This window comes from Brachycentrus maculatus, unplaced genomic scaffold (genome assembly GCF_059751285.1).
Source record: "Brachycentrus maculatus isolate JH-2025_06_01 unplaced genomic scaffold, ASM5975128v1 h1tg000306l, whole genome shotgun sequence".
NCBI lineage: Eukaryota > Metazoa > Arthropoda > Insecta > Trichoptera > Brachycentridae > Brachycentrus > Brachycentrus maculatus.
The window spans coordinates 1,836,649-1,967,500 of record NW_028281056.1 but is presented as its reverse complement, the minus strand read 5'-3'; the positions used below and the strand labels follow the sequence as shown (position 1 = coordinate 1,967,500).

General features: G+C 33.4%; 5 protein-coding genes across 15 annotated transcripts in view; 3 read left to right on the top strand and 2 right to left on the bottom strand.

The window, feature by feature from the left end:
* The first annotated feature begins 14,614 nt into the window (after window positions 1-14,614).
* On the top strand, window positions 14,615-43,898 carry LOC148304748 (uncharacterized). Of its 4 annotated transcripts, XM_088267787.1 has the most exons (12): window positions 14,615-14,853; window positions 14,961-14,980; window positions 15,860-15,893; window positions 22,925-23,048; window positions 29,129-31,096; window positions 31,707-31,902; window positions 32,468-32,711; window positions 34,028-34,126; window positions 35,653-35,835; window positions 36,454-36,688; window positions 38,194-38,375; window positions 39,289-43,898. In XM_088267787.1, the coding sequence occupies exons 5-12, from the start codon at window positions 29,212-29,214 to the stop codon at window positions 39,385-39,387; spliced, it is 3,123 nt and encodes a 1,040-aa protein (XP_088123913.1). In that variant the 5' UTR covers window positions 14,615-14,853; window positions 14,961-14,980; window positions 15,860-15,893; window positions 22,925-23,048; window positions 29,129-29,211; the 3' UTR covers window positions 39,388-43,898. The 4 variants fall into 4 exon arrangements, with proteins under 4 accessions (XP_088123913.1, XP_088123912.1, XP_088123910.1 ...); XM_088267786.1 differs by lacking the exon at window positions 15,860-15,893; XM_088267784.1 differs by lacking the exons at window positions 14,961-14,980; window positions 15,860-15,893.
* A 3,340-nt stretch (window positions 43,899-47,238) lies between these two features.
* On the bottom strand, window positions 47,239-63,487 carry LOC148304747 (regulation of nuclear pre-mRNA domain-containing protein 1B-like). 4 transcript variants are annotated; one of them, XR_015838302.1, is made up of 8 exons: window positions 63,138-63,448; window positions 61,824-62,060; window positions 58,636-58,713; window positions 53,335-53,546; window positions 52,112-52,220; window positions 51,414-51,589; window positions 50,705-50,945; window positions 47,239-50,147 (listed from the first exon to the last, which is right to left on the bottom strand). XR_015838302.1 is itself a non-coding variant. In XM_088267788.1 (7 exons), exons 1-7 carry the CDS (start codon window positions 63,286-63,288, stop codon window positions 50,790-50,792), a joined length of 1,119 nt encoding a protein of 372 aa, XP_088123914.1. In that variant the 5' UTR covers window positions 63,289-63,487; the 3' UTR covers window positions 50,505-50,789. The 4 variants fall into 4 exon arrangements, 2 of the variants coding, with proteins under 2 accessions (XP_088123914.1, XP_088123915.1); XR_015838303.1 differs by lacking the exon at window positions 58,636-58,713; XM_088267788.1 differs by lacking the exon at window positions 47,239-50,147 and having other exon boundaries at window positions 50,505-50,945; window positions 63,138-63,487.
* A 3,651-nt stretch (window positions 63,488-67,138) lies between these two features.
* On the bottom strand, window positions 67,139-74,122 carry LOC148304746 (uncharacterized). Of its 2 annotated transcripts, none has more exons than XR_015838304.1 (5): window positions 72,158-72,391; window positions 71,937-72,069; window positions 70,340-70,507; window positions 67,675-68,246; window positions 67,139-67,541 (listed from the first exon to the last, which is right to left on the bottom strand). XR_015838304.1 is itself a non-coding variant. In XM_088267827.1 (5 exons), the coding sequence occupies exons 2-5, from the start codon at window positions 72,211-72,213 to the stop codon at window positions 67,821-67,823; spliced, it is 783 nt and encodes a 260-aa protein (XP_088123953.1). In that variant the 5' UTR covers window position 72,214; window positions 73,996-74,122; the 3' UTR covers window positions 67,139-67,820. The 2 variants fall into 2 exon arrangements, 1 of the variants encoding a protein (XP_088123953.1); XM_088267827.1 differs by adding an exon at window positions 73,996-74,122 and having other exon boundaries at window positions 67,139-68,246; window positions 72,158-72,214.
* On the top strand, window positions 73,514-84,758 carry LOC148304745 (glycerol kinase-like). 2 transcript variants are annotated; one of them, XM_088267819.1, is made up of 9 exons: window positions 73,514-73,566; window positions 74,401-74,641; window positions 74,971-75,141; window positions 75,496-75,643; window positions 77,364-77,500; window positions 79,292-79,540; window positions 80,196-80,365; window positions 81,077-81,212; window positions 82,633-84,758. In XM_088267819.1, the coding sequence occupies exons 1-9, from the start codon at window positions 73,553-73,555 to the stop codon at window positions 82,912-82,914; spliced, it is 1,548 nt and encodes a 515-aa protein (XP_088123945.1). In that variant the 5' UTR covers window positions 73,514-73,552; the 3' UTR covers window positions 82,915-84,758. The 2 variants fall into 2 exon arrangements, with proteins under 2 accessions (XP_088123945.1, XP_088123946.1); XM_088267820.1 differs by lacking the exon at window positions 73,514-73,566 and adding an exon at window positions 73,599-73,920.
* Window positions 84,759-92,282: 7,524 nt separating this feature from the next.
* tfc (Brevican core protein triforce) overlaps window positions 92,283-130,852 on the top strand; it is a 158,003-nt gene continuing 119,433 nt past the window's right edge. Inside the window, exon 1 of one of the 3 annotated variants that reach the window (XM_088267821.1) lies at window positions 92,283-93,139. In XM_088267821.1, coding sequence (XP_088123947.1) covers window positions 93,043-93,139 — 97 coding nt within the window. In that variant the 5' untranslated portion in view covers window positions 92,283-93,042. The remainder of the gene's footprint in view (window positions 93,140-130,852) is intronic. The other 2 variants (XM_088267822.1, XM_088267825.1) reach the window with 2 other exon arrangements.

Genomic DNA, 130,852 nt, shown 5'->3' with positions numbered 1-130,852 from the left:
ACCGACAACCACACTTCTCAATTTTTGATATATTAATCAAATTCGTGACACAGAACATGTGAGTTCACAACCGCCATCTTTGCTGGAATAGGGAAAGCTTTTATTAGGCAAAGACTCTTTTTATGTGTATGCAAGTATGCAAAAATGATGTAATGTGGTAGTCAATCATGAGTAGAATTAGTGAATGTAACACGTGTGTAAAGTGATCACTTAACCAAGCCTATGACGGCCGTAAGCCCTGTAAATGTCTAGAATTTCATAATCTTCTTCATCTTTGTTGAGATGTCTCTTTTTTATTACATTTTATATATTGTTTTGTAGCATTTATTTGTTTTGAACCTTAGAGGCTTGCAGAGTCCACCTCTAGGCTTAAAATGAAGGCCTCCTCCCTCAGTTTTTCTCTCTACCTCCATTCCTAATCTCCCTTTTTCCTTTGCCTTCCTTAACATCATCAATTTGTAATTTATTTATTTTTAATGTTCAAGCATTATATGGTATTACATGTTTTACTAATATCACTAGTCTGTTTTTGGTTGGTTTATGTACTTATTTATTTTCTGTACAGGAAGTTTAAAAAAATAAATCAATTTCATTATGTTTCTCTTCTCTCTAGCCACCGTGTACTTTAAATCATTTTCTTCTAATCTCAGTATTACGGTCGAATGGCGTTCATTTTAAAGAAATGTCTTGGATACACCTTTTCACCATTTTCCAGTACAATAGTTTAAGCCAATGTAATCTCCAGCTGGAAGGAGTCCGTTAATAACTTCTAAATTACTTTTAAATTGGATGAATCAGAAGTTACCTTCCTAATTAAGGCCTATCTGCCTTGGATTAAATCATTTCTGTTCAAAATTTGAATCTTTTGATGATAATCTCATGTTTTTAAGGGTCGTACACCCTTGAAGCAGCCGACGCACCCATTCGTAAATCAATTCAGAAATAGTATGAAATTGAAATATTTGTGAAAATAATAAAAACAACAAACAACAAAATAATCAATTGCAATCATTTGTTTGACATTGTACATTTTACATGTACATTTTACTATTTGTAATTTTTTGTATGAAAAAACACGTCACAGTGTAATGGTCAGCACACTCGGCTACCGTTCTGGAGGTCCCGGGTTCGATTCCCAAGGGGGGTAAAATAAATATAAGTGATTTTTTCACTGTAATATTTGGACTGGTACCTGAAGCAAAGGGCTGATCACCTTTCCTTCATGTGTAAACGATCAAGATAACACTGCGTTTATATGACGCAGTGCCCTATGCACCATCGGGGTGCGGATAAGGGTTTTTTATTATTATTAATTTTTTGTATGCATTTTGGATGTGAATTTTTCCGTTATTGTGCGCCTCCGTGGTGTAATGGTTAGCATCTTTAGCTACCGTGCTGGAAGACCCGGGTTCGATTCCTAGGGAAGGGTGAAAATAAATATTGGTGATTTTACACTCCAATGTTTATTTAATATTACCCAGGACTGGTTGGTCCCTGAAGCGCAGGAATGACCACCTTGCCTTCATGTAATAATGATCAAGAGAATACTATGTCAATACTTTTTGTATGTTTATTTTTCCATCTTTTTAATTTGTTTCAAAGTACTTTTTTCTACATTTTATATTTTTGTGTAGGTACCTACATTTTTTATGTACGAGTATATTTTTTTACTACTTTATTACTTATTTGGCAATTATTGTATATCTTTGAGTAATTCAGATAGTGCATTTGTCCCGTCACACAAATCACACAATCGACGCACTGCCAGCCTTGCGATCGCCGCAGTTAGGAAATCCAACCCAAATATTTTGTTTGATAAAGTAAAGTTTTCCATCTCTTAGAAAAGGTTCGCGGTTGTTTTAAAAGCGATAACACAGGATTTGAACTCTTGATGTTGTGCATCACAGTCGAGTTAGTACCTACTAATCCACATGGTAATAATTCTACCTGTACATATTATCTGAATTTCATTGCATTATTTAAGAACGTTAGATCATCCTCTTTTTTTAAAATATGTTAAACATTTTTATGTTTAACATATTTTTATATAATTTGAATTTGAAATTGAAATATGCGCATGTTTTTACATGCGCATAGAACGAACAATTTGTTGCGAAACTGGGTGGGTGAGAGTGTGTGTGATGTGTGTGTGAAGCGAATGTTTGTAAGGTTGGTACTATTACCAATACTGCTTCTATAAGCAGAGGAAGACCGAGAAAAACTTGGCTTGATAAAATATTTCAAAGACAGGCGCCGTGGCGTAGTTGGGTAGATGCTCGACTGCGAAACTGGCGTCACGGGTTCGATTCCCGCCAAGTGCAAAATAAATTCAAGAAAGATTTATTTTCAATTGGTCTGGATGTTTGTGATATATTTTTACATTTATCTTCTCTTTCCTCACTATCCTACCTGTAGACAAGCCCCTAAACGTAGAGGGTTTGAGGGTTATTTCTTTAAAAAATAAAAAATAAATCTTGAAAAGGGGTCATATCAGGAGTCGGAATAATCGGCGGGAATGTATGAGGAAATGCATGAATGTATGAGGAAATTGAGCTTTTGCTTTTAATACAGAAAGGACACAAAGAAAGCCATTTAAATCATGATAATTGAATATGAATCTTACATACTCCACTCCTTTAGATCAGCGCTTCGCAACCGGCGATACAGGTGTGCCGCGGTCAAATTCAATGTATTTGACATTTTTCAATTTTTCATTTTATATTTAATACATAATGACAAATTTGTCTTCATAATAGTGTCTGTTTTTCAAAATGTAGTAAAGAATAATTATTATAACCAAACAACTTTTCAACGGTGTATATATTTTACCTATATATTTTAGCTTTTGTTGTGCAGCGGAATCCCAGGAAGAATATAATATACGGAACAATTGCAAAATAAATTAAGGAATAGGTAAATGAAAAAGAGTTAATTTTATGAAAATTGTAAAATGTTTATATTCTTAATTTTTCTCTCTTTTTTGTGTGCATATTAGGTTAAAAACAATAAAAAATGTATTAAAAAAGAACTCTACTGACAAGACACCCAAGGTGGCTTGTTGGGTCTTTGCAAAAAAAGTTCTAAATTTGTAAAATTTGTGATTTAAATAAATGTATCCAAATTAAAAAAAATTATAAAAAAAATTGTATCGTAGGTAAGAAAAGTTTTTGATGCACTGCTTTTGATACTTCTTCTTCAAACCCTTAACCGTACCCCAATGGTGTATAGGGCACTGCATCATATAAACGCGGTGTTGATTTGATCGTTAAAACATGAAGGAAAGGTGATCAGCCCTCCGCTTCAGGTACAAAAGAAATCAATGGACCTTAGACCCATATAAACCAGTCAAAACGGTCTAATTTTATGTGTATATGGACAAAAATACAAATATTTTGTACATTAAAAGCATTGTTAACTTTGTCGTATCGTAATATAACATTCTCCTTATCATTCATCGTTCACATTAAGTGGTATTACACAAAGTGAACCATGAATGATAAGGAGAGTGTTAAAAAATACATATTTTTGTTATTCCTCATATTCGATAGAAAGTAAGTTTCTCCCTCAGTCGACTATTATAATATTTTTGCAGGATCTAGAAATAATATTATTTTAACATGAACAGCGAGAGATCGTTGGGCGTAGTGGATTTCATAAATTTCATAATAATATTATGATATTTGCACTCGACGGGGGAATGAAATACGTGGTTTCATTAATACTCCCCTAACGAAAAAACACACGTGTTTTTATATTAGAGAAAGGAGATGTGTTACCGTTTTTAAATTTTCTTTCTTCATTAGCTTATCGTAAAAACTACCTCATCATAAAAAAACAATGAAAATTTTTACGATATATTTTTAGATTTTCGGGTACATGTATTATAACATAACATATTTCACTCGTTCTACTTCTAATATATTAGATTTTGCAAAAGGTACATGATTATTATTTTTTAGCGTTTTTTTTAAAGTATAGAATATTAATTCTTAAAAATGCATAGATGGTTCGTCTCTTTTGAGACACCTTTTATATATAATGTTGAAATATCAATTTTAATCTTGATATAAGCAGCTCCTTGGCGAAGCATATCAATCATTCGAACACACTTAATGTTGTATAAATATAAAATTGACCATTCAACTCGTAAAATATTAAAAGTAGAAATGATCACTTGAACCAGCCAGTGATGGGTCATAACTTTTTTTAAATATCTTTTTTTTTCAATCTTAACGTAAAATGGAATCGATAGATGGTGCTGCCAATTTTTAAATACTTTTAATATAAAAATAAAAACAGCTATAGATCAATTGAAATATCATATTAGAATTGTAAGCATAAATTTAAACTAAATTAATTTTAATGTATAAGTAACATAAATAATCGAATGATATATTTGGGAAGTTTTCGCATAGAAAGGGATAATTCCCAGCATTGATTATTAAAATATATTGGGGTAGTTTGCGCATCGAAAGAGAATACATAGGTATATTGAATACATTGCTATTACAAATGATAATTTATTTCAAGTTAAAACTTGAAATTAGATAATTTTTTTGGCATTGACAGGAGCCATAGGTTGGATTGGGTGTACAGCTCGGCTGAGAAACTAACGTCACGGGTTCAATTGCCGCCAATTGTAAAATGAATTCAAGAAGTATTTATTTTCAATTGGTCGGGGTTTTTGTGGTGTATTTTTCACATCTACCCTTTAGTGATCACTTTACATATGTGTAACATTCTTCTTCATCTATGTTGAGATGTCAAGCGGAGAGAGTCAGATTTGTAACAAGGATTTGGACGCACCCATAATGTTGTGAATTTTTCAATACCTATGTTTTTTTAAAAATTAAATTAAGATTTTTTGTAAAAGGAAACATTGATAATAATGGTGACGTATTTTGAAATAGTATATTATCAATTAATGTTTTATCTGAATTTAAATTTTTATGTATTTCTAAATTTTATAAATTATTCATGACTTGACCTTTATTTGTAACAGAGTGTAATAATTTAAGTGTATGAGAGTCTTCTTCCTTAACCCCCCTCCCTATATTTTTTTACCTATATATACACCTAAATATATTTTTGTTCGTTAGTTTTAATTTGTACGAGAAGATGAAAACATCTGTCGTTTTCGAAACTAGTCGTAAATAAAAAATAAAACTCATTAAAGTGGTTTAGCTTATTCGTCTTGTCATATTTTCAAAATAAGACACCACTAAATCTGATCTTCATATCCTCTTGCCTCATCAGTTTTCATCATCTGCATACCTTTTTTTGTACATTCTGTTTCCAATTTAAATCTTTCTTTTTAAAAAATTGGACACAATTTACGCTGGATTGATTTTTATACAGGAAAACCTATCCAATTTTTTTTTAAATTTAAGTATTCTTTAACATGTTTTTTTTTACACGGGATTACGTAGAACAGCGGCCGAGGAACCGGGGTAAATTACCCCAAATAGGGTAAAAATTTAATTTTGGGGTGATAAGGACATTTTTCTAGTTTGCTATTTCAAAAACGTGTTAGTATTATTACAAACTTAATTCAGAAGTCGATTAAACGCCAAAGACTATTTAAATTGCTCTTACATCAAAAAGTCTCAATTTTGAAGTAATTGTACCAAACATGAAGCAACATCATATCTCCAAAAACTGAAAAGGAAACCTGAAAACCTGAATTTTCGTATAATCCAATTTGAGAATTTTATTTCATTTGTCTATTATACATACTTATACATGTAACTTTTTTTTTATTTTGTTGTCTAAATTAATTCATTAATTAAGTTTTATTTTAAATATACATTGATTGTCTTCTTTTCAAAATAGGGGGAGGGGTAATATCTACTTAATAACGGTAATAGCGACTATCGGCAAAAATATTTTGGGGCAGTTGTCAAAAAAAGTTCCCCGACCGCTGACGTAGAACGAATCTACGTATACGTATCTACTGTGTAAAGATGGAATTCAATTTTTTTCCATTTTGATAGCGTTCAGCAATTATTCAAAATGAAAATGCAATCATAGCAATGATTCTGTCGACAATTTATTAATTCCTGCGTCAAAAGTAACATTTTTCACATTCACAAATTAATTTACGAGTCTAATCTCGACGCAGGTACACAACAAAGCTACAATATTCAAATGTGTGTAATTTAATTTTGTCAGTAAAAATTAATAAAGTAATATGTAAACAACTACTTTGCGTTGATAATTTAGTTTTTATTCTGTGTTTAATTTGTATTTTATAAACACTCACTGGCAAGTCGAATTGAAAAGATGAATTTCTACGTTCAGACAAAGTTATCCGGAAAAAAAGTCGCAGGACTCAAATGACAATGGGCAGGACATATTGCAGGACAGGACCCAACATTTTTACGATCGAGACCTTGGGAGAGCAAAAGAGGCATTGGAAGACCCCAAAAGAGATGGTTCGACGACATGTGGGGGGTAAAAATTGGCTACAAGCAGCATCCGACCGGAGGAGATGATAAAAAGGGGAAGAGGCCATTATCCAGCGGTGGATGACAGAGGGGTCATGAAGAAGAAGAACAAGATAACCCTACGTAAAGACAACCTACATTACATTTTCGATATCTCAACATAGATGAAGAATATGGTAGCTGGGCATTCAAAGGGCTTACAACCTAAGTCTTGCGACCTCTCATAGGCTGGTTAAATGATCACATTATGCATTTTTTCCCTACTAAATAAAAGCTCCATAAATCCAATCAATGATGGCTGTTGTAAACTCAATCACAGAACGTTATGAGATACGAGTAGATCATATATCGCTCACTAGTTTCAACAACGTCATATATCAAAAATCGACAATTTTCAGTTGGGCATATTTTCGGAATACCCCGAAAATTTACTTTATCCCAGCAAAAGCGGCATATTTTTAACTTAATATTAACCCGCTGCAGGACTGAAAGTGTTGTTTTTGCATTTAGAAGACAAGGTATTGTTTAATTTTTTTTTTAAATATAGGTACTAAATATTTATCAAATGGAGAAAAAAAAATCAGGTTTAACCTAAAAAGATCTGTTGCATAGTAAAAGTTCAATGAGTGGCTTGATATTTATTTTTAACACATTTTATTATACTATATTTTTAAACTTTAAAAACGATTTCCTTAAAAAGTTTTTTTTTAAATATATATTGTAGTATGACGTTGTTGAAAGGCGTGAACGATATGTATACCTTCCAAAATTTGAGTTGTGTGGTTGTCAATTATGGGTAGAATGGTGAATATTACACGTGTGTAAAGTGATCACTTTACCAGCTTTTTACTGGTTGTAAGCCTTGTAAGTATCAAGACTTCCATATTCTCCCTCATTTATGTTGAACACTTTTTGAGTTTATAAACACGACTAGTTTTGAGAATTACAGATGTTCTTATCAACAGGTGAAAATACAAACAAATGCAGTTTGTATTTACAGGGCTTGCAATCTGTCATAGGCTGGTAAGGACACTTTATACACGTGTATAATTCACCATTCTACCTATGATTGACAACTACTAAAATAATGATAAAACAGTTTTTTTTAATATACAATATATTATAAAAAAATGTTAAATTCCGAAATATATTCTATGAAAATCATGCGCGTAAACACGTTAGACCTCTAGGGCGGCCGTTCGCGTTTTGAATATGAATGTTTTATATTTCAGCCTTTACGATAAGGGGTGCTATTTATGTGCATATGAGGTTACATTTAACGGGAAGGAAAACCCTCCAAGGGGATGTGGTGAATGTACAGGTTGGTAGACAGTAAAAATAAACGAGACACAAATGCGTAGGACTAAATACTTCGCTAAATAGATTTTCAAACAATTATTGCAACTTTTTTCGCACGCATATTTAATATTTAATTTTAAAATCATATTTACGTGTAGCAAGTGCTCCTAATGCGAACGCCAGCGACTGTACATAGAGTATAACGTCTGTGTGACGCAAAGGTGCTTTCAGTGGGGTGGGGGGAGTGGTATCCTGAAGGCTCGAGCGTGGGTGGGTTTTGTGGATAGTGACGTCACCAAGAGGCCTAATCAGCGTTTCGGGGAATTTCCAGCTACCGCCTACCACAAAGCAATATTTCCCACTCGCATTGGAACATATACCAAATTTATTTAATGTATGCACGTGAAGTATGGAGTTGGTAAAGGAGGGATGAAAGTAGACTGAATGCAGTCGAAATGCGTTCTCTTAGTGCGGAAAAACCATGTGTGATGGATAGGTACATGTTTCAATGGTGAAATAAGAAAAAAAATGTAGGAAATATACGTAGGAAAGCTGATCATCCCTGCGCTTCAGGTACCAGTCCAGGGTGATATTAAGTGAACATTACAGTGAAAAATTATTTATTGATTCGGCATGAACTTTGTGGAATGACATGTTGATTTTTTTTAATTAAACACATGTAACAAACCACTTAATGTCTTTTATTTTTATTATACACGAGTAATTTCGAAAACTTTTGATGTTTTCATCTACGGTGTAAGTTTTCGAAACTAGTCGTGTATTTAAAAATAAAACCCCTTAAGTAGTTTATTACAAGTGTTTAATTTAAATATATATATATATATATATATATATATATATATATATATATATATATATATATATATATATATATATATATATATATATATATATATATATATATATATGTATATATACATATAATATATATACGCATTTTTTTTTAAACTGTAATAAGATTTTAACTGGTGATTCGAGATATATAATATATTTCATTTCACTATTTTTTTTTATTTATTAAGCCTCGACTGTTATTATTTTATCAATTTATTAATTTTATTGTTCTAGTCATTCGGCCTTCATTTTATTTATTTTTCAACAGGCACCGTGGTGTAGTTGAGTAGACTCTTGACTGCTAAACTGACGTTTGCAAAATGAATTCAAGAACGATTTATTTTCACTTCGTCTGGGCGTTAGTGATTTATTTTTCATTTCTACCTGACCTTTTCTCAGTATTCTTCGTGAAAAATTGCGGCTTGCGGTTTATTCCTGCAAGTACATTTTAAGTGAAATGTATTTTAAATAATGTATATGTCATATGAACTTTAGAGGCTCCCACAGTTCACCTCAAGAAAAAGAATGATACCAAATAATAAATAAAATAATATTATTTTTTGACATCTCATCACAGATGAGGAAGAATGTGGAAGTCTCGGCATTTACGGGGCTGACGACCGTCAGATTAAGTGATCACTTTACACACGTGTAACATACACCAATTCTACCCATTATTGACAACCACACTTCTAAAATTCTTGGAAATTCTTTATATGTATATGAACCAATTTTGAAACATTGTTCTTGAATCACTAGAACTTCACTAGAGACATCTATTGGTGAGATGAAAAGATATAATCCTTCAAAGAAGCTTAGTTCTAGGAAGGAATTTACAAATTAATTGGGTTATATCTCAAGGTGTTTAATGATACACACTTTATCAACGTAAATATGCCAAATTTGCGTTTTGAAAAGGTAATATGAATTAATCAAGGGTTAAATTTAATAAAATTTGGATGAAGTCTTTGTTGAATTTAAATGCATAAGGTATCTTCTGCGTGCGATTAAAAACGTAGAATTTAAATGAATATTTTACTGACGCATAACTTAGCAAACAATGGATCTTTGTCAGACGGGAGGATTATCTAATTTAACATTCTCAACCTTTAAAGGATTGTTTAAGACTCGTTTTGTGTTTATAACAGCCGATTTAATTAATATTTTCATTCATCATTTTATTTTGGGAAATTCGCCTTTAAAAAAATATTTTTTCGTAAGTTGGCAATGAATGACGTCACAGAAACGATGGAGTTATTTTAATATTGGTAGCATTGCTAAATTATTAGCGCCTCTATTTGTTGATTCTATGATAAAAATAAATCATCTAATTTTGTTTTTGAATTACTTTTTTACTAAATTAAAAAATTATAATTTGACTTATGGATATATTTATCAGGACCTTTACATTTTTTCTGTTAAGTGGAAAAGTGTCTGGCGCCAGTGTTGATACACTTTTGTGCCCGTTTTATCAATTCGTTTGTAAACTGCACCTGTCTTGTTCACAATTTTCAAATATGATTGTCGGACGACGCCATTTGCAAAAATTATAACGTCTTCCAATAGAATTATTAATTTTGCGCCACCCTGTAAAAATAATAGAAAAGTATCCTTACTAAAGCAGTTTGTTAAATCTATGTAAGACCCAAAATGAATAAAATCCTTTCTTCGTATGATATTATTATCAGGATGAAATTAATATTATATGTAATAACATACAATGCGAGCTATTTCAGTTTATGGAAAAATCTTTTAACTATGGTAATTATGTATCGTCAAACGAATTATTTTGCGGCTTTTTGAATGCCAACACGCAATCCTGGCCATTATTTGATTAAAAGTTTTTGGGTTATAATATAATATATGACATGACGATATTCATGATGGTAATCATGTTTACCAACCAAAGAAAATTGAGTTAAGTAAAATGCGACGCTGTTTTACGTAACAAATATTAAATTAAAACTCTCCGGTTATGAAATTATTTTTCTTTGATTTACTATTTCATAAGCATTCCCTATTCCAACATAGACGGCTGTCGTGAACTCAAGTGTACTATTTCACGAGTTGGATCTATATATCGCTCACTCCTTTCAAGAACGTCATAAATAAAAAAACTTGATTTTTCAGGAGATCGTTTTGAATGTTTAAAAATTTAATAAAATGTACTAAAAATAAATATCAAGCCACTTATTGAACTTTTTACTGTGCAGCAGATCTTTTTAGGTAAAATCTGAAGGTTTTTTTCTCCATGTGAAAAATGTTATAATAATAATATTTAGGATATTTAAAAAAATAATTATGCAATAACTTTTCTTTAAAATGCAAAACAACACTTTCTGCCCTGTAGCGGGTAAATATTTGCTGTATTTACTGTAGTTAAAAAAAATATATCAGCCCTCCGCTTCAGGTACCAGTCCACGGTAATATTTAATATATATTGAAGTTAAAAATTTACATATATTTATTTAACCCCCCTGGAAATCGGGCCCGGGACCTCCAGTACGGTAGCCGAGCGTGCTGACCATTACACTACGGAGGCGGGCAAAGTTGTACATCCTGCTATTATTATTCAGAAAATATATGAAAAGAGACACTAAACATTAAAAAGCTATTTATAAATGGGTAATGGAAGCGGGTAGATCTGAAATAAATCGAATGATTCGGTCATGTCGTGATTGCATGTCATTTTATAAATAAATATTGTAAAATGTGCCCTCGGCACGGGGAAACTCGGCGAGGGCACATTTTTGTATTTTTTTATTTCTAATTATGTGTATGATAAAATAAAAATAAATAAATGTGGAGCATATTGAGTCCTCTAACACCCTCAAGGCTCCTCTGTCGGCCCTGCGCTTCTTGTACCAGTCCAGGATGATATCAAATAAACATGATAGTGAAAATCACCAATATTTATTTTCAACCTCTGCTAATCGAACCCGGGACATCCAGCACGGTGTCCAAACGCGCTGAGCACTTTTATTAAATTATTACCTAACCTTTATTTTTTATTTATATTTCAGGTAGGTATTCAAGTGTATATTTTTGTATGAAATAAATTAAACACCGCGGCCATAAAATTTTATCGTGAATAAATTATTTCAATTTCATTTTAATCTCTTACGCCCCTCAATAAAAATTATTTTTTAATTTACATAATGCTTCCGACCCACATTCGAACCATAAATTACAATCCCAAAGCGTGACGGGCAAATACTGTCGAAGTATAAGTGTCCCTAATAATATAACATGTCCTAAATGTCGGACATTTTCCGGAAAAGAACGTCGTGACGTAATCGTTGCAATAAACCGAGGCGCCTAATCGCCGGATCGAGATGGCCAGTGTCCATATTTACTGCAAACGGCGAATCTCCCAGTGAGTTGGAAACAAAATGGCGGACGTGCAAGGCGTCTCCTGGGATTTACGACATTTTTGCATTCAGTCTTGCGGCTGGTACGACAATCTGCTTGGGGGAAGGCAAGGACTATCAAATGAGGTTGATTGATCAGAACGTTTCAATCGGATGCACCACAACGCACATTTAAATGTTTAATGTTTAATGTAGTATGGTAGCCATTCTAGAAACTGGTGTGGTACCTACCTACTATTAAATCAGGGGTGTATTCAAGTACTAAGGTGACGACATGGCTACAAAGTTGATTAAATATATTCATTCATTTGGCGTTTAATTTGTAGAACTCTATATTTATATTTTAAATGTTAAAATGAAACACTGATTTGAGTATATTAAATAAATAAAAATATTATAAATATATTATAAATAAATAAAACCTGGCACAATCAGGTATGTCAAATACTTGAAAGCGGTCGGGTCAGGAGTCGTAATAATCGTCTGGTATGTATGAGGAGATGCATGAATGTAGAAGAGGCGAAGAATGTTTGCATAGACAGAGGGGTGTGGCGTTCGATTCTCTCAGCCTACCCCTGCGGGGAAGCGGCGTGATGCTTATTTAATTAGTTAGTTAGTTAAATAAAAAATTGTGACAATTGTTTTGCCTTGTGTGTGGCAGTAGTTTGATAATGCTCTAAAAAAGCCAAACAATTGTCCAGAATTTTTATTATATTCAGGTTTTATTTGAAATAAAATGTACAACTTAGTAGGCGCAAATCAATGATCGATTTTTAAATTAAAATACAGTGTTTTAAACATTCCGTACGTAAACTAAACATTGCTAATTTATTTATATGTGATGCGTATAAATACAATACTAAAATATCAAATAGGTTCTGTAAGAAGAATTATTTTATTCAATATTTGAAAAGCTGTTTAGAAATATTGCAACTAAAGTAACAAAAACTGACTTTACCTTAATAGTTAATATTGTATTTAAAAAAAATAAAATAAAATAAAATTTTAAGCATTTTATTTTTATTTTTTATTAATGTAATTTTTATAAAACAACAGGAAGGAAAATATAGTTTATTAATGTTCAAGTTAACATCGGGCCGTTTAAATAAGGTAACTCTGCTCCAATTGTAGTTAAAGAGATCAAAGAAGAAGATGAAGAAGAATTTAAATAATATTTGTTGAATTTTGTTAGTTTTCTGGCTTTGAATGCATAGTTTAATTCTTATTTTAATTTAATTGAAAGGATGGGAGATTTGGAAAAGATGATGCGAAATACATATACATACTTATAGCCAAACGAATATTTCGAATATCAATTTTTTATGAAATGATTAATTTTTCGTATTTTTATAAATGCAAAGAGAATCTTAAAAAAACATTTAATATGTAGAGTACATAAAATCCAATATTCCTCCCTGGTGAAAGTATTCAATTAGTTAATTGGTTTTAATTAAAGATAGTGCTTTTTCTTAAACTGTGCATAACCCTAAGTGGTGCAGTGTAATTAGTAATTACTATACTGCAAAGCAAAATAAAAATTCTTAGTCGAGTCTGATTATTTACATTTCCAATACCATTAGTTTTGAGCACGCTACTTTTTTTTAATAGTTTACTTTAAAGTGCATTAAAAAATGAATGAAAAAGTATAGTATTGGTTGGCTGGCGCCTTTAAGAATTTTAGTATTATTACAAATATATTATGTGTTCATTGTGTAATACTGCATTAGTCATACCTAGTTAAGTCGGGGGAAGATGCCTCATGGGGGAAGACGCTTAACCTCACCTAATTATTTCCTATGCGTTAGATGTCACTGTAATGACCAGTTTAAGTAGTCACTGGTCACTCATCAGTAGCCTACCGCATGTGTCAAAGTACGGCGGACTGTGGACGAAAATATTTTTATGATGAAAAAATCCTCGTCTCTGTTAAGTTTTAAGAAACGCAGTAACCAGTATCATATATCTTTGTAATACTAGCTGTCTATCATATCATCCCTTCCTTAGGGTTCCTCCATGGTTCACCATCCCTCCTCCAACTCTTTACAATAACTTATTTCCTTTATTTTCTTCGTTTTCATCAATTTACAGTATCATAAAATCTACAATATTATAATAATTTAATTATTTAGACTACAACTCCATTTGTGTTTTTTTTCACCTTTTTATGCATAAGCACTATCTGTCTATTAATTTTAAAGGGTAAAGGTTTTACGTTTTAAAGGTTTAAGAGGTTTTAAAGGTTTAAGAATAAACCTTTAAAAGTCCGAACCTTGACTACGGCTAAGTTAATATAAAACTAATTTTAACGTTCAAGAAAATAAAACGTAGCCTAATAAAAGATGATATTGCTATTTTAATCAAATCACTATTTGTAACACAAAAATTCCTTGCTGATGTTTTTGATTTTGCATTACATTTTATATTATTATTTTAAAATATTCATTGAATGTCAGTAACTAATTTTTTTCAGCTGGATTTTTGCATATTAAATGACCCGAAAATATTTATATAAATTGTAGGTACCTATTTATGGAAAAATATAAATTGCTTATGGTTTTTCTTGATTTCTTTATGGAATTGACTTATAGAACAGTAAAGTGTTTATGGTACAATTTTAGCATCGTGCTGTTGGCTAACTTGCGAAAAGAAGGTCGCACTTCCGGATAAATCAGTCTGTGAATATTTTGGAACACGAGGGTTATTTTTGATTGGTTGAATTTCGAGTTAGCCGAATAGCGCGGGCTTTGTCACATCCTGTTATGCCATATGCCTGGCAGTGTGATTTGTGATTTTTATGTAATTTCAAGTTTATTCCGCCGCATGCAATGAATACAGCGGATTAGTAATGGTGTTTCAAAAGGGCCATGGATCAAACTAAATCGGTGAGTATTTTGAGATTTGCTGTCGTTTTGTTTCTTACCACGATATTGCCTTTTCTCATGTGCGCATTCTAAGACTAGCCATTTCATCACAAAATGTCTCTTTACAGAAAGTCTATGCACGTGGGAGGTAAGTTTTACTGTTTATTTTGTGTAATAAAACATCCGGAATGCATGTGAAAGCACTTATTATGGTCATTCATCAACAACTTTACGAGCTATCGTCAACCGGCTGTATGATCGTGCGATTACGCCATCTTACCATACTAAAATATCCCGCATATTTTTTTTGTGTAGACACCGGACAGTCGAGAAAACCTAAATTTATGAATAATTACATCAATTCAAGCATCGAGAAATCCCTTTAAATCATTTGTTTACTCTAAATGAGTGTAAATATGGCGGTGTTTCGATAAATATGTCCCAAAATTTAGTCGAGACCACATGTTAATTTCCATATTTTACTCTTTACCTTGTTAATTGTGTGTTTCTATTCGGTTAATAAGTGATTTGGATTGATTTTATGTCTCATCAAAATATGATACGTATTGTAGCCGAAGTAAACGCGTGTATAAGTCGAGCGTTGTGTATTTTGTACTACCTAACCTACAATATTGTCATTACTGGCAAAAAACGTTAAGTGAAAAGTCCGCTGTTTTGACTTAAAAATAATTATGTAACATTGTTCGGTTCAGTGATTCAAATGTACATTATTGTTCTCTCGAATCCCTGATAATACTGAACGATTTCTCAAAGAGTGTGTAAATTACGAAGGTCTAAACTTTCGATGTTGATTATTTCAAAACAGGAGTGTTTTCGACTTGAAGTTTTTTGTTAGTATGACTCGCATAGGCGAGGATCGTGCGTGAAATTTTGTACTGTCATTCTGTAAATATAGGTATTCATAGTTTAGCGGTTCGTTTTACTAATTCATAATAATTGTTCCAACAAATGACGTCCCTCGATCTCGATTGATGCCCGTCACGAAATTATCGATGAAAAACGCCAGCGGGATATAACGACGTGAAAAATATTGCAGCCTGGTAGGTGATCTTTTTGTAACCCGTTTTTTCAATTAACTTTCCGCATGGTTATATTGCATGGTAACATATATTATAATACAATTAATAAACCGAGCACTTCCGATGTTCCAAATTGTGATAAAAGGTTAGTAAAGTTAAACATTTTAATATGTGAGGTTATGTGACTATTGACATTCTAGGGGTCATATTCCAAAACAATGTTATATTTTTGCTTCTAGAACTGAACGTATGTTTCTTTTAAAAACTATTACATAGTGAATACTATGTAGATAAATTTGCCATGAACCTGTTAAAAATTATTTCATTAATTGATTCGGCAGTCACATTGTGATAGTATCTATCCATTTTGAATTTAAGTTTTACTTGGTAAATGCCACTATTTCTTAACCTTTTAACCGCGTTAACTTTGTTCCTGAGAGACGCCCGTGCGCGGCGGTTTCTCGCCGTTTTTTAAATGATTACTTTTATCATGTATTTAGTTAGATTCATTTTCCTAAACAAAAACGTTCAATGGGATTCATTGTGCCTTTTTGGTACTCTATAATACACTTGTGTCACATTATTCTTGAAATATATCGTAATATAAACAAATAAGATCGTAACATAAATAAATCAAAGCACGCATCGTGTGTCACTCTTACCCACTGGCGATGCGTAGCGTCGAGAGTGAGACAGATATAGGGCATGATTATGGCGCGGACTAATTATCAACCTCAAGAAAAAACAGGGATCTGTTCTTTTATTTATCCTTGTGATGTTACAAATTATTAGTCAGATAATTCAACAGATGTCATAAGGCCAAGGATTGACGTATTATTTTATCCAAAGTTTCCACACCATGAAAAAATCCCTTCAAGTTGAACTGTGGTTCGAAACTTGGAGCAAAGTAAAAACACATACGGTTATGTCAGCCGCGTATGGGGCATGTTTTGTGAAAACACATACGGTTATGCGAGCCCCGTGGATCTGGTTAAAATCTATTGTGACATCATTTTCAAACACCGTATTAAAATGATGTGGATTGTATCGAAACATATATCACAATAGATATGAAGAAATACTGGTATTTACCAAGTAAAATTAAATTTAAAGTGTTAAAAAAATTAATTTGCTGACATTCTATGCTTTGACTTTTTAAATATTCTTTATTATAAGTATAAATTTTTCCCCAAAAATGTAAACATTTAAAATCATTTTGATTAAATTCATTTATATACCTCTTTTTATCTGTATATAATGATGGATAGGGCACTAAATCATTATGCAGTGCTACCTGAATGCAAGTTAAAATACGAGTTACATTAAAAACGTTTCAGTTTGTCAATGCCCTTAGTCAACGAAACATGCGACATCGTTGGATGTGTGCTTAATACCTCTACCAGTTCACCAGAATGCGTATTAAACTGTTATTTTCTGGATGAATGATAGTTAATATCAGAGCCCAAAACAGCCTTGCAGTCCAATTGGGAATTGAACCTTGCGTATTCTTACTTGGGGCCAAGGACGTTGACTACTGCACTACGATGATGGACAATTTAACAAATTATAATTTATTTAAATGGAAATCACTGCTTCACTGTTTAATGTAATGAAGGAACGGAAGCAATGACACAGCAAATAACATGATATTGCTTTAATAAAATCGGAAAATACAACATTTCATTCCACCAAAGCTAATACACTTAAAAGAATAGCACGGAATGTTGCAATAATTAAAAAACAAAACTGCCATTTTATAATGGTCTTCTTCTAACCCTTATCCGCACCCAATGGAACATAGGGCACCGCATCGTATTGATTCAGTGTTATCTTGATTGTTACTTATTATATGAAGGCAAGGTGATCGCTCCTGCGCTTCAAGGACCAGTCCAGTTTAATATTAAATAAATATTATAGTGTGAAATCACTAATATTTCTTTTCACCCCCCCCCTGGGAATCAAACCCAGGACCTCCGGCACGGTAGCTAAACACGCTAACCATTACACTACGGAGGCGGTACATAAAATACAGAAGGTATATAAAGAGGTACCTCTGTATTAAAATAACACCACTAAAGTGAAATAGCACATATCTCATTTTGTCCAATGCCACTTGCTATTTTAAATATCGTAAAATAAGTTATATATATTTCATTAGATTTATGTTCTGTACTGACATTTCTCGGTGAAACCGCATTTTATTAAAGGAAGACCGAAAAAAACTTGGCACAATCAGGTATGTCAAATACTTAAAGCGGCCGGGTCAGGAGTCGTAATAATCGTCGGGTATGTATTAGGAGATGCATGAATGTAGAAGAGGCGAAGAATGTTTGCAAAGACAGAGTGGTATGGCATTCAATTCTTTCTGCCTACCCCTGCGGTCCTTTCCGGGAGTATGGACGTAAATGTACGTCGGTGTAAATTTTCCTTAAAGGAGATATTAAAGGAAAATCGACGTTAATGAACGTTGAAGTCCATCTGTCAGTTAGTATGATGTAACTTGTATAGCAATGACATCTGTGGATATTTGTGTGTAATTTTGTCATAATTCAAAAATATTTCGAAGAGGTGTTTTTTTTAATTTTTTTTATTAAGTAAACATAGTTACTATCTTCATAATACATCTATTTAATGAAAAAAAAAATTTTTTTCATTTAAAAGAACCCACTCCCCAGAGAAAGTCAGACATCAATTTTTGAACTCCCGCAAAGGTTAAAAAGGTCTGTCGAGATGGTTTGGGCGTTTGAATTGAAGAATGTATGGTAAAGCAAATTTATCCATCATTGGGTGTTGATACGTTTCATACAAGTCAGAGCGAACGATGAATGATAAGGAGTGTTATATTACCATACCACAAAGTTAACAATGCTTTTAATGTACAAAATATATTCATACAAGTCTTTTGAGGATAAAAAAAGACTGAGAAAGGTCTTAAAATCTTATGTGTTATTATTTTTTGGTAGTCAATAGTTTGGCACCCTTTGGTGGCTATATCTCCCACACTATATTTGTCCGCTGTATTTTATCATCAAAGCGTTCAAGCAGCTTTTAAAAGGTGTCAGCCATTTTTGAAAAGATTATAACCTTTTTTGGAATATGACTCTTACACCGTTATTCACCTACTTAGATGTCCAGAGGCATGGTTTTTAAAAGGTTTCGGGTAAGGTAGCGAAATTGTGAAGTTCTGATATTTTTATGACAACAGAGCGCTGGATTTTTTCACAAATAGCTTTGAAACTCCGTAAATGATGACAAAATGTTTGATCAAACACCTATGTTGACCCTTTGCCCGTACCACATATGGCCAAAAAATAGGCCCTTGCGGATTTGTCCGTTCCTGGTACAGCCTACCCCGGTGAAGAAATAGCTGTAACTGGTTTTACCATATTATTTTACGAGATTTTGTCCGCCTCCTTAGTGTAATGGTCAGAACGCTCGGCTACCGTACTAGAGGTCCCGGGTTCGATTCCTGGGGGGGTCAAATAAATATAAATGATTTTGTCACTCTAATATTAATTCAACATTACCCTGGACCAGTACCTGAAGCAGAGGGCTGATTACCTTTCCTTCCTGTGTTAATGATTAAAATAACACTGCATTTATATGATGCAGTGCCCTATGCACCATCGGGTGCGGATGAAGGTTTAAAATAATAGATAAGTTGAATGTATTCTCACAGGGTGGCTGTATGTGTAGTGGACTCTGTTGCCCGATATCAGTATTATTTCCTGTGTTTTGAACATATCTTATATTTGAGATTTTTTTCAAATCTCCTCTTTTTCCAAACAAAATCTTAATTAAATGTCATCAGTCAAAGGGTTAAAGATTATGGGGGTCAGAAGGTCAATGAAAGGTTATGAAAGACCTATCATTATGATACATATTTGTCATTTTGTTTGCTGAAACTTGTTATCAACGTTGACAAACAAACCCCTGGTGATTATCAAGATGGGACGGTGTACCATTCATAATGACTTCACGGAACTGTACCTGCATGCAATATAGTAGGGTTTTTCACAAATCTGAGATAACATTTTAGAGATATTTAATATTTAATTGCTATTTATGAAATTTTAATACAATGATGTTAATAATAATGTATAAAAATTATGTTTTCCTCCTATGATTTTCTAAGATTAAAATTAGACATTATAAAACGGATAGCCAGTCGTCTAAATGTCCGAAATGTTCATAACAACAGCTGAAATGTCACCAATCCATTTGTTGATATTTAAAAACATCTGTGTTATAAAAAATGCAAAAAAATCACCCTTAATTTCTTTTTTTACTATTAAAAAAAATACATTTCATTAATTCGGCTGTCCAAACTTAAAACACAGTAAGGGACATTTTTTTGTAGTACATTTTTTTTGCATTTTTGGACTAAGTAGAATCTACTTAGTCCAAAAATTAAAAAAAAAACATACTACAAAAAATGTCCCTTACTGTGTTTTGAGTTTGGACAGCCGAATTGATCCGGCAGTCTTTTTGTGGTAATTTTTATCCATTTGCTTTATTCGGTAAATACCACTATTTCTTAAAATCTATTTATTAATCTATTTATTTCTTAAGATAGCTTTATTTACCAAATAACTAAGATATAGTAGTATTTACCAAATACTACTATATCTTAGTGACACCTGTTTCGATGCATTACGTATCATTTTCTAACACCGTATGTGAAGCAATGTCTAAATTTTAGTGTTATAACCTTAGGATGTTGAAGGATGAAGAGGGGATAGGAGCTTTTTCTTATTTCATTATATTTTCTTTAGGTGTTATGTTACTTTTAATAAAAAAGGTAATATATAGCTAAAAATAAGAAACAGCTTCCTCCTTCAATGTCCCAAGGACACAACTCTAAATTTATGTTAAGTAGACTCAGCTTCACAAATGGATTTTAAAATGATATGGAATGCATCAAAATACATGTCAAAATAGATTTTTTAGAAAAAGTAGTATTTACCGAGTAAAATTTCAATTAGAAATATGAAAATACGTATTTAAAAAAAAAACCTTTTTTCTGTTAATTAAAGTAAGATTTTTTTAAACTCAACACAGTTACTTCTTATCGGTCACCGATGATTAATGCGCAGATAAGGAAATGTTTGTGGATTTCAACTAAAAAATACACATTTTTCTTGGGAATTTGTATTTTTCAGCTGGCACATACTGAGATAATAAATAGTTAACCAAAAGCCAATATCTTTTATCATAACACTGACACTTTTACCTAGATAGAAAATAAAATTTTAAAACAGAAATTGTTTTATAACTTTTGTCTTATGTAACTAGATTGGTAAATGGTTTGGACTCTGAATTATTATTTAGTATTTATTTTATGTAAATGTATGTATCTTTTCAAAGTTATGTGATTTTGTTTTGATCGTGATTGTGTTCAAACAATTATATTATTTACTGTAAACTTTGCCTGTTTCTTTAAGGAAAAATGTATTTGCAAAAAACTACATCCTCAAAAAAAAATTATCTTATTTATTTGACTCAATTTACTACTACTGCCATTACGCCGTTTTCCTGCAAGGGTACTCAGAGAGGATGGAATGCCACACTCGTCTGTCCTGACCTACTGATTCCCTAAAAATAGTTTTTTAAGTATGCAAACTTTGAAAAATATCTTAACCTAATAAAAATACCTCTTGTAAAGCTGGTAATCTTAATGTAAATATTTCAATACAATTTGAGTCTACAATCTAAATTTTTTTTGGAAGTTTTTTGCTGATACTATGGCGCATTTTATATACTTTATAAAATCAATAAAACAAAAACTTTGTTTGTGACCACTTTTATTTTTGGTATTTTGGTTGCGACAAACACCTTGTCTTCTTCAGGTAGTATGTATCCATCCCGAAAAAGACAAGGTGTTTGTCGAAACTAGCTGGAATAAAGTGGTTGAAAACAAAGTTTGTGTTATATAACAAACTTTGTTCCATCTATGCTGAATATGTAATTGTTTTCGATTTTATTGAAAATCAATGTCTAACGTATGCTCTAAGATAATAATATTGATTTTTCACTTAAAGCATTCTAGACTGACCATTAAGTATTCATGGAAAGACTACAATTCCATACTTAAGATAATAGGACATTAATTCAAAGCAGACAATAGAATATCAGCCACCTTATCAAAATGTATTGAAACTAATCAAACTCCAATAACGTTTGGCCCAAGTTCAGATAACATGGAGTTATCAATATTTAGTCAATGGCTGTATAGCAAATCTTCCGTATTCCATCAGTGTGATTTCAACTCTCTGTGAGTGAAATCTAATACGTTATTTTTAATTAATCTCTTTGTAAAAAGTGATAGAAAACATCTAATTTTATGAATAATTGCGTCAGTTTTATAGCTAATGTAATAAGCAATTTTACAGCTTGTGTAATGTTTATTTTTCTTATCGGTAATTTGTTTTTAATGTGAGAATTGTATTTGTTACAAATTGAATTTCTTCTGACCTTCATCCGCTCCCAATGGTGCATAGGGCGCTGCATCAGATTGACGCATTGTTTAGTTGATTGTTAATTTATCGAAAGTAAGGTGGCCAGTCCAGGGTGGTAAAATAAATATAAAAGTGAAAACACTTTAGTTTCGCGATAACCGTTACATCATAGTTGAACTATCCATAAATCTAACTGGGTCAGGTTTTGGTCCCGTGGTTAATGTCGCAGAGTCCTAGCCAGATTTTATAGGTTCTATTCCACTCTGAGAAAATTTGATTTGTGTTATTTTTAGCCATCAGCTTAGGTTAGGTAAAACTAAAAATAATATAAACTTTTCAACCGAGATCATCACAAAGTATTTTGTCTTAACATGTAATTTCTTTATTTTTATCAATATTTTGCTGCTTTTAAATTGGAGTTAAATAATCAAGACATTGATAATCTGATGTTGCTCCTATCCGAGAACGGATGGCCAAATCCCTCCGCCATTTTTGTGTCTAGCGCCTGAAAATTGTCGACGACTGGCAGTCTTCCCCTCTAGTTTGTCGTAGTGTTCCCTCTGTGATGTACTAATTGTGCAGTGTTGGTTTCAGGAGTATGAATTCCTAGACTTGTCGGACATAAATGAGGAAGAGAGGAGCAGCCTAGCGAGTGCACTCTTCCCCGCCAGCGTGCCCTGGCCGCACACCGCACCCCCCTCCTGGGAGACACACTACGGTGAGCCCCGCAAACACACTTATGCAAATAATCATCATCAAAGACACATCGCTCACTCCTTTCAACAACGTCAAATAGCAAAAATCGTCAATTTTCAGCTGTGCATGTTTTCAGAATGCCCAGAAAATGTTCTATATCCCAGCAAAAGCGGCATATTTTTAACTTAATATTTACCCGCTACAGGGCAGAAAGTGTTGTTTTTGCATTTTAAAGAAAATATATTGTTTAATTATTTTTTTAAAAATTTACTAAAGATTTTTCAAATGGAGAAAAATCATTCAGGTTTTACCTAAAAAGATCTGTTGCGCAGTAAAAAGTTCAATAAGTGGCTTGATATTTATTTTTAATACATTTTTTTATATCTTTAAACTTTAAAAACGATCTGAAAAACCAAGTTTTTTGAAATATGACGTTGTGTAAAGGAGTGAGCGACATGTGAAATAAGGATGTGTGGATAGATGTTTGAACGGTGACAAAAGGGAAGTAAAAATCATATTCGTCTTCTCTTCTTCCCTAGAATTAACAATAAATATGGGAGTAGAACACTTCAACGTATAGTTCGTGGAACATATCTAACGCGTAAAACGAAAAAAAGGTACCGTAGAACGGGTCTACTTGAACTTTGATGTGTTACTTGAACCCAGTACAAAAAAGAGATTTAAATCTGTGTGCGGTCTACAATAATGAACGTATTGTGACAATAAGTGTCACCTGTCAGGGAAACAATGAATCATGTCGATACGTTCATTATTGTAGACCAAATACAGATCTAAATATTTTTTTTGTTCTGGGCTCAAGTAACACATCAAAGTTCAAGTAGCCCCGTTCTAGGGTACACTAAAATAAAAACAAAATATGGTAAAGGGGTTTCCTTGTTTAAAAATCAATTCAGGATATCATAAACTAAAATTTGTTCATAAACTAAAATTATTTTATTTTATTTAAACCTTTATTTTATTTAAAAAATACTTTCAATGAAAAATCAGAGGTAACAAAAATTGTTCACCTAGCCCTCTTTCGCATACTTATCTGCTCATAGTACTGAGTAAGTATATGCGAGGGATGTAAGAAATTTCCAATTACTCTTGCGCATTGTCAAATAAATATTTGATTTTTTTTTTGCACAGCGTTATTTAAAAAATTCAGTGTATTCCCATTTCCTTTCCAGCACTGGGTATATTAAAAAATGATTGTTGATCATGTATTTTTTACCAATTCAAGTATGTTTGCTTAACTAATTTGCTGCCAATTTCACATAGGTGTCAAAATAGACACTGTAAAACTGAACTGTGTAGGTGACAGTTAAGTCTTTAAAAATGACATTGAACGGTTGATGATGCAATATGACATTCTGTTCCGTCGCCGTATTAATCTGCCAATTATTGTTGAATTGTTTGATACGTCATAAATTTTATATCACACATAAGTGGAGAGAAGGCCTTGTAAAGCTCCGACCACAATGGGTATCTAATAAATAAGTTACCGTTTCATGAAATATGTATTCAATTTATTCCGCTGCACATTCCCATTCTACAAAAGTACCATAAACTAATGACTACAATATTTCCGCTGTAATGGAACAATTTATATTTTTTTAAAGAATTATGTACTTTTGAAAAAAATCCATATTGTCAGTAAGCAAAAAATTTAAATAATATTCAACTCCAAGTCATCTATTTCAATCATGAAAATTTTAAAGCTAAAAGCTAAGAAACAATATGAAAAATATTCCAATTTTATAGTGTTAATTTTTTTTTTAATTGTGACAATGATACTCAAATATTGTTTTCGTCTGATTTTAATCAGAATATTTTTATTTATTTATTAATGCCAACCGAAAGTCATGACAGTAACCATAGTCTTGTTTAGTTTTACATAAATAAAATTTAAAAACAAGTCTTTTCATTGTTTATGGATAAATTAAAAAAAAAAAACAATTCTTGTTCATTTTATATGAATAAATTTAAAAAAACAAGTCATAAATATTTGTTGGATATTTTGTGAAGATTTGTTTGACTGTCGCTTTAGTTCTCTTGGCTTTGAATGCCCCATTTGTGGTTAGAGATTTCTCTCATTTGTTTTTTAACGATATACGAATGCACTCCGAACAATACAATATGTTACAGTCCCACCATAGTTCATTTATACATACTGAAAACAAATTCGCAATAAAAAATGATGATCATGTTAAAATGATCCATTCGATTTTCTATTTTTAAAAACATACTGTATTCTACTTATACTTAAGTACTATAAAACATTTCATTTTAGCTAAAAATAGCTGGAAATATCGCTCACTCCTTTCAAGAACGTCATAAATCAAAAATTGTCAATTTTCAGTTGTGCGTGTTTTCGGAGTGCCCGGAAAATGTACTATATCCCACCAAAAGAGGCATATTTTTAACTTAATATTTACCCGCTACAGGGCAGAAAGTGTTGTTTTTGCATTTTGAAGAAAAGGTATTGTTTGATTTTTTTTAAATATACTAAAAAAAAATCAAATGGAGAAAAAAACTTCAGGTTTTACCTTAAAAGATCTATTGCACAGTAAAATTTCAATAAGTGGCTTGATATTTATTTATTTATTTATTTATTTATTTTTAATTTTTTTATATTTTTTTTTTAAACCCTTATCCGCACCCAATGGTGCATAGGGCACTGTCATATAAATGCAGTGTTGTCTTGATCGTTTATACATGAAGGAAAGGTGATTAGCCCTCCGCTTCAGGTACCAGTCTATGGTAATTTTGAATAAATATTACAGTGAAAAAATCACTAATATTTATTTTACCCCCCTTGGGAATCGAACCCGGAACCTCCAGAACGGTAGCCGAGCGTGCTGACCCACTACGGAGGCGGACAAATGATTTTGATTTTGAACACAGCAAGTGTATTCTCACAAAATCAGTCTAAAATTATTAACGGATTGAAATGGAATGTTTTTTTTTGGAATAACTGAATTGTTTAACATTTAAATTAAAGTCGATTGCTTCCATTGCACCGGTTGAATTGAATGTTTTAGTCTATGGTAATTTTGAATAAATATTACAGTGAAAAAATCACTAATATTTATTTTACCCCCCTTGGGAATCGAACCCGGAACCTCCAGAACGGTAGCCGAGCGTGCTGACCCACTACGGAGGCGGACAAATGATTTTGATTTTGAACACAGCAAGTGTATTCTCACAAAATCAGTCTAAAATTATTAACGGATTGAAATGGAATGTTTTTTTTTGGAATAACTGAATTGTTTAACATTTAAATTAAAGTCGATTGCTTCCATTGCACCGGTTGAATTGAATGTTTTTTAAGTACCGTTTGTATGTAGTGGTGAGATCCAGTTACCTGTTATTGACCCGCAACACAGCATTACCAAACTGCAGTGCCCATTGTGGTGTTAGTGATGTGATAATTACTTTCAGCTGGCGGCGAAATGAGTTTGGGGCCAGTGTACTTGTTGCAACCGCCGCATTTAGTTGGTAAATACATCAACCAAACACAAGTGTCCTTTTTTTTTATTTTCTTGGTGTGGTGTTAAGTTTTGCGTGTGGTGCTTATTTTTTTAAAAGGTTTTTTTTCTAAACGATTTTTCCATCAGGACCCCTCATAAAATATCATGCTTTTCATTTGGGCTTTTATAATTTTTTTTTATCTACAATCTGATGGTGCATAGGGCATTGCACCGCATTCACACGCCGTTATCTTAAACAATATTTGCATGAAGGCAATGTGATCAGTACACTAAATTAAAAATAAAGCTAAACATAATAAAACCTAGATTCTTCTAGCCCTTATCTGCACCCAATGGTGCATAGGGCACTGGATCGTATTGACACAGTGTTATCTTGATCTTTACTTACATGAAGGCAAGGTGATCGCTCCTGCACTTCAGGGACCAGTTCAGGGTAATATTAAATACATATTAGAGTATAATTTATTTTATTTTAGTAATTTATTTTCACCCCCCCTGGGAATCGGACTATGCATCGACACAGTGTTATCTTTATTGTCATTTGCTCAATGCAAGGTACTCATCAGTGGTGCACTTGAAGTACCAGTCCAGGGTGATATTAGTGAAAAGTCTTTTGTTTATAATTAAAATGTAACTTTGTTTTAAAATCACTATAAATATTATGGTTTCTAGTTGAACACCAATTTAATTTGACAGAAGGGAAGCAAGATGAAAGCGGATTACTTTTAACACAAATTTATTCAGTTCTATAAAATTACAATCAAGAAATATTTAAGAATAATTGCGTGATTCTAATGTGAGAACAGTTGAAAGACGTGTCGATCGGAGGACGGGCGGTGACGAAATGTGACGGGCCGGTTTCCGCTCGGTTAGGGTGTTCGGTTATGCTCGTTCCTTCGATTGTCGAGTTGCCACAGATGTTGTGGGTTGCCACAATATTTTATTATAATTTAATTATAATGTCTACCGGTTTCCAAGCTAACCGCTTTATTATCAAGACTGATTAATACTATAGTACCGATTAATACTATAATACTAATAGTATTAATCAGTCTTGATAAAGAAGCGGTTAGCTTCGAAACCGGTAGACATTATAATTAAGTTATAATAAAATATTTATACTGATTTTAAAACAAAGTTACATTTTAATTATGGAATAGAAAATCACAAAGTTAGTGCTTCAAATATAAATTATATTTTGTTTATGTTAAGACCCTCTGGGAATTGAGCCCGGGATTTCTGACATGGTAGTCAAACTACGCTTAGGAGGCTGACAAGGAGCATCGCGGCAAGAATATCTATCGGATGCCTTTTCAAAGGTTTTTTTTAGGAAGATCAAACAAATTTTAGTTTACAACTTTAGAGAAATCTTCAAATTGCGAGATAAAACATTTGCCCTTTCTTGATAACTGACTGCACAGTTTGTTTTCATCTTACCGCCCTCACTATGAACGATTTAATTAATGTGTTTATGAAAATAGTGATATCTCTGTTAATAATTTAGCTCAGGGGTTCCCAATCTTTTTTAGCCCGCGGCGCACTTACAAGTATAGTATTTTGTCACGGCGCCCTACTTTAGTAAGCTATTTGCGTGTATATATATATATATATAAATATATATTTTTTGTATTTATTAATTTTTTATTATTTTTTGACATTTGAACGGTGTTATATTCCATACATATTGCCTTTGTTTCTTAAATGAATATTTTTTTATAACTGTTTGCTTTATTCAAATTTAAAGATAGGAAGCATTTCATGAAAGACCCTGTATATAATTACCCTGTAGAAATAGGTACCTACAATAATAATAGTTGGGTAGATAGGCACAAAAATTAAAATATCCACAATGTGAAATTGAGTTTTATTATATTTATAAGAATTCATAATTGAAACAGAGAACAGCAAAAAAGAGAATATTTGTGGTTTCGGATAACGATAGAGGATTGACTCACGGCGCCCCTCATTACTTTCTACGGCGCACCAGGGCTCCGCGGCGCACACTTTGGGAACCCCTGATTTAGCTTAAAGTCACTACTTGTCATCCAAAACAGTGGTATAGATGTGCAACATGCTCGCATACACACACGGATAATGCACTTCACACTGAAAACTCAATAACACTACAAGGAATTTTATTGTTATTCGCAACCGTATGAGTAGAAAATGCAGATTTCTTGGAATACTTCAATAGGCGCGTGTTGATTACTTGATGGGAGGTAAATTAGATACTCTGGAATTTATAAAAAAAACTAATACACATTGCACCTCCCAAAAAATGTTTTCAACAAAAAAAAGTAATTGTTGACCTAGTCATCGATACTGTGCAACACAAAACAAAACATTTTTTTTTTCAGAATAGATCTTTAGTGCCAATATTGTTTGTCAATACTGACTTGAAGAATTGGAATGTATGTAAATATGGGTTTCGTATTTTTTATCATCTTTGTTCTGCATCTAATGCTCCCAATTTTGTGATTTTAATAAGTAAAGCGCTTTGGTGTTAAGTGCGGGAATATGCAGACATCTAAGGGCTGACTGGGTCGACTGTGCAAACCTTAATGATTTATTTATCATGGAGTCCACTGACCTTGTTGTTCTTTCTCAGATTTATCGTCGTGCTCTAGTGACCCCAGCACAGCGGGTCCCCCCACGGCCTCCAGCAGCCTGGACAGCCTGTCGGAGCGGGACATGGCACCTCCTCCCCCCCCCGCCTCGCCCCCGCGGGGGCCGCCGCCGCCGCCTTACGGTGCGCACGCGCCCCCGCAGCTGTACGGGCCCGCGCCCCCCTGGGCGCCGCCTGCGCTACCGCCCAACGTGTACGTGAGCCAGGTGACGGCCAATGTGAACGTGCACGGCTACATGGGCCAGGGCTACTACCCGCAGCACGCGCCCTACCCGAGCGAGGCGCGCGGCCGTGACGGGCGGCGCGGGCGGCGCGGCGGGCCCGCCAAGCGCGCGCCCTCGCCCCCGCAGCCCTACCTCTACTACCCGCACTACTACTCGCAGGGCGCGCAGGGGGCGCCGCTCTACCACCTGCCCGTGTACCCCAACGTGGGTTACGTGCCCGGCTACCCGTACCCCTATGTGGAGTACCCGCTCGTGGAGGAGCAGGACAAGGGCCCCGAGGAGTATGCCGAGCTGCTGGAGCACGAGCAGCACGCGCACGAACTCTACTACCCCACGCACCCGCCGCCCGTGTACGAGCAGGCGCGCCTGCCTGAGGAGTACCCCGTCTTCTTCTCCCTGCCGCCGCCCGCCGCTCCGCCCGTCCACCAGTTCAACGTCCACGCCAAGAACTTCGTGCGCCAGAGCGACCACAAGAACTACAACCCTCCGGAGCCGACACCCCCCCCGCACGCCGTCAAACCCAACCCGCCTCCCGTCAACGTCGACCCCCTGCCGCAGCTCAAGGAACTCAAGATCGCTTCCGCCGAGCTCCCGGCGCCCAGTCCCGAGCGCGGCCACGAGAAGCCCCCGCCCGCCAAGAACCCCGTCATCCTGACCAACGATAAGGTGGCTCCCAAACCTCCCGCGGATACTCCCAAAGCGGCATGGTCGGCCAACGCCCCCAAACCGATTGAAGCGCAAATGCCCAAGCCCCCGCCTCCTGCTGTGTCCCAGCCTTCCCTGACCACTCCGCCCCCCTCCGCGCCTGTTGTCGTTCCCAAGCCTTCTATCCCTGCCGCTACTCCGGCGGTTCCTAACAAAGTCAACAAGTCTTCGGTACCGGCCCCCTTCACCGCTCACGGAAAAACAATTGTGAAAACCCCGACCCCGCCGTCCGGAGTTATCGTGCCCCAGCAGACACTGCCGGCTAAGGCTCCCTTCGCTTTCAAACCCAAGAAAGATATACCGGGCAAGCCTCTAGACGCCTACGCCCCCGCCGATGTCGCGGAAGCCTCCTCCGCCGCTCCGGTCCTCCCTCAAATTGCGCCCGAAGCGAAGCCGGCGGCTCTTCCGTCGGTGATGAAACCGAGCCCCCCGATCGTCATCGCTCCGACTCCCATCACCAGCAAGGCTCCATTCAGTCATGCGAGGAAACCTTCCATCGGCTCTGAAGTCCCGACTCCCGCTCCTCCCCCCGCGCCGACAGCTTCCGACTTCCCCCCTCCGCCGGCGCCGCGGAGAGCCGCTCCGGAGCAAGCGGGTACAACTGCCAGTCAAGCCCCGACGCCTGCACCACCTGCTCCTTCACCTGTCAAGTCCTGGGCGAGTCTGTTTGGCAAGAATGGCGCAGCCGCTGTCCCGACCCCTCAGCCTGTAGAAGAGAAACCGGCGGTTGCGGCTCCGACACCTTCTCCCTCTTCAGTCAACCCTCCGGCCGCCCTGCAGCCCGCTGCGCCCACCAACCAGAAGCCCGTCGCCAAGGTGGGGCCATTCGACGCCTCGCCCCTGCAGTGGGAGGCGGAAAAGTCCCCCTCTGCCGCTCCGACCATCTCTTACTCGGAGAAGACCTCCAACGGCCAGGCGCAGAAAGGATCTCCCCCTTCCAAGGAGGAGTCCGCGGCCCGAGACATGCAGCAGACACAAGTTCCACCCCACATCAACGATCCCAACTTGTACAGAATGGGAGGTAAGATACTATTACAATTTAACACATTTTAATAAACCGCTTTTTTAAGTTTGATAGTTCAAGATTAAAAATCTGCTTGAATAATTTAATACAATTTTGCCAAGTTAGTGCTATATATCAACTTCAGCTTATCTTGTGCCGCTGCTATAGAGACCACGAGGTTGAAGATTGTGGAAATTCTAATTTTCAAAAGTAGCGGTGTTTTCTCACCATTTGTAATATGTAACATCAAAATCTTTTATACTCTTTTATAGTCTTCCGCTCCACGTATTCATGCTAACAATTTTTTCAAGCCTGAACCGTATTAAAAAGAAACAGAGAAATTGTCTTATTGACAAGAACCTAGAAACATGCTAAAAATAACGACATATAAACCTGACTTGATCAAACTTTCAAAGGAAATGCAAGGACATTATTCGCAATAAGTAATGTTCTTATGGGTACTTTACTTTCAAAAGATTTTTTTATCAATGAATAAAATCCTTATTATGTGTGAAATCATATATACCCTTGTTATTTCCATTCCTATTTACTCGTTATTTAAAAATTCCAAGATAACTCTAATTTATCAGAAACATTTTATGAAATATCAATGTTTTTTTTGTTGCAGAATTTCTCTCTAAATATCAGCTGAACCACCACCCCGTGTCCCTGCAGCCCCGGGGGCTCTCCAACCGCTCCAACTACTGCTACATCAACGCCATCCTCCAGGCTCTGATCGCGTGCCCGCCTTTCTACAACATGCTCAAGACCCTCCCTCACCAGCAGAGGAAGGGCAAGTCTGCAACGCCCATCATCGACGCCATGTAAACCACATTGCCATATCACTCACTCCTTTCAACAACATCATGAAAAAAAAGACTTGACTGGACTAAGTTCTGAAATATAATAAAATGTTCTAAAAATAAATATCAAGCCACTTATTGAACTTTTTACTGTTCAACAGATCTTTTTAGGTAAAACCTGAATGTTTTTTCTCCATATGAAAAATATTTAGTATATTTCAAAAAATAATTAAACAATACGTTTTCTTTAAAATTTAAAAACAACACTTTCTGCCCTGTAGCGGGTAAATATTAAGTTAAAAATATGCCGCTTTTGCTGGGATATAGTTATATTACATTTTCTGAGCATTCCGAAAACATGCACAACTGAAAATTTACAATTTTTGATAAATGACGTTGTTGAAAGGAGTGCGTGATATGGGAAGGTCCCATTAGCCCATAGGTCGACAAAGTATGCCCATAGGTCAGCAAAATATGCCCATAGGTCAGCAATGTATGCCCATACCTATGGGCATAGATAGCCAGTATACCCAGGAATAATGAATGCGTAGTGGACGTAGTGTGACAGTGAGGTGTCTCTCTCCAGGGTGGAGCTCATCAGGGAGTTCTCGGTGCTGGCGCCGACTGCGCGCTGCCCGCGGGCGGAACGCGGCGCGGACTGCGCGCCCCCCGCTCCTGCGCCCGGCGCGCCCCTGGAGCCGGCCAGCGTGCTGCGCGCCCTGCGCGGGGGCCACGCGGGCGGGGACAGCTTCCGCGTGGACGGGCGGCAGGAGGACGCCGAGGAGTTCCTCGGCTGCCTGCTTAACGGGCTCAACGATGAGATGCTCGAGGTATGCCACATTTCCCCACATTTCTAATTTTTTTTTATTTATTTAGTATACCCTAGAACGGGTCTACTTGAACTTTGATATGTTACTTGAGCCCAGTACAAAAAAAATCTATAATTGCCCGGAATTAAAGTTTTCCCCTTAATTGCGTGTTATTATTTCAGTCCCGATATACTTCAGTACATTTATTACCCGCTTTTACGTTTTTTTCCCCAATTCACGTCTTAAATATTTAAAATATGCGAGTTACGCGCGCTTGACAGTGAGTCTGCGCAGAAGACACATTACTTCGGCCGCGATTGGTCGGCGAGCGACATTGTGATTGGTCGGCGTACGGCACGCAACGTGGTGATTGGCCGATGTCTTTCAATTTTAACCGTTAAAAAGCTATGATGTTTGTTCTGTCATTCGGTTTTCGACTCGGTTTGTGACGCTTCTTTCTTTTTGACATCATTCGCGATCAAACAAACTTATAATTTTAATTTCACTGCGCTTCTCCAAAAAAGAGACTGAGATCTTGTGCTTGGAGAGGGACGTACACTCAAGGTTGATTGTTTTATTTGATTAATGGTATGATTGTCTTTTTCTTTTCTTTTATTTTATATAATTTTCTTCTTTTTAAATATAATATCTAAGTTAAACCAGAAAAAGGCTTTATTTTTAGAGCCTCCTTTGCAGGTAAGATAGAGAGGGTAAATGTGAAGACAAACACCCAGACCAATTGATTTTATATAAATCTTTCTTGAATTTATTTTGCAATTTCCGATTGAACTCGCAACGCCAGTTTCGCAGTCAGGCGTCTTGAACATAGCTTCTTTCTGTGGTCTCGATCCTGTGGATTATTTTTTACACACTGGAAAACGCCTGACATGATTTTTAATTTTTATGCCACTTATAATTTGACCGGATTATTTTATTCACCGTATTCTTGGGGGTCCCAAATCCTTGTTCACAATCTGGGTGTCTCCACTTGAGAGTTATTTTAGTTTTTCAATCACGTCAATGAATTAACTCAAAAACGTGGTCTTTTACGAGTATTTTATTTTTATATTTAAATAATCTAGTGAACACACCCTTCTATGTGTAATGCATAGGAATATAGAATAAATTATAGAGCATTTTTGAGGCTGCAAGATTAAATTTCCTTTGAAGTAGTATCCAGAACGAACAATTAACAGCAGCTTGGTAGTAGAAAAAGTGTAAACCGTTGCCCTGAAACATAATGAAATTGCTATCGGTGGTGTCCACTTTTCTGATTTGTATGCAGATTTTTTCCATTCAATTGTCAAAAGGGTAATTTGATTTGTTTTTTTCAACAGTTAATCAAACTGGTAGAGCCAGAAGAACCTAAAGATCTCCCCGTTATACCCAATGGAAATGATGTCTCTCCGGAATCTGATGACGATGACGAGTGGAAGGTAACTAACAGCACAATTTAATGCTCAACCACCAACTTCTCAGTCCATATAATAATTGTCTGCGCAAAATTTTGATTCCATCTCGTCATGTGTATGAGAAATTTGTGTATTTTAAATTTATTAGAGATTATTAGAGTATTGTCCGCCTCCGTGGTGCAATGGTGTGGCAGCGTGTTAAGCTACCGTGCTGAAGGTCCCGAGTTCGATTCCCAGGGGGGTGAAAATAAATATTAGCGATTTTAACTGTAATATTTATTTAATATTACCCTGGACTGGTTCCTGAAGCGCAAGAGTGATCACCTTGCCTTCATGTAAGTGATGATCAAGATAACACTGCGTCAATTTGATGCAGTGCCCTATGCACCATTGGGTGCGGATAAGGGTTATAAGTAAGTAAGTATTAGAGTATAAAGTATAAAGTCATTAATGTTTATTTCCACCACCCCCTGAGAATCGAACTTGGGACCACTAGCACCGGTAGCTAAACGCGCTAACCATTACACCACGTAGGTGGACAAAATTTAATTGATAATTTCATTATAGAAATTGTTTGGATAGCAATAGATCTATACTTAACATTACCTTAGACTTGTCATTGACTGGTTTAAGTGATTACTATACTTGATTTTACTAATGTGCAAAGGCAAAACGCCCCAAGTTAAATACAGTTGTTTCAAAACAACTTTTTTTCTCGTTTCTCTCAAGAGAAACGAGTTTATAGTTTGTTTTTTAAACTTAAAATTATGTTTTTTTGACAAAACATGTATCAAATTAATACAATTTTGCGGCTATTTGGATAATGAATATCTCGGTAAAGGAAAGAGAAAGAACAAAATCTTAGATTGTATATGATAGAGGCCAGTTATAAGAATGCTTTGAGCCGTGTTACGCTAAACGGCTGCAACCCTAGTTATGGCTAGTTGCCTTTACACATCAGTTTATTGTGTCATAAAATATTTTATATTTTTAAAAATTTGGCACATAAGTCGCTCACTCCTTTCAACAACGTCATATATCAAAAAACTTGATTTTTCAGGAGATCATATTTAAAGTTTAAGAAAATATAATGAAATGTATTAAAAATAAATATCAAGCCACTTATTGAACTTTTTACTGTGCAACAGATCTTTAAAGGTAAAACCTGAAGGTTTTTTCTCCATTTGAAAAATATTTAGTATATTTAAAAAAAAATTAAGCAACACCTTTTCTTCAAAATGCAAAAACAACACTTTCCGCCCTATAGCGGGTAAATATTAAGTTAAAAATATGCCACTTTTGCTGGGATATAGTACATTTTCTGGGCATTCCGAAAACATGCATAACTGAAAATCGTTAATTTTTTTTATAAATGACGTTGTTGAAAGGAGTGAGCTATGCGTCAAATGTCCATGCAAAATGATGAAAAACTCAAGGAGCCGAAACAAGCAGTGTGGCCCATTGATAGTAGACCTGACAGCGTTCGGTCGGCGCGTGGTGCGTGCGAGTCCGTTGCGAGGTGACTCACGCCGGTGGTTGTGTGCCCGCAGGTGATGGGGCCCAAGAACAAGGGGTCGGTGGAGCGGCGCTGCCTGGCGGGGCGCACGCCGCTGTCGGACATCTTCCGCGGGCAGCTGCGCTCGCGCCTGCACCGCCTGCCCGCGCCCGACTCGCCGCAGCCCGAGACGACGCACTGCGTGCAGCCATTCTTCACGCTGCCGCTCGACATTGAGGTATGCGACATTCATTCCTTCCACTCTGTTTTACATGTCTCACTGAAGCTTTACCATAACTTTAACCCTTTTAATGCCTGGAGGTATTGTATCGGTAAATTGTAATGTTTAAGTATTTCTTGATCCGAATGTTTTTGTTTTGTCCGCCTCCGTAGTGTAATGGTCAGCACGCTCGGCTATCGTACTGGAGGTCCTGAGTTCGATTTCCAGGGGAGGGTCAAATAAATAAGTGATTTTTTCACTCTAATATTTATTCAATATTACCCTGGACTGGTGCCTGAAGCGGAGGGCTGATCACCTTTCCTTCTTGTGTCAACTAACGATCAAGATAACACTGCGTTTATATGATGCAGTGCCCTATGCACCATCGGGTGCGGATAAGGGTTAGGAGAAGAAGATTTCTTGATCTTCGTAATTAATGTTCATATTTATTCTAATTTTAAAATATTGCAATTGGATTTGATATTGGCTCGCAACATGTTCAAACGAGAGCGCTCATTTTTGTATGGCTGGCCTGGGAAGCACGGAATTGGAGAGCGCGTTAATGCGCTTGTGGCAGCGCACCGGTTAAGCAAAGAGAGTAGAAGTAGTCTGACGCGTGTGTGGGTGCGCTTGCAGAAGTCGGGGTCGGTGCGCGAGGCGCTGGAGAAGGTGGCGGGGCGCGAGCGCATGGAGGGAGTGAGGTGCCGCGAGCGCGGGCGCCCAGTGGACGCGTGGACGCAGAGCCTGCTGGAGCGCCTGCCCGCCGCGCTGCTGCTGCACCTCAAGTGCTTCCAGTGCCGCCCGCAGGACAACTCCACCGCCAAGATACTCAAGACCATCGACTACCCCATCGACCTCAAGATTGACCCCAGTATGTATACTACCCGATTATTGCTAATAAATAACTATCAGCCCTTTGGGGCAGAATGAGAGAGAGAGCAAGGACTGATGTTTTTAGTTTAGCGGCTTCTAATTTTAAAATATCGTAGCATATTCACATGTATAACGCTACTAGTGTTATTTAGACACGTGAAGATCATATTTATTGTAACTGCAGGCAGTTGGTAGAATTCCAAATTGAATTGTTGGGTAATATATCCAAAATAAAACAAGTTTTGTTGGATTGAATTCTACATTTATTTATGTATATGTTAAAACGTGGCGCGTTTCGTCTTCTTAGGACATTATCAACTGACATTTTGAAACACTGACTGATGTGTTGATAATGTCCTAAGAAGACGAAACGCGTCACGTATTAACATATACATAAATAAATGTAGAATTCAATCCAACAAACCTTGTTTTATTTTGGATATATTACCCAAAAATGGAAAGATCAATTTAAACACAATAAAAAAAATAAAAAATGAGGTCAATTAGCTGCTTTATTTGATTTTTTTATTTGAAAAACTTGAGCAGGAAAGAAATGCGAACCTAGAAAAAGTAACAGTTACACTTTAGTTACACCTCTACTGTTTGAATTTGGGTTGTAGTATTTGAGTAGTTCCCCTTTTTGTACATTTTTTAATTACTTTAGATGATTTGTCCAGTTAAGTACTTAATATAGAAAAAAATTATTCAAAAGGCCATATTTATGGGTAGGTTTAAAACTGTGAGCTAAAACACACATGTCGCCCACTCCTTTCAAGAACGTCATAAATCAATAAACTTGATATTTCAGGAGAACGTTTTTAAAGTTTAAAAATAAAACACAATGTATTAAAAATAAATATCAAGCCACTTATTGTACTTTTTGCTGTACAACAGATCTTTTTAGGTAAAACCTGGAGGTTTTTTCTCCATTTGAAAAATATTTAATATATTTGAAAAAATAATTAAACAATACCTTTTCCTCATAATGCAAAAATAACATTTTCTGCCCTGTGGCGGTTAAATATTAAGTTAAAAATATGCCGCTTTTGCTGGGATATAGTACATTTTCTGGGCATTCCGAAAACATACATAACTGAAAATTGTCAATTTTTGATTTATGACGTTCTTGAAAGGAGTGAGCGATGTGTTAAACTAGAAATTGTTTTAAAAACGGACATATTAGTCAGTTAAAGACTAGAGACAAATTTCTAGAATAACACGTTTATTTAGCTCACAATTTTAAACTTAAATACGACTTTCTGAATTATTTTTTTCTAAAATGTATACAAACTCACAGAATTATTATTAAAATATTAAAAATCTCTCAAAACAAGGAAGTCAATTTGGTCCTATTATCTCATTAGCAATCAAATGATGTTCAAAATTATTTTTCGTCATCCGAAAGAAGATGCGGACGCAAACGATTCTGACAATCCCCCGGGATTCAGTGCGCTAGGTCGGTGCGCGGCCGACCTGATCTGACTTGCGTGTGTGGTGTTGCAGAGATCATCACGTCCAAGATGAAGTACAGCCCGAAGCAGCGCTCGTACAAGCTGTTTGCGGTGGTGTACCACGAGGGCGCGGAGCTGGAGAAGGGGCACTACCTGGCGGACGCTTACCACGCCGGCAGCGGGGGCTGGCTGCGCTACGATGACTCCGTCGTGACGGCCGTCACCGAGCAACAGGTAATTATTTTTTCTATCTATTTGACCATATTAGGTCTATTGTGACCTCCCTCTGTGTCATAGGTCACTCTCAAGACTCATGTGAGTCATGTAGCTCACGACCTATCTTGGTGGTAGGAGCTTCACCTTCTCGGAGTTTTTTTTACTATTATCACTGCGATCACGTTAGGTCTATTGTGACCTCCCTCTGTATCATGGCTCACTCTCAAGGCCCACACGAGTCGTGTAGCTCACGACCTTTCTTGGTGGTAAGAGCTTCACCTTCTCGGAGTCTCGTAGTGGCCCTTCAAGGATGTGACTTAGTTTGCGAGCGAGTGTGTCACAATTATAGAGAATGTGGATTTTGAAGTTTTGAGAGATAATTTGTAATTATCATACTTGAATTTAAGCCTGTATAATATTAACATTTTTTTTTTTTAAATACATTTGACCGGATTTTTGTATTTTATATTGAGGTTTTACTGCATTACTTTTTGCCAATAACAAGAGTCTTGCTGGAACGGATTTTCCAATAGTTCTAGCAGAACCCTCTTCAGGTGGTATTCTATGAAAATGCCGCTATCCAAAATGACTATAATTTTTAACCCTTGGAGTGCGAACCGTCAATAGATGGACTCTATTAATGCGTATAAAGTGTGGAGCGTCGGAATACCGACTATTGCGCAATTTGATTTAGGTATCGACCTGTACGGACGTGTCTTAGCGCGCGCATGTACAACGTTTTTAATAAGTTAAAAACATTTATAAATAATCATTTAAAACTATTTTGCTGTGAATTTAACATTGATTTTAGTATTTTTTTAAGTAAATTTTTTTTAATTCTACCTACAAAAGTAGTGATGATGAAAAGCAATTAGCAATTTATGCAAAATATGTGAAAATAAGCTAAATACGGGTTAATCCACATTCTCAGGTTCTCCACCCGCGCCTGCCGCGCACGCCCTACCTGCTGCTGTACCGGCGCCAGGACACGATGCAGCCGCCCTCGGCGCGCCACGCCGCCGCCAACTGAGCTCGCCGTCGCACCCCGCGCCATCTACTTCAAAACAAAATTATAAGACTGACCCCCCTTCTGACCACTGGACTAAATTGTAAATAGTGTAGATACTCCAATAGCCATTCTACCGCACTATGGCAAGATTGTATAGAAAATGCTTTATTCGATTGAACCTTTCGCCATTCGCATTTTTGATTTTTCGGCAGCGTAATACTAAACTTATATGTTTTTATTAAGTTCCATTTGTAAGTAAATTACAAACCATTTAGATTGTAAATTATCTAATACGATTTGAAAAATATGACATTTGTAATATTGTCTATGTTTACTGTAAAATGATAACAGTGGTTCTCTCTCACTCATGAACATAAAGTGCTCATGTTACCATTGCGGTATTATTGTCTATGATTATTGTAAAACAAGCATTTTTACAGTGGGTCTCTCTCACTGGGTTACTATCGCGACATGCTGCGCGAGCGAGATGCAGATATGTTTTACCCGATTATGGTATTCATCTGCTGTTCATGAACATAGCTCAATTTTATCACGTGACCGTATGATAGAATACTTGTCTTGGGGATTATTTCCAAAAATGTCTTCAGTGTGAAGAATATACTAAGTTTTTAGCAAAAAAATATTACTACAACATTGACCTTTAGTCCCGAGATATTAAGGTTTGATCCCCCTATTGTGGCACTGTGTGCGAAATGCACAATGGGCATACCAACAGTAAGAACTAAGATTTGGAACAATAATAATAAAAACAAAACAATTATATCACTTTTATCACAGTAGAGTAACGATTTGGCATATTTTAGCAATTAAAATATCGTGCAGTCAAGCGTTATCTCAAAGTAATATCTATATATTTACACATTTATTATCGAAACAATTTCATATAAATAAATATTCATTGTTTAGTATTGCAAAGGCAGAAAAATTAATACAATGTGATTGGATGTATTATTCAATTGAATAATATGTATGATTTCTTTACTATAACATGTGTGTACGGCAAGATGGCTTATTATTTTTAACCCGGTTTTAGAAAGTGTAACGCACCGTCGGTGATACAGCTCATCTGTTAAATACGGCCTCCGATTTGAAACATTGCTTAGTTTTACGTGTACATAGATATTAAATGTTGACTATTGAACGGATCACTGGTGATCGCTTGTGTTGTTATATATAAGAAGTGTAAACATACAATGATCAAACTGTCTTAACTGTCTTGCGTCTAAAATAGATTTAGGTCTTGTGTATATATATCGGAGTGAAAGATGTGGTATATTGCCGCCAGCAATGAGTGGTTGGGATGGTTTCCTGAAATTAATCGTTTAATTTCATCTCGAAAGACTGATTTGGTATTTTGTTTGTTTTTTATGCTATGATAATATGAACACTAATTATGTCTAAATTAGTTGGAATTCCTTTTGAAAGTCTATTTTCATAACCGCACGCAACGAGAGTGGCAGACGCTCCCGTTTATAAATGAATTACGCAATTTGCTTCATAAATTAAAAGTCTGTTTTGTACTGTCAAATTGCATGATCGCCTTCTTGGTTGGCAAGATTTCGAAACATATTTTGGACGACACGGTGTTGTGTTGATCGCTAATAATGGTGAACGCTTGCTCTCCCGGGACATGGGTAACGTCAAATAATATAAGTAACAAATATATGTATTTATTTTGATCACCTGTGAATCATGTAGGACAGTGGTTCCCAATTTAGTTTTTTCTGCATACCACTTCAAGAAAAACCTCAAACTCACGTATTCCTTATCGCAGGAATGATCAGTTTTTTGTCACACTTATTACCATCAAAATACAGTGGTAAAAATTTATTTAAAATGACGAATGTGCAGGTTTTTTTTGCACAACTCTCGAAAGTTGCTTTTTGGTCAGCTTCAATCTCAAATCATCTTGGAGTTAAAAGTCTGTGATGATGTTTAGTTTTTGTGTTTTTACTGATTATATTATTTTAGATTGCTGTGTGTACTCCTTACCACTAACTGGGAAACACTGGTTTAGGTCCTCCGGCACGTTAGCCAAACTAGCTAACCACTATGCCAATAAAGCAGGTCTGACACACTGCTTTCAATGTTAATAAAAAATGTTAATATTAGAGTAGCTTTCAAATCCATTTTGTCACTTTAAAAATTCCATATTTATATCTCTGTAATAAAAATAAAATAAAAATGTAACAAATATTTTTGTGGGTAAAAATGGGTTCAGTGGTGTGTAAATTGTATTTTTTTGTTGTTTAAATAAGGGTTGGGACATGGTCCCATTGTTAATGTCGTATACTTTGCTGCTTAGCATAGACTTAAGTGTAATTTATTGTTCATGTTGCGGAACTTTCCCAACAGTCAAAAAAGTAGTGACATACAGTTAAGATTAATCACATTGGTTGACATCTTTGGATATTTTTCTGTATCGATGGCGAGATTCTATTGACCCTCGACAGAGATGAAGATTTCCTATTGAGATGGGAATTGGAAGTCGGAACTAAGATTTAGCATTGAAAACGTTGTGAAATTACAGCAATTTATTACTGTTGCGTCACTTTATCTTATTAGTTTGCGAGCTAAGAAATGGACAAAGTTTTGCGACATTGTCCGGATACGCTATGTTTGCGCTCTCATAAATTAAACCTCAAGTGGAATTAGCCACTGAAATTAACCTTTTACGTTTGTCAGTTTGTATATTTTGATATATATAAGTAGGATACGAGATGGCCAACTGGGTAAGAGGCATGTTGATGGAGTTAGCTCGACTATTTGCGTAGTTGTAAGTCTGTATCCGTGTGTTTTTAACGAAGTAAGTTTGGTTCCTCAAAGGTTTACGGCATTGTTGAATGGTTTCTGTTATCCTTTAAATTTGTAATCCTAGTGTAAATATTAAATTGGTTATTTAGTGAATAGGAAGATGGTATAAATGCAACTCGGGGATAGAAGCCCATTTCAGATATATTTTTAAAAGTTTCGTAATAAATTGCTGCGTGATTTAATATGAATATCCGAGTGCATAAATAAAATTGAATTAAATAATATTTGTATAGGATTAGTTCCGTGTTTAGTTTGTAAAGTGTTTTCAGTTTAATTTTTCTCAAATATTACTATATGTATTTTATTTTAATTTTTCAACATCTTTTTAATTTATATAGTTGATATTTTTTTTTAATTGTGGGAAAATGATATTCTACCGCTACAATTGTAATCATTCTTGTGTTTTAATCGTAAGGGCCTTTTGCGATATACATTTTTGTAGGTTATGAAATTATTACGTCGACTAAGTTCACTGTTTGTTTCTATCGTTTAAATGTCATCATGTCCTACGGCGTGCTTGCATGAAGTGCTAAACTATATGTGCCGAGTGTTTACAGATTATTGTACGTTTTTATAATGCTAAGCATAATGGAACTTGAAGGTATATACATATACGAGTGGTACATATTAATTGTGTGATGTAAACCAATTGATTTTTTTGTAATTGAAATTAACAGCGAAAGGTTTTTGATTCAAATTTTACCATAGTTAAAAAAATCTAAAAATATTTCCTTGTCCGCCTCCGTAGTGTAATGGTCAGCACGCTCGGCTACCGTTCTGGAGGTCCCGGGTTCGATTCCCAAGAGGGGTAAAATAAATATAAGTGATTTTTTCACAGTCATATTTATTCAATATTACCCTAGACTGGTACCTGAAGCGGAGGGCTGATCACCTTTCCTTCGTGTGTAAACCATCCAGATAACACTGCGTTTATATGACGCAGTGCCCTATGCACCATTGGGGTGCGGATAAGGGTTTTATTATTATTTTTTTATTAAAAAATATTTCCTTAGAAATTTGAAAAGATTTGTCATTATAAGTTTTTACTAATTTTTTCAAGTGTTGGTCTCTTCAGTCAGAGGGTAATGAGCTTTTATGATGTCCGTGTTCCCCCAAGTATTGTTGACGAAGGCCCGCTGTAATTATCCGCCAGCGCACTTAGTTTTAAGTATTCCAATTGTAAATTATGAATAATTAACATTCACATATTGTATTTGATTGTGAGAATGTTTCGATGTAAAACCAGCCGAAGCTGCCATGTCTGTTTGTCTTATAGCTAATATCGCATTTAGTGTATATATTGTAGAGTAAGGTAGAGGTAAGGGTGAGCGGACCTACGGAGCAGAGTATTTCTATGGTAGAAGGATGAGAATCAAATAGAGCTATCAATATTTTTATTACTACATAGAATAGTAAAAAAAAAAACTATATTATACATTATACGAAAAGCATAATCTCCAAATTTTAAATTTTATAAAACCGAGTTTTATACCTTTCATTTCTATATGGATTGCTTTTTTTTGTTCTTAATCATGTACAGATGTAAATGAATTAAAAAATTGGCAGCTCACATGATAAAATGTAAGTTGTCCGCCTGATTATTGATGTGTATGTATACTGAAATATACTCCATCGCTCTTAAATCCATAAAACTCAGTGTCGTTTTTTTTTTATATAAAGCATAATATATATATATATATATATATATATATATACGATGGAATTATTTGAAAGTCCTATTTAAAATATTGTTGTAAGGGGAAGATCTCTCGCTAGTCTGGGGACAGTATGTTTTGCCTATATTTCTTTCACGCAACAAACTATTAACAGATCCGCTGTATAAAGTTAATTTAAGTTCTTTCTAATGAAGTGCACTTACGGCTTTTATCGGTAGTTAGTTGGATTAGGGAAGAATGCGTGTGGGTGGCAGGAAGAAATGTGCGGAAGACGACAATGCACACTTTATCTTTAGTTAATTACCAAACAATCATCCGCTGTATCGTTTCCCGTTTCCCCACTCGACTAAGGTCTAATATTTTATCATTCATTGACACTCCCGCGCTCTGTACAAAATGTGTGTTTCTTCCTGTGAATAAAAAATAAATGAAAACTGTTAATTCTGCGTGTTATTCCAAGTAGTTCTCAATAGGTCAATTGTATCTTACTATCGGAAATGTTCCCATTCACGAAGGCTAAACCACATCTACGGAAGGGTGAGTTTTTTCTCTTTTATTTGTATCAATTTACGAACTTTAATATTTTCTAAACACGGTCAAACCTGGATATAAGAGAGTCTGATGGAATGGGACATGTTTCTCTTCCAATGAAGTCTCTTATACATAGGGGTAAAATAACGGGACCTTAAGCCAGCTTTGTTTTACAGGGGTTTCACTTTTATCTTGATTTGACTGCATAAATAAGTATTTAATTTTTCAGGAAATTGAAAATTTGGACTGTTGTAAATGAGCATATTCTCCAAACATTATATTAGTTTAATGAAAAATCTAAAACAAAAATGACTAAATGGATCCTTTCTTTCTTATTTCCTAGTCTTGTTCATTTAAAATCAGGTTTTTTTTTTAGTAAATTACCACCACTCTGTACCCCTAATGTATTTTTATAAACCAAGCCTTTATATCTTCACAAATGTATATTTTCAATGTTATGTTTTAACGTCAACTTTTGCAATTTCTAGTCTACAATGCAAGACATTTCCGGGGAGTAGAATTATATTTTTCATCTCTAACCTTTTGTCAGAAATACGGTAAAGAATAACAATTAAACAATACATACTGTTAGTGACATTTATCGAATGTTGAAAGTACTAAAATAGGATAGTATTAGAAAATATTTAATAGAACAATGATCATTTTAAGTAGATTGCAGGAGAAAGGTCCTGGTCAATCTCATTTTTGTATACATTTTTCATTATGTATGAGGAAACTTAACAGGCTTTGTAAATCAAGAGTTTTTTGCTGTTTATTTTTTGCCCTGACATTTAAATAGTAATAAAATTGTTTGCTAGACAAAAGGAATATTTACTAATATGTGACTATTTTGTTTTTCAGTCACATCTTCAGCTGCCCACAAAATTAGCAAAAGTCTTGGGATTATTTTAAATATTTGGAAAAATCATTTCGATGAAGGTAAATAATTTTTATTTAATTTATCATCCGTCTCAATAAATCTATGTTTATTTTGTCAATTTTGTTATTCGTATTTAATATCCAAAGGAAATTTTTTCAATCTGGTTTAAGTATGAAGAACCAAAATTACTGTTTATTTTTAATTCTTTTAAATTCATGTTTTTTTTACGATGATGCCTTTATTTTTCGTCTCTGAATACATCATGTTGCTAAAACAATCTGAGTTTTACATATACAATTTAGTTTTATTTTGATGCGATTACTTTTATTAACATGAATATAAATTTTGTATTCCAGAAAACCTTAAATGATTTTTGTGATGATTGAGTAAGCAAATACTGGGTTAAATCTCCGAGGGATTGCCGTTTACAAGCAAAATTTATGGTGATTTTGAAAGGAGTCAATTCTACACAAGAAATGTAAGATATATTTTTTGTCAATCCATAGGTTCATAAGTATTATCAAATGTATCACAGTTTGATAATACTTATGGACCTTTCTAGTATAGTATAAACATTATAATTTGTCCCTCATTAGAAGACCATGACCGTTCACCATGAGTGAAGTAAGGGTTGCCATAAAATATGTTCCGATGAGATCAATGGCTACCTTATACCGTGAGAATACTGCAAAAACTGTCCCAAGTCAAAATAAGTATTTATATTTGAAGCAGTTACTTTGCGATTTTCCATTTTATAATTAAAATATAACTTTGTTTTAAAATCACTATAAATATTTTATTATAACTTAATGATAAATTTGTTATTTAAATGATGTTCAAAAATATTTTTCGTCATCCAACCAAAGATGCAGATAACATTTATCTGATAAAAGTTTCTTATATTTGTCTATTGCAAAATTGATTAGTGCTACGTTATTATGACATACTGTTTTACTTTACAGGAAAGACTCGCACTTGTAAAAGTATTCAGGAAGGAGAAAGTGGATTCTTGCCGAATTAGCCAGAACTGCATTTCCTTTTGAGCCGCGGAATAACCACAACTAATTGCCTGTGGGAATCAATAAAAAGGGTAAAAATATTTTTATAAATTAAAAAAATAATGAATGCCACATTTGTTTTATGTGTTCTATAGTTTAATCTAGAATCATAAACATGATGCTGTTTTTATTTTTCGTCTCTGAATATAAAGTGTCGAAGACAAATTCTGAACAAAATTTATCAAAATATTTGATAAAAACTATCAATTGACTTTAGACTAATATATATATTTTTTTTTCAGGAAAGGCAACAAGAACAGACCAGCAAGTTCCAGCATATTTATAACTGAATTGGAAAAAGTATGAATACTGTTTTTTTTATCATTTATTATATCTGAATATTCATTAGTTTTAATTCAATCCCTACACCTCTATTACTCTAAATTAGTATATTTTTATTTCATTTACTTAGTTTGTTTAAACAATCTTTATCATAATTATTTTCAATAGAATATTATTGTTGCATTTCTTTGCTTTTGAAAGAAATTAAAGTTTTTTATGAGACTGCCATGACCTCTTGTGATCATTGAGATAACTAGTTGCAGAAACAATATGATTTCCATTAAAATGATGCGTTTTATTTTTCGTCTCTGAATCTTTTTTGTAGAGAAAAAAATACTGATTTCCATCATTTTACTGCAAATTAATTGAGTCTTTCACATATTTTTCTAATTCATTGTTTTATTTAATTACAGATCTGCCTGAGACATCAATGTTCTTCTGATCAAAAAAACTAGTTGTGTAATATTTAATATTTCTTGGAGATGGATAAAAAACATACTGGAGGAGTTTTCTTGCTAAAAAAAATAGACACCATGAAAAGTTATTATTTTTAATTTCATTGAAATTTTCATACCTTGTTAAAATTATGTTTGGAAATAAAATAAAAATATGTTTTTCAAAAAATCCTTTTCTTTATTTACACATAATATACACACTAATCAACACATTTTTTGGTAAAAATCCTATTACATTCATATATATTACACTAGATAACAATTTATTTTTTTATATACAGTTACATAGGAATTTAAAATTTACTTATTCAATCACAAGATACACATTATAATAAATCACCAGTTTAGTCAACTTAGCCATATTATATACTTTACATAGCGTGATGACATGATTTAGATTAATGCCAACGTTAAGCCTGCGGGGAACCCTGGTATGAAGAGCCATAGCTCATCTTGATATGTATTAAACAATAAATTTGTATGAAAAGAGTGAAAATGTGGAGGTTTCCATCTTTTTACTGAAGGATTTTTTTTGCAAATAAACCATTACTTTTTTTAAATAATATTTTTACCAGATCTTTAAAAAAAAAAAACAGTTATCAAAAGAGAGTAATGTAAGTGTAATATTTTCTATATTAAAAAAAAAAAAACAATGCATGTATGGAAGTAAAATGACAAATAGAAAAAAACTGTCATGGATTGAAACAAATTATTTTATTGATAATGTATTGTAAATTAAATATTTTATGAACATGAAAAACTTCCCCGCAGGCTGCTAAGGGTTGGCACAAATGTGCAGTCAATCTAAAACGGTGTCAAAATGACTGATTAAATTGTGTCAACCGTGCGCACAAAAACCATACATATTGCATTTTAATTTTGGTAATGGTCCAAAATATTTTTTTTATCAATGATAAATTCCTAAATGAAAATTCATTGTAACATTGAAAAATTTATTTTATAAAGTTATTATCGGCGAAAAAACACTGCCAGATGGCAAGCACCAGATCACATTTGAGATTTTGAAAAATTTAATTTAATTCTTTCCCGAAGGAGATAAGAAACATTTTCACCCTAAAAATATTGAGTCATTTTTATCACCTTGTACTGGGAGCTGAAGCGCAGGGCTGATCACCATTCCTTTATGTATTTGACAATCAAGATAACACTGCTTCTATACGATACAATGCCCTATGCACCATTCGGTGTGGATAAGGGTTAGAGAAATTATTGTTATAATTCTTTAACATGTTCACTGCCAATAGGATTTTCATAAAATGTTCAAGAGTGTTTTATGGTTTTCCATTAAATAGATATAAATACGATAGTTGCATTTGATATAATTTAATGGCAAATTATTGGGTTTTTTTAAATCGGACTGAGATTACTGACATAACGCAATTAGAAGACCTTGTCAATGATTGTGTCCCCTCAGAATAGCAATTAATGAATGTATACAGCGGGCGTGTTTGAGAGTTCGAAAAATTAAGCCAAAATAAGATATATAGTGTGTCAGCCACCGGTAGCCGACAAGGTGCAATTGGAATGTCTTGTGTAAGCTTCTGTTGGCTAGCATGGCAGTCAATATGTTAATAAATACCATATTTATGAATAAATAATGAATATTAATCATTTCCCTCGATCCCAATGGTTGCTAAAATACTAGCAGAACAAGTCACATCGGATGTTACTTTATAAAATAAAATAATATGATACAAACATTTTACATTTAAAGGTGGAGACTGACCGGAGCGTTTCGTCGTAGCGTAAAACAATGTTACAACGTTTTGTTATGACGAAATGCTCCGGTCAGTCTCCACCTTAACAGTTCAAAATTTATGCAAAGTGTGCCCAAAAGTATGTTGTTTATAATATATCAATAATTTCATTTAAATAAAACATTTGAAAGTATGTAAGAATGTCTAGGTTAAACTTTTCTCCTGTACATTAACTCCATTATCTGAGAACTTATTTTTACAACAAACATATTTACGTAATACAAAATGAATAAAGATATTACAATAATTAGACATTGGCTTTCCATCTGACGTGTTAAATGTGAAAAATTATTAATAGATACTTTAAAATGGACAATTAACAAAAATTTAGGTCACAGACCTGGTTAACATAGTAACAAATACTTACATATATACATGCTACATATTTGAATTGTAGATGTCAATTATTGTCTGACCTGGAAAAGTGGGAGGTTCTAGACATTTACAAAGCAAAACTTTGTATTTTACCTAAATATACTTGTCAGGCTTGAAATAAAATAATAACAATAAATGTACGGAATAATTAACGTACTGCGGAGGTTGGTATTGCATGTATATAATCTCGGCGCCGTATCAGCAATGCCTTGGTTTAAAGCTTGCGGCGCCTTGGAAAATTTAAATCCAAATACTGAGTCCGTAATATTTAAATAACACAATGGTGATGACAAAAATCACAGTTACAAGCAAAAAAATCTTACACTCAATTAAAGTGAATTATCTGCCCAAGAAAACATTAATGAATTAAAATTTCAAATTTATTTACTTTTTATTTTATTATTTTATAACTTGTCAATTTTTACTTGCGATAAAAATACAAGAGCGAGGAATTGTAAAAAATAATACCCATAATTATATTCTTAAATCTACCTAGCCACTCAAATTGTCTGAATAAATCACTTGTAGCTTTTTTTTTTTTTGAATAACAATTTTTGTACTCTTATACCATATGCACAAATATTTACGTTTTGTCAACTGAATGTGCTAATAATAAAAGTTAATAACTTACCAGGTGTACGAGTCTGAAATATGGATTTCTCTTGTGATGGAGTATGTTCACACCACAAGCTTCTCTAAGTAATTGGTGTGATTCATCTTGAACTTCTTTCAAATAAAAATAATTCTGTCCGCGAGTGCTCTTTATTTGGCACAAATTTCGGCATATTCAATACAGCAAAACAATATTATACAAACACTTTTTTTAACTAATGGCTTGTGCACATTGACTCTTGTTGACGGCAGAAAATGCAGGGTGTTTCTCTACACTGCATTGGCGTGCCATGTGTTGCCTGAAATCCACACTTCATACTTGTACACCTGGTACATATAGAGGACCATTTGCGTTAAATATTACCTCAAGGGTGCTTATTTCCATGTATACAATACTGTAAAGTGTAAAAATTGTAATTTAGTAGAAGGCAAGAGTAGGAGGCAAGTTGTGATGCAGTGGAGGATACAACTGCGGAACCACAATCCGATCCAAGATTATCATAACACAGTTTTTACTTACATCATTTTTTGACATGCATATATTTGTTTCTTATTAAACTAATCCACACATGTGCTACCTATTACTTTAGTAATAGGGAGATTCTCTTAAAGAAGAAACAACAAAAAATATTCCCTCAATAAACAGTCAACATATGTTTTTTTTTTCAATCGTTCAACATTTAATAATTTGAGTTTTTAGCATAGTCAATTTAAAAAATTAACTTTCAAGGGCATTTTATGAATTTTTTATTCAAAACATGATTCCTAAATAAAATACTTTTAAAATGTGATGCCAAATATATCAAATTTAATAATTAAAAACAAAATGTGAATTAGCAATGGTGGAAAGGGTTACCGTGCTTCGTCCCGAGTAAATGTCTTTTGAAAAGAAGCAAGTTGAGGTGGTGGGGGGGTGGGTGTGGCCCCCGCAGCAGCTGCCGTCAGCGGTGGTGCAGGCTGAACAGGTCTCCGGCCGAGGGCAGGGGGGCGAGCCCGCTCGTCACGTCGGGGAGCTGCGTCACGTCCGGCAAGCTCTCCAGATGCGACTTGATCTCCGTTCTAACGGCGTAGATTTTTTGTAACTTCTCATTGTATTCCTGGAATGTTTGCACCGGTACACTTAGTATTCTTCTTCAATGCATAGAGCACTGCAGCATATAAACACAGTGTATCTTGATGGTTAACACATGAAGGAAAGGTGACCAGCCCTCCGCTGCAGGAACCAGTCCCGGGAAATATTGAATAATAATTAGAGTGAAAAAATCATTCTAATATTTATTCAATGGGTTCCCAGGTGACCATTACACTACGGAGGCGGACTAATTTATAAAGAGGCAGATTATTTCTTCAGTTAGCTTATATTACATTTAATACAAACTAATATTTACACTTAATTTAACTCTAATTTAATATATTTATATCTCCTTACAATACACATAACATTTCTTTTTAAATTTTTCTCTTCATTCTTCATACTTTTAGGCCTCTCATCATAAGATGAGGAAGAAATACGCCACAAAGAACAAACCTCCAAGTTTAAGGAATACAGCGAATGGTAGATATACCTCGAGTTGCTCCTCAGACTGCCGGGTGAGATCCTTTTGCGCCTGCGTGAAGTCTCGCAACGCCGCGGCCAGCTTGCGGCGCCGCTCCAGCTCCGCCGACAGCCGCGCGTTGTAGTCCGCTAGCAGCTCCACGGCCGCCGACACCAGCGCAGACAGCTTCAAGGCTGATTCTTTATCTGACACATCAAAGGCATTCGTTGAAACTTCAATTATTTCGGTTGGAATTTAATTCATGTATTTACTACGAATAATCGAAGAAAGACTACCACTAAAGAAAGGCACCTACTCGCGACAATCACGAAGAGGCACGCCAAATGGATCGGTCACGTGTTGAGACAGGAGGGTTTCCTGCACCTGGAGGGAGAAAACGCCAGATACGATCACGCAGCGAATATCTTTGCGACTTATTTGAGGACATGGGCTGTTCATAGTATAAGGAGCTGAAGAGGGTTTCTTAAAATACACTGGAGTGGCGAAGGAGGTGACATTTGTTACTGCAGACCGATCCTCAAGATTGAGACCACAGAAGATTTGCTCAACCCAAAAGCTTCATGGCTAAACCGTAATGTTTAAAATACCATGATAAATGAACTGAACATTAATAGCTAAAACCTAAATTTATAAATTCCGTAAAGAACTAAACATTCACGGCTAAGCCCTAAATGAAGAGTGTTGCTGACGAGTGAGGATATACATACCTTCAAGCTTAGCGAGAAGTTGGACTTCGGACACCTCTGGAGGAAGGGAGGCTATGCGTTCTCTAACGGCTGCGTCACTAGAAGCGCTGTTTTCCAGTTCTAGGAGAGCCTGTAATTTGAAAAATTAAATAAATAAAAACTAAAATTCAATATTAACCGTTGCGAGTACCGAGAATCGGTATGACTCTGGTTGCTAAAAGCGCGGCCTGCCCTATATACCGAAAATGACATCAGTGTATTTTGGTGGTCGAGCTGGGAGGTTATGTCGTAGCGTACGCTTTTCTAAAGTTTTAATTCATCAATAATATTCACAAATAAACAAATTTAAATAATTTTTATTGAAAAACTTAAATACATTTTTAGTAAAAACTTATTGTTTTCACCCTTACAATGTCAAATTCGTCCAATAGTGATGTTGAAAGTCATTGTTATACTCAAAGCAGTGATAGTTCCAATGAAATTAGAATATTTATCAATTGGAGGATGCTTATCGATGGTAAAAACTCCTAAACTGAAAGGAAATTTATGTTTTTTTTCTCGAATTGCACTTAACTTTAAATATTGTAGTATATACAAGTGTGTTTATTACAAAATGCTGTAAAAGAAATACTAAAATCAATCAATATTTGAGACAAATATTACTGATTTTATACACACCCAATAAAAAAGGACCATTTTTCCAACAAAAAAAACTCTTCAGCAATTTTAGCATACACATAAGAAAAATCTCAGCACTAAAATGGTAAAATTTTAAAATAAATACAATTCTTTCAATGTGGTGACAAAAGTATGCAGTTTTGCAGGTCAAACAACACCAAAATATTGGTTTGTTTGACCCCCAACTGGTCCTGATGAATCATAGTGTGCCACATGATCAATCCGGTGATAACTCGGCTATTGATTATGCTTTTACAAGCTTGTGTAATTTAAACACAAGGCGTTGATTCCTTTTTTTAAATTTAAGTTTCACACGGTAAATATCACTATTTCTTAAAATGTATTGTGACACGTGTCTCGATGCATTCAACCGGGTTTCGTCGTAACCGACATCATCAAACTGGTGCTGTAACGAAACCCGGTTGCTGGTTTAAAAAAATTAATGAAGAAAAAATTACATAGTTGTTATTTTATTATATTATTCGAGTCTTTATAAGTGCCCTTGTGGTAGTATTTTACGAAAATGGCGCTATACAAATTATCCAAATAATAATTATTAGTATTACCTTGACTAGTTCCTCTGGCTCCGGAGGGTCGCCAGGCGGGGTCTTGGGGCTGAGCGTCACGTGCGTCTCTATGAGCCCGTCCACCTCCACTTTGGTCTCGCTGAAGGTGCGCTCCCTCTCGCCGTTCTTGGACCGCTTGTCGTTGTTGTTTTCAAACACATCCCCCCCCTTCCGTTTCTTCGGCTTGGCAGCGGAAGCCGCTTCCGGATCCACTGAAAAAAATAACAGACAATGATATCGTAGTCATACAGGAGAAAGTGACCGAGTGCATTGTTTTACAAAAACATGATCATTGACTATTTGATATCTTACTAGCTTAATATCGCCCTGAAAAAATCCCAAAGGATTTTAGACTTGGAAGTATAATATATTGACAAGTTAAACATGACTAACTGCATTCATGTTTATTTTGTTGCCAAGCAAAAGTGACTTGAATGGCCCTCCTGAACATTTTACGTTTTGGTGGTTGGTCACTTTCTCCTGTACGACTACGATATTATGTTATTCGATCAAAGCAGGGTTGTCCAAATAGCTAAATAGATTGGAGGGCTGCAGAAACAAATACTTAAACTTTTCAAAGAATAAATAAAAATACAGGGACGTTTACAACTTTTGAGTGTGTCCGAATACTTGTATATTATTTTTGGATGACGTCCCTGTATATTATTTTTGACATCTCATCAAAGATGAAGAAGAATATGACGGTCGTCAGCCCCGTAATTGCCCAGACTTCCATATTCTTCTTCATCTTTGATGAGTTCTCAAAAAATATTATACAGGGATGTCATCATATTATAATGTGATTGTTTTTTAGAATAAATATTTTATTTATTTATTTGGGATGCCATACAAATAAAACACCTCCGCCCGCCTTCGTAGTGTAATGGTCAGCACGCTTGGCTACCGTATTGGAGGTCCCGGGTTCGATTCCCAGGAGGGATTCAAATAAATATAAGTGATTTTTTCACTTTAATATTTATTCAATATTTCCCTGGACTGGTATATGAAGCGGAGAGCTGATCACCTTTTTTTCATGTTTTAACGATCAAGATAACAGCACTGTGTTTATACGATACACTGCCCTATGCACCATCGGGTGTGGATGAGGGTTTGAATTTTTGTTGAAAAATATATATTTAATTTATTTATTTGGGATGCTATAAAAACAAAACAATATTCTACAAAACAAGTTATATAAAAGGAAAATATTTCATATTTGCGGTAGATCAAAAACACGTCGCGTGCTGCATAAATATAAGCTGCGCTTTGGACAACCCTGGATTGAGATCCCCAAAATTCCATAAAAAAATTGCTTCAAAATTAAAGTGTCTTATAATCCCTAGCATCTTATAGTCTGTAAAATACGGCGTTCTTTTATTTTTCGAAAACTGTATATCCGCACAAAAAGTAAAAGTCTGTAGAATAATTGCTGCAAACCAAAAAGAAGCATTAAGTGACTGTGCATTGAAAATAAAATACTTTCCATAAACGTCGTTAAAAACATGCAGATAAATCAAATAAGTAAATTACGTAATTGCATGCCGAATGGTTGAATCCATCTTTTGACAATTGACAAAACATAGAATTTGTTAACACACTCTTTATCATTCATCGTTCACATTGTGTAATGCCTCTTTAAATGTGTTAAATAAAATACCACTTTAAAGTAGTATTACACAAAGTGAACGATGAATGATAAGGAGAGTGTTATATTACCATATCACAAAGTTAACAACGCTTTTAACCCTTAATTAATATCACGAAGAAATTACATAACTGCTTATTATTTATTAAATGTATAAGATAATAAAACTAGCTTATTATTAAAGTGCTTTATTGATTTTATCATATTTAAAAGAAATAACATGAACTAAATATCAAATGCGAAGCAAAAAATGCTTAATTTTTTTATGCGAAGTTGCTTTGACCCCAAGCGACTAATTAAGGGTTAATATACAAAATGTATAATTTGTTTAATTCATCCTCCTGCCTTCACATTCTACTTGAAAGCATTTCACATGAGTTAATAACCTACATGAGTGTGTAACCCAATATTCGAAAACTCACCTGCTTTTATAAATGCAGAGAATTTAAGGTTTAGCAATTAACCCCATAATTTATTAATAACAGTCTGTAATCAAACCACTTGTTAAGGCCCAGCATTCTTTTAGTCGCAACTTAATTTTCTCTAAATCCAGGTAACATTTTACGTAATTGATCTTTCTCAAAACACCGTTTTCGCATTGAAAAAATAAGTATTTCTTCGAAATAATTATATGGTGTTGAAAAGAAAATAATTATTAAAAAATAAGGAGTTAAAAAAAATTATTAAAATATTTCATCGATACATATCCTAAAAAACTAAAAAATATCTAATGTACATTCTTTAAAAAAAATGAGCGTGAATACACGTGCATCCCTGAGCGCATTCTGATTTAAACGCTTGAGACAAGCTTGAGATCTCAGCCTTAAAATAATAATATGGCATCCAGTAATATTTCTTCTCCATAAGTATGTGTAATATTTCATATGTGAAATAAAATATTTTTAATATAAATAATTGACAAAATAAGCTGGTGAAATCTAAACAATGAACAACAAAAAAGCAGCTTGTATAACTTTAAAATACAACACAATACAATCCGATAGTACCACCAAAACTTCTTAACCTTTCCGGGAGTACAATAATTTATGTTCGGCTTTCCCTAGCGAGTGGGATTGTTTTACATGAAAAAAAAATTTTTTTTCATGTGATATGTATTATCAAGAAAGAAATTATGTAAAAATAAAATTAAAAAAATAACATATCAAGGTTATATTTTATGACAAAATTACATACAAATATCCACCGATGTCATTGCTACACAAGTTAGATCATACCAACTGGCAGACAAACTTTTGACGTTCATAAACATCGATACTCCTTTCAAGAAAATTCGCACCGACGTTCATTTACGTCCATACTCCCGGCAAAGTTAATCACAATAAAAAAAATCATTTCAAATATTAAATAATGCCAATTAAACCATGACTTTTGACATGTCAGAATCTTGTACACTAAAGTAGGAAAATGAAAGAGGGGAAAAATATATTCAGCTAAGATACCAGTCTCTTAGAAAACTAAGATATATGTCTTCTCTCTATGCTGGCTGACCTTCCACTCTGCTTTGCATTATGATTTTTTTTTTTTTTAAAGAGAAATATTTTTGTTTTTATTATTTACACAAATATTTAAATTTCATACTACTTCTGTGAGCCTAAGCGACTCATTATTACAAATAGGTATCAAATTGTGGTAGAATGGATTCGAACCGAGAAACTCTGACTCGAAGAGTCCGCGACACTAACCACGGCCCGACACTGTCATATTCATTCATTCAAACCCCCTTATCCGCACCCCAATGGTGCATAGGGCACTGCATTATATAAACGCAGTGTTATCTCGATCGTTAACACACAAAGGAAAGATGATCAGTCCTCCACTTCAGGTACCAGTCCAGGGTAATATTGAATAAATATTAAGAGTGAAAAAATCACTTTTATTTATTTGACCCCCCTGGGAATCGAACCCGGGACCTCCAGAACCACTACGTGCTGACCATTACACTTCGGAGGCAGACTGTCATATTACTTTCATATTTCTCTTCCTCAGTTACATGATCATTCTAGTTACCTTTTCTTTTGTATCTATAACTTCTCTATCCCTTACCGCTTAAGTTAGGATCCCAATGATTATAAGTTTTGTTTTTTTTTTTAATTTACTGTATAGTAAATTTCAAAAAAATGATTTATTAATATTATCTCTCAGAACGAGCATAATTGGTTCCAGAATCTTACTCGGTAAGCAAACATTTGTCCCGGCTCGTGAATGTCGTGAAAAAGGCACTTGCCCTTTCTCTGTAACTCGTTATGCGAAATATTGCTCGTTAACCGGATCCACGCGGCTCGCATAAGCGTATGTGTTTTAACAAGACATGCCCGATACGCGGCTGACATAAGCGTTTGTGTTTTCACTTTGCTCCAAGTTTCGAACCTCAGTTCAACTTGGAGGGATTTTTTCATGGTGTGGAACTTTGGATAAAATAATACGTCAATCCTCGGCCTTATGACATCTGTTGAAATATTTGACTAATAATTTGTAACATCACAAGGATAAATAAAACAACAGATCCCTGATTTTTCTCACCGTCGGTAATTAGTCCGCGCCATAATCATGCCCTATATCTGTCTCACTCTCGACGCTACGCATCGCCAGTGGGTAAGAGTGACACACGATGCGTGCTTTGATTTATTTATGTTACGATCTAATTTGTTTATATTACGATATATTTCAAGAATAATGTGACACACGTGTATTATAGAGTACCCAAAAGGCACAATGAATCCCATTGAACGTTTTTGTTTACGAAAATAAATCGTTTCATAACTAAATACATGATAAAAGTAATCATTTAAAAAACGGCGAAATACAGCCGCGCATGAGCATCTATTAGGAACAAAGTTAACGCGTTTAAAAGGTTAAGAGAGCAACTTTTTCAAATTGTTTATGTTCGTTATGAGAGGTTCCACTGTATTATGGTATTGTCCGCCTCCGGGTTTACCATGTTACGGTACCGTGCTTTAGGTCCCGGGTTCGATTCCCAAAGGGGGTGAAAATAAATATTAGTGATTTTACACGCTAATATTTATTTAATATTACCCTGGACTGGTCCTTGAAGCGCAGGAGTGATGACCTTGCCTTCATGTAAGTAATAATCAAGATAACACCGCGTCAATATGATGCAGTGCCCTATGCACTATTGGGTGCGGATAAGGGTTAGAAGAATTTTAGTATTACTAAAATGATCTATAAAACTTGCATATTTTAAGTCAATAATGCAACGAAGCTAGAATAAATTAGTACATAGTAAAATTAATGAATTTTATTTATATCAAGTCTATATCTTTAGCAACCTTGTAACCTTTACACAATTCGTGTCATGTCATGTTATCATGTTTTACACATAAAACTAATCAAAATGATAAAATAAAGACTTCTTACAACAGTTAAAACAGAGTCAAAACAACAAACAACAACAATGTATTGATCAAAACACATAACTTTCATTCAAAATTCATTAAACAAATCATGTAATTCACCAAACATGATTTGTCGATTATTTTATGAGGCATTTCCAGTCAATCAGACTTTTATCTCGAGACAAGAAGCTAGCATAGCTTGGTGGTTCTATACATATGCTGTTTTATTTACAAACAAAACATAAAATAATAAAAATAAGTTAGAATATTAAAAATGTTTACAATTATTGGGTCTCCCGGCGGTAGCGGAAGACTCTATGGGGCCGGTTTCATTAATCCCAGCACTCAGTTCTATGTTCACTGAGGAAAAGTCATAGTTAGTTGGCACAAAAACATGACAATTCACATATCGATCACTCCTTTCAACAACGTCATATATCAAAAATCGAAAATTTTCGGTTGTGCATGTTTTCGGAATGCCCAGAAAATGTACTATATCCCATCAAAAGCGGCATATTTTTAACTTAATATTTACCCGCTACAGGGCAGAAAGTGTTGTTTTTGCATTTTGAAGAAAAGGTATAGTTTAATAATTTTTTTAAATATACAAAATATTTTTCAAATGGAGAAATAACATTCAGATTTTACCTAAAAAGATCTGTTGCACAGTAAAAAGTCCAATAAGTGGCTTGATATTTATTTTTAATACTTTTGATTATATTTTTAAACTTTATAAACGATCTCCTGAAAAATCAAGTTTTTGATATGTGACGTTGTTGAAAGGAGTGAGCGATATCATCAATACAAAGCAATTCAGGTATCGCACTAAACAATTTACAATTGAATAAAATTAGGTTCATCCTAACAATCACATAAACTCATTTGATTCAGCAATTTCGACTAAATATCGGGACGTTTTTTTGCAGCGTCGGGACACCACGCCAATAATGAAGATAAACAATATAAAGACAAATGACAACCCAAAAATAGCTTAAAAATTTAATAGTAATTATTGTATACAATCAAGTATAGTACAGTAGAACGGGGCTACTTTAACTTTGATGAGTTACTTGAGCCCAGTACAAAAATTAGATCGTGGTATCGTTCGAAGTATTGTGACAATAAGTGTCACCTCGTCGTGTTGGGGAAACAAGGTTCTATCTCACACATTTAGGTATTTTCACATTTAACTCTAACTCTATTCAGATTTAAATTTAGGTTCAATCTGTATAAAAATTACAACAAAAAACCAATTCAATCGTTAGAAATTCAAAGGGAAACAAAGTTCTATCTGTTATTATGAAATATCATTCAGAGAAACAAGGTTCTATCTTGACTAATTTCATACTAAATAGTATTCAAGATGGCGGAATAGCTGAGTTTTGTAAACCGCCAAATTCGAGTTTTGTGGGATATAACGGGTGAATTTATTAATATTCCCGAAAAAATGATACAGAAAGGTAGTGTAAGCATACATTTTTCATATTTTGAAATAAAAATCAGTAATTTTCGCGATAATCTGTGGAATTTACACTGTTGAATTTATCATTATTTACCAGAGGCAAATTGGTTGCTGCTAAAAAAGTACTCAAAAAGAAAAATTGCTTGGAAATGTGCAAATTTAAGTGCGGGGCACTGGATTCCAGAAGATGTAAGAAACATCATACATAAAAAGCATTATGAACTGTCACAAAATGAAAAATATCATTTTATTTCTAAAATATCATTTTGTTTCCGAAAGAAAAAAGTTTACGTTTAAATACTATTTAAAAAATGAATCATTCATGTTTCGTATACAAAATATTTTATTTGGGAACACTAGATAGGTATATCTCAGAAGGTTATATACAGTGTCTACATTAGAAGACGCTACAACAGGTATACATACCTTCACAAAACAAAAGGGGTAGGTAAACATGGAAAACACCACAAAATTGCTAAGAAAAAAGGCGCTTGGTCAGGGATCATATAAATTCATTTCCTCGTGTCTTCTCATTCACTCATGTCTTATAATGCTTTATTAAGTGTTTGTATTTTTTTGCATTTATTATATTTTAATTAAAGTTTTATTGTGTTATGTTTATTTCTGTTAAATTGTTTCCTATAATATAAAAAAATATCAACCTTATTTATGATAATCAATATACGTTATGTTTTGTTTCTTTTTCCTAATGTTATTGATACTAAAATATTCAAAAAAACGTTTTCATTCCACCAACTTTGGCAGTAAAAACAAATTAAAATAAATATTTCAGTCATCTAAGTGACTGCAACAAGGTTCTATTTGAGATAGAACGTTGTTGCATTGTATTATTTGAATAATTTTGAAAAATCACAAGGTTCTATCTGAACTTTTGCTTAAAAATTATTTATTATTCCAACTTTTCTAAAAAATGTTGCATTAAATTTGCTTTCCGGTTTGATTTATTCATATTATTAAAATAATAAACAAGTATTTACATAGAATATTAGAGAGAACATTATCTAAATTTTCAACCTCTCATATCTCAAAACTATAAGGAATCTATATAGAACCTTGTTTCCCCAACACGACGACCTGTCAGGGAAACAATGAATCATGTCGATACGTTCATTATTGTAGACCAAATACAGATTTAAATCCTTTTTTTTACTGGGCTCAAGTAACACATCAAAGTTCAAGTAGCCTCCTTCTATGGTAATCTAATTTATCAAAATAATACAGTGGAACCACTTATAACGAGCATTATTCGTTCCAGAATCTTACCCGTTAAGCGAAACATTTTTTGTTTTGACTAGTGCGAATGTCCCGCCTCACAGGAGGTTTTCGTGAAAAGGGAACTTGCCCTTCCTCTGGTACGTGCGAAATGTAGCTCGATAAGGGAGCAACTTTTTCACTTTTTTTTTGCTTGCTATGCGAATTACTCATTATGAGAGGCTCCACTGTACTCCCATCATTGAAAATTTGATAAAATAGTGATGATTTTTTACCCCTTTTCTAGGCAAGTCTTCATTCAAAAAATTTACTTGTATTGATTTCAATCTCACCAGGCATGCATCAGCATCCGAAACCGGGCATAACATCCCAAAAATATGCAAAACTGAAAATCAGTCAAGTTGAACGATTTACAACATTTTGAGTGTGTCCAAATACTTGTTCACAAAATGTGGATTATCTCCAATTACAGGAGTTATTTTCACATTATTTTTTGACATCTCATCAAAGATGAAGAAGAATATGGAGGTCGCAGGCTGCCGTCAGCCCCGTAAAAATAAATTATCTGGTAAAATTATAAGCTTAAATAATAAAAATGAAAATGGTGTTTTCTGGCGTTTCTCATGTGTGTGATTGTAATCCAGGATTCGGACCTCACATACGAGTTTCTACTTAATAAAAAGCTTCTTTACATCTCATCAATAGATGTCTCTAGTGAAGTTCTAGTGATTCAAGAACAAGGTTTCTAAATTGGTGACAAGGTTTCAAAACTCACCGGCGATTTTGAATTCTTCTATTTGTTTTCCCGTATAGACGCCCCTCTCTCCCCAAATGTTGAGGATCCTCCCCAGAGTGTTTCTGGTTTTCTCGTTCATCCCCGTGGCGGCCATATGCTCAAACGCCCTCTTTAACACGTCGCCAAACTCTTTGCCATACTCCGGGCCTTTCTTCTTACTGTTCTGTATCACGTCGTTGGCAAGATACATGAACGTCAACTGTTTTCCATCTTTGACTGAAATAAAAATATTTTTAAAATCAACAACCATGAATTGAATTTTATTTTTAAACATAAATTGATGGTGCAATGTCTAAAACAGCGTTTCTCAATTCGTGCGAGTAGAATTTTTATCTGGTCACCTGAAAAAACCTTCATTTTGGTGTTTTCTGCTTTTTAAATAACTTTGGATTGGATTACTCTAACAATGAATATTCTTCTTCTTCTTCAAACCCTTATCTGCAACCCCAATTGTGCATAGGGCACTGCATTATATAATCTCAGTGTTATCTTGATCCGTTAACATATGATGGAAAGGTGAACAGCCCTCCGCTTCAGGTACCAGTCCAGGGTAATATTGAATAAATATGAGAGTGAAAAAAAAACTTATGTTTATTTGACCCCCCCCCCCTGGGAATCGAACCCGAGACCTCCAGTAGTCGAGCGTGCTGACCATTACACTACGGAGGCGGACAATAATAAATAATATGATTAATAAAGATGAACTACATATTAGTGTGAAGCAAGCTTTTTATGTTAAAGATATTTCTTAATAAAATTCTTGTGTTTATCTTCAAACTTTAAGTATTTAGTTTACATGAAACAGAATAACATAATATGTTGATAAATTATTTGATTTTTTCATCCAAGTTTTTAAAGGTTAAATATTTATAAAATGTTTATGTACTAAAGCTATGTTAAAATTTCTTTTATTTTCTTCTAATAAAGAATACGTTATATTTTACCTTAGTGAAAAACCGAATGAATAAATCAAATAAATGTTGAATAAATTGCGCAAAAACTAAAATTAATTTCCTCCATAAATCACATAACATACGATAAATACGAAATAAGGGTCCCGGTTTTGAAAAATAAAAACAATTATTCAATTCATAACTAAATTAACGTTTGCTGAGCAACATTGCATCATTGTTAATCATTTTTTTCGAGTTTTTATTTTATTTCTTACTAACCTCAAATGTACTGCCACAAAAAAACCTATTCAAATGAGAGAAATTTGTTTAAAAGTACATTTTTAACGCAAACAATATACATATCAATGAAAGAGACTACATAAAATGGTTTGATACTAACTTTTGAGAAGCTCTTTAAACCAAATTTTGACCGCAGTAGCGTGATGTTTCCTGTGATGTATGAGCCATAACGATAACGTTTGGATACTTTGTTGACTAGAATTCAGATCATGCAGTTTTTTTATAAGAGCACTCTCCGTAAATCCAGACATTATTATAAAGAAATAATCCAAGTTTCGTGGTCGGCGGTACCTTCGTCCGGAAAAAAACAAGCGACAAACGAAGAACGACCAACCCGACGAAACGACAGAAAAAAACCCACCAGAAAACGCTGATAACAAAATCAAAATCAGATAGAAATACTGTATCCAGAAAATGAATATCCAGCATTGACAAAAAATACACCATAAGCACATGAACCTACTAGTAGGTACCTACCTACATTTATTCACATTTCGATATTGAGGCGGGGTTTGTTGTTAATTTCATTAGAAAATCATATGGATAGCGGTGGGATGGAGAAAATAATGGAATCGTCAGAGATTCTCTTGGAGGCGGCGAATTCGAATTCCGGACAATATGGAAACAATCTGTATCTCTGTGGACCGAGAGGTCACGGGAACATCCGGGGATTGGGAACTCGATATTACCCCTTGGATACCGAGTATGCGAGAGATGAAGGAAAAACAACTTTGCCGTTGTTGTTTGGGATTCGCCATGTTTACCTCTATATTAATATTAGCACTGATAATATACCTAACTTAATGAATTTAATATGCCCGGAAGAAAGAAAGAAATGAACTTGACTTACGTCTAACATGAAAATGATTGAAAGGAAACATAATTTAAAAACTTGAATGTTTCATGTACCTGATTTTATTTGTTAATTAAACATATTGAAAAATGACTTTCCTTATTACATATGCGAAAAGAAAAACTAAAGACCAAATGTCTTTAAAAACAGTCCGATGTCACTATTACTCAAGTCTTACTCGGATTTTTCTATTGACGGGGCACCATACGAAGATTTGAGGGTGGTCCATGGTTAGAGCCTTGGACGGCTCTCAGGGTTGGCCCCGTTGACGACAACCAGCTGGTAGACTAGGCGATCGTTCCGTAGATAATTCCGTGATTGGAACCTTAGGCGGTTCCCGGGGTTCGGTCCCGTGTGGGATGACGGCCAGCAACTTGAAGGCTGGGTGGTCCTTGAGATGCAGGAATCTGGCGTTTCTGGGTGGACGACGGACGTCCTAGATGTGGCGGTTCCTTCGTGGCTGGAGGGATTGGGTGGCCATGGTCGGTACCACTGGCGGCGCAGGAATCTGGCGTTCCTTGATGGGGATGATGATGAAGGCGGCACCTTCGCGACTAAAAGGCGGCTAGGTGGTTAAATGGCTATGTAGCGCTGGCTACCTCGTGTCTTGGCGACGACACTATCACTTTCACTTGCGACATCTTTTTTGACATTTTACAAAATAAAATATTGGACATTGCTTACTGCGCAGAAAAAATAGAAGAATTTATAAAAATTTTGGAAAATGAGAGAAATAATTTTGATGAATTATGGACTATATTGAGCCAAGAAAATTTATCTCATAAGGAAAGCGGAAGACCTGGACATGACATGACGGCTGCTGATAGACGATCACTATACAGGCAAAAATTTATCGAAATAATGAATGTTTTGATAAACCACACCAGAAAGCGATTCAAAGATTTTGATAATTTGATTTTTATGGAATTATTAGATGTGTCAAAATTCAAAACCTACGCCAAAGGGTTTCCAGAAAATTGTTTCAAATGTTTGAAAAATAATTATGGTAATTTTTTTGATTTTTCGAAACTGAAGGGCGAACTAATTTACATTTACGCTTCTCCAGAATTTAAGCTTAGAAATTTGATGGACCTAAAAGAAACTCTAAAAGATAATGAGTTGAATGACATTCTTCCTGAAATAAACAATTTAATGAACTTAATTTTGACAATTCCCATGACGAATGCTTCGGGGAAAAAGTCGTCCACAATGAAGCGAATCAGAACATATAGTCACAGTACGGTGAGTGAAGAAAGTCTCCCATCTTGGGCGATTATTTCAGTAGAAAGGGCATTATTGCTGGAGTTGAAAGAGAAGGAAAAATTTCACGATCGTGTCATTGACGATTTTTCAAAGAAAGAACATCAAATTGAACTTCAGTTCAAAAGTATGAAAAAATCCGAGGTAATAAATACACTTTTATTTTCTGCTTTCATGTTTATTCCGTTAATTCTAGTTAATATAAAAGTATACTTTCGTCAGCCACTTAGATCGTACTATAAAACACGATTCCAATTTAACGCTTATATCGGTAGTGGTATATCTGCAAAGGGGTATATCTGTCTCGGACCAAATTTTACAGGAGAGCAAAACAAAACTTGTGCAATGAAATAACTCACTTGTTTTATGTATTTTTATATGTACATATCTTAATAAAACTAAATAAGTATTGCAACTACAACTATATCCTTTTGCCAGATTATGGAATACACTATTTTAGACATTTTGTGGAACAAACATAGAAAATGGAAAAATTTACAGATTGTACGGGTTCCCATTACGCCATTACACTACCAATATATGTGTATGTTTGTAAATTTACATTTTTTAATGTTGTATTACGGCATTACTATAACTATAACACATGCATATATACACCATTAAAAAAAATACTTAATTTTATTTTTGTCAGCATTCCCTGAACGAACTCACTTGATTTTAACCTCCCCCTGGACCCAAATGCGCCAATCACTACACTACGGAGGCAGACTGATACCTGTGGCAGGCCTATTAATAATCAATGTTACATTGTGTCATTGCCATCCGGTGCCCTGCACCATTTGGTGCAGATTATTTTGAAATTTTGACACAACATTGCATTCAAATACGGGTGTTTTCTATACCATTCACAGGATCAGTGAGTGTGATCAATAAAACAGTAAAAATAAAATATGATATAAAAAATACGTTTTGATAAAATACCGGCTAATAGCATTAAGAAGAAGATAATTTAAAGTACATTTTAAGACATGTATTTATAATTGAAATAAAACTTTGTTTTACAATCACTGCAAATATTTTATTATAACTTAATTATAAGGTCTACTACGTTACTAATCTTGAAAATCAAGTACATATTGAAAAAGAAGCGGTTAGTTTCGAAACCGGTAGACATTATAATTAAGTTATAATAAAATATTTATAGTGATTTTAAAACAAAGTTATATTTTAATTATAAAATGGAAAATCACAAAGTTAGTGCTTCAAATATAAATTATACATAGGTATATTTTTTTACGTGATTAAAAAATTTATGTGATCTCCAGAGTATTTATATTTGTAGAGTATAAAAGAACAAGGATCCGAGGAACAGATGGAGCTCCCTTCGGCTGAACCGGAAGGTGTAGAAGGGGCGCTACTCGAGAGTTACTCTAGGATAAATTACCCAGAATATCCAATAGTCAAGGTGGAACCGGAAAGTGATGATGATACTATGCACACCGAGGAGGAAGTAATATATCCCCATATGACCGATTCGGGGTCCAGCACTGAAGTACAGTGCAAAGCAGAACCTAGCGATATCGCAATCTTTACTAAAGTAGAAATAAATCTTCCTGACATCAAAGAAGAGTGCCCGAGCTATCACGAAAACCACTGGATATGCTTTTGAATAAATATTAATCTTTTAATTTTGTACTTAGTTTCTATATTCTCAATATTATTGATATTTAAGTTATTTAAACTATTTTTGCAGTTTCTTTTCGAAATACAGTGGAACCTCTCGTAACAAGCATAATTCTTTCAAGGTTCTTACTCGTTAAGCGAATTATTTTTTGAAAAGTCCCGGATCACAAGTAAAGTTGTGAAAAAGGGAAAAACCCTTTCTCTGTAATTCGTTATAGGAGCAACTTTTTCAGTTTTTTTCCTTGCTATGCGAATGACTTATTATGAAAGGTTCCAATATACATATACCAAATAAGGAAATATTATCTTATTCAATTTAAATAATAATAAAAAAAATTGTGAAATAGAGGCAAAAATTTATCAACAAATTAACAATAACAGGTGGACTAATTTAGAAGGCAGATACAATTAAAAATCATGTTTTATGTACCATACATAGTATGAATATTCAAACAAACTCATCATTTTCTTTTTTACGTCTGAAAGATCGCATTTCGACTGCATTCTGTTTAATTTCATCCTTCTTTTGCTACCTCCATGCTTCACTTCCATACATTAGGGTTGGTACCTGTAGACCAGTGGCATGCCCAGGGCTTACCAGCAAGGCAAGCCCATTATTTTTCAGAATAAAATCTTCTTCTCCGTCTTATTCCTCATTGCTGAGGGTTGTGACCCTTGCAGAAGCAATGACTCTTCTCCAGTTATCCCTTGACTACGCTGCACGTAGCGCATCAACCATTGAAGTGCCTGCTGCTGCCTTAATTTGATCGGTCCATCGTGTGGGGATCTTCCTCACTCTCATTTCCCTCCAGGCTACCGATCACAACTAGTCGTTCCAGGCTATCCTCGTTGCCACGCAACGGTAGGGTAGGTCCGCCACTGCTGTAGACTATCATAATTTAAAAATATAATTTAAATGTACATAACAATTATGTCTCTGTCACCTTTATCTAAGATGTTTATTTTTCTAAGCTGTAGGAGTAGTTCTATTATGTAAATGATTCTCAATACTTAATAACATCACTGCTACCTCGAATTGTTGCATAATTTTATAAGGTGTGGCAAGCTCTGTTCCATTAGCCCTAAGAGTCTCTCGAAATTTTCATTTTTTTTCTCCTCTAAATCCAGCCTTCGCAACTCTCTCCGGTGGTAATTTTCCTCTTTTAAAGTGTCTATTTTCAATCGATTTCTTTGCATTTCAATAAAGCTTTTTGTTACTTTATTAGAAGACATGTTTTCTTTCCTTTTAAATCTGTGACGAGATGCGTGTGATTCCTTCATGGAAGGCGGCTGTGGGGATGGATATGTCGGTGTCTGAGGAGCCGGCTGTAGAGAAGAGTGGTGTGGTGCTTTTGTACATTGCTGATGAGGTTGTGGAGAAGGTATCGGAGATGGTTCAGGATCTTCGTGGAGCATTTCATATCCATCATCCAATGATGCGGGTTCAAATTCCTAGAAAAAAAGTGAATTTATATTTAAAAAAAGACAGTAGTACATATTCTATTAGCATAAACATAGGATTTCTTGAATGTTTTCCGCAGATACTTTGTGGCACATTTTATAATATCTTTACAATATTAATTAACTTTGTTTTCACCACTTTTTTATTAATTAATACAGTAGTTATTTAGGGTTGCTATGCAATGAATAATAAAAATAACATTTAGGATTTTAATGGAGTGTGTGGAAGTTTTTGGTGAGAGTGTTTTAATGCTTTTGATTTAAAATAAACCTTGATGACGACAAGGTATTGTCGAAACCGGTAGGATAAATTGTATTAATAAAAAAAGTGCTGAAAACAAAGTTAATTAATTTTATAAAGATACATATTATAAACATAGGATACTGAAACTCAAAATTTCAATGTCTTTGATATCAGATAATAGTCCTTGGAGTTTTCAATATTGAAACACATCCTCCAATTGATTCATATTCTAATTTCATCGTCACTATCACTACTTTGAGTATAGCCAGGGCTTTTATTAAACAAGGTCTCGGAACTTACTTCCAAGCTCTTAACTATAAAAAAAATTAAATATTCATTACAATATCATATTTTATCATTTTGGTGTATTATATAAATATAGATTGCAATTATGTAAGCGTAAATATTGTTTCTTCTAACTGATTTTGAAATTTTAAATAAAAATCGTGAAAATAAGTGCCGGAACGCCCTTTCACCGCGTATAACAAACATTTTCGTGCGCTTTCAACATCACTATTGTAGGAATCCAATATTGTAAAATCAAACATTAACTTTTTACAAAAAAGTATTTCTATTTTTCACTAAAATCAGTTAAATTTGTTTATTTGTGCATATTATTGACAATAAGAAACTTTAGAAATACGCACACTGCAACAAAATGTTCCTGCTTAATTGCCAAAATACACTGGAGTCATCATAGGTTTATCGATGGCCATGCTTTTGGCAAAGTTACCAGAGTCGATATATCGATTCTCAGCACTCGACAAATAAAATAAACAAGACATGTAATTATTTTTTAACATCTCAATAAAGATGAAGAAGAATGTGGAAGTCTGGGCATTTACGGGGCTGACGACCGTCATAGGCTGGTTTAGGTGATCACTTTACACACGTGGAACATTCACCAATTCTACCCATGATTGACCACCACACTACTCAAATTCTTGGAACTTCTAATTAAATTGATTAAATATCGAAAAAAACTATTTGAATTAACTAGAATTTCACTGTAGACATCTATGATGGGATGAGAGAAGCTTTTTATTAATCAGAAACTCTTTTGTATGTGAGGTTCTAATCCTGGATTCATTTCAATACAAACACTTATCGCACCCCAATGGTGCATAAGGCATTATATAAACACAGTGTTACTTGATCGTCAACACGAAGGAAAAGTGATCAGCCATCCGCTTCAGGTACAAGTCCAGGGTAATATTGAATAAATAATAGATTGAAAAAATGACTTATATTTATTTGACCCCCCCTGGGAATCGAACCCGGAACCTCCAGAATGGTAGCCGAGCGTGCTGACCATTACACTACGGAGGCGGACCTAATCCTGGATAATATTCACTTACTCGAGAAACGGGAAAAAATATCCTTTTTTTTATTTATAGCTTATAATTTGTTACAAAGTTAATTTATTTACAACATATTTGGACACACTGACAAGTTAATTTATTTACAACATATTTGGACACACTGAAAATGTTGTAAAGACATACAATTTGGGTATCTCACAAAATTATTTGAAACTTTTTACAATGAGTGTTACATAAACATTGAAATAATTCTAAAACTAACTAACCATCACGCCGCTTCTCCACAGGGGTAGGCAGAGAGAATCGAACGCCACACCACTCTGTCTTTGCAAACATTCTTTGCCTCTTTTACATTCATGAACCTCCTCATACATACCCGACGATTATTACGACTCCTGACCCAAGTATTTGACATACCTGATGGTGCCAAGTTTTCCTCGGTCTTCCTCAGCTTCTTTTAATTATTTTGGAAATAATTATTTTAAAATAATTCTTTTCAATAATAATAAGATAAATACCTGGTCAAGCTCATTGTCCTCTTTTTTTTCAACGTCAGAAGGCCAAGAAGCCATCAGGGAAAGAATTCTGTCCTCCATGGAATTCAAATGCAAGTCGGACCTTGCGAGGCGAGACTGCAATATGACTGAAGCCTTTTTCTTTGCTTTGCTCTTTGAATCCGCCCAGACCTTCGGCAAACAGCATTCAAGAGAAATTATTATATTCTCAATATTATTAATATTTAAAGCAAGGGTGGCCAACCCGCCGGGTTTGCGGCCCGCGGAGCATTTCACATTTTTTTCAAGTGTGCACAAAACCACTAAAAGAACATTTCACCGTGCGTAGTTCGTATCATATTCCATATATTTCACTATCGTGACAATTTCAAGACCCATATAATGGCGGCGTCAAGTGGTAAAGACGTTGGACCAAAGAAGAGAAGAGTAACAGAAGAACTGAGAAGTTTTCTGATTATTTTTTGTATTGCCGACCACGGTGAGTATACTAATATTATTAACATTTTTGTAAAAAAAAATAAAAAAGTAGAAATTATTACTAAATGCAGTGTGGACAAAAATTTTAATGAAATAAAAAAAGAAATCTGAATTAATAGAAACTTTTAACACGTTAAAAGCCTAAACGCTAAAATTTGTCAATTTTGAAATTCACAAAAAAAACTTTTTGGTGAACTTCATTTCAATGTATTTCAATAATATAATGTATTTAGTTTATTTAATTTTTTTTATTTGATGATGGGTTCCATAGTTGAAGCATTTTGAATATAGATAGCTCTTGATTGAGGTCACTGGTACCCCCCATGACGTGTTAAAAAAGGTAAGTACATATTTACTATCAATTCTGTTATTTTTTCAACAGTCATCACTATTATTTTGTTTTGACCATATTGATTAATTGGTTCTAAAAAAACTTTGAGGACTGGTGAAAATTTGTACACTTTTGCACAAATATTACTAAGATTATCATAATCTTTTATGGTAAAAAATATACATTTTACAAATTAATTTTTTTTTACAATTCATTGGGATAGTGCGTTTCAAACTAAAAATATTTTTATTTGCCATACTGCCCCAGTTATAATGGAGATGTTTTTTATAAACTAAATATTTCGGCTTCGTTCAGGGTTACTCAGATAATTGTACTTTGATAAAGTGTTCTGCAAATTTTTTCTATTCACGGTACATCTACCAAATTAAGAAATTTCAGAGGTGCATATTTACCATATCAAGGTGGAGACTGACCGGAGCATTTCGTCGTAACATCGCTCGCGACGAGCATCACCGAGCATCCGAAACTATGGATGGGGCGCTCGGTGTACTGACTGCCTGAATGCTCGCATCGTAACGTGTTACGTTACGACGAAATGCTCCGGTCAGTCTCTGCCTTTATAGTTACATATTTAACATATTATGTTTAATGCAAATGTGAGCCTACTTAACTGAGCACAGGCAATCAAAGCGTGGAGCAATGGTGTTATTTTCAAAAATTAGACTTTTTTCCGCGGCACACCAACTAACCACCACGGTACACCCTTTGCGGAACAATGCTCTAATATATTATATCATGAAATTAATGTACAATTAAGGTAAAAATACGCACTTTCTTCCATTTTTCCGGCGTCTTCCTAGAGCCACTGGTGTCACTGTTGAGAATCGAGCTGAGATTCTTCCATTTCTGCCAGGATGCTTGACGGCCCAACAAGCCGTGGGAAGGTTTACTTAAATCGCCATTTCTAACAAATAATACAATATTAGCAAGGTATAAAATAACCTGTGTTTATATTTTATTTAAATGTTTTCAAGTATCTGAATTTTACAAACTTTTCCATGTATGCGATTAAGGTCTCTAACTGAGACAAGCTTGTCCGTTTTGACATCCTATAAGAAAAACAGGAACTATATTGTAAATGCTTATCGTGTGCAAAATCTTAACGACGCGATTTTTTTTTTAAACTCCTACATGTTAAAAAAAAACACGGGAAAAATATTGTTAAAACTAAACAATAATGACAATCAAGTGACCAAAGACTAACCAATTTGTATACAAGTGACAGTACTGACCACAGACAACAAGGTAGAAAAATACTGTCAACATGGTTAGAAAGAATATCGTTGGTGTGCCGTAGCAATGAGTTCTAAACAAGATTTTTTTGTAATCACCCAACCTCCTATTTCACAAAATTAATTTCAATGCTGGCAAAGATGTGACGCGGTGAAAGCATTTTTTTAAAATGACAAGTTAGGTACAATTGGTAAGTATTATGAGGAACAGCCATATGAAAAGTTAAATAGTCATAAAGCGCTCTACGTGAGGAAATACCCTGTTGGTTATCAAATACTAATTAAAAAATCATTAACCTCGATTTAGTTGCATATCGTATAATTGCATAAATTATCTCTCAAATTCCTCCATATCCTCTACAAATTCCACTCCTTTAAAATGTCCTGGAAAGCTCTTCAGATCACCCTGCCTTCATTTTATTAATTCCGCGTCGATCCAATGATGTGCTAGTATGAACCATTTGGATGTGAAAAGAGGATGATTTCATTTCTAATCTAATTATAACTGTACCAAATTATATTATGAAATCATTCATAAGTATCATTGTCATAAAAAAGTTAAATGTATAATTTTCGTTTATTTTTCAATATCACGTTTCTGGTCATGTTTTCCAACAAAACTCATTGAGGGATAAAATATCTTAATATTGGTTTTTGGTTTACGTAAAATGCCTTCTAATATTCTTTATAAACATTTGAACGTTCCATGTATTTTATTTGAACTTTGATGTCAAGAATCTTTCAAAACTTAATCCTCGTTTACGATAAGAGATTTCATTGATAAGACTTTAAAATATCAAGAGCCTTCACCAAAGTGTTTTAAAAGAGTTCATAAATTTATGATAAATCAAGGTATGTTATTTCATTAAATTAATGTATGAAATATTCTTCAACAAAATAATTATTTATAAAGTTCTCATTTGTAGGTTTTTACGTATTTGAGTATTGATTTTGTATGAATGAAAAAAATGCACACACTACTTTTTTAGTATTAATATCATGTTAGGCCATACTTATGAATTCAGTCGTAAAAATTATTTGCACATTTCTGAGTACATTATGCAACAAATGACAACTAAATAGTATTTTTTGATATTCAACTATGTAAGTACTTATCTCCAATTGACAAGTTAGCCCGTGACGTTTTGCGCAGAAATGAACAAGTATAGGTACAACAAGGAGTAGATAGAGCACAGTTTGAACCAGCATATTTATTAACCTGCTGGAAACCTGCTAAATTTGAGCGCCAAGTGCATAGTGCAAAGCTGTCAAAACATTGACACATTTTCGTAATGTCATTTGCCGTGTGCGCTGTATAAAATCGGCAGTTTTTATCCTTGATTGATTATTGAATTTAAATAAGAATTAATCAGTGATATAATATGGTGTTATATATGAAAATAAATTAACGGCGCGAACGTTGTATCTGTCAGTCAGAACTGATACATATTGTTGAAAAATAAAATTGTATTCCCAGCTATTAGATAAGTATTATCACCGGGTCTTTCGTTTCAAATCGTTATGTAAGTGATTTTGTTAATATTTACTAGCTGAATTCGTTGTTTTTTCGCTTTATTTAAAATAAAATTATTACTTACGTTAATTTTTCACAAGAATTTCTTGCTGACAAAGGGCATTATTGTGAATATTCAACTTTGGTTCAATTTATCTCGTTGAACCTTGGTACGGCGGAACAGTTCATACACTTAAAATTACAGAACCTTGAGAAAAGTCAATGTTAATGCACAAGCTTGAATGAATAGAGGTATGGAACTTCGAGTACTCTAGCCATTGATGCTATTCTGTTTTTCTTTTAAAATATATTGCAATCTTAAATCTGAAATGCAGAACTGATCACCACATTTGTATAATAAACATTTTATACTGCATTATTTCAATGCAGTGCCCTCTATGAAGGCTTGGGTTGGGGAAGAAATATTTTTTAAATTTAGAATATATTTTGTAATAATCCATAGATAACAGATTTATAAATTTCATTTCAGATTTAAAATGTCATCCTTGGGGCCTCTTGTCGGTGCCATAGATGAAGGAACATCGAGTGCTAGGTTTATAATATTTAAAGTAGGATCATCCGAGGTAGTTACTTATCATCAGATAGAGTTAGCACAATTAAAGCCCCAGGAAGGATGGGTGGAACAAGATCCTATGCTGATTCTGTCAGTCGTAGAGGAGTGCATAAAAGGGGCTATGGAAAAACTGAAGGAGCTGGGAGGATCAGCCAAGGTACAATATTTATATTGGAATTTAGTAGATTGGGTTTTGCAGTGTAGTAAATTTTTAAGTAAAAATTGTAAAAAAAAATTAATAAAAATATTATTTTGTAAATTATGAATATTTTTATTCATTTATTATTTATATCCCTCATGGGGTATTTTTCTGAAATAAAAAAAGCATAATGTAAACAATACATATTTTAACTCCTTTGATGCTAGTATTGAAAATCTATGTACAGTCAATTCACTTGATAAAACTATGGACTTAATTTCAGTGCAATCATTTCATTTATTTCATTTCTTAAAAATATGTTTAATCTACTTCCATTGATATTTCAGGATATTGTAGCGATTGGCATCACTAATCAAAGAGAAACCACAATAGTTTGGGACAAGTACACTGGCAAACCCTTATATAATGCCATCTTGTGGCTAGACAATAGAACTACTTCTACCATAGATACCTTAATGTCTAAGGTGCCTCACAACAGCAATGAAAATTTCTTGAAGGTAAATAGAACTATATATTTATAAATATATCATCATATCTGGGCATGTGCTGAGAGGAGAGAAGTACAAGCTATTGCACCTAACCATAAAAGGCTAGATAGAGGGTCGACAAGGTGTGGGCAGAAGACAGATCTCCTGGCTCGGGAATATACGAGATTGGATGGGGATCAGGACCGTCGAGGCGCTTTTAAGAGCTGCCCGAGATAGGGACAATTACTCTCAAGTGATAGTCAGGGGGACCTGACATGACACTAACAGAAGAAGACAAATATATACTATTTTTTTTTGTATAAACATGAGTATAAAACTCCTGGACAGGTTGTTGAATTATCAGTATTATTTTCTTTTTTTTAGCCACTTTGCGGTCTGCGAATCGCAACATACTTCAGTGCTGTAAAACTAAATTGGCTAATGCAGAATGTTGCAGACGTGAGAAAGGCTGTTGAAGAAGACAGATGCTTGTTTGGAAATGTTGACGCGTGGTTATTATGGAATTTGACTGGTAAATTTTAATTTATTTTTTACAAAACATATCTGTGATTATTTGCCCCGGTATCTACAGTCTCTCAGACCGATGCCAAGCATGCTTCTTACATTAATTGGTCATCTGAAAAAATGCTTACAATAATGCTGAAAATAATTCACTGTTCACGATGGAAATAATGTGATCGACTTTTTGTCAAATATTTACTGTAGAAAAAGTTGGGAATGGATCTTTGTCAGACGGGAGGAATATCTAATTGAACATACTCAACCTATAAAGGATTGTATTAGACTCGTGCAGTGTTTATAACAGCCGATATAATTAATATTTTCATTCATCATTTTCTTTTGGAAAATTCGCCTTCGAAAAAACGTTATTTTCGTAAGTTGGCAATGAATGACGTCACAGAAACGATGGAATTATTTTAATGTTGGTGTCATTGCTAAATTATTGGGGGCATTATTTGTTATGTATATGTCTATGGTCTACCCTCCCACCCCCCTCCCCATATTTGTATAAAATAAATTGTAGTGTAGTGGTAAACAAACAATCCATACTATTACTATTACAGCTTTACTCGATTGTATCTCCTTCTGTATTAACGACTTAATCCCGCATTCATTGTTTTCCCGCATTCATAGTTCATTTCAATAGGCTCCTTGAAAAACGATACATAAAGGTTTCACTGCATATATTTTTTTCATCATATTATCGTATATACATTACATTAAGTGTATAATCCCTTTTATCCATACTAGAGATAAAAAAGATAACACATTTCCCATGATTAAGGTCTGTAATATAATATGTTAGCTATCTATTTAACGCTCATTAATTTCACATTGAGTGATAAGAGCTATCCAGATGTTGAAATAATTAAAGGGAAACACTTCAGGTTTCTAATATTAAAACACTTTATGGAAACACACATAGAACTTCAAGATCCAACACACAAAAACATATCAACAAAACTTAATACATACTGTAGAACGGGGCTACTTGAACTTTGATGTGTTACTTAAGCCCAGTACAAAAAAAAAAAAATCTGTATTTGGTCTACAATAATGAACGTATCGACATGATTCATTGTTTCCCTGACAGGTGACACTTATTGTCACAATACTTCGAACGATACCACGATCTAATTTTTGTACTGGGCTCAAGTAACACATCAAAGTTCAAGTAGCCCCGTTCTACTGTACTATACTTGATTGTATACAATAATTACTTTTAAATTTTTAAGCTATTTTTCATGTCGATACGATCATTATTGTAGACCAAATACCGATCTAAATATTTTTTTGTACTGGGCTCAAGTAACACATTAATGTTCAAGTAGCCCCGTTCTACAGTATGTACCTTTTTTTGGTCAAATTATGCAATAAAGTTGTATAACCTGCTTCCATTATCCAAAGTCCTTAAAAAAAGATCCTTAGTATAATATAAATTTTCAGCACGCTCGGCTACCGTTCTGGCGGTCCCGGGTTCAATTTCCAGGGGGGGGTCAAATAAATATAAGTGATTTTTTCACTCTAATATTTATTCCATATGTATTACCCTGAACTGGTACCTGAAGTGGAGGGCTGATCACCTTTCCTTCATGTGTGAACGATCAAGAATAACACTGTGTTTATGCTAATAATGCACCATTGGGGTGCTGATAAGGGTTTTGAAGTTGTAGTAATTATCCCACAATATATAATCTTATGTACTTTGCTCTAATGTTTGCAATTTTTAGGTAAGCATATCACCGATGTCACAAATGCGTCCAGGACAATGTTGATGAACATACAAACACTGAAGTGGGATAATAAACTTCTCGATTTCTTCGATGTACCGCCCTCTCTACTTCCTGAGATACGTTCCAGTTCCGAGGTATGATACTATCATGCCTTGTACCATGTGACTATTGGTTAAGGTCCAACATACGTTAAATCGCAATTTACTTTTCTCTAAATCCAGGTAACATTTTACGCAATTAATTTTTTTCTTAAAACACCGATTTCGCAATGAAAAAATTAGTTTTTTCTTTCAAAATAATCATATGGTTTTGAATGAAAAGAGTTATTGAAAGGTAGGGAGGAAAAAAATATTTTTCTACATACATTGGAAATAACAATAAAATATCCAATATATTCTTTAAAAAAATTGAGAGTGAAGAGACATGTCACCTCGCGGTAGTCGCCGGGCGAATGAAGTGACTTCACGAATTCTGGGCCTTAAACAGTTCATTTTATGCTTTTTTGATTTACCAATTATTCAACGTCTGGGCAATATGGATAGAAAACATTGGTTGTGTACTGTGATGATGTTATGTCGCCTAAGGTCTGGGCACTGCTCACTGCCTGTGCATCTCTATAAGATAAAGTGTGTTACATCACCATATTGCGAATGTGGACAAGATATAGGGGATGCTGTGTCAGTGTCCGCTCACAACAGAGAAGGAGAACTTTCTAAATAGCTTAGCACGGGCAGGAATCCAACTCCCCACCCAAGTATCCACCCTTCTTTCTGAACCTAATTTTAGAATTGCGGGCATAATTTCTAAAATAATAAAACTAAACACATTTAAACTATGAATGTTTTTTATTAATTATTATTATTATTTTCTATGATTAAAGAAAACACTTCGTTTTTTACCACTTGAGTTTTATTATAGACTACATGTTATTATACAGACCTGAATGATGGAAGTTTAACTTCTGAAACATGTAGTCTATAATAAAACTCAAGTGGTAAAAAACGAAGTGTTTTCTTTAATCATTGTAACATGTCTTACCACAAAGTTAATGCCGAAACAATAAATAAAATATTATTTTCTATTATTATTTTGTTTGTAAATAAAAATAATACTTGACACTATCAGAAACATCCTTTCACTGGGTGGCTGCCAAATAAATAAATAAATAAAAACCTACTGCTATGTGTAGTTTTAGTTGCTTGTTTTATGGCGGAGACTGACCGGAGTCATTTCTTCGTAATGTAACACGTTACGATGCGAGCATTCGTATAGTCAGTACAGCTGATTGACGAAATTTTCCTATCATTATAAACTGTCATTATCATTTTCATATTATAATCCTAATCTGTATAAGTGCCCTTGAGGTAGTATTTTACGAAAATGGCGCTATATAAATCATCCAAAATTATTATTATTACTATTATTACATCGTTTGGAGTGCTCCATCCATATTCGGATGGTCGCCGCGAGCGACGTTACGACACAATGCTCTTGTCAGTCCCCACCCTGAAGTGTTTCCTGCAAACAATGTATTAATTTTTATTGAAAGCTGTCCCACCGCATGCCCAGATCTGATACAGAAGCATCTAGGCTTCCTGACAAATCTGCTCTTGCAAAGCAATTTTTTTAAAAACTAAGTTGCAAATTTATTGAAAATGTGAAACAATATAAAATTGTACTGTGAATTTACATTTAAAAGCTTTTAATATACCTGTCACTGCCAATCTAAATAAATACAAGTTTGTAAATCCGTCACCAAATTTTCTAGAAGTACCCCGGTGTAGGCAGTGAAAGGGATTAGTATTTAGTGACAGACGCGGAATAGTGCAAAGACATTTACAGAGAATGGTCAGTCATCGCATTTCCACTCGACCATTATTCATTGGCACTCTATTACGGATGTGTTAATGTGGACTTTTTCCCAGGTCTATGGTCCGATTTTGAGTGGTCCGTGCGAAGGTATCCCCGTTGCCGGGTGTCTGGGGGACCAGCAAGCCGCCCTGCTGGGGCAGCAGTGTATGAAGCCGGGGGAGGCCAAGGCCACCTACGGGACTGGCTGTTTCATCCTCTACAACATCGGCACCAGCCACCTGCTCAGCACGGACGAGCTGCTCACCACCGTGGCGTACCAGCTGGGACCCCAGGTCCCGCCCTGCTATGCTTTAGAAGGATCGGTGAGGACATTCCATCATTTGATCATGAAGCCTTTTTTTTTTAAAGAAATAACCCGCAAAGCCACTATGAGAGTCTTGTCTGCAGGTAGGATAATAAGAAAGTAAAATATCTTCTTCTTCTTCTTCTTTTTCTAGTTCCTAAGGATCTGCTTATGCCTCTGCTTGTAGCTCTTGGGATGTTGACTCCCAGCTGTCTTTCCACCTTTTTGGGGGTCTGCCTGGGGGTCTGCGACCTTCAGGGATTCCTTGAAGGGCGGTACGTGGAAGTCTGTCATCTGACAGTCTGTTTACATGATTATTCCAGTATCGCCTTCGTTGTCGTCCCCACCTCACGATATCCTCCGTCTTACACATGCTCCGGATGTCGGTATTTCTTGCTCGGTCTCGCAATGTGTTTCTGGTTATGGATCGGAGAGTCTTCATCTTAGAGGTTAAAAAAGTAAAATATGATGATATGAAAGGTAGGAGGATATGGAAGGTAAATGGCGAATGGACTCATTGGTGCGTCTAGGTGTCCATGGAATTCGGAGCAAGCGCCTCCAACACCACATTTCGAAAGCGTCAATTTTTCTCCTTTCTGCTGTTTTTATGGTCCATGTTTCAGCAGCATAGAGAAAAATGGAGATAAAAGCTATGATATGTTTGCATATTTCAGGTGGCGGTTGCGGGCCTAGCGTTGGATTGGCTTCGGCTAAACTTGGAAATTCTCGATGACCTCGCCAATACCCAGGCCATTGTTGAAGAAACTAGCGAAGTTGGATCGGTGGTGTTTGTACCTGCGTTCAGCGGGCTGTTTGCACCATATTGGCAAAGTGATGCCCGCGGGTACAATTTTATCATTAATTTTTGTTTCTTTGTCGAAAATCCAAATCGTTTTATAACACACTTCGGACGAGGAAGATATTTCTACCCGTTCGGTCGATTGATGCTTAAGGTTGGGAAGGGTATTCTTACCTTCTGGGCCTCATTTCAAAGGCAGAAAAGAAGGAATATCCAACGTTTTTATATAAATACATATTATATACCAATATCTTTGTTAAGGTCTTAACCAAATATGCATAATTATCATATCCCGTCGCAGGCACTCCACAGGTGTAAAAAACACCCATCCAAAATGTGTTAATATACAGCAGTATTCCTTAGTATAAGCAAATTTAGTCAGATACGATTCGACAATTCTTTTAGATTTTATTTGATTGTATTTTTGTGTATACAGGGCTTTTTTAAAACAACAAAGGTCCCGGAACTCACCTACAAACTCCCGGAAAAGGTCCCAGAACTTAATAAAACAAGAATATTCAATTATAATTTGAATATTCATAACAATATGCATAAGCGGGATCAGACCCCCAGGAAGACCACCTAAACGATGGAGAGAAAAGTGCCATATTATATACCAATATCTCCACCGCGTTAAAAAGCCCTGTGTATACATATTTATATACTTCATACGTTTCATGTGTGAGTTTTAGGTAGCATTCATAGTTGATTCGAATAAAAAAAAAAACCTTCAGTTAATGTTTACTTTGATTGCAGAGTGATAGCGGGTATATCGGAAGACACGGAAGCTCGCCATATTGTGAAGGCTGCTCTGGAAGCCATCTGCTTCCAAGTCAAGGATATAATAGATGTCATGAGTGAACGCTGCGGTCTGAAAATCAACAGTTTGAAGGTAAACTAACCGTTCATATAAAGTTTTTTTTTTTTTGTTTTTTGTTTTTAATTTTGGTTTTACTTGTTAACACATTAGTTACGGCAATGTTTTGATAAAACTTTATCTTGAGGCGGGCGACATTAGACAGCTGTCCGGAAATATAAAATATGTCAGTGAACTTCATATTTTGAACTTGAGGTTGAACTCGAAAACAATACAAAAACGGTTAAATGGTCTCTAACGTCTCAAAATAAAATCATGTTAGTCCACAAATCACAAAAGTAAAAAAAATGTTAAAAACACTAATAAAATATTAGAAAATAACAACACAGTTTAACAACCGCCGAAAACTCAAAATCTGCGAATAAAAAATGATTTATGGGCTCTCCCCACACGCGTTTATTGCTTTGTAAGTACCAACTGCCGACTTAAGTAAAGGACAATGATCTTTGTATTTTATTTCATTTTAGGACAAAGAAAAAAACGCACCGTCTGTATCCATTGTTTACAGTTAATTTGTAACATTTCCTTCAAAACAGATTACGACCATTAGCTATGTTTCGAACCAGTAAATATCAGTATTATTTTTTATATTACAACGACATCTATCCACTACACAACAAAAGCAAAAAGGCCAAGAGATTAGAAGTTTATGACGTGTTTTTTGTATACTAAATTGAAGGTAGCCGAAATGCACAAAAATGTGCACCCCGCCACCACACAAGGTTTCTGAAACGCACAAATATGTGCACACCGTACACAATGTGTTAAATATCACTTTTTCTTAATTGAATTGTTGGGTAATATATTCAATTGTTGGGTAATATATCCAAAATAAAACAAAAGAAAGGTTTGTTGGATTGAATTCTACATTTATTTATGTATATGTTAATACGTGACGCGTTTCGTCTTCTCAGGACATTATCAAACACTGACTAAAAATATTTACAAAATATCCTTATATACTAACAATAATTGCTATTATTAAAATGATAAAATTTTGTCAGGAATGTATACAACAAGCATTGTTTTCATGGTTCTGTAGGAAAAAAAGGTGATTTTTTATAGTTTCTCGGAAATTTACCTGCAGGTAGGGCGGTTAAAATTTTAAAAAGACTTTTATCTTATTTTTTGACATCTCATAAAAGACAAAGAAGAATATGGAAGTATGGGCATTTACAGGGCTGACGACTGTCATAGGCTGGTTTAAGTGATCACTTTACACACGTGTAACATTTACCAATTCTACCCATTATTGACAACCGCACTATTCAAATTCTTGGAAGTTCTATATATATATGAACCAATTTTGAAACATTATTCTTGAATCACTAGATCTTCACTAGAGACATCTATTGGTGAGACGAAAAGTTAAAAATTAAAAAGACTTTTATCACCATATTAAATAATAATAGTCAAAATGAAATGAAATTTCCAGGTGGACGGTGGAATGACCACCAATGACCTGCTCCTCAAGACCCAGGCCAACCTGGGCGGGTTCGACGTGGTGAAGGCGGGGCTCGCGCAGAGCACTGCGCTCGGGGCCGCCATGGCCGCCCAGTGGGCTGTGGGCCACGGGGACCCCTCGCAGACCTTCATCATCAAGGAGGGGCGGACCTTCACCCCCAGAACGACCCTGGCCATGCGGAACGTCAAGTACAGCCAGTGGAAGAAGGCGCTCAAGAGGTCCATGGGATGGAGCATCAGCAACAACTCATAATGCGTCTCGTTGCGGAGAATTCAATAAATTATAAATAAAGCACATGTTTTTACCACTTGAGTATGTATTATATTATATTATTAGGAATACTTTAGAAAGCTACAGATGCTCCCATCTACGGGTTTGAATATAAACTTCATATCGTAGTCGTACAGGAGAAAGTGACCAAGTGCATTGTTTTACAAAAACGTGATCATTGACTATTTGATATCTTACTAGCTTAATATGGCCCTGAAAAAATCCCAAACGATTTTAAACTTGGAAGTATGACATATTGACTTGTTAAAAATGACTAACTGCATTGGTGTTTATTTTCTTGCCAAGCAATAGCGACTTAAATGGCCCTCCTGAATATTTTACGTTTTGGTAGTTGGTCACTTTCTCCTGTACGATTACGATATATTCGAACCCGTACATGGAAACAAACACTCACTCTCTTTCTCTCTCTCTCATTCTCTTAACCCTCATCTGGACCCGATGGTGCATAGGGCAACGGGGTGTTATCTTGATCGTTAACACATGAAGGAAAGATGATCAGCCCTCCGCTTCAGGTACCAGTCCAGGATAATATTAAATAAATATTAGACTGAAAAAATCACTTATTTTTGTTTTAACACCCCTGGAAATCAAATCTGGGACCTCCAGTACGGTAGCCGAGCGTGCTGACCATTACACCATGGAGGCTTCCGAAAATAGTGAAATTAGTACTTAAATGGTAAAAAACAAGTATTTTATTTATAATTTAATCATGTCTTACCACAGAGTGAATGCCGAAACAATAAATAGTGTAGAATTCCATTAAAGGAAGAATCCATGTTAGAATGCAACAGAAAAAGTGATATTCTAAAAATTTTCGTCTGACCATAGTATACTACTAGCTTAGCTTTTAAATCGTGTTTGAAAATAGTGGTTTATTATTAAAGTAGGTTCTCGATTTTCCGGCATGGATGGTAATAAAAGTAATATAAAAAAATGCACAATATTGTAAATATGTACCCATTTTCTATGCGTATGAAAAAAACTTCAATACAAACATCTATCCTAAAAATGTGATTCATTACTTATTTGATATTGAATCTAGAGATAATTTATCACATAATAAACAAATCATGAACCTATTGTAAAAAAAAGGAAAAATGTGCCATTGCAGGATTTAAATGGTTTTTATGGGCATTTCCAATGCCTCCTAGATAGTATAACCCTAGTCGCGCCACAGAGAAATGTCACAACATCATTCTACTAGTGTCGGCTCTTCTTTACAATGTTGCCTGGTTAAAAAATATTTCAATGATGATATTTCATCCTAAAAAATATCCTACCAAATATCATATTATTTGAATAATAAAAGGTGCCAAAACTATGTACAAATGAATTACATTATAGATAACAGGTTCAATATTCAATATTGCTTCTGTTTCCATAGCAAGATACTATAAAGATTTAAATTTATGTAATCTTGATAGGGCCCCTGCGTTGACAATTATGTATGTGGGTGCTAAAGAAAGAGAAACGCGTGTGTAATATTGACGAAAGACTAATCTAAGCATACTTTATTATTTATTGATGAATCATTCCTCGTTATTAATATTTTCAAAACTAAAATGATTTCTGAAATTTGTTGTATGTTGTGTGATTATTTCAATTCTACACTAGTCACAAATATGTATACTATTTCGAACATTCCAGCATGTCGTATTTGTGCAATATTATTTATTTGATATTTGGAATCTTTGGCTGTACACTGTTATTATTTTATAAAATTTTGCTGAATTTTTAAATTATTATAAATTTTTATTTGTTTTATTATTATTTATTATGAAATGCTGATAATTGAAAATTTGCATAAAGGAGGTGGTTTTGTTGTATTGAATAAAAAATCATCAAGAGTGTTGAGAAACGAGATATGTATTGACTCCACTATATGCCAATGGCGCAGCCATTGATATGACACTGATGGTTCTATTAAAGAGGCTTGTCTGCAGTTAGGATAGTGAGGTAAGAGAAGGTAGAAATGTGTGAAAAATACATCACAAACACGCATACCAATTGAAAATAAATATTTCTTGAATTTGCTTTGCAATTGGTGGGAATTGAACCCGCTACACCAGTGTCGCAGTCGAGCCTGTCTTCTGGCTCTTTTTCGCACATTGGTGCATAGGGTACGTCATTGCATTATATTTATGCGGTGTTAACTATAAGTATTTCCCAAATTGTAACCCGATATTCAAATTACCATTTTTACGTTTTATTTAAGTTTTAGTTCATTATTGTGTATTTAGTTATTGTTGTATCTACGCACTAGAGTAGAATATGTTATATTGGTGACGGGTAAATGGTGAATGAGATATTTGTAAAATAATATGTTTACATATAACAATTCGTCACCTGAATGCAGATCTATTCCAAGTCGCATACAGATCAATTTTATTTTTACTCATGTATTGTGTTCCTTATGCTAATGATTTAGTTGTGCAAAAAGTTCTCAACTTAAAAAAACAACTATTCAAACATAAATATTTAAAATAAAATAATACTAAATGATTGAGAGAACTCACTTTGGAAAGTTCAATTGCTTCACCTATGGAATTTTCTTAATGCAGTTAGGATAGTTCTATGTTCAGGTGACAATATTGTATTAGTTAAGTTTCTTGTGTTTTTTCTTCTTCTTCAAATATAACTTTAACACGCTCAATTTTTATGGTTGTTCAATTTTTTAAATATTTTTTTTATTTTAAAAATTATACATAAATGCCACTATCCATATTAAATACAGTGATGCCTGGCATAAAAAATATTGCGCACAACAAACTTTCTATTCGTCCATTACGCAACTCACACAGCGAACCTCGCTTCACACAACGGACTGTATTGTAGAAGAGCACCAAGCACTTTTAGTCCAGCAACATGATGAAGCTCAAAGGAGAAGGAGCAATGAAATCAACCAATCTTACTGCTGCCATCAAGGATATCCTGGTCCAACTGGGAGAGGTTCCGGAGTTTACCAACGCTATTATCCAAACTCAGCTGAGACCAACAGGATCAACGATCTCTACAATGTCACCCTTGCCTATTATTTCCGACAGGTGTTGACGAAGAGGGAGGAACAGATCATCTTATGTTTTTCAAGAAGCCAGCAGCCAAGAAGCAAAGGATAGAACGAGAGTATTGGACCCTACAGGCCTCGGTAGACTTTTCTTAACCCTTCCCTTGCGGTGTTAAAAACTCCCGTGTGCACGCGGGTTAACGCTTTTCACATAACGAACTTGCTCCTGGAACAAATTAAATACGCTATGCAAGACATCACTATATTTGTATCCTTTATTAATAAATTATGACAGTATTATATGTGATGGATTGATACTATGTAATAGAAATAATATGTAATTATTTTCTACATGGTTTTTTTTTTCCTTACTTATCTATTCACAAGGATAATTAATTTAAAGAGAATGTGGAAACTCGATAAAAAATAAAGTTTATTTTCCTATTCCATCATATTACATATAAGATTATTTTTTAGTATAAACTGCAAAAATCAAGTAAAACTAGCAGATAACAGTCTGACTTGTGTGCTAGTCTTCATTCTATTTTCTAAAACCGTTTGTACAAACAATCTAGTACGAAGTGTGATCATTTTCTGTTTTATTAAGATATCAATCCTTTTTTTACTCGCACCACATATCGCATGCAGATTTGAATGAGTTAAAAGGTAGGAATATCAACAGTGTGCAATATCCACACAGAGAGCATCAAAACCCTTTACATTACCCCGACACCATAGACATTAAAGGAACAAAAATATTTCAGATTTTAATCCTTGCTACATTTAAAAATGTCTATCATTGTGATATTTAAAAATATATGAAGCTATTTAAAATTTATATTTTTAATAAGTTATATTGGATACCAAGTGGCCATATTGTTTTTTGTTATTTTTTTTTTTATTACAATGGAACTTTTTCCATAATATTTTTGTGACTTTGAATTATGTGGTATTACAATTTTTCATTTATAATATTTGCCATGTAAAAAAGACATTTTTTAAAATTATTTCTAAGGGAATTGTGTAATACGTACTTTATAAATATAACATTTTTTGCAAAATTGATATTACAAAACTATTATCTTTACTTATATTTTGTAATTTTTTGTACAATGTTTTATTGTGAACTAGGTTCTACCAAATAAATCTTAAAACCCCATGCTGTTTATTATTTAGCTGATTAACTTAAAGATTTTTACTATCTCAACACAGAAAACAAGTTTTCCCTTTGGTGTGGTTTAAATATTTTGATATACCGTAGAACTTGATGTGTTACTTGAGCCCAGTACAAAAACATAAATAAATCTGTATTTGGTCTACAATAATAAATGTATCGTGACAATAAGTGTCACCTGTCAGGGAAACAATGAATCATGTCAATACGTTCATTATTATAGACCAAATACAGATCTAAATATTTTTTCTGTACTGCGCTCAAGTAACACATCAAAGTTCTAGTAGCCCTGTTCTACGGTATCTTAATGTTTGTGCTCACAAATTCTTGACTTGTTTCCACTGATGAGTTATTTATATTGATGTCTCACATAGATGTAGAAGAAAAACATGTAAGTCCAGGCATTTAAAGGTAGGCTGGTTTAGAATGGTCAATGTTACACTTGCATAAAGTAATCACTTAAATTAGCTTATGACAGGTCGTAAGCGCTGATTTCGAAAGGTGTTACCATATACTTATCTTCTATCTGTAAACATAAGATAAAATACTACACATTTTACCGTGTCGCTCAAATTTTATCTATCGAAATTGCTTAAAAAGCACATCCATCTGCATAGAAATCCAAAAATTTGAGTGTACAACGAAGGTTAGAGGTCAAAATAAAAAATGGAACAAAGGCAAAATAAAGGAAAGGGTAAATGATCAAGATTTAATTGAATGAAACTGTTAAATAATTTATATTCTTAATTTTTTCCCTCTTTTTTGTGTGTATATTAGGTTAAAATGGATAAAAACAACAAAAAATGTATGTAAAAAGAACTCCACCGACAAGACACAGAAGGTGGCTTGGTGGATCTTTGCAAAAAATATTTTAAATATGTTTGTAATTGTTCTTTAAATAAATGTATACAATTTATGTAAAAAAAAAATTATGTAACGGAAATGATTTTTATTTACATTTTTAAAATTTTTTTGTTCAATATTTTTTTATTTGGGTTAACAACAGCACCATATGTAAAACAAAACAATTTAAAGATATACATAAACAAGCCAATTATAGTTAACCACAGAAACATAAGGATTAGTACAAAATATTTAGTGTATGTAGATCTAGCAAATTAATGAATGTGTGTATGTGTGTGATGTTGATTCTAGTAGGGACATACATACAATGCAGAGAAGCATGGTTTTTGAAGATCTTGAGAGGACAATATGCTCACCATTCGACTTTTCAACACAGATTTTCCGCAATTAATAATGTCAACTTGGCTAAAACATGAGTTGTACTCATTAGCCATTCGAAACATAGCTGAACATGAACTCCGCGCATAATTATAAACTTACAGACATGGGACTTCTGCTACAGGAACAGGATAGTCTGCCATTCATTTGTCTCAAATCATTTGTGTGTGTATCAGCCTTTTTTTTAACCTCTAAGCTGCTCGATTTCGAGTGTCAAACTTTCCGTCCCGTGCTGGATTATATTACATTACAATATTTTTGACAAAAAAAACATATTTTTGCCTATTTTTTGTAGTGAAACTTTCGGATATCCATCATAGATGTTCACAGTACACAATGCACTTTACTTATTATGTTTTTATGGTGTATTTACACAAAAACATTAACATTTACGGACTTTATAGAAGACGCGGCTGTAGTATCTGCGGAGCACGAGCCGACCGGAAGTATTCACAATAAAGTTGACACTAAATTATTTTATGACAATAAATCAAAGAGAACTAATTAATCCATGCCTCGAACCAAATTTAAGTGCAAAAAATTATCCATAGGTGTTGATATGAGTACGTAAAATTGAAAAACGACTATGCATGCGATCCGCAGTCAACGGTACTTCTATAAAAAAACGACAATAGATGCGATCCACAGCTTACGGGTTAAATGGGTGATAGCTGCTGTCTTTCATACATTATTATAGACTTGCGTAGGTACTTGATAAAATTTACATGTTTTAATCGCGTAGTGAAGGGAAACACCTCTGTGTCGTAATACGAGTATCATGTATGCAAACGTAAATAAAATTGCTACTAAATGGCCACCGTAAATTTGTACATATCATTAAGTTACGCAACTGTGAATGAAAAAAGGCCGCAGGCAGTTGTCGCTCTCGTATTTTTGACTAAATGCATTATAATGTTTCAAGCACCAAACTATACAAGTACTGATAGGTAGATGAATTAATTACGTATTTGAAAATCAGTAGCCAACCACTCGTATATTTTTCAAAGTGAGATAACAAATAAGTTCAAAATCAGAATATGAACATATTGATTGTAATGTCCGCCTCCGTGATGTAATGGTTAGCGTGTTTAGCTATCGTGCTGGAGGTCCTGGGTTCGATTCCCAGGGGAGGTCGAAAATAAATATTAGTGATTTTACACTAAAATATTTATTTAACATTACCCTAGGCTGGTCCCTGAAGCGCAGGAGTGATAACCTTGCCTTCATCTGTTAACGATCAAGATAAAACTGCGTCGATATGATGCAGTGCCCTATGCACCGTTGTGTGCGGATAGGGGTTAAAAAAGTAATGTTGACTAGTCTTGAGCCAAACATCTTCAAACGCTTCAAATGTATTGCTGCGAAACCGGTAGATATTACAACATGTATTATAATATAAGAATAGAAAACCACGAAGTTTCTCCCTTTCTTTGAGAACCCATCCGCATCCAAATGGTGCAAAGGGCACTGCATTAGATCGACGTAGTGTAAACCTGATCGTTTATTATAGGCAAGATTGGTCCTGCTCCTCGATCTAAGAGAGGAGTGAAATGTATTATGGAATGATGACGTAAGTGAAGGATATTATTGCTATTTGGGAAACGAAATCAAGGAGGATAACTGGATAGGAAAAGGGAGATAGACGCTACGGCTAGGGCAAAAATATTTATTATTTATTTTAATTTGTAATCGATTTTATTATTAAGACAAATATTTATTATTTATTTTATTTTGTAATCTTTTTTACAAATCTTGTAAAAGTTAATTTTTTATTCATTAAAAAGGAGCATATTTTGAATTTCGATCCCTCTCTGTTCGAAATTGGTTCTCTTGATATCTGAGTTTTTTTTCGTTTAAATTCCAATCTTTTATTTTGTCTATGCATTGTAATATTTTGGTCGTAATTTTCATTTGCGCGGTAAATAAACGCATCGGTTACAAACGACAATATCAATGATGTGTTTGCTTGAAAACCCTTTTCCTTAAAAAATACTACATTCTTAGGAGATTAATGTATGATTTTACCGCTCGGTCGCACGGGGACTACGCAGAATATTCGGTGTTTTTACTCCGAATATAAAACTGTGTGGCCGTGCGGACCTTGAATTTTTTATATATTTTAAAAAGCTCGCATGTATTTGTATTAAAAATCTGTATCCTGCCCTCATTCAGTTAAAACTATAATTTTTCCAGTAATTTACCAACGCCTGAATCCCATACGTTTAACGAAATTTCCAACGACAAATAGTAGAAATTTTGAAAAACTCTATATTGCTTGCATTTTATATATACTTTCGCTGATTCAAGAAATGCCACTTCGACAATTCTTTTGAAAATAATTAGTATAAATAACTTTTAAATATTTAACGAATGCGATTGTTTCAATACACCACTATGTATTTAAAACGTATAAAAATAAATACAATTTGATTGTCCAATAATGTGCAAAATGGTGAACGTTGTGCAATATATAATGTGATCAATTTAGCTAGCCAGAGCTAGGTCGCAAGCCCTGCAACGCTCTGAATTCTCTTCGTATAAAAATAAATGTTTCGTCTCCATTAAGACACGTATTACATCTTTTTTTTCGTTTATTTTTCATTTAATGTATATGTACGTGAGTTACTTTTTTCATCAACTGCCCAAGTGTGGGTAAAACATTTGAGAACACCTGGCTTCTTTCTAGAAAGTTGTTGACATACTTATAGGTCTGAGTACCCGCATATGCATACACTGGAAGAATTATAAAAAAATATTACGTACAAGACTACCATATGATTTAATATAATAAGCACTCGTACATTATTTAATATAATAGGTAGACGATGACGATGATATGTAAATCTCAACATCATCGTCTTATATTTTTCAAACAGTCTCAACAAGTCATAGCCCATTCAAATCTGAAGTATGATATTTGTTTAAAAAGCGTAAAGGTAGTGCCATTTCGTTAGTTTACTTTGAAATCATTCATTTGATTAATGGTTCCTATCAGTTTGACTCCGTGTGTAGTGGTGAGAGCGTTTGGCTGTCGTGTTGGAGGTCAAGGGTTCGATTCCAACGGTAGTAAGTGATTTATTCAATATTACCCTGGAACTGGAACTGATTACCTTGTCATCATGTAATTAATGATCAAAATAACACTGCTTTGAAACGGTACAGTGCCCTATGCAGTATTGAATGATTAAAAGGGTTTAAAAATATATAGAGTATGTTTATATTAGAACCATTTTTAAGTAATTTAATGTATGCTGTAAGTGCTAAGCAAGGATAGGAGTCAGAAGAAAAAAAAAATTCATATTTAAAATTAAAACATTTCTCTGGGATCTTTATAGTGGATTTTTTTATATCTCAAAATTTGTATAAAATTAAGTTATTTACGAGATAATAGGTTTAAATGACGGTGTATAACGTATTATTTAACTAGCTAATGAAAAAATCTATTTTTACTTTTAATGTTTAAATCGTGGACCAGATTTTAGTAAATTTAAGTTAATTAAGTCCTTTGAAATAAAACTTTTACCTGAGGTTGGCATAGAAGAGTATATATCTAATCTCAAATTCATTTAAAATCAAACTAATATCGCACTTATCTAATGTAACAAATACAATAATTTATAAAATTAAAGATTTGATGAAAATAAGGTACAAAAAATAATTATGAAATTTGAGTAATTTGAAATAAATTTTAATCACTTAATATTGTATAATTTTTATTCCGGTTCAAAGATAGGAAAATAGGATAATTAGCTATTTTTTACACTTTCTTTATTGTTGTGACAGCCTAAAATCATTTAAAAATTATGAATATAAATATCCAAATTGAAACAATTTTCCAGCGAAGATCGTTTAAAAGTTTCCTTTTTATTATATAACTGTAGCCGAGATGATAATATTATACGAAGCCACCTCTCCGATTAAACTGGGCAGAACGACTCGAGCTTCTTTCGATTTCATCGCAAGTTGTTTGGCCACAATTTAGTTTGTTGTTGGTTCGGCATCCACACGGAGTGGTCAGCTGTAAAGTGAAACTGCGTTGTAAACACGGCTTGTTCGCACAGCACGTGAATCGGCGGGAAACGAAAACGAAATCCTATCTGTCAAATTGAATTTAAAAACGCTTATATCGAGAGAAAATCAACAAGAAAATCTACTGTCAAATCGAACGTTATTTTTTTTAATCGCTAAATTCGGCGGGAAATTCGTACGAAAACTATCTGTCAAATCGAACTTGAAAGAAAAACATTTGAAAAAACCACTCAAATAGGCGGGAAATCACCCTGTCAAATCGAATACTTTTTAAATTGTGCCACAGAAAAAACATCGTGTATATTTTTATTAATAATCTATAATTCGACAACAATAATAAAAGTATAAAAAAAAACGGAACATCAATAATCTACATCAAGTGTAAAAATTAATTAATTTGTTACATCTTTTCTTGTGTTGTTTATTGTGAAATTTTAATTTATTCTTAACACTATGTTAAATTGATTTTTAAGAGCCGAATCTTCCGGATTTGTCGCATAAAATTAAAGAAAGTGGATATGCTCATTTGATTCGTTACATAAACTAGTGTTTTTAAAAAACGATTAAGTGATAGGAAAGTTTGATTTAAATACTGGGCGTTACGTCGATATTTCGTAATATTTTGTAATATTTAACGAAAATGTTCGCGAGGAGTAGCAGTTTACCGGGGATGTTTTTGGCATCTCTCATCCTTCTGACTGCGGGCCAGAGGACCTCCAACGTAAAGGACACCCCTGGTAGGTGGACTGAAATTTTATTTTTAGACATATTCAGCGTATTCGTCATTTTAGGGACGAACCGGTTTTACTCTCTGCATGATCGATTCTTGCGAAATAAAAAGTCAAAATTAATCCCTTACCTACCAGAATAAATATGCCCATATTTTGGTGTCGTAAAGGTTTCTAAAATATTTTATATGTAACAATGTTTTTGGATAATCCCATATTTCCTATTCTAATATGTCAATAATTGATGGTGGAAAGTAAGTCATTGGAATGACTTAATAATTTAAAAATAATTGAAATGAAAGGATAAATCGAATTGGTGTATTATTTTGATTCGTTGCATCCCATTACTCATAATAACATCGTCAGTAAAGAATCATTTTACGAATTTTTTTTAAATGAAAAATTGATATTAATACCATAGTACTTATTTTATATTACTTATTTTTAATACCATAGTATTAACAGAAAACTTTATACTGTGAATAAAAACGATTGTGCGGTTGATTTTTTTTAATCCCTATAATAAGCCGGAATTTTTTAAAAACAACGTAAACGAAATTTTGATTAGACAATAATTCGAAAAAAGGCAATAACAGCAATAGTACTAAAGATAACTGTCAAAGCGACTTTTCTTGAACGAGCGAGAGCATAAGAATGGAAATTTTATTTTACGTAACATTGATTTTTTAAGCATGAATGTATAATGATTGTTATTTACTAGAAAAAATATGATTTTAAATTGATAAGTGAATAATATATGGAATTAAGATCGGTCTAATCTCTTTTTCATGGGCTTTTCGTGACAAGGCCAATCTTTTAAAAAGAATACTGAAGACTGCCATGGATATAAGGTGATCAAAAATACCTTTCAGGATTTATATTTTAAGTATCTATATATTTCGTTTTTAAACACTACGGATTTGAATATTTGTGTCGCCTACTTTTAAAATCCGCCAGATCCAATTTTATAATATTTTAAAATAAATACTCTATAGGAATGCCAACTGTGGGTTTTGTATTTCAAAATCCGCTATATTCATGAATCTTGCCTTCTGACCCATATCGGCCAATCAGAGAGCGGGGATAAGTCAAAAATGAAGATGACGTCATTATCGGTTTGTATCTCGTGTTTTTTTTTTATAATACTGAAAAAAAAGGGAAAATTCTCTATTTCGTAATATTTTATCTAATGATAGACAAATCTTTGAAACATAAATGTTACCCGAAGAATTTGCATTTTTGTAAAATCGACTTACATGGATCTGGCGGATTTTGAAAGTAGGCGACACATTTGTCTTCAATGCATTTTTTGATGTGTGAAGATATTAATAAAATACAAGACAAGATCATAATATCTTTTTCAACCTTCGAAACGAGAGTTTTGTATTTTATTTTTATAAACACGATAATTTATATGAAGACGTTTCCATTGAAATTTTTAAATAATTAATATTCGAATGCGTTACAAATGGAAGCAATTAATTATATACATACAAATATTTTAATAAATGCACGTCCATACAAAGTTCTTTAGTTTCATTGCAAACCAGATGTATCTTGCATTATGTAAATTAATAGATATTACCAGAAATAGTTTTCAACGGTATCAACTTCGGGTATCGTAAATAACATATTGTATAGAGATAAGGTAAAACAAATTTATGAGGCGAATGTTAGTGGGCAAAAGGCAGAGGAAGACCGAGAAAAACATGGCACGATCAGGTATGCCAAATACTTGAAAGTGGTAAGGTTACGAGTCGTAACAATCGGCGGGTATGTATGAGGAGATGCATGAACGTGGAAGAGGCGAAGAATGTTTGCAAGGACAGAGTGGTGTTGCGCTCTATTCTCTCTGCCTACCCCTGCGGGGAAGCGGCGTGATGGTTAGTTAGTTTTTTTTATAGAGATAAATATTACAAAATTATAATCAATTACAAAATAAAAAATATTCTTCAAATGAAAAAAAATATGCCACCAAAAAACTAATTTTAAGGAAAATAATGATCCTTGAGGCCCAACGTGCGTTAAATCGCAACTTTTTTTTAAAACCTAGGTAACATGACGTAATTGAATGTTTTCCTTAAAAAACCCTTTAAGTATTAAGTTTTTCTTCGAAATAAAATTATAAAAAGTCATTGAAAGGTAAGGAGTTAAAACAATTTATATATTTTTTTTAATTATTAAATTTTATGAAATGGTACATACCTATAAGAAATGTGTGCTTTCTATTTTTTTTAATTTCTATCCATCTTACTAGATCAAGCGATAACAACGCCTGACTGGGTACAGGGTAGTATTATATCGCTCACTCCTTTCAAGAACGTCATAAATCAAAAAATTTGATTTTTCAGGAGAACGTTTTTAAAGTTAAAAAATATAATGCAATGTATTAAAAATAAATATCAAGCCACTTGTTGAACTTTTTATTGTACAATAGATCTTTTTAGGTAAAACCTGAAGGTTTTTTCTCCATTTAAAAACTATTCAGTAAATTTAAAAATATAATTAAACAATACCTTTTCTTCAAAATGCGAAAACAATACTTTCTGCCCTGTAGCGAGTAAATATTGAGCTAAAAATATGCCTCTTTTGCTGGGATATAGTACATTTTCTGGGCATTCCGAAAACACGGACAACTGAAAATTGACGATTTTTGATTTATGACGTTCATGAAAGGAGTGAGCGATATGTACAATATTTTGTTAAATGTGCACGAATTTCAACACGGAAAATTCAATAGCATGTTACCAAAATACTTAAGACTTGTGTTTTAATATCTTTCGTTTCATTATCATTAATTTACGTTTAGTTTAAATGTAAAGCATTTATCACTGTGTTAAAAAATAAAAATCTCATCAATTATTCGTTTTTTTAAAGACAATGTTACATCTATCATACAAAATTACATTCCGTTTCTTTTTGTTTAAAAAAAAACAACAAATTATCTTACTACGAAGTTTTTATCTCCATGTAACGTAATATGTCGTTACGGACGAGTTCAACAAAACCAAAATATGCTTTAATATAATGGCATTTATATTAATTAAGTTTCTTAGTTTAGTATTTTACATATTATTTGAAAAAAAAGTAATTTGTTTTGCAACCATGAAAAAATGATCGTGATCGCATAAAATAAATAATAGAAAAACATAAATAAAAATTAATGAATGCAATAATAGAGTTTTATTGAATACATTAATTGTTTTTTTTGTGTATGGTAGATGCACGATTCCAGACAAAAAATTGTAACAAAGTAAACGTATAATATATATATATATATATATATATATATATATATATATATATATATATATATATATATATATATATATATATATATATATATATATATATATATATATATATATATATATATATATATATATATATATATATATATATATTTATATACGCATAGTATTTTGAGTCAGTCCAAGACTTGTTTACAAATCGTGATTATCTCACATTAAGAGTTATTTTTTATAATTATTTTTGATATCTCAACATAGAGGAAGAAAAATATGGAATCACGGGTAGAATTGGTGAATGTTACACGCCTATCACGGTCGCAAGCCCTGTAAATGCCCAGAAATCCATATTCTTCTTCATCCACGTTGTCAACAATAATGTAATACATATATACATTTTTAAAACCCAATTTTAATTCTGGTGACAATAAACATAAAAAAGTTGAAGAAAGTACCGTATTTTAAATTGCCCGTTACTGACCTGTATTTACATATTATAATCTTTAGCATATAAATTTTTAATATATTACTTTAATGTTGTTGAAGGATCTGATATTTCAGTCCGTTACTGTATAAATGAACTTATTGCTTTTAAAAGTTGTTCAATTGTATTATTGCCTTAAGCGTTCAAGGATGATCCTACCCTAGAACAAGTAAACAAGTTTAATTTGTGCTCCTAAATAAACAACAAAAATAATAAAAAATAATTGGTTAAAAAATAACACGGAAAGGATGAACAACTAGGATGCATTTTTTTATCGATACGTTATTTATTATGTATTTATTCTTTAAAAAATGTATAAAAAAATATGTGAATAAAAGTAAGAGGATACGTTGTATATTATATGAATATCATAATAAAAATGTAACAAGAAAAAAAATAATATTAACCGTTAGAGTGCTTAGAATCGATATATCGACTCTGGTATACTTGCAAAAGCGCGACCGTCGATATACCGACGATGGGGCTAGTGTATTTTGATGGTCGATCTGGGAAATTCGTCAGTAAAATGTACATTTATATTTTTTTTACTATTTTTATGTGAAAAAAGGAAAAACATTTCATTTTAAACTATCGCCTTACTCGTAAACATTAAATTTGGTAGGCGACCGGCTGCGCAAGAGGCCACACGTCTCTCCACATCCAATTTTTTTTTTAAATTTGACAACCTGTATTGAATTTAAAAAAAAAGAATTATTACAAATTGTTTTTTTTAAACTCTTTTTTTAACACCATATATTTATTTCGAAGAAAATTTTTTAAAAAGCAACGAAAAAAAAAACTAAGCAACCTATGGCAACCATTTATTAGATTTAAGTTTTGTACTGACATTTCTTGGTGGAATCACATTTTATATAATAAATTAACAACTATATAGTTTTATTTCTCCATATTTATTATATTTGTGACCGGGTTTCGTTGTCACCGACATCATCACACTGGTTTGTCATTAAGTTGAGTTTATAGCACTATATACTATTAAAAGAGTTTAATAAAAATATATAAAAAGAATAATAGCTTTTTAAAAACTTATTAAATTTTCATAACTAAGTACACCGGAATTTCACGTTTTAAATGCTCAAAATTTAACGTGTTCATTCCCACAAATTGTTTTCATTTTGATTGCTTTTATGGTGAATAAAAAAAAACTAGTTTATTACCAAATTTAATTTGAACAGATCGGATACAAAATACAATTAATTGCAATTTAAACATATTATTTCTCACTAATAGTTTATTTACGAAGAATTGTTATTATTATATTCGCGTGTTTCGATTATAATTAACAAAATGACCTGGGAAGGTCAGGAAAAATATGTTTTGGTATTTTAGATAATTGGTAAAATAATATGTGAATAAAAAATTTGATCAGATAAACGTAATTATTGGATATTTGATATGGGAGTGTACGAATCATACAAATTATATTAAATTTAACTTAATACTGACATTTTAATTATTTTAAATGTTAATTGATGACCTTAATTTTTGTTGTAATGCGTGTTACATTACAGATGAAAAAAAATAATCACAATACAAATTTTGATACAACCAATGGTTTATTCAGGGAAAGGTTTTTCGCCTTTTTGTGTTATGTAATATTAGTTTGACTAATTGATTTTCCTATTACATTTTTAATGGGATGGTATTCGTTACTTTTTCTCAGTTAATATTTTTATTAGATTTATGTTTCGTACTGACATTTCTTGGTGGAACTGCATTTTATAGAATAAAATAGCAACAATCTAGTTTTTTCCAAATGAATTTTTATATATTTTTTACAGCATAATGTTTTTATTTTTCTCCAGCATAAGTGTGTGCTCTCAAATATACAAAGTGAGTACGCGATCGGCTGCCCAAAAAGCCGCACTTGCTGTCCGCGATTTTTTTAATAAATATTTTTCATATTATTTTTGACATCTCATCAAAGATGAAGAAGAATATGGAAGTCTGGGCATTTACGGGGCTGACGACCGTCATAGGCTGGTTTAAGTGATCACTTTACACACGTGTAACATTCACCAATTCTACCCATTATTGACAACCACACTATTCCCACTAATTCTTGGAAGTTCTGTATATATGAACCAATTTAGAAACCTTGTTCTTGAATCACTAGAACTTCACTAGAGACATCTATTGGTGAGATGTAAAGAAGCTTTTTACTAAGCAGAAACTCTTATATTAGTATTACAATTGGTGAATGTTACACGTGTGTAAAGTGATCACTTAAACCAGCCTATGACGGTCGTCAGCCCCGTAAATGCCCAGACTTCCATATTCTTCTTCATCTTTGATGAGATGTCAAAAATAATATGAAAATAACTCCTGTAATTGGAGATAATCCAGATTTTGTGAACAAGTATTTGGACACACTCAAAATGTTGTAAATATTTTTCATATGTTTTCTTTAAATACACCTTTACTTTTTAAAACCGTGTATTACTTTCGAAGATTAATTTCGACCGCCCATGTCTACTGTTTTATGTGCGTATTATATTTGCGAAAATAACTATTAACCGACCATTTTTAACCTTTATTTTTTCGGATACTTTATTATTTTATACTTATTTGAAAGATAATAATTTAAAAGCCACTTACCGTTAATTTAATCAGTTACTGACAGAATTATCGGTTTTCCTAAAGACAAAACAAAACCAATAACATTAAATCACAGAATATTGAGTCCGCCATTTAATAAACCGAATGGATTAAAGTATCTTTTTGTTTTATTTTAAATAATAAAATTGACGTAGAATTTAATGAATAATAATAACTTGCACGGTGATTTGTTTTCCTCCCAAATCATAATAATAGTTATTATCATAAAACCGCTCTTCGATTACTAATGACGCGCAGGTTATAATTTATGCGTTCAAGATGAAAAAAATATATAATTTAAGCTGTGGATCCTTGACATTTAAAAGCGAAGAATCCATGTACATTAGCCAAAGGAAAAGGTGATAAAAAATCTCTTCAACTATAAATTAACCTGTGTGTATCGTTTCTCATATTGAAGGAAACAAACGATAAATTCGTATCCGTACAATGGACGTCGTTATGGGGAATCGACGAATCACTATAGAGTAGTAAGCGCAAATCAGAAATGCTTTGAAGAATAAATTAGCTCTAGGACAAGTGTATTATATCTAAGGGGGTATATTTTTAAAGATATTTGTTTATATATATATATAGATTTAAAGAATGTTTTAAGAGAATTTTTTTTGTTTGTTTTTATACCATATATATATATATATATATATATATATATATATATATATATATATATATATATATATATATATATATATATATATATATATATATATATATATATATATATATATATATATATATATATATATATATATATATATATATATATATATATATATATATATATATATATATGTGTGTGTGTGTGTGTGTGTAATTCAACTGAGGTACGAAGAAGTCAGTAATCATGGTTTTGTAGCGCTTTCCATTGACCGTAACATTCTGGCCGGTATCGTCTTTAAAAAATATGGTCCAATGGTTACATTCTTTAAAATTCATATATCGTTATTGTGCAAAAAGATGTAAAATTAATTTAACAGTATTTAACATTGTCAAAAGATTTATTTTAAATGAATCTCACCCCGATCGGGGGTATAATACTATTAATTTCATTTAACATTTATTCGCTGACATAAAAAGTAATAAAATAATGACTCATTTATATAAATTACTATAATTTATACTGCGTGATAAATTTTTATATATCCTTTCACACCGACCACAATGTATCATAAAGCAATAGTAACATGCCCGCAATTGATTAAAAATATTATTATAATTTTATTAAAGAAAGTGTCGGTTGAACATATTGCTTACTGAACCACGGAATTTATGTAACATGTTATGGTTTTCAAATATGAATTTGCGGTTGCTTCAATGGCATTTTTGTCAAATAAAAACGTATTAGAAACAGCAATTTAGACCAAAATAATGTATCAAATTAACACTTCTTGCATGTGTAAAAGCATATTACCAAAGATCGAAATCAAAGAAATATTGTTTATATTTAATGTGATGGTAAAATGCTTTGCCGTTATTTGTTGCCATTATGACATTGGAAGTATATTTTCCGGTGGAGTAATAAGTAAAACCAGTCAATTTTGTATTTCAGAAATGACTCAATACATTTCAAAATAAATCACTTGTATTAGACCTTTTTGAGATTATTAATGTAAATACTACTACTTTTGAGAACTAAAGATGATATCATCAGCTGGTGAAAATACTAACTGGTTTATTGAATTTTGTATTTGTTAAATGATAATAATGTTAGTAATGGATTCAATATCAATCAAGATATGTCACATAGCTCATTTATTTGTCTTGTATTTTCTAAATAGGACATCACTAATCTGACCTACGAAAATTATTGTCAGCAGCATATCTTCTTTTGCACATTCTGTTTTCAATTTAAATCTTTCTTTTTCTAAAAAATGTTATTCAAATTAATCTTAACACGAAATGATGTTTAAATATCGATTATTACGTTGACATTATCTGCAAACATTTTCTATTTCGAGGCCAATTTTATGAATACTCGCAGATAGGCATGTACAATACTTGTTTTGGTTGTGAAGAATTTGTATCACGCGTCTTGATAAGGCGATTGAATTTCTCATTTCCGTAAACAAATTCGAAATTTGTCGTCTAAAAATAATTATCTATAAATAATATTGTACACTACGTTACGCGTTCAATAAAAGCACACTACTATATATATATATATATATATATATATATATATGTATATATATATATATATATATATATATATATATATATATATATATATATATATATATATATATATATATATATATATATATATATATATATATATATATATGTATAAATAATTATTTATAAATATATATATATATATATATATATATATATATATATATATATATATATATATATTTAATATATTTACTTTTCTAATACAATTTCTATACATTTCTACTTGCTAAAATCTTATAATTTTAGATAACGCTAAGTCTCTTAAAAAAAACTGAGCTCTTGTGCTTGGAGAAGGGCTTTTTTCTTCTGTATATGTTTATCGTGCTCTTTTTGAGAGTGTCTTTTATATTTTTAATTTCTAAAGGGAAGCTGTTGAAATTTTTTTAATTTTGTAATTTTGTTGTATGTTTTTTTTGTAAATAAATTAAAAATATAAAAGACACTCTCAAAAAGAGCACTGTAAACATATACAGAAGAAAAAAGCCCTTCTCGAAGCACTAGAGCTCAGTCTCTTTTTTGAAGAGGCTTAGCGTAACTAAAATTATAAGATTTTATCAAGTAGAAATGTATAGAAATTGTATTAAAAATGTAAATATATTACACACACACACACACATATATATATATATATATATATATATATATATATATATATATATATATATATATATATATATATATATATATATATATATATATATATATATATATATATTTGCTTAGATTATTTATAAAAGAGACAGATTTAAGTTCCTTTTTCATTTAGCACATGATCGCTAGCTTTTTACTTTTTTACTGTGTCATCTTTTTTATGTTTAAGTTTTAATTTAAAAATAAAAATAAAAATAAAAATGCTCACTGAGAGTCAAGTATTTTTTTTTTGTATTTAAATAAAGTTTTTTGTATTTTGTATTAACTAATTATACTTAGAAACCTATACCCTTATACTCTGTACTATGACTATTTATTTTGTATACCCACACACAGGCCATGCCTTTGTGGGATCTTTTTTTGTATTAATTTTTATTTTTTATAAATATTTTTTGTTTTTGAATTTATGTAATGCAAAAGAATTTTAAATAAAGAAAAAAAAAAAAAAACAATCTGGCGTTACTTTCGTTCTTAATCTCCCCTACGTGTAATTGGAATTGTACGTACATCTAAATTAGTATTTTTATTAGTCAGTAACTCATCATCACTACAGTCAATATTAAACATAATATTTCCAAAATGCCATAAATCATTTTTTTCAAATAACAAAAAACAATTGATTGCATCCTAGAAACATACTGGTCAATAATAATTGGTACGGCGGAGATGAGTTATGTTTGATCAGTAGGAAAATACCAGTTTTGGTGTAACCATTCTATTAAAGTGGTTTTCTTAACCTTATGTTACACCGAGGTACGTCAAGGTCGTTAAGGGGTCGAAGCATAGCGTATTTTTATATTTTTTTTACCATAACTTCACACACATTCATTCATTTGTTAGATCTACACTAAATATTTTGTACTGATCTTTGTTTCTGTGGTTAACTATATTTGGCTTGTTTAATGTATATTTTTTGATTGTTACGTTTTGCACAAGTTACTGTTGTTTACCCGAATTAAAAAAATGCAACTTTCTTTTCTTTTATCTAAATCCATAAACAATTATGAAAATGATTTTTTTCTTACAACATTGTTTTTGCATTGATCACATAAGTTTTCCTTCAAAATTATTATATGGTTATGAAAACAAAAGAGTTATTATTTTTTTTCTACATATATATTTAAAAAAAAAAAAACAAAAAAATATCAAATATACTTGTACCTACATACATTCTATAAAAAAACTTTAGTCTAAAATTTAGACTAAGCTTCACATACGGTATTTTAAAATGATGCAGAATGCATCGAAACACGTATTTAGATTTTGAGCTCACAATAGATTTTAAGAAATAGTGGTATTTATCAAGTAAAACTTCAATTAAAAATGGATAGACGGTATCACAAAGAATCAATCGATGAAATCATTTGTAATATTTACAGTATGAAGAAAATTACCAATTTTTAATAATACTACGTTAATAGACTTTACTCTCTGAAATCTATTGTTTATACATTTTTTGCAGATATTTTTTATTTGTAAGTATATGGTGAATTAAATACACATTAAAATACTACTTTTTGATCCGCCTTAAGAAAATTTCCGTGTTGAATAAATACTGTTAAACAATTTAGTAAAAAGTTAAAGTTACTTATCTAGGAAATTATCTATTGCATACAACTGTTTGTTATTTTAATCGGCTGTAATTGCAAGAGATTGATGCAATTCCAACACAGTGACTGCAATCTAAGTTTTTAAAAGCAACTCCTTTGACACCAATGTATTTTAGTTTATTTAAAATATATAATTATCTATCTCAATCCAACCTTTTTATTCGGTGATATGTTCACCTACTTCTTCCTTGCTCCATCCCAACTTCTTCTTCTTCTTAGTCTTCGTAGACTGTTGGGGTCAGTTCTCCTTATCTTCAGGTTGTAGGTCCTTCTATCACAGAGGTTCCCAAACTCTTTCATCTCGTAGACCCCTTGCCTTACCTGATATTGATTTTTATCAAATTCATTAACTTCAAATGTATTTTTGATAGCCGGTATATGTAGTGTTACTCACTTTGAACCACACATGTTAGGTTTTATACATTTATATTTTAAATTCAAATTAAAACATAGACCCCTTGCAAGTTGTCATAGACCCCTGGGGGTCGATATAGACCACTTTGGGAATCACTGTCTATCATATCTACGGCTTCTACGTAAAGTGCTCTGCAAATCTGTTACTTTACAGGAGAGAGCTTAGAAGATTTTTTCAACGTATTTTTTAAAATTAATTAACGGTTTTGATCTGAAATTCTAAACTAGTATTATACATTCAAATACATGATAAAATAATGTTTTAAATCGTTTTAAAACTTTAAGCGTTGCCAAAATTAAGTAGTTAGCGTTGTGGGAGTTCAGTTCATTGCGAAAATTCGATGTAGATGGCGTCTTATACGCCTGAAAACTAGGTGTAATTTATTTTATATTTATTTTTTGTTTGTTTACCATATATTCGTAGATAACGGTTAGTTGATAACATGCACCAAATATCTCAAAATGAGCAAAAATGTAGAACCTTTACATAGGGCACGTCGATATACGTCACCTAGGTTATGCCTTCGAATCATGCTATCTATCTGCAGCATCCATGAATTACAATATGGTCAGGTTCTCTACAACCCACGCCCATACCATATCAATTGTCTTTCCTCTACCTTACTATTGATATCAGTTACACCATTAAAACTAAAACATTTTCTACCCTATAAGGTAGAAACTGTATAAAAAAAAGTTTTGAAATTAAAATAAGTGTTCAAGCATGAAAGTGTTAAATTCCTTGGTTTATGTAAATTTCAATGGGTTTTCTCATTGAGCGATTACGAATCGGTTAGAGATTGTCTCGACACTAAAAAAAAAATAACCAGTTAAAATAGTCGAGACCCTTAATTACTTTAAATTATCAGTTTTATACCACCTTCTCAAGAAATTCTCTTTTTTGCGATTTTTCCATCAAAGAACTTTTTAATATTTTAAAAATTCAATGGCAACGTAATTTTGATCTGTAATCTTACTCTTTTCCCCTTTTTTTCCCCCCCGTCCCTCTTCCAGGTATTTTTATTAAATTACAAATGTGAAATTTTGTAACTGGAATGTTACAAATACCTGTTTAATGTTAGTCAATGTTATGAATTTAACTGTGGTGTTAAATTTCCAAAGAAGATAAAAGAATAATATAAAATAAAATAATAATACATTTTTCACTTAACATAACATGAAAAAATCGTTCACAAGATTTAAATATTTAAAATTTGTCAAAAATCATACACCCTTATTAAAAAAAAAAATCAGTTAGTGATTTCGATTGTGGTAATGTCCTCTTATATATTCGATATATCATAATACTATTACTACTACCATCACTCCGTTTCTCCGCAGGGATAGGCAGAGAGGATGGAACGCCACACTCTTCCGTCCTGACATACACTTCTAGCTTCCTTCACATCCATACATCTAGTCATACATGCCCTCCGATTACGTTTGATTTTGACACCACCAGATTTTAGGTTCTGATTGGTCGCGCCAAGTCTTTTTCGGCCATCTTCATCCTTCTCATATTCGCCAAATTTGCTTTCTTAGTCATTCTCTCGTTATCCATTCGATTCACACGTCCAATATATCATATATCTATTAAAATATAAAATTGATGGGGCTGTTAACTATAGTTAGCCTCCGTGGTGTAATGTTTGGCATGTTTAGCTACCGTGCTGGAGATCCCGGGTTCGATTCCCAGGGGGGGAGGGTAAAAATAAATTTGAGAGAATTTACAGCATGATATTTATTCAATATTACCCTGAAACGCAGGAGTGATCACCCTGCCTTCATGTACGTAACGAACAATATATCACTGCGTCAATACGATGCAGTGCCCTATGCACCATTGGGTGCGGATGAGGGTTAGTAGAAAAAGAAGTTGAAAATAGGTTGAAAATTAATACAATGTAAAAAAAGTGAAAAGCCAAATGAGATTTAACGATGAAGAGAAATCAATAGATAATTAATTGTATGTAAGAAAGATAGAATTGATTTATTTCAACTTTCACTCAGTCCATTTTTAATGCGTCATAAAAACAACCTAAAAAAATACGTAATTGATTGACTTCTTGACAATATTGTAACAGTTACATGCTTTATAATATTTATTAATTTGGTGTTAACTATTAAGGATAACTTAATGATTTTAATATAGATATGAAACACTCGTATAAGACCATTTTTTTGAGTTTATTAACGTAAATGCGACTAGTTTCCAGACTACAGATATTCTCATAAACAGGTGAAAATAAATTATGTTTGTCTTAACCTTTCCCGTGGAAATCATACAAAGATTATACGTGATTCAAAGCAGGGTACCAAAAGACCCAACTTCATATTTGTATGGAAATCGTAGTACGCGACTCGTAACTCAGAGTCACAGAGTCAGAGATTCCATGTCCATTCCAGCGCGCAGTCGAGCACCGACTAAGTGGGAGGCTGGAAATCGGATCAAACGAAAGCGGAGTAATATTATTGTCTCGCTCTCTTTGTGGCAATACACATTTATTAGAGTGAAAGAAATAACATGTCGATAGCAGACAAAAAATAACGTCCTTGTATATAAGTACGTAGAACTTGCGGTATCGACTTATTGTGCTTTAAAAAAAAACAATACTTTGAAACATTTGCAGATTGAAAATAAAAGAGGGAAAATTTTCTTTTATATTATTTTTGATATTACAAAAAATATGGAGCAAGTAGCTCTTATATTACTAAAGTTATCAGATTTAAATTCATATATGGGAGATTTTAATCCCCCTGTTCGAGACGGCTAGGTAAATCTATTTCCCCATGTTTTAAAATACCAATGGTGATTTTTTTTGCGAAATCCAAAAATATCTACGTTATTCCATTTTACTATACGAGAAAATGTTAATAAATTTTACGACGAAAAATCCTTATGAATTTCGCTGCATATCTAAAAACTGTTAATTAGAAACAAAGTATTTAATAAATTCAACATAATTCTTATTTATTTTCTCTAGTTTTATATCTGACACTAAAAATTAAACTAAGACGTTTTAAAATTTATACCAAAAGATAATAAATAATGCAAAACCGCTTGTGAGATTATCTTCATTATCAGTATTTCGTATAAAAAATTACGCCAATGCCACAAAGATATAAATATAATTTATTATGTTTTTAAGTGGTATTACATAAAGTCAACGATGAAAGAGAGTGTTTTATGACCATACCACAAAGTTAACAATGTTTTTAACATACAAAATATAATTTACTATTTTTTTTTCATTCAAACCCTTATCCGCACTCAATGGTGCATAAGGCCCTGCATCATATAAACGCAGTGTTATCTTGATCGTTCACACATGAAGAAAAGGTGATCAGCCCTCCGCTTCAGGTACCAGTCCGGGGTAATATTGAATAAATATTAGAGTGAAAAATCACTTAAATTTATTTAACCCCACCCTGGGAATCGAACCCGGGACCTCCAGTACGGTAGCCGAGCGTGCTGACCATTACACTACGGAGGCGGACAAAATATAATTAATATATAAAAATATATCAAAATACAAAATATAATTAATTAAATAATACTGGTTGCAAAATACGAAATGCAATGTTGATTTCGATAGTTCTATGACTTTCTATAATGCAATTAATCCCCGAATACGCAAACTTCCTTTATTGCACACTAAATCTAAAAAAACAATACAAATCGTGATTGGATTCACCCATTTTGTCGTGACAAATAAAACCCCAGAAATGCAAGCCGACATTTTGAGATGAACAATCGTTTATTATTGTGAAAATTACATTTCAAAAAATGTGAATTTGTTATGGCTATATTTTGCCTATTAACCCATTGCGCCACTATTCAAGACGACACAATTTGTTTATACAACACACGTTTTAATTTTGACACATTTTCATTACAATAACATTTTTACACACAAAATAAAAATGGTAAAACATAAAAGCATTTTTTTTGTTGTGCGTAAGCTAGATATAGTACCTATACTAGATATATTTAACCGAAATATACCCATTTATGTAATTTTTATGAATAAAGTTATTGTCTTTGTTTTGAATATTGAAATCATTAACTTTGTGGATCATTTTGATATATTATTTCGAGAAATAAAAATACTTTGCGCTTTGATCCACTCACATGTGAGTGGATCAAAACACAAAGTATTTTTATTTCTCGAAATAATATATAAAGTTATTGTCATTTAGTTTGAATGTAAAAAAATTCATTTAAAAAACCAACCGGTTAATCGCCGTCTTTGTGTTGCAATGGGTTAAGAGGAACTCGCAAATATTAATTCATTAAGTGATTGGCTGCGCGAGAGGCGTGACGTGTCTCGACGCACATTTCTTTTTTAGAATATATATTATTTTATTTTAGTATTTTAAATACTTGAAAGTGGGTATGTATGGAAAGATGTAATGTGGAAGAAGCGGAGATTGTGTGCAAAGATAAATTGGTGTGGCGTTCTATTCTCTCTGCCTATACCTGCAGGGAAGCAGTGTGAGCGTTAGTTAGTTAGCTATTTTTTTAGAATATGCATTGGAAGTTTTTAAAGAATATAAATATGATATGATATGAGAATGTTGAAATGTCAAAAAAAGTAAAAATGATGATGTGGAGAAAACCCGGATTTGTGAACAAGTAGCAATTATTGTCGTTTTTATTTATTAAAAATAATACAAAAAAAAACATGGAAGCTAATTCTATTTTAAATTGAATGGATTTTAAAACAGCTTTTATAATGCTATTTTTATTTTACTAATAAAATGCATTCGACCGGTTTTAAATGGACATATGACGGGATATTTAAAGAATTTTGCGCCAAGTCAAACCTATAAATTATTAGAATCATCTACACGCCTTTTTTTAGAGGAATTAATTTGAATTTTGTAAAAAATTTGCACATATAATAGCTGTAATATAATATTTCAAAGGACACAAATAACGATTAATTATATAAATAACCTCTCACATATTGTCAAACAAGTTTGGTGTCTTCGTTATTACAGCCCATTTGACTCAGGTGTGTGGTAAAGGGTTTATGTTTCATCTATTGTCTTATTTTCTTCTCTTCTTCTTCTTAATGTAGGCCTTGTGTCTTGTTTTTAAGAGGGATTAGCCTCCTGTGATGTCGATTCCCAGCTGTCAATCTATTTCTTTCTGTCTGCCTTGGGCTTGGTCGTGCAGTGTAATGTGGGTGAGTCTGTCTGGATTCCATTCTCCTCACAACTGCATACCATTGTCTTCTTCGTTGCCTTCCCCACCTAACGACATCTCCGATCTCGCATATTTCTCTTATCCTTGTGTTCCTTATTCTATCTCGTAGACTATTGCCAGATATGCTCCTTAGAATCTTTATTTCTGACGCGCGTCAGACTCTTAGCGCGTTTTTTTTTGTTACTGTGGTGTCCGCTATGCATTCGATCCCATATGTCACACACAGTTTTTAAACATTTAATTTTATTTCCGATAACGATCGGAAATAAAAAGTGTGACATAAAGATGTCAGAGTTTTTCCACATAAAAATTTTCATCCTGAGAGACTGCAACCTCGTTTACATTTTTATTTATTGAGAGCTGTCACACCGCAATTCGAGATCTGATACAGAAGTATCTAGGTTTTCTGACAGACCTTCTCATGCAAAGCAATTTTGACAGGTCGTAACCTCTCTAAAAAATACCCAGAATCTTATATTTTTCATCATCTAGTCGAGAAATCAATATAAATAACTCCTAAGTATAGGCAAACACAGAGTTTGTAAAAGATTTGGACACACTCAAAATATGATGATAATCTAGTGTCAGATATAGTAATAAATATCAAATAAATGACTGCAAATTGTGAACTTATCTTAAGGGTGTACTCTCAAATAAACGAAGTCATTACTGCGCGATAAGCAACTCCATTTTTTTAGAATACGCATTAATTTGGAAAAAAATATTTTTATATTTTTTTATTAACTCCTTATCTTTCAATAACTCTTTTATTTTCAAAACTGTATATTTATTTCGAAGAAAAACTTGTACTTCCATTACAAAAAAGGGTTTTAAGCAATAAATGCAATCACGTAAAATGTTACCTGAGTTTAAAGAAAATTAAGTTGCGGGCTTTTTGATTATCCCACCTTGAAAATAGATTTGATTTAAAGCACACCACTTTTTGAGAGAATTTTTTTTTATCTAGCATTTGTTTTATTATAACGTTGTTTTATTTTAGTAAAAAATATAATGAAATCACATGTCAGCATAAAAATGTTAAAAAAAAACATTGTTTATACTTTTGTGAATTATTACTTTAATATTAGCTGTTGTTAGTCATGTCCGTTCTCTTAAAGAAAGGTCAAAATGCTTTGAGAATATATTTATTTAAACGTTTTACCTAAATAAAATTAAAACTAGCGGAAAAACCGCTAAGCAATAAATTTCCACTGAAATATTCTGCATTCTCAAAAGTTATAATTATTTTAAAAAAAAAAAACAAATATTACTAGTAGGTACTTTTTTATTTTAAAACATTTAACCTTCATGGGAATAAAATTGTGCATTTCATATTATTTTTTGACATCTTATCAAAGATGAAGAAGAATGTGGAAGTCTGGGCATTTACGGGACTGATGACCGTCATAGGCTGGTTTAAGTGATCACTTTACACACGTATAACACTCACCAATTCTACCCATTATTGACAACCACACTACTCAAATTCTCGGAAGTTCTATATATATGAACCAATTTTGAAACATTGTTCTTGAATCACTAGAACTTCACTAGAGACATCTATTGGTGAGATGAAAAGAAGCTTTTTATTGAGCAGAAACTCTTTTATTAGTATAGGAGGTCCGAATCCTGGATTATAATCACACACATGAGAAACGCCAGAAAATATCATTTTCATTTTTTATTATTTAAGCATGAAAAATTTTATGCATTTTATTTTAATCCTTGATTTTTTTTAGATGGGATTTGTATTTTTTTATTTACCGCGCTTATTATGTACAAGGTTTATAGATCATTAAGTGCATTTTTGTTTCTTCTAGTGAAAAAATGTTTTATTTTAATATGTGTTGGGAACAGGAGGGACAATCCATTGTGGGCTAATCAGGAACTTCTCAGCTTTTGCTCATTGCTGGGAGGAAACCACGTAAAACTCCTCAGGAGAAGGCGGACTGTTGACTGTCGTCAACAGACCTTGTATTAAAAATTGAAAAAAAAAAAATTGACATCTCAACAAACATGAAGAAGAATGTTGAATTCTAGGCATTTACAGGGCTGATGACCTCTCATAGGCTGGTTAAGTAATAACTATACACAGCATTAATAATTCCACAAATGATTGACAACCACACTACTAAAATTCCGGAAGTTATATTTATGCTTCAAATGAAACCTTTAAGACAAACAAAACCAAAACAAACAAGTGATTTATTTCGCATTACCCATGACTGGTACCTAAAGCGCAGGTCTAATAAACTTTCCTTTATGTATTTACGATAAGGATAACACCACTTACTTACGATGCACAGTGCGAATAAGGGTCTGAGAAAGATACAAGCACTACATATACCATCTGTGTGAACCTGCCCACATCTTTTATTCTTAAGACTAGCGAGTTAGTCGTCAAGTTGGCAAGCCAGCGCGGTGCGCTGTCATAGTCTGTACGCGCGATGTGTACTCAAGACAAGATTTTCAATACTACTTTGAATCATTAGTACTACATTAAAGATATTCATTTTAAATTAATGTTTTACTTAGTAAATACCACTTTAAATAGTGGTATTTACTAAGTAAAACATTAATTAAAAATGGATAGATATTATTACAAAGTGACTGCCGAATCAATTAATGAAATTATTAAAGATATTCTTAAAGTTTTTTTATAAAATAAAATGTAACGTCCAATTTGATTTGTATAACGTCCAATTCGAAGTGATAAACCTGTAACAGTTATCAATATTGAGCAGTGTCAAATTTCCATAGCAACCAATAAAAACGTTTTTTGATGAAAAAAAACGAAAATGGTTAAGAACTGTGAAATTTATGATGTCTTGATTACTGTATTATCATAATATATTTTTTATATTTTTAAACCAGTTTTGCAGCAAAATTATTTGACATCCTCGGCTACGGAATTTCACCTTCAACTCTCTATCAGACGTATCAATTTACGACGGTCAGCGAATTTACTACCTACTTATGCAGTATCTAGTACCACTCCGTTGAAATACCAGCGATTGTTTCCATATCGCCTTTCAAATTGCGCATTTCCATTTAAGTTATACGAGCAACGGAATGCCAGAATGCAACGACGGGATGTTTGCGACCCACGACATAGTGGAGGAGAAACCCAGATTTGGGAACAAGGATTCGGACACATCTAAAACGTTTTGACACCTTATAATAAAATACAATTTCATAATTTTATCTGACAGTCACCCAACGAAAAGATGATTTTTCCAGTGTCAAGTCTTATTTTTATTTACAAACAATAATAATGTCTCCTTCTTGGTGTAGGCCTTGTGGCCTGTTTTTAAGATGGATTAGCCTCTTTTGGTGGTCTGTCCGTGAGTTGTCCGTGCAGTGCGATGTGGGGGAGTCTGGATGGTTCTATTCTCCTCACACGCGCAAGCCATTGTCTTCTTCGTTGTCTTCTCCACCTAACGACATTTTCGATGTTGCATATTTCTCTTATCCTTGTGGTCCTTATTCTATCTCGTAGACTCTTGCCAGATATGCTCCTTAGAGTCTTAATTTCTGATACTCTTGGCGCATTTTTTGTTACTGCGGTGTCCGCTCTGCATTCGATCCCATATTTCATGATGGGTTGCAGACAAGTTTTATATATTTTGATTGCGCTGTCAGGGTTTTTTCATATAGAATTTTAAGCATCCTAAGATGACTGCAGCCTTGTTTACTTGCCCCATCACTTCATATCGTAGATCCGTTTGACCACACTGGTCCACACCTAGATATAAAATTTCCACCTCTTCCACGCCATCCACAGTCAAGCTACATCCCACTGGGATCCATTCCAAAAATCATAATTTTGATGCGTTTATTTTTATTTTAGTGATTGTGACCGCAATTCTAGAATTAGGTTCAGAAAGAATGGTGGATACTTGGGTAGGGAGTTGATTTCCTGCCTGTTTTAGGCTGTTTAGGAAGTTTTCCTTTTCTGTTGTGAGAAGATACTGGAATAAAGTGTGGTTTGCATCCCCTATATCTTGTCCACATTCGCAATATGGTGATGTGACGCACTTTATCTTATAGAGATGCACAGGCAGTGAGCAGTGACCAGACCTTAGCCGACATAACATCGAGTTAGAAGATCTAGATAAAGATTAGTTCCAGTATCATAGTTTGAGTTGTTCAATAGTTCTCACGTGGAAATAATGATATCCGCCATTAAATAAATAAGTAAAAAGGTGTACTTGATTCTGAAAAGGGTAAATCCTGCATATGCAGTACGTTTCAAAAACATTTGTGCTATCCATTCTCGCAGCGATATGATCAAGTAGGATGTTTAAAACGGCTGATTTATGTATTTGTATAGATCGGTGTACCGGACTACTTTTATCTGTTGAGACATAATATCGTAACTAGTGCACGATGTGTGAACAGGATAACCTCTCCGCCAGTCTTAGCCAACCATCTCATGGGCGAATCCTTAAAACAGGTTTAACGATCCGTTTTTACATAACGAATTTCTTTTAAACGTATCGTCTGAGCAATAATGTTTGCATGTCGAAAATAAAACCCTGTTTTTTTTTGCGAGGTACTTTCTTACAACTTTCAATGTACTTTTATCCAATGGAAAATATTTTGAGAGGTATCTGTCTCTTTGAAAAATGATTGGTCCGTATTTCCATTTAAATTTAATGAGTAAATATTTTCCTGAATTTATTTATTAAATATTAAAGTCAAACACTGATTTTTAGAGTTTACTAAATTGTATTTCATTATTAAAAACACATATTTTTTTTTGAGAAAAAACAACTTTTACAACATTTTGAGTGTGTCTAAATACTTGTTCACAAATTTGGATTTTCTCCACATATGAGTTATTTTTACATTTTTAAAAACTCTACAAATATGGAAATTTCAGTAGTGTTATTCTCAATCATGGGTAGAATGGTGAATGTTGCACATGTGTTAAGTGATCACTTAACCAGGTCAGAAACCTAGACTTACATATTTAAATTTCTTAAGGTAAAAAAAACAGCAATTTAATATTTATTACATAATAAATTTAAGTAACTACGATTTTTAAATTAAGATTTTTTCATTTAAATGTAGATATTAGTTCAAAAGATATAGTTTTTTTTGTCGAACGCAATTTCGCGGGCTAAAATAAAATAATAGCCGGCGTTCATGTCGAATTTGGTTAAAAATACTCCGATGCAGTTGTCATAAAATTGAAAAGGATTTTATACATGTTGCATTAAAATAAATATGTACAGATTGTATAAATGTTGGAATAAAATGAAATAAAAAAGATTTTATGCATGTTGGAATAAAAATAAAATAAGAAATATTTTATAGATGTTGCGATAAAATAAAATAAAAAACATGTTATAAAGGGTCCGCCAAATAACTTTTTTTTTTTGAAAACAGGGCGCAAAACATCGAGTGTAGCTTCGGCTGTGTGGCACGTAGCGCCGTCCTGTTGAAACCAAATGTTGCCAATATCCTCCTCTTCAATTTTTGTGAACAAAAATCCGTTCAACATGGCCCGATAACGATCGCCATTGACTGTAACGGCCACTCCTTGCTCATTTTCAAAGAAAAATGGCCCAATTATGCCTCTGGACCAAAATCCGCACCAAACAGTGACTCGTTTTGGGTGTACCGGCTTTTCAATGTATGCGTGCGGGTTTTCTGTGCCCCAAATACGACAATTTTGCTTGTTTACATACCCGCCAAGATCAAAATGAGCTTCATCCGAAAAGATGATTTTTTTGGCAAAATCGGCATCTTCTGTAAGTCGATCGCAGGCCCACTCAGCGAAGCGAAAACGCATTGGATGGTCAGTTGGCTTCAACTCCTGAACCAATTGGACTTTGTATGGCGTCATACCAAGGTCTTTATGCAAAATTCGTCTCAATGATGTCTCCGAAATGTTCAATTGTTGAGAACGACGGTGAATTGATGTTGATGGCGCTTCACGCACACTTTCTGCCACAACATCGATATTCTCGAGTGTACGCACTGTTTTTGGCTTTTCACGCTTTGGTTTATCGATGAGGTTGCCAGTTTCTTTCACTTTTTTCACAAGATAACGAACATACGGAGCTGACGGTGCTTCTCTTCTTCCAAAAACCGTACGCAATTTTCGCACACATTCTGCAACATTACCATGATTTTCAAAGTAATGTCGCAATATTTCCCAGCGTTGTTCAAGCGTATACACAACCATATTCGCTCAGCGGAAGGATAAAACTAATTATCTGTCAAATCAGACATGAGCTAAGTGTTACCATTCACGAAATAAGCACTAGTTGAAAAAAAAAACTTTAGATGGCGGACCCTATACATGCTTGAATAAAATAAAATAAAAAAGATTTTATTATGTTGCAATTTTAGAAGTAATATTGTTTCATCATATATGTATTTTCTATGGTACTCTTATATTCAATAACGTGGGACTATCCACTCCTGATTTTGTTCGATCGTGACTGCTAAGTGCGTTTAATGGTAACTCTATGGTAATAATGTTATGTTATGTTATCCTCTTTGTACAAGAAGTAATGCAACTACATAAAATATTATTGGCCCTAACAGGTACCATAATTTACGTTACATGGAAATCGTGAAACGGACCAAACAACGCTATGCTGCACAGATTTATCTGCGATACATGAGATCCGTAAAGTATTTTACAATACCAAAAGCTTTGGCTAGCGAAAGCCTTCTTATTCTAAACCTTGTTTGCATCCAATGGTGCATAAAGCGCTGCATCTTATCGATGCAGTGCCATCTAGATTGTTAATTACGCGAATACAAAGGTATCCATCTGTCATTTTTTCATGCCAATTTTATTTTAAAGAAAAACGGCATGGAATGCTCTTTCACCTTTTCGAAAATAATGACAAACGTGCTTATTTCCTAACTTGCACTTTCAGACATTTTACGAAAGTATTTTACGAAAATGACGCTATATAAATCGTCCAATCAAACACCATGTGTATAAATCAATACGCGGAATTTCGAATAATAATTTTTATTTTATTTTGTTTTGTTTAGAAATTATATATTTGGGCTTGTACATAAAAAATAGTATTGACAATGATAAAAGCCAGTTAAATAATTCCACTCACTCCTTTCAACAACGTCATATGTCAAAAATGGCCAATTTTCAGTTCTGCATGTTTTCGGAATGCCCAGAAAATATACTATATCCTAGAAAAAGTGGCATATTTTTAATTTAATATTTACCCGCTACAGGGCAGAAAGTGTTGTTCTAGCATTTTGAAGAAAAAGTATTGTTTAATTATTTTTTTAAATATACTAAATATTTTTCAAATGGAAAAAAACATTCAGGTTTTACCTAAAAAAATCTGTTGCATAGTAAAAAGTTCAAAAAGTGGCTTGATATTTATTTTTAATACATTTTATTATATTTTTAAACTATAAAAAGGATCTCCTGAAAAATAAAGTTTTTTGATATATGACCGCAAGGCCTATAAGAAGAAGAAGAAGAAGATATATGACGTTGTTGAAAGGAGTGAGCGTATATATGTTATGAATACTATTGTATATTAAGAGAGAAAAATAGAGAAGATAGGGTGTGTGTTTGTGTGTGTGTTTGTCTGTGTGTGTGTGTGTGTGTGTGTGTGTGTGTGTGTATGTGTGTATGTGTGTGTGTGTGTGTGTGTGTGTGTGTGTGTGTGTGTGTATGTGTGTGCGTGCGTGTGTGTGCGTGTGTGTGCGTGTGTGTGCGTGTGTGTGCGTGTGTGTGTGTAAATGGGTAAGTAATGGTATGGTATAAAATGGAATATGAAGGAAGGAAACGGAGAAATGAGGAATTAATAATTGTAATGACGAGTTCTTTCTAGAACAACATCTTAAAGTTTTGTACTAACATTTCTTGGTAGTTGCCTGACCAATGTGATGATGTCGGTAACGACGAAACCTGATCACAGTTCAAATAATATGAAACTGGAAAAAGCTATTTACCTGTTGTTTTGTTTATGCAATACATGTTGCCAGTTTGAATTACTAGATGTGCTGTCGCGTACTTTTGGTTCCCCTCTTAATTCACGTCTGGCGAAAAGAAGCCGCAAGCGATTTTCGTCACTCGCCAAACTTGTCGTCCGATTATACGGATGGAATTGCCGTGAGGCAAAATGGTCGCATATTGTGCAAATTATTACGAGTTGTATCAAAAGTTAATGATCTAAAAATGCGAAAAAAATGCTTTGGCGCACGCAGATATTTCTTTAAAATTCAACATATGCAAGTCATGATAGTCTAATGAGTATTAGTATTTTGTAATCCATGAATTAATGAGAATTAAATATTTTTCATATAGGAAAAAAAATGAACATCTTTCATAGAAAAAAATGAAATTGCTAGTGACATTAGGTATTAAGAATCACTCTGTCCGCTACAAGCTACGTTAAGTTTTTCGTGAGTTGCCATTACTCTCAACAGATGGCGCTGCCATTGCGGTCAAATGAAGCATAAATATAACTTAAATTTAAGTAGTGTGGTTGTCAATAATGGGTAGAGTGGTAAATATTGCACGTGTATAAAGTGATTACTTCATTCCACCTATGATAGGCAGTAAGCCCTGTAAATACCTAGACTTATATAATATTTTTCATCTTTCTTCAGATGTTAATGCAAATGATTTACAATATTGTAAAAAGTACCTTTTAATTTTTTTGGTAAATGTATCCAAAATTATAAAAGGTTATTCGTTTGAATTCTACTTTTACATATTTACATATATAAAATAATATGTGAAGCGTTTCGTCTTATTGAGACATTATCAAACACTCAATAATTTATATCATTAATAAGACGAAACGCGTGACATATTGTCAAATAGGTAAATATGTTAACAAATGCTTGAAAAATGCTGTATGGAGAAATAAACACACGCTGAAAGAGAGTAAGGTGAGAATCTATAAGACCTGCGTAAGACTGATCATGACATACGGCACAAAAACAAGAACTGACACCGCGAGAACAAAAAGTCTTCTTAGAATAACCGAAATGAAGACTGTACGACCCATTGCAGGCCTAACATTACACGACAGAGTAAGAAACTCTGAAATAAGAAAACATCTGATCGATGTTGAAGATGTTGTGCGATGGGGAAGAGAAAGAAGACAACTTTTGGAGAAATCGTGTGGGAAGAGAAAGTTCGAGTGGTGAGGATAGCAGCTAGAAGAAGAAAAAGAAGAAGATGTAAACAAAAGTAGAATTCAATCCAATAACCTTGTTTAATTTTGAATATATTACTCAAAAATTTTAAATGGAATTCTACCAACTGTCTGCAGTTACAATAAATTAGTACCTTTTTATCATCAACCTTGGCAGTTTCCTGATTTCACCGATGGCCGTGATCATCTCCGATGTATTCTGATCAATTCGAGATCTCCAATATCGCAATCACCAATCTCCATTTAGCACTAATGCGCCTCGGCTCCTCCCAGCGCTAGCGATCAATCCTTGAAACAGATTCCGACCACCTTGTTTGACTAGACGTCGATTGGTCAACCAACCAAATTGTTAGCGATCAACTTGTCTGCGATATGGGCCACTAAAAAAACACCTGACGTCGCGAGTTCGATTCCGGCAGTGAAAATTTTAACCTGTTTGATGATACAGCGTGTTTGGAGAATAATATGATAGAGGATGTTTTATTATAATTTTGACGTTATCTGCGCTATTTCAATTTTCAATTTCAATTGATTTATTTTCAATTAACATATATATTACAAACTAAAAAAATTAAAGCGTATACATTAAATACATAAAAAATCGAAAATATACAAAGAACTGTTGCTAAAGGTCATTCAAAGAAGAATCCCGCTTCGGAAAACTCCTTCAGACACATGGAATAGATCAATCTATATTATTACTATTACAACAATACAGGGAATAAGAACAAGGTAGATGTGAAAAATACCTCACAAACATCCAGACCAATGGAAAATAAATAAACTTTAGAAAATAAAAGAACTTTGTTTTTAACCATTTATTTATTAGTACATTTTTTCTCTTCACTTCACAATTGGAGGGAATTAAACCCGCGACGCCAGTTTCGCATTCGAGTGTCGGCCCAATTATGCTACGGTGCCTGTCTCAGATGTATAAAGTAAAAGCCAGGTAGTCTCAGGCTTGTCTCAGTTGTATAAAGTAAAAACCAGGTCATCTTAAGTTTGTCTCAGTTTTATAAAGTAAAAGTTAGGTCGTCTCAAGCCTGTCTCAGCTGTATAAAGTAAAAGCTAGGCCGTCTCAAACCTGTCTCAGTTATATAGAGTAAAAACTAGATTATCTCAACCGTGTCTCAGTTGTATAAAGTAAAAGCCAGATCATCTCAAGCTTGTCCCAGTTGTATAATATAAAAACCAGGGCATCGCAAGCCTGTCTCAATTGTATAAAATAAAACCCTGTAAACCTCCAAAATTTCATGTTCCCATATGCTTTTTCTTTGCTAATATATATATTTGAAATTGATTTTAAAAGCTGTTCCAACCGCATTCCTGGATATGATACAGATGCATTTAGGCTTCTTGGCAGACCCTCTCTCGCACAGCATTTTTTTAAATGAACTAATTTCCGCAAACTAGAATATGTGAAACAAAATTGTATCCCGATTTTACTGTGAATTTACATTCAATAACTTTCAACGTTCCTATCATTGCTAATCCAAATAAATACAAGTTTGTAAAACCACCACCGCGTTTCTAGAAGTGCCCTAGTGTAGGTAATAATTTACCCCTTAAATACATACCGTTGCAATTCTGCACATCAATAATTTCACATCAGTTGAAACATCCTTTAGTCGCCTGGAATTGTTGTAATTCCTGGGACTAACAACTCGCTCTGCATGTTTTGCATGTGTAGTGATAGTGTATGTGAATAGTACTAAGTGGGTGTGGTGTAGTGTTGTTCGCATGATTGTTAAATTGTAGTGTATGTCCTGACGAAGAGACGGGTACGTCTCGAAACCGGTAGACAGAAGTAGTCGGTGAGTGGTTATTTACTAACATTACTAATATCAATTATGTTGTAATTCACACTGTTGCATATTCATCACACACTAGAATTAAGCTAGCCTTTTATAACTAGATGGCGCTGTGAGTATTTTCTTGACATTTAGTTATTGTTGTCAGAGATTTTTTTTATATAAAAAATCATGCATTTAAGGGTTAAAAGTGATTTGTCCAAAACACGTGAGAAATGTGCGCTAATTTATTTATATCATGACTTGTCATTGAATGGTGTGTTTGCAATGTTTACGCCATCATCATCGTGCCATTTGCCGGATTATTGACAAATGTTCAAAATCATCAAAAATGCCGAACAAGAAAAGACAAAGATCATTCAATATATTTATAAATATTAAGTAAAGGTCACGCTTGTTGAGTGGCCAGGCATTAAACATACTCACTGATTAAACATACGAGTATGCACACGTTCTGATATGGTCATATTGAGTAAGTTTATTCAAAAGGTTAAGGGTGATTTCACAATCGACCACAAAAATCGCTTGGTTTCGATTTCACGGCAGTAAATATGCAAAATACGAAAGTAACGGTGAAAAATTACATTCTTCATCTACTATGTCCCTTTTTTTTAGTAGTATGGTTGTAAATAATGGGTAGAATTGGTGAATGTTACACGTGTGTAAAGCGATCACTTAAACCAGCCTATGACGGTCGTCAGCACCGTAAATGCCCAGATTTCCATATTCTTCTTCATCTTTGATGAGATATCAAAAAATAATATGAAAAATAATCCTATAATTGGAGATAATCCAGATTTGTGAACAAATATTTGGACACACTCAAAATGTTGTTCTTTGTCCTCTATTTACACTCGATAGTGTATCGGGAAATGCATCATATGATACAGCTGTGTCCTTGTTTGACCTGGGACGAAGCAACTATAGTTTTTATTCGAAAGAAGTTGCAAGCCTGAGGATTCCAGAGCTTAGGACCTGGCATTTGGATGATTAAGTGATAAACTTTATACACTTGCGTAACGTTTATAATTCGGCCCATTTTTAACATTTATATGTATTAAATTTGCTTTGAAAGATGTATATAATACACTATTGTTGGATTCCTTTCGTATGTTAGTTGTAATTTTGATATATGTGGAATTTTAGCTGCGTCCAAATAGTCAATAAATAGAAAACTAGTGATAGACAGTGCCCCCAATGGTGTATAGGGCACTGCATTAAATTGGTAGAATATTAAATTGATCGTTTAATATGTTAATGCAAGGTTATCAGTCTTGCGTTTCGGGTACCAGTCCAGGATAATAAAAAATACTTTTAAGAGTAAAAAAGAACTTCTATTATTTTGACGCCCATGGGAATTGAACTCAGGACCTCCAGCATGTTAGCCACCAAAAAAGCAGTGCCTATCGTAACTTACCCGCGTGATATGTATAAACGTAACCAGTATCTACTCTACCTTACTAATTAGTACCTAGCTTACCTATTACCTACCTCTACTTTAAAGTGTAAAGGCAACTAGCCGTAACTCAAGTTGCGGCTGTTTGGCTTGACACAGCATTCTTGTAACTGGCCTCTATCACATACAATCACAGATTTGGCTCCATCTCTTTCCGTAACTGAGATATTCATTTTCCAAATAGCCACAAAATTTTATTCATTTGATACATGTGTTGGCAAAAAGTAACATTTTTTAAGTTAACTTTAAACGCGTTTATCTCAAAAGTACTGTTTTTAACTTGCGGCTATTTGCCCTTGCACATTAGTACTGCCTACCTTTAATTAATTATCTGTGCACACCACTGGTAGCCACGTGTGCTAACCACTACACTATGTAGGCAGACCAGTTGTTGAAATTTTAAACTTGACTTCATTTGACAATATTAATGTAGACCACAGAACATTTGGGCATTATTGAGGTTTCTTTTTATTGTAATCATATTTGAATAAAATAAAATAGCACAAAAGTACCATTAAGATATGCAATGCGGATAATATTATACGTAATAAAAACCTATTCAAAACAGTCGTGTTCTGATTTAGATAATGATATGAGTAATTGATCCAACCTTCGCATCTCTTTTAAAGTACGTATTACCTTGATACACATATTTCATCAGATGGTTGGTGTATGTATTATAAAGGTTTAAAGTACTTAAAATATAAGTTCTAAGTATTTAATTGATTTGGCAGTCACTTTATGGTAATATCTATCCATTATAAATGTACTTTTTAATTGGTAAACAGTACTATTTCTTAAAATCTATTGTAACACGTGTTCGATGCATATCGCATCATTTTCAAGCACCGTATGTGAAGCTCGAATCATATAATTGACACGGTCTTTCATATGTGAGTTCTCGGTAGCATCTATTGTCGAGTTGAGTAAGTTGTCGTCAATAAAATAACTGGACAAAATAACTTAAAATGTTGTGAATAAAATAATTGGTCAAATTAGAAGTTAGAAAATGAAGTTTTCAGACGTCTCCCAGTACGTAAAATGATTTGAGAAGAATCTTACATACAGTTTTATGAAGGTCTCTGCTAAATAAAAAGCCTATTCAACTCTACCATAGATGCTGCCGAGAACTCACATGTGGAACAAGGTGTCAAATAAAGGATAAATATAATTTCCGAAACTTTAGTAGTGTTTGTTGTCAATTTTGGAACATGGGATTAAGGTTAACAAGACTGAAAAACAAATAATAAAGTTACAAAAAAGTTTTTTTTTAAATAACCAAAACTAACACATGGCAAAATATAAAAATAATAAACAAGTATAATATATAGGCATAAGAAGCACATTTAAAAGAAATAAATGAGAAAAAAATAAGGTAAGAAGCATATTTAAAATCAACAAATAAGAAAATATAAAAAATGAGAAAAAAAACATAAAGTAAAAACAAAATAAGAAAATATGACGAAACACTACATAAATATCTTTCTATAAAGTATTTTTTCAGATCATTTATTTAGGATCCCCGAACGTTACCTGGATTTAGAGAAAATTAAGTTGCGAATTAACGAATACTGGGCCTTAATCTTTGTTGAGATGTCAGTTAAAGCTATTGAAAAAATGTCAAGTTCGATTAACTATGAACATCCCACAGGTGTCCGAGGTCAAGTACAGTATGGAGTCACGAGTGTTACAGGCTCGCATATCGAAACATTTTCGAAACCTTTTGGTATTCAATCAGTAAAGGCCTACTTTGCGATCGTCGAGATGGAAATGAGGAATTTATTTCTGATACACATTTACTTTCACTGCGAGCTAATATGACCAGTAGTATAAGACTGTAAGTGATCACGTTTTGTCGGGTGTAAACGACCAATTAAATTCACCATAAATAAAATGAAATTCTTTAAAAAAGGAAAATTCGTTACACACGGTTTCACACGAGGATTTTTATATCAAGAATGTTGATGGATTTTTTCAATTTATATCTTTTAAATAACTTATGATATAATTTTCAATTTTCTTTTTTATAAATGGTTTTCACTTTTATATTTTATACTGAAAAAAATCTTTCTGACGTTGAGTATTTCATTATAAGCATTTCTTTTAGCATTTTTTCTAGGCTGGTAAATTATTTCACGCATTTATGTTGTTGTAGCTTTTACATATCATCGTCATAGGGCTAGGATGATAGAGTTTTATTTAAAAAAAACAGAATGTTTATCTTTCGGATAATAATATCTTTTTAATTATCATGTTTAAAAAAAACATATAAAATCTCCTTATCCAAATACTTGTTCACTTATCCAGATTTGTGAACAAGTATTTGGACAAACACTCAAAATGTTGTAAATGAATTAAGTAGTCAAATTATAAGCTTAAATAATAAAAATGAAAATGATATTTTCTGGCGTTTCTCATGTATGTGATTGTAATCCAGGATTCGGACCTCACACCCTAATACTCGTAAAAGGGTTTCTGCTAAAAAAAAGCTTAATATCATCTCACCAATATATGTCTCTAGTGAAGTTCTAGTGATTCAAGAACACCAATAGATGTCTGTGGTGAAGTTCTAGTGATTCAAAAACAATGTTTCGAAATTAGTTCGTATATATAGAACGAAGAATTTGAGTAGTGTGGTTGTCAATAATGGGTAAAATTGGTGAATGTTACACGTGTAAAATGATCACCTAAACCAGCCTATGACGGTCGTTAGGACCGTAAATGCCCAGACTTCCATATTCTTCTTCATAAGGATGAAGGGATGAAATGTTCAAAATTATCTTATAAATTGACCTTAAGATGTATTTGATCAATACTGTCTGGTTTATAATGCATTATTGTAGCTTATAATGACACAAATACCTAATAAATATTAATGTTACACTTTCTCGAATTGAATAATTTATTAATGTATGTCACATGTGACTGCTTTTTTCGATGAATTTATAATCCCATGGTACATTGTCGAGAATTAATTATACAAAATAATCGATCACCTTCGTGCTGTATTGCAAAATTGTAGTTATATGCTCAATTTTATTCAAATATTTACGCCCCAACCAGAAACACGAAAAACGGCCATATATTTTATTAATAACAGCTGGACAGTGTCTGGATTCAATACTCCTATACACCGAATGCAAAACCTCAGCAATGATTTCGCGGACCATATCGGTATCTGGAATATGTCACTTCCTAACTATAAAGTGATAATAATTACAATATTTCGGCTAATGCATGATTCCTTGTTTTTTTTTATATGTTCATCCTTGTTTAGATATGGACAACAACATATTATGTTCAAATTGAAATACGACCATTTATAAAGGAAAGAAAAAAACAACAATAAGTACTATTAAAATGTAATTAAAATAACTTAACTAATATTAAAATCACTTCTTCTCTTCAAACCCTCATCCGCACCCAATGGTGCACAGGGCACTGAATAAAATAAAGTGTTATCTTGATCGCTCACATGAAGGAATGGTGATCAGCCCTCCGCTTCAGGGACAGTTCAGGATAACATTGAACAAATATTAGAGTGAAAAAATCAATAATATTTATTTAACCCGTCCCTGGGAATCGAACCCGGGACCTCCAGTACGGCAGCAGAGCGTGCTGACCTTTCCACATTTAAATTCTAAAAAAAAAATTACCAAACATATTCAGACACGTCCGGCCCCTAGCGCAGCCGAATTTGAACGTTTGAGATCTCAGTCTTAATTGTAGTGTGATTGCATCGCGTAGTATTCTATAGCTTCCTTCTTCAACGTTGTTTTGCAACTTGCATTACAAATAACACACAGCGCAGTCTAATAAGTGCAAATTATGTCGTACAACAGATACCGAAAGATGTCAAAACAATGCACATTTTCCTGTTTTTCGTTTGCAAGACGGTGGTCCATTGTGATCACCACCTTGGCCGACATTTCGCGAACAATACGTCAATTATCGGCCCATTCTTCTAGGATGTGGAATCCATAACACGCCATTTGCATAACATCTCCATTGTTTCGGAGCAAAATGGAAAACTCTGACCAAAACACATCTTGGAATGTGTTAATTTGACATAATAGACAATATTAATTGTTGCCTGTTATGTTTAATTAATGTCCGCAATTAAATGCCTATTTTGTAGACACATCCCATATCCTTTCAGGATACCGCATTCGATTGATATCTCAATATAAAAATAATACATTTGGATAATTTACGTATATACAGCGACATTTTTGTGAAATGCTACCACGTGAGTGTTTTTGCTTAGAATTTTCACTCATGAATTACATGAAATTATAGTAACTTTAAACATAAAGAGTAAATCTACTCACGAGTAGGCATAGGCTATGAAACTTATAAAGTTGAAGCCTGAGTAGGGACATGATTAACGGTGTTGCATAAGCCGTAGCTAGATTTCAGAGTCACTTGGACGTTAGGTAATTAAAAAAGTGAAATGCTACCTTAAGGGCATAATCTTGATTGAAGTCTTCAACTCTTTGGTAGCAGAATACTGATTATCTGGAGAGAGGCTTATGGTATACTACTACATCCGACCCTTATCTGCACGCAATGGTGCATAGGGCACAGCATCAAATCGATGCAATGTAAATTTTATTTATAACATTTTGAGTGTGTCCAAATACTTGTTCACAAAATCTGGATTATCTCCAATCACAGGAGTTATTTCCATATTATTTTTTGACATCTCATCAAAGATGAAGAAGAATATGGAAGTCTGGGCATTTACGGGTCTTTATGCTTTTTTATAGTGTGGTTGTCAATAATGGGTAGAATTGGTGAATGTTACACGCGTGTAAATTGATAACTTAAACCAGCCTATGACGGTCGTCAGTCCCGTAAATGCCCAGACTTCCATATTCTTCTTCATCTATGTTGTAGTCGGCTTGTTACATGTTTTACCGGTTGAACAAATCATGTTTTGAAATTTTATTTATATCTACATACTACTCGAGAGATTAACTAGTTGCCATTTCTTGAATGATTATTCGCGTATTTTCGACCCACGTATGTTATAGGAACAATTCGATGATTGTATCCACAAGAGAAAGCGCTAATTTTAATCACTTTATGCATTATTTGCATACAATGCCGATGTTTATTTATTAAATTATTTAACATTGCGAAATCGGGCACACACTGTTAACGGATATAGCATTGATTCTTCTCTTTCTGGTCAACATCCGCACCTATTGGCGCATAACCAACGCAATCGCATGACGATTTTATTGTTTCATTATTAACATGTCCGGGAGTGAGTTTCTGCGGACAAAACTGCATCTGGGGAGAGAGTTTTTTTGCAATTTTTTTACGTTTTATAATTTTATATATGGTCGATGCTATAAGCAACATATTTTCTTGAATAAAAAAAATATTTACACCGGTATACATACGGTAATTTTTACATAAATCGTGCTTTAAACATGTTTCAATAAAAACATGTCATAAATCATGTTTTGTATCGGCCGTACATGTACGGCCATACTCTCGGAGAGGTTAAATGAATATGTAACAAACGTGTGTCTTCGTTCGCAAATCTGATTTTTCCGCTTTGGAGTTATTTTTACATTTTGACATCTCAACATAGATGAAGAAGAATGCGTATATAAAAATACATTTTAAACTGTCTCTTCCAAACAATAAGTTAAATCAAATCAAACATAGAGAATGCCGCCAACTCGCACTTGAAGTGATGTATGAATTATATCAAACATGTATGTATGTATATGAGTAATTTGAGTAGTGTGGTTGTCAATCATGGGTAGAATGGTGTATGTTACACGTGTATAAAGTGATCACTTAAACCAGCTTATGACAGCTCGTAAGCCGTGTAAATACACAGACTTCCATATTCTTCTTCATCTATGTTGAGATGTCAAAATACACTGATACATACATAATTGTTATGTGCATAAAATTTTGAATATGATAAGAATAAAATCCGTAAATGCTTAGACTTCCATATTCGTCATCATCTTTGATGAGATGTCAAAAAATAATATGAAAAAAAACATTCCTGTAATTGGAGATAATCCAGATTTAAGTACAAGTATTTGGACACACTTAAAATGTTGTGGATAAAACATCTTTTATTTGTTTTTTTGTTTTTTTTTTTAATTAATAATGTCAATATTGAGTTCGTACAGTTTAAATTAAATAAAAGCAACCAGTTTAAATGAATTGTATATTTTATTCGTGACAATGTCTTATTATGTTTACAATTAAAACAGAAAAGGACACCACTTTATCAGGCGGCCGTGAAGCCTTAATTCCAGTATAAATTGTCCTGTATGTTTTGCAATGTAATTAGCGCGGTAAGACTTTTTAATTCATTAATATAGTCACTCCTCTTAAGGGCGAGTGTCACTGTGATGGATAAAAGAAATAAGATTTATTTCTGATATTCAATTTTTTTTAAATATTTGTTATATTTGATACTATATACTTGCTACAAACTATATTGATGATACCAATAAACATATTACTGATACCAATATACTCGCTACAAACTAAATAAATAATAAAATACCTACTTTTTAGTTTTTTGCCTTATTTTATTATTTATGTATACGAAAATGATATAAAATTAACAAAGACCAAATTCGATTTTTTTCTTGTATCATTAAGGCACTTTGAAATATTTTTTTTTTAGAAAATGAAAAGCTTAAACATTTTTTTTCATTGTACATATGTATAACCTTCCTCACAACTCTCAAAACAAAACAATTTTTACAGTATTAAATTGAAATATGCATATTCTTCAAACACTCGTTATTATACGTGTTATATTATACTTGTCTAATCAACTTTATGACTTCTTTGGTCCTTCATAGTGGTGTTCTCCCTTAATACGGCTGTCTTTAATTAAAACCTTTATTTACTTATCTGCGAAGCGGACAGTTTGCACTGGATGTTTAATAAAACTATCAGTAAGAAAGCACTTGCGATAAAGATTGTTTTATATTGTATGTTGGTCATATTGTAAATTAAAGCTTACAGTAAGAGGCCTTATTTAACGTGAATAAAGAAACCAAAGTCCTATTTTTAAAATTTACCAATATTGCAGTTTCGTCTAACCAAATCGAGCTAAATTAACATATCAAGAAGTAATCCATAACTTTTATATTTTTCAAGAGTGGAAAAATCCTACTTTGAATTATGATTTATTTGTCAGTGGCGTAGGTTTTGAAACCTGTCCCACCGCATGCCCAGATCTGATACAGAAGCATCTAAGCTTCCTGACAGATCAGCTCTTGCTAAGCAATTTTTTTTTAAACTAAGTTGCGAAATTTATTGAAAATGTGAAACAATATAAAAAAAGTGGCGTAGGTTAATTTAAAAAATAAAACAATACTCAATTTCAAAAAAATATTCTTTTTATCTTATGTCTTCACTGATATATCTTTCTATAATTTCCACCTCCGTAGTGTAATGGTCATCACGCTACCGTACTGGAGGTCCCGGGTTCGATTACCAGGGGAGGGGGGTCAAATAAATAAAAGTGATTTTTTCACTCTAATATTTATTTAATATTACCTTGCAATGGTACCTGACGCGGAGAGCTGATCACCTTTCCTCCATGTATTAACAATCAAGATGACACTGCGTTTATATTATGCAGTACCCTATGCACCATTGGGTGCGTATAAGGGTCAGAAGAAGAAGAAAATACCTGAAGTTATATATATATATATATATATATATATATATATATATATATATATATATATATATATATATATATATATATATATATATATATATATATATAAATATATATATATATATAAATATATTTGTATTTATATATATATATATATAAATATATATATATATATATATATATATATATATATATATATATATATATACATATATATATATATATATATATATATTTATATATATATATATATATATATATATATATATATATATATATATATATATATATATATATATTTATATATATATATATATATATATATATATATATATATATATATATATATATATATATATATATATATGTACAATGGCAAACTACATGGTGATTTCGCTATAGTAATCGGTTGAAACTGCACTGCGTCTAGTAGACATCCACTAGTTCAATATAGGTGAATGTTCATAACACATTTCAATTTGCATATCTGATTAACGCGGCTCTAACAAGTGGTGATGGGTACAACTAGTGATGTACCCGTCGGGTAGGTACTCGAGTAGGTACGGCAAAAAGTCTAATAATGAAGTGACGAAATAATGATTCATCTCCGTGAATAATAAAAGCACTTTGGTTATTCCGAAATGACTCTCACATCGTCAGGTCCAGATTACGCCTAAGCTACAGATACTTTTGGTTTATTTTTTTAGAATTATTTATAACTACTTTGGAATGTTCAAATGGATAGATATAAAAAAATTATTATTTTTTATGCTTTTAAGTTTTTAATTTAATTTTAATTTTAATAATTATAATTTTATTTTCGTTTTCTGATAGTCAGGTATTTTATATTTTTAGTATTTTATATTTTCACTTTTATTCTAGTTCTAGTTCTTATAATATATATTGTATTCTTGCCAGTGCCCTTTCCTATAACCTTAATTATATTGTTTATCCACACAGGTAATTACCCTTCCCTTACGATACCAAAAACCAAAAACCATAGATATAATCTATTTTTGGTGTGCAAATTGTTGTTACAAATAATGAAATATGTATTTTTTTAAAATAATAATAATAATAAAACCCTTATCCGCACCCAATGGTGCATAGGGCACTGCGTCATATAAACGCAGTGTTATCTTGATCGTTTACACATGAAGGAAAGGTGAT

Excerpts from the sequence above, each read along its gene's own strand:
- LOC148304748 (XM_088267784.1), top strand. Across the intron at positions 31,097-31,706 it reads CAACTTGTACAGAATGGGAG|AATTTCTCTCTAAATATCAG; the intron begins GTAAGATACTAT and ends TTTTTGTTGCAG. Across the intron at positions 34,127-35,652 it reads ATGACGATGACGAGTGGAAG|GTGATGGGGCCCAAGAACAA; the intron begins GTAACTAACAGC and ends GTGTGCCCGCAG.
- LOC148304747 (XM_088267788.1), bottom strand. The coding sequence starts at position 63,288 with ATGTCTGGATTTACGGAGAGTGCTCTTATAAAAAAACTGCATGATCTG. Across the intron at positions 58,714-61,823 it reads AGAAGAATTCAAAATCGCCG|TGAACATAGAACTGAGTGCT; the intron begins GTGAGTTTTGAA and ends ACTTTTCCTCAG. Across the intron at positions 51,590-52,111 it reads ACTTCTCGCTAAGCTTGAAG|ATAAAGAATCAGCCTTGAAG; the intron begins GTATGTATATCC and ends TTGATGTGTCAG.
- LOC148304746 (XM_088267827.1), bottom strand. The coding sequence starts at position 72,213 with ATGTCAAAACGGACAAGCTTGTCTCAGTTAGAGACCTTAATCGCATAC. Across the intron at positions 70,508-71,936 it reads CGCCGGAAAAATGGAAGAAA|GTCTGGGCGGATTCAAAGAG; the intron begins GTGCGTATTTTT and ends TGTTTGCCGAAG. Across the intron at positions 68,247-70,339 it reads AGGACAATGAGCTTGACCAG|GAATTTGAACCCGCATCATT; the intron begins GTATTTATCTTA and ends CTTTTTTTCTAG.
- LOC148304745 (XM_088267819.1), top strand. Across the intron at positions 75,142-75,495 it reads GCAATGAAAATTTCTTGAAG|CCACTTTGCGGTCTGCGAAT; the intron begins GTAAATAGAACT and ends TCTTTTTTTTAG. Across the intron at positions 79,541-80,195 it reads GCTATGCTTTAGAAGGATCG|GTGGCGGTTGCGGGCCTAGC; the intron begins GTGAGGACATTC and ends TGCATATTTCAG.